Below are 144,179 nucleotides of genomic sequence, written 5' to 3'. Positions count from 1 at the left end.
ACTGGCTCACATGAGGACCGCCCCAGGAAAGGAAGACCAAGAGTCACCTCTGCTTCTGAGGATAAGTTTATCCGAGTCACCAGCCTCAGAAATCGCAGGTTAACAGCAGCTCAGATTAGAGACCAGGTCAATGCCACACAGCATTCTAGCAGCAGACACATCTCTACAACAACTGTTAAGAGGAGACTTTGTGCAGCAGGCCTTCATGGTAAAATAGCGGCTAGGAAACCACTGCTAAGGACAGGCAACAAGCAGAAGAGACTTGTTTGGGCTAAAGAACACAAGGAATGGACATTAGACCAGTGGAAATCTGTGCTTTGGTCTGATAAGTCCAAATTTGAGATGTTTGGTTCCAACCACCGTGTCTTTGTGCGACGCAGAAAAGGTGAACATATGGACTCTACATGCCTGGTTCCCACCGTGAAGCATGGAGGAGGAGGTGTGATGGTGTGGGGGTGCTTTGCTGGTGACACTGTTGGGGATTTATTCAAAATTGATGGCATACTGAACCAGCATGGCTACCACAGCATGCTATTCCATCCGGTTTGCGTTTAGTTGGACCATCATTTATTTTTCAACAGGACAATGACCCCAAACACACCTCCAGGCTGTGTAAGGGCTATTTGACCAAGAGAGAGAGTGATGGGGGGCTACGCCAGATGACCTGGCCTCCACAGTCACCAGACCTGAACCCAATCGAGATGGTTTGGGGTGAGCTGGACCGCAGAGTGAAGGCAAAAGGGCCAACAAGTGCTAAGCATCTCTGGGAACTCCTTCAAGATTGTTGGAAGACCATTTCCGGTGACTACCTCTTGAAGCTCATCAAGAGAATGCCAAGAGTGTGCAAAGCAGTCATCAAAGCAAAAGGTGGCTACTTTGAAGAACCTAGAATATAAGACATATTTTCAGTTGTTTCACACTTTTTTGTTAAGTATATAATTTCACATGTGTTAATTCATAGTTTTGATGCCTTCAGTGTGAATGTACAATTTTCATAGTCCTGAAAATACAGGAAAATCTTTAAATGAGAAGGTGTGTCCAAACTTTTGGTCTATACTGTATTTATTATAATACATAGAAATGGCCACAATTTTGATACAGTTAGAGAAACCTGTCCTATAAAGTAAATAGGACAGATGCCTGTGGGCATGTGCAGCAGGAAGATTTGCTGTTGTGACTTAGAGATAACCTATACCACTTAATGTCAATCTAGATAAGATAACAACTGCCACTCAGCATGCAGAAAAACAGGGTGTGAACGTCTTCTTTTCCGAAACACAGACTTTGGCTTAGTGCCCACGATGCAGAAATTTTCCTGAGAATTTCTGCATCTCCTTGGCAGAAAAACGCATGCGGCTTTTCCTTGTGTTTTTGACGCGTATTTGATGCGTTTTTGCATGCGTATTTGCCATGTGTTTTTCCAATGCATTGTATAGGCAAATACGCATGCAGAAACGCACAAGAATTGGTCATGTCCGTATTTTTTCTGCGAGTAAAATCAGCGCAGAAAAAATCCTGACCATGTGCACAGAACTTGCAGAATGTCATAGGAAGTCATGGGATAAGGTATGCAATGCGTTTCTGGAGCGTTTACGTGCTGCAAATACGCACCAAAAAACGCACCAAAAACGCATTGTGGGCACACAGCCTTTCCCCGGAAGTCCGTTGCAATTTTCGAAGTTCCGTGGAAAGGAGAGAGAGAGAGGGAGAGAGAGGTGGAATCGCTATGGAAAAGGGGGCAGCGTGGGGTGGGATCACTATGGGAAAGGAGGCAGCATGATGTGGAATCACTATGGAAAAGGAACAGTGTGAGGTGGGATCATCATGGGAAAAGAGGGCAGCATGGGGTGGGATCACTATGGGAAACTGGGTTAACGTGGGGTGGGCTCACTATGTACAATGGGGCAGCATGGGGTTTGATCACTATGGAAAAGGCGGCAGCGTGGATTGAGCTCTGTATGGAAAAGGGGGCAGCGTGAGGTGGGATCACTATGGAAAAGGATGTAGTGTGGGGTGAGCTCTGTATGGAAAAGGGGGCAGTGTGGAGTGGGGTCACTATGTAAAAGGGGACAGCGTGATGTGGGATCACTTTGAGAAACAGGTCAGTGTGGGGAGGAATCACTATGGAGAAGGGGGCAGCGTAAGGTGGGATCATTATGGGAAAAGAAGGCAGCGTGGGGTGAGATCACTATGAGAAACGGGTCAGCGTGAGGTGTGATTACAATGGAAGAGGAGTCAGTGTGAGGTGGGATCACTATGGAAAACGGAGCAGCATGGGATGGGATCACTAATGATGCTTCATTTCATGGGGGAGCAGGGCCTGCAGCAGTGACCAAAGCATCTGCCCCTCATGACTCTTCGTTTGAGTATCCCATCATGCACTGGGTTTCTCAAACGAAGTGTCATCAAAAAGGAAGTATAAAAAAAAAGAAAGAAAAGCAGTTAGTGTAGATAGGGAAGGATAGGACATTTTTAATGCAAGTACATTAGAAAATAGTATTGATTATGGCACTAAATAGATAGGGAGTTAGAATGATATTACTTTGCCTTTGGATGACCAGCCCTTTCCATTACTCTTTAAATGTTTATTAGTGCTACTGCCTGCAACTAATCAGTGTTGTCGTTCCTGTATGGTTTGCAGTTTGATGATGGCTGGTAACAACAATATTAAAATTTGAGAGCCCTCAGTGGTTTATACCTCTGATTGAGGTCTAGTCCAGGGTTGTGATGCCCCCAAATGGTCTGAGGAGCACATTCCTTAATTGATGTAAAAAGACATGTGTCAAAGATCATCATAAGATTATACTCCCAGACTCTTCTGTCTCTTTGGGATATGAAGTTACCTTTCAATACCAGAAATTTCATGTTTTATTGTCTGGGGACAATAAAACTTTCACACTCCTTATCTATGAACTCCTCCAATATTTACTGCCACAACTGTTTTCTCCCCTTCCCACATTGATAGTTCTGCTTCACATCACTCGTCTCATTACTACATTATTCCTGTGCCTTGTTGTTTATAAATATGTGACCCTTCAGATTTTGTCTTAGTTCTAGTGACATATTCATGTAATGATGGTGGTTCTGGTCATGTAGTCATGTACTGATGGTGGTTCTGCTGATGTAGTCATGTATTTATGTGCGGATAATGGTTTTGATAATGAAATTGTGTACTAACTGTGGTTCTGGTGATTTATCAATGTAGATGTTGTAATCCTTAATTTATTATATATGATACGTTATAATTATAGTTTCAGTGTGCTGGAGTGATAATACAGCTGTCTGAATTAGACCATATTTGTCAGCTGAACAAATGTTTGACTAATATATACATTATAGACAGCTGTCTGATCATTTGGTCGGCAGCTATTTTGCCCAACTCTCCCATATACAGGACCGCTCACTTTGCTGAGCGCTCCTGTGTTCTCTATAATAGAGAACTGCTGCCAGACATCTCTGGAGGCTTATCATTTAGCGGACAAAAGGATCTTCAGTTCTTAATCGTGCATATTGGATCCTTATCTCCCCCGACATCAGTCAGGGGATTCCATACACATTAGACTCTGGGTGGATTCGGACAACTTTAGTTTAATGTGTATGGGAGGACTTAACTACTATCTAAAGGGTATGGGCGCTTTCAGGGTATGTGCATACAATGTCTTTTAGACTTCTGTGAATTGCATGAGTTTTTCAGGCAGAAGCCGACTTTTGTGCTAAAGCTACTTTTGCTTCTTTTCACTCGTCTTTTTCAACATTTTTTAGGGATTGTTTTTTAATTAAGTTGTATTAAATAAACTAGTGAGCAGCTTCCAACAGAACTTACCTGAGGAATGGTCGGGGCACTTCATTTAACAGCTTTGCATCTTTGTAAACCTGAAGCGGTTAAAAGAAGCTCAAAAGACTGAAGATATGATCAGCAAGTCATTTTTACACTGCAGTGCATATATTCTGTCTTTTTAGAGTTTATTTAGCGCTTTTTCAGGAGGGTTAGGCTGTGTGTCCACTATGCGTTTTTTAAGCAATTCCGCTGCAGAAATGCTTAAAAAACGCTTGGTAGAAGGTCTGTCATGTTCCCCAATGATAATCCGCATGTGCTGTGCACATGCTGTGGAAATTTCCGCTGCAGATTATCATTGCGGAAAAATCCGCAGCACTACCAATTATTTTGCGGAAGCCTGCCGTTTTCACCACCATTGACTTGCATTGGAACGCATGGAATCCGCATCACTGCATCTGTACATGCAGAATCCATGCGTTTCAATGTGCGGATGGTACCCGGGTTTGGAGAAGAGGAGACTCTCCTCCGGACCCGGGTACCATAGTTCCTGTTAAATGAAGAATAAAATAAAAAATATACATTATACTTACCTTCTGATGGCCCCCGGTGTCCTCAGCGATGCGTGTTGGCTTGCCGGCAGCTCGCGATGGTCTGAAAAGGACCTGCCATGACGTTATTTAGTCATGTGACGGGTCACGTGACCGCTGACGTCGGCAGGTCCTTTAGTCTACCACGAGCTGCCGGCAAGCCAGGATGCATCGGATAAAGACACCGGGGGCCATCAGAAGGTAAGTATAATATTTATTTTTTACCATTCTTTCGGTCACACTATATAAATCCATGCCAGTTGCATGGTTGTCAAGCACTTTCCAAGTGATGCTAAAATCGCTTGGAAATCGCTTGACAACCCGTATGCGTAAAATGCATGTGAAGAACGCTTCACTTCCACTTGTCCCTGGCAGGAAAAACGCATGTACAATCCCATGTACAATCCGCATGCGCTTTTTCTGCCAGGGAGATGCAGAAACGTTCAGTAACAAATCTGGAGCATTTCTGCATCGTGGATACATAGCCTAACGTAGCAGATCTGCCTGAAAAAGATGTCACACATACCCTTAGTCTGACTTACCAGTAGGGGGCTTGACAACTAAAACTGCCTAGGGCAGCATGAACACCAAATACGGCCCTGCTTGCTGCCATCGAAAAGAGACCATGAGGATATTTGCACATGTCGTCTTCTTCAGACATATTCCACCACGGAAACCAACCGAAAAACCAATCAAGAAACGATCAAAAGAATGAAGATATGCATTTCTAGTCAAACACAATTTGCTGTGCGTGTTCAGGCTTTTGAACATCTTTTAACCAATTCAGTATATACACACAGTCTTTTCAATGAGTTTTTGGAGCAGAAACTCAAAGTTAAAATTCTAAAAACTTGGCCAGCCAATTGGCTCCAACAGTAGTAAGAGACAATAAAAGTAAAAGTGTCATATTAAACAAAGGTTTCTTTCCCTGCAAAAAATGTGCTATGTGTAGAGAAACAAAAACAGATAAACCATTATTTTCGTTTTGTAATAAAGAAGAGACATTCACTATCTAAACGCACATATCTTGTTGCATTAAAGGTATTATATATGGCATACAATGCCCCTGTCATAAACATTATGTAAGTAGAACTAAATGGGAATTAAAGTTGAGAATGAAAGAGCATATACTGTATATAATATAAAACGCCAATTCACTGGACATCCGCTGTCTCTACACTACAAAACAGCACATAATGGTAAACTAACAGGCAGCACATTTTGGGGCATAGAAAATGTGAAAAAACACTGGAGAGGAGGAAACTATATTTATATGGTGTCCAGAGTGGAAAGCAAATGGATTTTCACATTGAATTCATTGAGACCATTTGATCAGAATAGTGAGATAGAACTGTTTGCTTACAATTAGAGGTGTGGTTCCACAGACACTCACCTATATAAGAAATGCCACCCACAGTGAATGTAACGCCTGACGAAGGAGGTTGTAACCTCAAAAACGAGTTGGATACACTATCGGCACCCCTCTTGCACCAGAAGGAGAGCCTGTAGTTTGGGGACGTCACACAGACACAGGGTGGCAGATTTTTTTATTTTTATTTTTTCCAAGCTAGAAGTAGTGCAGGTGTGACCGGCCAGCACTGTCTATATGGCCTATGGAGTGTCAAGCACAACAAGCAGGAACAGCCTGTATATTTGTCCATGGACTGCTGAAGAAAGCTCCCACATGTGAACCGGACAGTTTCTCAAGCTACACCATCATAAGGTAGGCTTCAGCATTTCATCCAGTGACTCTTAGCGCGTACAACTGTTAACATTTTTGTAGAAACTCCAAGTTATTGAAGAGTTTTGAGATTTGGAGAGTTTTTACAAAACAGAGTTTTTCGTGGAGTTTTTAAAGCAGAAACGGAGCGGAAATTCTCCAAATCATCCTCAAAATCTCAAAACTCCCTCAAATTTTTGAGTTTCTGCTCAGTTAATGTTACTAAAGCTCAGCAAAAAATACTCTGTATGCACTATGCCAGTGGCTATATGCACATGGAGTCTTTTTGGAGCAGAAACTAAGAGGAAACTCTTCAAATCCCCCTCAGAAATGCACAACTCAAAAACTTGGAAGTTCTGCTCAGTTTCCTCTCATAATACTCAGCAAAAAGGCTCCATGTGCATGCACATAGCCAGTTTCTGCTCCAAAAATTCCTCAAAAAACTTGTGTGCACATAGCCTTTACATTTGTAAAACCGCCAAGAGGTTAAAGGAAGTCACATGTTCATTCTTCTGCCATTTTCTCCTTGGAAGACACTCTGTACTTCACAATACAAGTCAATGGGTATTGTATAAAAAATGCTAGCGAAAACAACAGTAGTAAAAAAAAGTCATCACAAAGACCATGGGACAACCCTCCACAAACTCCAGTGGCCAAAACCGTCGTAAGAACACTCAGGATATCACCAAAAACTTGACACAAAAGATGAATCAAGAAAAAAACTCCCAGAGTTTCCTGAAGTGTCTTCTACTTGAAAAACGTGGTGGGTTCAGCTGAGTTTAAAAGTTGAGTTTAATGTGTTGTGTGCACATACTCCACCAGTATGTTTACACTAACATACAGAAAGTAAAACAGTAAATTTTAACATAGCCATGAATTGCAATATATAGTTATATGTGTACAAGATCAGAACCACCGTCAGCACACGAGTGCGGAGTCAGAACCACCATCAGTACATGAATACATCCCCAGAGCCACCTCCAGTACATGAATGCAGCGCCAGAACCACCGTCAGTACATGAATGCAGCACCAGAAGCACCATCAGTACATGAATGTAGCGCCAGAGCCTCCATCAATACATGTATACAAGACCAAGCTTAGTACAGTGATCAATTGCATTGTCAAATCAGCCCCCTATACAATTGTATCGTATGAACCTATAATTTCTAGTGTGTCCTTAACATGGGAAAGTAGATACTGGAGGTTGTTGTTACCAGCCATCATCAGGCTGCAGATCATACAGGAACCACAGCATTCATGAGACATAGTATCACTGTAGAGCTATGGCCGTCTTGCCTGCATGGCGTCCCCTTCTCCCTCCATGCAGGGACACTGGCTTACTCACTGGCCCTCGGCATGGTCCCTGTGGCACTCACTGTCCCCTGCTGCTGTGCATGCCCAGTTCCTGGCTGCGCCTAGTGCGTGCACTCCTCTGCTCTTAAAGGGGCAGTGCACGCTTATAGTAAATGCCCTCAGCTTGTAGCTGAGAGGCATTTAGTATAATTCGAACACCTGCAAGATGGCTCCCAGCCAATAACTAGGTGAGTCATTAGGTAGTGTGGTGTTCTACCAGTGCAGTTGTGAGATCTCCTGGTCCCAATGCAGCCACGGTCCTGGACCCAGTATCCCCGGTCACAGTGTGGCCAGTGTCCTGATCCTGAATCCCTTGTCCCACTGTCGCCAGGTCCTGAATCCAAATCCTTGGTCCTTTTGCATCCAGTGCCTGAACATTGTCCCCTGGTCCTGGTGCAGCCAGTCCTGTCCCTGAAGTCCCCTGGTCCTGGTGCGGCCAGAATCTGAACCTTTCTCTGATCTAATATCCTAGAGAGGTGTGTCTGATCGTAGCCCTAATCAGTGTCAGCTAACCTGATGCCTGGGGTCAGCAGCTTCACTACCGGGTTCGTATGTTTGATGCTGCACTCCTGAATAAATAATTGTCCCTCACTGTGCTTCCTGCACAAAATATACCCCACCTTCACACTGCCCCTGTCCATAAATATCCCTCCACACTGACCCTCTCCAAAATATCACCCCAAACTGCTCCTTTCCAGGTCTCCCACACATTGCTTCTCTGAATAATGTTCCCACTGCCCCTTGCTATACTATGTCCCCACTCCCAATCCGCAAATTGCCCCATAATGTACTCCAGTTCCCCATAATGTACTCCAACCCTTCTCTCCCTCCCGGTACCCTCATCTACTATATAATCGGCTTATCTGTTCGTCCAGGAAATCCCGCGCCGCTGATTGGTCCGGCCGCGGCCAATCAGCGACGCGGGATTTCAGAATAAGTTGGAAGATAGCAGGGCTGACTCCGCCCATGTGATCATGTGACTCACCAACTGCCCATGACGTACTGAACATGTTTTGTCAGTCACAGTGTGTGATGTACTTCTGTCACGTTTAATGAATACGTTCTGTCAGTCACAGTGCGACATAGTTCAGTCACGTTTACTAAACACGGTCAGTCACAGTGTGATGTACTTCTGTCACGTTCAGTGAACACGTTCTGTCAGTCACAGTGTGACGTACTTCTGTCACATTTCATTCACCGTGGTACGCGGAACAGGAGACCCCTGGCTGCAGCCGCAAATAGTCGTGATGTAAGCGGAAGCAAGAGCCGGCTGCAGCCGGGGGAATTGCGTGCTGGCTGTGCGTGGTCAGCGATGTTGTCCCAAGCAGTATTGACAACATGACGTAATTACAAAATTCATTAGGGGCACCGGGGAGATACATCGGGGGGCTAATTTAAAGTAGTGCACAACCCATTTAAACACTGCTTCACTGCTTAGTAGTGTTGAGCCACCCCCGTAGTGTTCGAGTTCGGTTCGGTTCGTCGAACACCCGTGTGTTCGCCGAACTGTTCGTCGAACTGTTCGTCGAACACCTTCGAACACCGTTAAAACCAATGGCAGGCAAACAAAAACACATAGAAACACATAGAAAACACCTTCTAAGGTGTCCAAAAGCTGACAAACTGCTCAGAAGACATAACTAACACATGGAAAAGTGACAAGTACATATAGTCATGCGAAAATAAAAGAGGTGGAGAAGTAAAAGGAGGGGGAGACACCGATATAGGCATGTCATGCCCTTCTAAAATCCAAAAAGTGAGAAGCCGACACGGCCAGTCCGCACCTGCCCGTGCCACCTCCGTGTCGCCGGGTTTGTGCCAGAGCCGCGGTGAACCCTGACGGCCAGCCCCCCTCTCCCAATACTGGTGCCTGTCCGCTGGTGGGTCGAGCGAGCCCCCCTGTGGTGGAGGCAGCTCTAAGCTTTTTAATTTAAATTGTCTCTCTAATTTGAATGAATACACTTTAAATCCATTTACAAGGATCTATTGGAGGGCAAGTCTCATGCCAGCAGCCGCGGTAATTCCAGCTCCAGTAGCGTCCACTAAAGCTGCTGCAGTTAAAAAGCTTTTATAAGGATCGAGCTCGGCTGTCCACCGCAAGGCATCCTACTGCCAGTCCCAGCCCCTATGCCTTGGGGTGCCTCCTGATGCTCTTCACTAAGTATCCCATGGTCCCGAAGCATTTCCTTTGAAAAAATTAAGTGTCTAAACTACAGGTGGTGCAGCTTGCTTAACAGCCGGGATAATCCGATCACTAGCAGACACTGCTACTAGGCACAAAGTATTTCCTGGGCTAGATGCAGTTAAAAATTTGTAATTAGATACTCTCGTTGGATGCTGAGAAAGCATTCCATAGAGTCTCCTGGCACGCCATATATGATTCTCTTAAAAAGCTTGGGGTAGGGGTCTAGGGGACCCTTTTATAGCCAAAATCACGGCCCTGTATCGCAATACGTCACCTAGGCTGAAGATAAATGGAACTGTAGCACCCTGAGGGCTCGGTTGCTACAGACGTATTGCACCTCACCCAGAGGTGTGATATCTCACTCTCAGGTAAGGATGGAGTGTGGATCAGGACCCGACACCTGCATGCATTACACCACATTGCCGTGGGGCAGGGCGACCAATATGCCCCTGAGATGGGCACGACAGTCCCTGTCCCTGGCTGGAGTGGGGGGAGGGAACACTGAGGAAGGGGAACCCTGTAGTGCAGGAGCAGGGAGGAAGCAGTTCCTGGGTGCATTGAGAAGGGAGTATAAAAGGTGGGCACCATCTTAGTTCAGTGCAGAGAAGTCTGAGCAGAAGTGGCAGGGAGCAGGGGCTCTGCATGAGCTCTGCTCCGGAGGCGGGCCTAGTAACAGAGGCCCAGGCCTGGAAGAGGGAGAAGGAAGGAAGAGGAGCGGAGAAGGCTCCAGGAACGAGGAATGAAGGGATCCCAGGGGTGCGGACGGGCGAGTCGCCACCGCACGCCCGAATCCACCTGCGTGCAGGGATCAGGCCAAAGGGGGAGACCGGTCCCCGAACTAGTGGAGGCAGGAAACGACCCTCAGCTAGAAACCGGAGGCTCTGACATTTTATGTGGCGCATCCCCTCGCTACACCCGCTAGGAAGGCACCACATAGGGTCAGGGAAACTGGCGCCAAGTTTACCAAGAGGAGGCCCGAGGCAGCCGGACAGAAGTGTTGGTAAGAAAGGCCAGACAAAGGACACACAAAGGGGGTCCTGTGAAGTGCTCCAAAGTTATCTGGGAGTTGTCTGAGCCCCTCACCTGGTGAGCACAGTACGACGTGGGCAGCCGTTACCTGCAGACGTGGTCTGGATAATAAGAACTGTGAGTAAAGGCCCTGAACTGCATCACTGACTCCGTGTCGTTACTGCTGCTGCCCTGCACCATCACCCCCATCCTCCGCATACACTGCCCTGAGGCTATACTCCTCCCGTGGGGAGTTATGCTACGCTCTGCTGCACCCACAACACCAGCCTCAGTGGTCTGCCCTGTAGCGGCGGTTCACTCTGACCGCAATCCACGGGTGGCGTAGTCGGACATTTAAACATGAAAACCACATAAATAGTTCCGCCACTGGTTTGACCGCCCTGAGCCACGGAACTGGGTCGCCGCCACGAAGACTACAACCACCAGCATCCACCAAAAAGGGTCCGGCTCCGGGTGTCCCAAGGCCCAGGGGGTGCGTCAGAACATTTTCATCACCTTTCACAATCACCAATGGGACAAGGCAGGGATGTCCTCTGTCCCCTCTCTTATACATCCTAGTGACGGAGCACCTGCTCTCATCAATTCGCCATAACCCCAATATTAGGTGGATTGAGGTGGGAGGCACCGAGTACAAGTGTTCTCTATTTGCTGATGATGTCCTAGTATATATCACTCAATCACATATATCCATCCATGCTGTTATGGCTGAAATAGATCACTTTGTTACATGGTAAAATTTTAAAATCAATGCAGCGAAGTCTGAGGCCCTCGATGTCTCCCTCCCCAAATCCATATAGGATTCCATCCAGTCCAACTTTCCCTTTGCCTGGCCCTCACAGGGTATCAAATACTTAGGAATTCCTATTCATAGAGACCTCTCAAATTATTATACAAAAAGTGTTTAGGAGTGATAAGGGAAGAATTTGTTTGTTTGTCAGTTAAACTCATTGATGGTGATGTGTGTCAGGGCTCTTTATATCACTGTAAGCAATTGCAGACACCTGTGCTAATTAGTTTGGCAGGTGTGTCCAATGAAAGGCAAGACTACTTAAGAAGGCTCTCTCACATTATTAAGCAGCCTACATTTTCTGCCAAAATGGGAAAGAAAAAGGATGTGTCGGCTGCTGAGAAGCAACAAATTGTGGAGTGTTTAGGTCAAGGCATGACTACAATCAACATTGTGCGATGATCAGGATGAAGTGTCTTGGCAATCAAGAAGTATGTAGCTGATTCACAGTACACACGTGTGCGTGCTGATAAGGGCAAATTGAGGACTCTTTCCTACAGGCAATTACGTCAGGTTGAAAGAGCAGCGGCAAAAAAGCCTTGTCATAGCAGCAGACAAGTTTTTGAAGCTGCTTGTGCCTCCAACGTCCCCCGAACAACAAGATGCAGGGTCCTTCAGAGGTTTGCAGCTGTGCATGCGCCATCCTGTCGACCTCCTCTATCCACTTCACACAAGCAGAAACGGCTCCAGTGGGCCAAACATTACATGAAGACTGATTTCAAAACTGTTTTGTTCACGGATGAGTGCCGTGCAGCGCTCGATGGTCCAGATGGATGGAGTGGAGGATGGCTGGTTGATGGACACCCCACGCAAACACGGCTACAGCGCCAACAAGGAGGAGGTGGAGTAATGTTTTGGGCTGGAATCATGGGGAGAGAGATTGTCGGCTCCTTTAGGATCCCTGAAGGCGCTAAAGATGAACTCCATAATGTATGTGGATTTTCTCAAACAGCACTTCCTGCCATGGTTCAAGAAGAAGAACCGTGTATTTCACAGCAAGATCATTTTTCTGCATGATAATGCACCATCTCATGCTGCACATAAAACATCTGCATCTCTGGCTGATATGGGCATAAAAGGGGACAAACTTATGGTGTGACCCCCATGCTCCCCTGACCTCTACCCCATTCAGAACCTTTGGAGCATCATTAAAAGGAGTGTCTATGATGGCGAGAGGCAGTTCACATCTAAGCAACAGCTCTGGGAGGGTATTCTGTCCTCATGCAAAACAATTGAAGCAGAAACCATCCAAAACCTGACAAATTCAATGGACGAGAGAGTTCAGAAGCTCCTTTCGAACAAGGGGTCCTATGTGAAAATGTAACATCACCTAGAATAAAGTTTTGAGTTGAAAACTGTTTGATTTCAGTTTCTAACAACCTGCTAATGCTTATAATTTCAAAAATGACCATTTTTTGGGGCTTTATTAAAATGAAAAGGTTGATCGAAAAGTTTGGGGGATCTAAGAGTGTGGCAACCCAGTAGTCATGATTACTTCGAATTCTGACAATATGAGGGTCATGCTGCAGGTAGTGCAGCAAGAAGGCACTTATGTGCCTTGCGCATCTCGGAGCCCCAAAATTATTTTCCGGGCTAGATGCAGCTAAAAATTATTTTTAATTTTAAATCTGGTGAAGCTTTAGTATAGATGGCCTAATAGGATCAGTGCTGCACACTGCTACAAAGCCCAAATTATTTTCCAGTCAAGATACAGATAAACATGATTAGTAATTTGAAAGCTTAAAACGGTTGGTAGGGTGATTTTAACCAATCATCAAGCTTTTACTCTCCCCAGGATGACACAGGGGTAGAAAAGTCGTTTCGGATCCATGATTTGTTCATCTTTATGAACGTGAGTCTGTCTACATTATCAGTGGAGAGCCGCGTGCGCTTATCTGTCAGCACACCACCAGCAGCGCTGAACACACGTTCAGACAGAACGCTGGCTGCGGGGCATGACAAGATCTCCAAGGCGTAAGTGGCTAGCTCCGGCCATTTATCCAGATTGGAAGCCCAAAAAGAGCAAGGGTCCAGTGACACAGTCGTGGCTTCAATGTTTACTTGGAGATACTCCTGTACCATCGTCTCTAGGCGTTGACTATGTGTCAGACTTCTTGTCTCCTGTGGCCTTGCAAAGGATGGGCTAAAAAAGTGGTGAAATGATTCCGCAAAATTGATGTTACCAGCAGATACTGTGGTTCTGTTACGGTTTGAGTGCTGAACACTTGACGGTCCCACGGTTGGCAAGTTGGAACTGTGAGATTCACTACGTGCACCACTGGTATTTTGTGGAAAAGCACATGTAAGATTCTGCAACAGTCTCTGCTGATACTCCTGCATGCGTGCATCCCTTTCTATGGCAGGAATAATTTCTGCAAATTTACTTTTGTACCGGGGATCTAACAGTGTGGCAACCCAGTAGTCAGGATTATTTCTAATTCTCACAATTCGAGGGTCATGTTGCAGGTAGTGCAGCAAGAAGGCACTCATGTGTGTTGCGCATCCAGGAGCACCAAGTCCCTGTTGTGTTGGTGGCGAGGTAACAATCATGCTTCCTTCCTCTGTCCTCTCCCCCCAACCTCGCACAACAGAAATGTGATCAAGGTCTCCCTCATCTGATGAGTCTTCCATCAGTTCGTCCTCCACTTCTTCCTGGGCTCCTGCACCTTCCTCACTAGTTTGGCTGCTACCATGCGCCCTGGTAAAACCATCTCCCCCACCCTCACATGCCTGCCGCCTTGGTGCTGCCGACCGTCTGGACCTTGCAGATGTTAGCCCTTCCGCATACAACTCCTCCTCCTCTACTTCCTCCACCTCCTCTTGTGCCACCACCTGACTCCGAATTCTGTTTAACATGTACTCCAGCATGTAAATCACCGGAATAGTCATGCTGATAATGGCATCGTCAGCACTAAACATCTTCGTCGCCATTTCAAAACTGTGCAGAAGGGTGCATAGGTCCCTGATCTGAGACCACTCCTCCAGCGTGATTTGCCCCACCTCTGAATCTCGTTGGCCCAGGCTATACGTCAGAACGTATTGCACCAGGGCTTGTCGGTGCTGCCACAGTCGCTGCAACATGTGCAGAGTTGAATTCCACCGGGTAGGCACATCGCATTTTAGCCGGTGAAGTGGCAGGCCCAACGACTTCTGTAGAGATGTAAGTCGCTGAGCTGCGGGTTGCGAACGGCGGAAGTGAGCACACAGCGACCGTGCCCTCTGCAGAAGGCCATCTAGTCTGGGATAGTGGGCTAAAAATTGCTGGACAACCAGGTTCAACACGTGAGCCATACAAGGCACGTGTGTGACATTGCCCCGGCGAAGGGCCGCACCCAGGTTTGCAGCATTGTCGCACACGGCCTTCCCTGGTTTCAGGTCCAGTGGAGACAACCATTCATGAAATTGGTTCTCCAGAGCTGACCACAACTCCTCAGCTGTGTGACTCACATTTCCCAGACATTTCAATGTAAAAACCGCCTGATGACGTTGAGCCCTACTGCCAGCATAGTAAGGAGGTGTGCAGGATCCCTTCTGCGCAGTTAGAAAGCTTGTGGCATGACCAGACAGGCTTTGGGTGCAGGTGGAAGACCGAGAGGAGGTTGAGGAGGCAGAAGCAGTGGAGGAACTTTGACATAAAGAGGATTGACGCACAACTCGTGGGGACGGCAAGACTTGGACAGCAGCCCCTTGTCCTGCTGTCACCATAGTTACCCAGTGCCCAGTCAGCGACATGTAACGCCCCTGTCCATGCCTACTCGTCCAAGTGTCTGTGGTGAAATGCACCCTGTCACACACAGAGTTTCTCAAAGAAGCGGTGATGTTGTGTGCGACATGCTGGTGGAGCGCAGGCACACCTTTCTTTGAGAAGTAGTGCCGACTGGGCATCTGGCACTGGGGCACTGCGACGGACATAAGGTCTCGAAAATCCTCTGTGTCCACCAGGCGGAAAGGCAGCATTTCTGTAGCCAAGAGCTTGCAGATGGTGAAATTCAACCTCTTAGCTTTCTCATGGCTAGGAGGAAATGGTCTTTTACTTGTCCACATCTGAGGGACCGAGGGCTGGCTATTGTGCTTAGACGGGGTTGATAAGGGTGTCCCCGGCAAACTGCCGGTCTGTGAGGAAGATGCAGGCGGACATGTTAGGTTGCCTTGATCCAAAGGTGGTGCTATCGATGTCGGACAGCGCTCAACACCAGCTGGTGTTACCACCTCCAAAGAAAATGATGACCTGCCAATCACGCTGGCTGTTGCGGGTAAAGAGGTGGCAGGTCTGCGCCCCAAAACAGGTGTGACTGCTGTCCCCCCAGTCACAGAGGATGAAGAGGCCGCGGATGCACAAGATATGGCAGACGGTGATTGGCCCGGCCGGCTAGGCCGCATTGTAGCACACTGAGCTTCCCACTGCAACTTATGCTTCATGTCCATGTGCCGGTTCATGCATGAAGTACTCAAACTATGTATTTTTTGGCCTCTACTTAGCTTTTGCTGACAAATGTTACAGATAACACGAGTTGGGTCATCTTTATCGATCTGAAAAAATGTCCAGGCTATGCAAGGCTTAGCACCCATGCGACCTGAAGAGCCACCACGACTTGTGGTGAGAGGCAGAGTTGTGTTTGAGGATGCAGTTGTTGACGTGCTTCCAGTACTACGTCTCTGTCCAGGAAGGCGCAACCTGACCTCGTCGTCACTAGCATCTTCCTCCACCTCCTCTGCTGACCTCATCTCTTGGCTGACTGTGGGTTGACAGTAAGTGGGATCTCCGACCTCATCATCATCACCCTGTGCGTTATCACACCCGTCGTCCTCAGAGCCAACCTGTTCCTGCCCTGACAAAAAACTAAAGTTGTCGCTCCAATCAGGTATTTGAGTCTTATCATCGTCTTCCTCATTGTCTCCACCAACAGGAGTTACAGTTTGGGAATGAGGGTCTACATTATGGTCAGAACCTTCTGCGTCTGGTCCTGGATCCGACTCATAAAGATTCTGGGCATCAGTGCAGATCATTTCCTCGTCTGGATTCACAGAAGCGCTGGAGTCGACCTCTGATTCCCAGGCTATAGTATGAGTAAACAGCTCTGCAGACTCAACCATCTGTTCTACCTCATACTCAGATGGGCAGCTGGAGATTTGGGAGCTGTGAGGAAGCAAGTGCGATTTGGGTGACACCTTTGAGGACTGGAGTATTTGTGATGTTGAAGTTGATGTGGAGGAGAGCCCACTTAAAGGAGCACTTGATATCCGTTGAAGCACCTGCTGTTTTTGTGCCTCATCTGGAATTTGTAGCGATTGGCGTGGCCGTAAGAAAGGGATCTTATCACATTGTCCGCTAAAAGAAGTAGACATTTTAGTTTGGCTGGAAGATGGTCTTTCTTCTGCAGATGTTACTGTTGCTTTAACACCTACCCCACGGACACAACCTTTTTTCCCCTTCCCAACACGCCTATTCCCCTTTCCACCAGCAGCAGGCCTTTTTCCACTCATTTTGGTGGTTAACTAATTCACAACTCTGGAGTTGTTTGCACAAAAAAACAATGGATGGTAACCGAGCAGAGCTGAGTGGCCAAACTGTGGTATTAGGCCAAAACTATTGGCTGGGTTAGATGCAGAAAAAAATTATTTTGAATTTGCAACCTGATGGAGGTCAGTATAGATGGACTAATAGACCAAGTCCCACACACCGCTAGAAGCCCAAATATTTTTTCAGAGCTAGATGCAGAAAAAAAATATTTTTAATTTGCAACCTGATGGAGGTCAGTATAGATGGACTAATAGACCAAGTCCCACACACTGCTAGAAGCCCAAATATTTTTTCAGAGCTAGATGCAGAAAAAAATTATTTTTAATTTGCAACCTGATGGAGGTCAGTATAGATGGACTAATAGACCAAGTCCCACACACCGCTAGAAGCCCAAATATTTTTTCAGAGCTAGATGCAGAAAAAAATTATTTTTAATTTGCAACCTGATGGAGGTCAGTATAGATGGACTAATAGACCAAGTCCCACACACTGCTAGAAGCCCAAATATTTTTTCAGAGCTAGATGCAGAAAAAAATTATTTTTAATTTGCAACCTGATGGAGGTCAGTATAGATGGACTAATAGACCAAGTCCCACACACCGCTAGAAGCCCAACTATTTTTTCAGAGCTAGATGCAGAAAAAAATTATATTCAATTTGCAACCTGATGGAGGTCAGTATAGATGGACTAATAGAATGATGCTATGCCCAAAAGATTTTACTTCACTAGGTGCAGTAAAAAAATTGGTATTCTATACACAGGTGTTATATCTTGCAACACAGATAGGCTACTCCACTGACTAACACACTCTGCAATAGGCCAAAAAGGATTAGCTTTGCTAGATTCAGCCAAATGCTGTGAAAAAAACTTGCACAGCACTGGCACAGACCTGCCTGGCAAAAACTGATAGGAACTCATGTAACCTAGTCCTGAAAAGGACTCCAATTACAATTAGTCTTTACTCCCACAACCTATCTATTTAAGAGCACAGACCTCCCTGATAAAAGTCGTAGGAAATGCTGTAACCTAGTCCTTAAAAGGACTGCAATCACAACTATTCCCTACTCCCAAGTTATCTGTATATTTGTGCGAAAATTGGCTTGAAATTAACAAGGTATAGCGCACACAGCAACAGCGGTGCCGTCTAACACGCAGCTGCAGCAGTGAGAAAATGGTGGCGACGGGGAAAATGGCTTGGTCTTATAGGGCAAGGACATGTGACATACACTGCCAATGACACATGCCCTTGCTTGTGTGAAAAAAAGCACTTCGCTCCGTGTGTGCGCTGCTGATAGGCTGACAGACTGCAAATGCGGGAAAGAGAAAAAAAAATGGAGATCTTCATTGTTCCTGCAGAGATCCATCCCCTGCCCCTCCCCCCACCCCGCTGTACACTCAAACTGCGTATTAACATTAATTTTCATCATTACTGAGAAAAAATCCAGTTATGATTTTGGTGCACGAACAGTTATCGAACATAACCTCGAACAGCCGAATTTTTCTCAAATTGTTCGTGTTCGCCGAACGGCTCGAACACCGCCCAAAACAGCTCGAATTTGAGATTGGCGAACAGTTCGAGTAGAACAACGCTCATCTCTACTGCTTAGTCACACCCGGTCGGCTGCAAACATATTCTAGAATACTCGATGCGTTAGAATCGGGCCACCATCTAGTCTATAATAAAAGCGCATTTCATCTTCAATTCCTCCACTGAGCATTTACCAGTGCCCACCGCATCCTAACCAGCTCTGTGGCCCCGACACTAGCACCAGCAGTATCATGAGGTCACAGCATTCTGATGTCATCACACCGCTGCACGTCAGAGCCGGGGCTGACAAGCGCTTCTCTGCCCCAGTCCCTGAGTGTTCAAATGTATTTGCATCTAAAAGATGCAAGTATATTTGAATATAGGAAAAAGGGAGCGGTGTCTCCAGGACAGGTCCGCGGGCCACACAGCATCCTTCGACGGGCTGTATATTGTGCAGGCCTCATAGTGACAAGAAGGAACATGTGTGCAGCATTGTCTTTTTGACATTGCTGTGCATTAAGTTCACTTTTTGTGGTAATTGTGTGCTGAAACGTGTTTTGATTGGAAACTTGCTCTGAAAACTCCTGAAAAAATCTTATTATGCACACGTCTCTTCCAGGTGCATTCTGCCAGAAAAAGCAAAGCAAATGCGCAACAAAAAATCAACATTATCCACAGTAATGTCAAAACAACATGACTTTGCACATATTCTGTGTTATGTCACTTCTTTTAACCGCTTCAGGGTTCGCAAACTGTGAAGCGGTTAAAAGAAGTAACATGTTCATTCTTTGAGTGGTTTAGTTTGAATGCTGCCTGCTCTACACGGTGTTCGGAATTATTAGGCAAGTTGTATTTTAGAGGATTATTTTCATTATTGATCAACAACTATGTTCTGAATCAACCCAAAAGACTCAAATATCCAAGCTTAATATTTTTGGAAGTTGGAGTGTTTTTTTTTTTTTAGATTTGGCTATCTTAGGAGGATATCTGTTTGTGCAGGTAACTATTACTGTGCAAAATTATTAGGCAACTTAATAAAAACCAAATATAATCCCATCTCACTTGTTTATTTTCACCAGGTAAACCAATATCAGTGCACAACATTTAGAAATAAACATTTCTGACATGCAAATTCAAAAACCAAAAAAATTAGTGATCAATATAGCCACCTTTCTTTATGATGACACCCAACAGCCTTCCATCCATAGATTCTGTCAGTTTCTTGATCTGTTTTCGATCAACATTGCACGCAGCAGCCACCACAGCCTCCCAGACACTGTTCCGAGAGGTGTACTGTTTTCCCTCCCTATAGATGTCACATTTTATGATGGACCACAGGTTCTCTATGGGGTTCAGATAAGGTGAACAAGGGGGCCAGGTCATTATTTTTTCTTCTTTTAGACCTTTACTGGCCAGCCACGCTGTGGAGTAGTTGGATGCATGTGATGGAGCATTGTTCTGCATGAAAATCATGTTTTTCTTGAACGATACCGACTTCTTCCAGTACCACTGCTTGAAGAAGTTGTCTTCCAGAAACTGACATTAGGTCTGGGAGTTGAGCTTCACTCTATCCTCAACCCGAAAAGGTCCCACAAGTTCATCTTTGATGATACCATCCCATACCAGTACCCCACCTCCACCTTGCTGGCGTCTGAGTCAGAGTGGAGCTCTCTGCCCTTTACGGATCCAGCCTCTGGCCCATCCAAGAGTCACTCTCATTTCATCAGTCCATAAAACCTTTGAAAAATCAGTCTTAAGCTATTTCTTGGCCCATTCTTGACGTTTTATCTTATGTTTCTTGTTCAAAGGTGGTCGTTTTTCAGCCTTCCTTACCTTGGCCATGTCCCTGAGTATCGCACACCTTGTGCTTTTTGATACTCCAGTAACGTTGCAGCTCTGAAATATGGCAAAACTGGTGGCGAATGGCATCTTGGCATCTTCACGCTTGATTTTCCTCAATTCATGGTCAGTTATTTTGCGCCTTTTTTGGCCAACACGCTTCTTGCGACCCTGTTGGCTATTTGCCATGAAACGCTTGATTGTTCGGTGATCATGCTTCAAAAGTTTGGAAATTTCAAGACTGCTGCATCCCTCTGCAAGACATCTCACAATTTTGGACTTTTCAGAGCCCGTCAAATCTCTCTTCTGACCCATTTTGCCAAAGGAAAGCAAGTTGCCTAATAATTTAGGACATCTTATATAGGGTGTTGATGTCATTATTCAACAACCCTCCTCATTACAGAGATGCACATCACCAGATTTACTTAATTGGTAGTTGGCTCTCAAGCCTATACAGCTTGGAGTAGGACAACATGTATAAAAAGTATCATGTGATCAAAATACTCATTTTCCTAATAATTCGGCACACAGTGTATATACTTGAAAGTTCAGAGCAAAGGCTCCATTGGCAGAGCGGCCACAAAAATGACATGTGCACATACCTTCAGGGTGCATAGACATCTAGGCCCCATTTTTCATGATGGTCTTTATGGGGGTTGTGCTGGAGTCAGACCCTCATGATTCATTAAAAGGGGTATGCCTCTTAATGAATCTGGTGAGTCGAAAAAGTGGCGTATGCCTTGCAACAAATGTACTTCAGTCAGAAACTGCCACTGCTCATCTTGAATTGAACGATTGTGGGTTCCCAAAGCCCTCGTCCTGCCCTAGCTTCACCCACAAAGTTGGAGCTCGGTAAAAATGCCGTATGAACAGCAAAAGTTGAAAAACACCAAGGTTACTTACCGCTAGCCGGTTTTTCCTGAACCCATGACAGCACACCTTGAGAGAGGAATCCACCCCATCAAGGACAGGAAACCGTCTGAAATAAAAGGGCTGTACCTCTCCCTCACTTCAGTTGTTTACAGAGCATTGAGAGGACCTCCCAAAAAGGTTAGACATATAACCAACACCTACAATATATATAACACCCCAAACAGTGCACAACAGGGTGTGAGAAACAGAAAAATAGGGGGGGGGGGACTAAGGGTGCTGTCATGGGTTCAGGAAAAACTGGCTACCGGTAAGTAACCTTGGTGTTTTCACCTCACCCATGACAGCACACCTTGAGAGAATTTTGGAGAATTATGAGCACCCTAGGGAGGGACCACTGCCTGAAGTACCCTTCTCCCAAAGGTAAGGTCACAGGAGGACAGATCCAACCGATAGTGTTTATAGAAGGTGGATGGTGTAGACCAAGTAGCAGCTCTACATATCTGATCGATTGAGACATCTGCCCTCTCCGCCCAGGAGGTTGCGACGGCTCTGGTGGAATGAGCCTTGACATTGTCCGGGGCCGGAACTCCTGTGGATGTATATGCTAAACAAATGGCCTCCCTAAGCCACCTAGAAATGGTACCCTTGGACACCCCGTGACCTTTCCTATTCCCCTGAAAGGCCAGGAACAAGGAATGGTCCTTCCTCCATACACTAGTCATGTTAATGTACTGTAGTAGGGATCTTCTAACATCTAGGTTATGGAATCTAACTTCCCCTGGGTTTTTTGGATTGCTGCAAAACGAGGGTAGTACAATCTCCTGGTTACAGTGAAATCTAGATACCACTTTGGGAAGATATGCTGGATCTGGTCACAAGGTGACCCTATCATCATAAATTTGTGTGTACAGAGGATCAACCGAAAGGGCCTGCAGGTCACCCACCCTACGAGCTGACGTTAAGACCACTAAGAGGCTGGTCTTAAGGGTGAGGATCTTTGGAGAGACATCCTGTAGGGGCTCGAATGGGTCACTGGTAAGTGCGTTCAAGACCAAATTCAGGTCCCAGGAAGGAACTCTAAGGGACCGAACCGGTCTGACTCTGGCACAGGACTTGATAAATCTAGAGACCCACCTGTTCCCAGCCAAGTTACAATTATAGAGCTCCCCCAAGGCCGACACCTGAACTTTAAGAGTCCCAGTGGCTAGACCCAGGTCACACCCCTTTTGCAGAAACTCCAGGATTCCTTTGATTGTAGGCTTGATAACGGGGCATCTATAAAATCTAGGAATTTCCCCCAGACTTGGTTACAAATTTTAGTCGTTATTGGTTTCCTACTACCCAGCAAGGTAGAGACTAACCCTGGTGAAAACCCCTTGTTACTTAGTAGTGACCTCTCAAATTCCACGCCGCAAGATGGAATCCTCTGGCTTGGGCGTGGAATACTGGTCCCTGAATGAGAAGGTCCGGCCTCTCTGGTAGAACCCAGGGATCTGAAACAGACATTAGTCTAAGCAAGGAGAACCAAGGCCTCTTGGGCCAAAAAGGGGCTATAAGAATTATCCTTGCGCCATCCTCCCGAATCTTCCTCACCACTGCTGGAACCATTACTAACGGAGGAAAGGCATAGGCCTTCCTGAACTTCCAAGGAATCTGGAGGGCATCTACAGCATGGGGATTTTCTGCTGGGTTTAAGGAACAGAATCTGTCAACCTTACTGTATGCTCTTGTGGTGAACAGATCTATGTCTGGCTGTCCCCATAACTGGACAATCTGTTGGAAGACCCCCGGGTTTAAGCTCCACTCCCCATGTCTTAGGGTGTGGCGGCTGAGAAAATCTGCCCTTACGTTTTTCACCACCCTTATTTGAAGGGCACTGAGGGATGGGAGGTGGTGGTCTGCCAGGTATAGGATTCTCTCGGCCACAGCCATCAGGGAGCGTGACCTTGTTCCTCCCTGGTGATTTACATAGGTCACTGTTGTCCGGTTGTCGGACCTGACCTGGACGTGGTGACCCTGTATGTGAGGAAGGAAGCCTATCAGGGATTTCTCCACTGCCCAAAGTTCTTTTAAGTTTGAGGATGCCCCCATCTCGTGGTATGCCCAGTGACCCTGTACTGAGAGCTCTGCTAGATGACCCCCCCCCATCCCGAGCTGCTCGCATCGGTTGTAATCACCCGATCTACTGGTCTGGACCACTGCACGCCTGAGGTCAGATTTTTCCTGTCTGTACACAATGAAAGGGAATCTACAGCTTCTAGGGAGAGAGAAAACTTGCTTTCTTAACACCCGTTGAAGGACCTCTGCACTGACAGGACCACCCACTGAAGAAGTCTCATATGCCCTTGAGCCCATCTGACTGCTGGGAGACAGGCCATCATAGAGCCCAGGAGGGACAATGCTTCTCTTAGGGACATCACTGGAGACCGCATGGCTTTCAAGACTAAATTGATTATTTTGCGGACCTTGTCTTCTGGGAGGAAGCAGGCTTGGAGACGAGAATCGAGGATTAGACCTAGAAGACCTGAGTCCTTGAGGGGGTTAATTTTGACTTTTGGGTATTTACCAACCACCCTAGCTATTGCAACACCACCGTGACTTCTAGAAGTTGACTGGAGCAGTGGACTTCTGATTTTCTTATTACCAAAAAGTCCTCTAAATAGGGAATGATCACTACATTTTTGATTCATAGAAAGGCTGTTACTTCCGCTATTAACTTCGTGAATATTCTCAGGGCTATGGAGAGGCTGAAGGGTAGGGCAGTAAACTGAAAATGCCTCAGCTCTTTCTGAATGAACAGGGCAACTCTCTGATATTTCTGGTAGTCTGGATGAATTGGGACGTGATAATATGCGTCCTTCAAGTCTATTACTGCCATAAAGCAATTGTGGTGCAAGAGCTTCACTGCCGAGCTCACTGACTCCATCTTGAAAGTCTGGTTCTCTATTAACTGGTTTAGACTCCTGAGGTTGATGATGGTCCTTAAGGACCCATTGTTTTTTTTTTATCATGAACAAAGGGGACTAGAATCCCTTCCTCCTTTGTGGTATCGGAACTTCGAGAAGGACCCGTTTCTCTACTAGCCCTAATATTTCTGACTCCAGGGCTATCTGTTCTTCCTGGACCTTCCTCTTGGGGGTAATCATAAAGGTCCGGCGAGGAATCTAGCTGAACCATATCTTCAAGCCACCACTCACAATATTCAGAATCCAGGGGTTTGATGTAACGGCTTCCTAAGATGGAATAAAGTGGGAAAGCCTCCCCCCTACCTCCGGCCTGGCGTCATTGGGAAGACTTTTATTGGAGGACGGTCCTCCAAACATATAGCCTGACACCTTCTTGGATTTGAACTCCCATCTTCTCCTGTCTCCCGGAGGGCGACCCCGATAAAATTTTCTCCTCCGAAAACTAAACCTTTTTGAGTCCCCTGGAAATCCTGGGAACCCTTTGTTCCTATCGCCAGCCTCCTCTAAGAGGTCATCCAGCTTCTGGCCAAACAGGAGTCTGCCATCACACGGGAGGGAACATAATTTATGTTTGGATTGTAGATCGCCTGGACAACCCTTGAGCCACAAGGTCCGTCTGGCAGCATTAGATAGACTCTCGGCTAGATCAGCAAGTCTAACAGAGTCCGCTGAAGTCTGCCAGGAAGGCAGACGCTGCCTGCATTAGTGGCAGATTTGAAAGGATTCTATCCCTAGGGATCTTTTTATTCCTAAGTTGGTCTTCCAATTGTTGAAGCCACACCATGAGAGACCTTGCCACACAGCTGCCGGCTATCGCAGGCTTCAGGCCTCCTGCTACAGCTTCCCAAGTGTGACATAGAAAGGAGTCAGCCTTTTTATCAAGGGCATCCTTTAGGATGCCTGAATCCTCCAAGTGTAGGGAAGATTTTTTGGATGACCTGGCTACAGACCTGTCAACTTTGGGGATTTTATCCCAAGGCTCAGAGTCCTTCTCCTCAAAGGGGTAACTTCTTTAAGAGAAGGAGGGTAAGGCCCCTGATCTCTCTGGTTTCTTCCACTCTCGGTCAATGAGGCCCTGAATTTTAGTGTTTACTGGGAAGGAGCGTCTCTTTTTCTCCAAGGCCCGCAAACATAACGTCTTCCCGGGATTTGGATGCTTTCTCCTCCCCCAGACCCATGGTTGATCTGACTGCTCTGACTAGTTTGGCAAGAAAAAGATCTTCAGCTCACCTGGCCCAGCCTGCCCAGTCCTCCTTTCCATGATCTCGGTGCTCGGAATCAGTCCATCCCCATCTGGGAGAAAAATCCTCAGTGAATGTAAAAAATAGTTTTCCAGCACACGATGTAGAAAAATTTGAAAAAGCCTTTATTTAATCCATCATTAAAAAATACAATTCCAACAGAGATAAAAGCATGTGTAGGCTTACCAGTTCCGGATCATATTTGACCCTTAGTCATAGCATGCTCTGACTAGTTTGTCTGTACCCTCAATGGGGAAGCAGGGTCTACCTTTATCCGATGAGGAAGAGGGGATGATGAATCACTCAGCCATAAATCCTCGGACTGGAAGGAATCAGAGTTGGAGGAGACAGCTCTATGGGATCTTTTCCCTCTAAACAACTCCTTCAGGGACCCCTGAACCTCTGCGTGGACTGTGGATTTCAGATTGGATGCGAAATCCAGAGAATTTTCTGCTATAGTTTTATTAATGCAGTTCGGGCAAAGCGGCTTTTGCCAATCTATGGGAAGGGAAGTTTGGCATAGGGCACAAATCCTGTACTTTTGCTTGGCGATACTCTTCTTAGGCTCCTACAGAAGGAAGCACATAAGAGACTTCCCATTACTAAAAGGTGACATTCACGAAGATCACTCACCCCTGAAGTCACAAACGGGTACCGGATTCGGAGGCTGTAGCGTAACACGCGATGATTCCTTTCTGGATGGTCCAGAGGTGTTTGATACCTTGCTCCTGTGGCTGCCACTGCGATTGCTCGAGCAACTGTCCATGTGAGAAACGTCCGCCGTTGCTGAGGTGGGGGGGTTAGCTGCTGCTCTCGACTATCCTGGTCAGCCATCTTACAGAAGCGTGCCATGCTCCCGGGAACCCCCCCCCCATAATATAGGGCCATCCAGAACCTCCTCCGGTTCAAGGGCCCTCCCCCTCCTTCCCAGGCCGAGGCTCCAAACAGAAAAAAACGGCCCCGGAGCGCTTTACAGAGCGCCGCCATCTTCGATTGGGCGCCGCCCCCTGACGTCACCCAGCACGCCTCTCCCAGCGCTCCCCGCGTCGTGACGTCAGGCGCGTCATAACCGGAAGTTTCCGCTCCGGAACGCGGCCGACAGAAGCGGCAGGGGGAGGGGTCTACGGGAAGCCGGAGCCTGCCTCACTGCGTGCGCCCTCTCAGACGAAGGACCCAAGGAAGCTGCGGCCAGTGCCTCTGGAGGCTGGAACCCGGTGCACAGGCCAGTGCCCGCTCTTCCACACCGGAACAGACCCAGGTAAGTCGTCTTTTCTAGACAGGTTCCCATCAAGGACAGGAAACCAACTGAAGCGACGGAGAGGTACCGCCCTTTTATTTCAGACAGTTTCCTGTCCTTGATGGGGCGGATCCCTCTCTCAAGGTGTGCTGTCATGGGTGAGGGGAAAATATTAGCACAATATCGCGTTGCACCAAAATTTACAACTTTTCAAAGCTTTTACACCTGAATTCTAGCATAAAAGCTTTGGTGAATTGGGCCCTGAGTCTTTTTGCTGAGCTTTTCGAGTGACGTTTTTGAGGAGAATTTGGAGGGTTTCCACTCAGTTTTTGCTCCCAAAACTCCTCAAGATCTGATACCCTTGGGGAGTTTTTGGAGCAGAAACGGAGTGGAAATTCTCCAAATTCTCTTTAAAAAGTAAAACGCCTCAGAACTTGGAATTTCTGCTCAGCTTCCCCTACAAATAGATTCAGTGTGCACATACCCTTAAGGTGTGTTCACACTGCATCTTGTTCTGCCATTCAAAATTATCAGTTTCTCAAGATTCTTCAGGAAACTCTCCTTTCCACTGGAGTTTTATAAACATGAAGCATCTTTTTTTCAATTGTAAACTGCTGCTAAATGCATTCACGCTATATAGATAGAATTATTATTTGTTTTGCTGTTTGGGCATTTCTGCAGCATTTTTTTATTTTTTTTTAAAGTGTATGTGTGTGTGTGTGTGTGTGTGTGTGTGTGTGTGTGTGTGTGTGTGTGTGTGTGTGTGTGTGTGTGTGTGAGGGGGGTGGTTTGTATATTTTCAAGCATTTTTGTAATTTTTTTAAGCATTTTGGATCATTTATTGAACATCTTTAAGCAGTGAAGAAAACAAATTTTTTGTGCTTCAGAAACGCTAAAACAATTTGTAGAAAAGCTTTCCCACTAACTTGTAAGTATTGGCGTCTCTTTTTTAATATATTTTATATAAAATAACTCATTTTCTAATACTTTCAAAGGTGTAGGACATATTGCCACTCAATGGAGGCTGCACTCACATCTGTGTGAAATGTCGGTGTGCTGCCTCATTTTTTATCAAACACAAGGACCCATTATGTCCTTTTCTGATCCCCAATGTCGGATCAGAGTAGGACATGTTCTAAGATTCACAGATCTCTCCTCTCTAATCCGTGATTTTAACATGTCTGAATACATTCATTCTACTCATTGGGTCTGAATGCTATCTGATAAAAAAAAAAAAAAATCGGCCAGCTCATGGACATTTCACACAGATGTGTGAATGCACCTTAAATCCCATAAATCATAGCTTGCTATAGATAGATGACATGGACATATACTGTAACTTTTACACACACAAGCAGCCACCAATCAGTCTCTGCTAGTACATGACAACACTGCAGGGATACATCTCCGAGTAATGGCTGCGAGGAACATTCCCACACACATCACTAATCAACTGAGCGCTGCAAGCAAAAAGAAATGTAAATAAGTCTGACTGCCATCAGAGGGTTCGTGTAAAAATAAACCTTCTCTTGAAGCGCTGCCAACCCAACAAAGTGGTCCCATGAGTGACGTGGTAGGGGATTGGCATGTGAAAACTCAAGGCTCAATTACATGAACTAAGAAGATCAAAAATATTTTGGGAATTTGTGGAGTTTACTAGAAAAACGAACTGTTCAGTGCTCGCTTACGGTATAATTATCTGGTCCTTTTATTAATCTACTTCTTGTTATCAGGTAATTTGTCAATTCATTTACCCAACTGTATCCTATTCATCATAGTATCACTTGCAGAGGATGACCACAACCAGGCTGGTACAAGGACACCGCTAGGTTTCAATCACTGTTGCCACAGTCCTACACTTACAGAGAAGGAAATAAGTATTTGATCCCTTGCTGTTTATGTAAGTTTGCCCACTGACAAAGACATGAACAGTCTATAATTTTAAGGGTAGGTTAATTTTAGCATTGAGAGATAGAATATCCCCCCCAAAAAAAAAAATATCAAGAAAATCACATTGTATAAATTAGATATTTCTCACTGCAAAATGCAAAAAAAATTAAGTATTTGATCCCCTACAAACCATTATGAGTTCTGGCTCCTACAGACTAGTTAGACGTTCCTAATCAACTCGTTACCTGCATTAAGGACAGCTGTCTTACATAGTCACCTGTATAAAAGACTCCTGTCCACAGATTCAATTAATCAGTCAGACTCTAACCTCTACAACATGGGCAGGACCAAAGAGCTTACAGGAGCAGCAGCTGTAGGGAAAAAATGAAGTTTTATTCTCCCTGAAGCTGCTTACTTCCAGTTATTGGGGCAGTTAAAGGAGCAGTTACAGTTACCGCTCACTACAGAAGCTCTCTGAGTGATGGCTTAATTCATTTGTGATACCAGGCACTGGCCAGAAAATCAAGCACCTGCATAGATCACTTCTTTCCTCACTGCTGCACACTTAGAGCACGGACTAAAGTGTTTTACTGCGCATCTGTCGCCAGCCATAATGTACACCTGGAAGAAAAGAGCAATGAGTACGCTTGGATTGTCGGGGTTTACACAGGATGAGGTGTTGCCAGAAACAATTATTATTATTAAGCCTGCTTAAAAATTATTTATATGTATTTTACTCATTTGTAGGGTGATCAGCCTGTCTAAACAGGCAGGCAGCCCTGAAACAAGCTTGTTCTCAACAGGCTCAAATAAGAGTAAACTACATTTACAAGCTTATCTGTATTTTAAGTTTATCTTTATTTGTTTTTCCTGCTGAGACAATTCTTTCTGATTTACCAGCTCGCTTCCCAGCTGCCATTGCACAATCAGGACTGTGTACTTGATGGGCTTATAGCATTTGCATGTGACTGGAAAATTTGTGCACAGCATTGTATGTCTACCTACTCCCTCCAGCCATAGTTCTTCTGCATCGCTCCCACACCCACGTCTAAACGCTTACCATAATAACAGTGTCAGCAAGCTACCTTCTGTGTATCACTAGAATGGTGTTTCATGGCGGGTAATGATAAATCTTTTAATTACATGATCTTTTTTTGTAATAATACCTACAGCAGCAGTAACTGGGGAGGATCTGTGCCAAGAGGCCAATTTTTGGTAGACCGAAAAGGTCAAGCAATTATCAGAAGTCACATAGCAGATAAGTTTAAAGACACTGGAACTCTGTTTTATGTCTAACAATATAAAGCCTGTATAATGCTTAAAGGAGTTGTCTGGGATTTGAAGACTGTTGATTAAAGATACGTACAACTTTGCAGAGTTTTTTTTTTTTTTTTACTAAATGCATGTATTTCGGTCTAAAAGAAAAAAATCATTATTGCAGTTGGGTTTAATTAAAAATTTAGCGCTCTTTGGCTTTGTTTCCCTGCCTCAAAGTTGTCCCTTATCCTGCAATTCAGAAAGATAGTATAAAATTAAAAATAATCATTGATTATGCCTGAAGTCTCCTGCAGCTCCTAGAGTTATGTCATGTAAATTATTTACATGAATGCTGCAGCCAATCAATGGCCTTAGCGGTCACATGACATACATTCAAGAAAGTGTGGAAAGCCACTCGATTAAATCGAAGTTCGGTATTTAGCATGTAATGACTGTTCTCAACTACAAATAACTTCCATCAAATAAAGTACAAACTATGGCCAGGGCTCCCATACCTTTTCAACTGGAGTCTAATACAGACTTGTTGGTTTTTAGGTTCACAGCTGTTTGTCGACATTTTTGTTTAAGTTATATTGTCCACAGCTTTGACATTAATCTTACGGAATTCCCAATGAGCAATTATGGTCTTTTACATATACTGCAAAATCTAAGTTTTTCAAAGACGTAATATTTCAAATTGAAAACTTTGAGGTTTAACATATTTTCATACATCCCTAAAATGTCCTAAAAGGGGTTATCCAATCTGAGACATTTAACTCCCTGATCTCAAGACAGATGTGAATTGTCCAGAGTATGATCCTTGAATGATCAGGAAAATGGGACAAACTGTTGGATCGGTTTCCTGTAAGAGGCATTTTTATAATTTTATATAAAAGTTACTAGAATGTCGCTCAAAAGGAATATTAAACAAGAAAAATACTCAAAAACCTATCCCTGCAATAACTTAATTTAATTTTTGTCTCCTATTATAATTAAAACTGAGAAATACAGTATATCACGAAATGGTCATATTTAGCAGAGCCCCTTCTCTTCCTCCTCACTGCCCGGTGTCTGGTTGTAAGACAACTGGCTGCAGCATAAGGTCGCTCTACTTTGCCTGTCTGCAGTATGACAGAAGATTGCTAAACTCCATCTCCTTGACTAAGGGCCAGGAGTTCAGCTGGTCACTAGTCGAGGATTAAACAGATTGGCAGATTAATCGCTTCATTCTTTGAATGATTTCAGCAAAGTTGATTTCAGGATTGTACAAAAACTAATACAGATAAACAAAGCAAGAGCATTTTAATTGTTTAAATTAAACACTAATTTTCATGTCTAGTATTCTTTTAGAGGCATTGATCATGGGCCAAGGAGGACCATCGGCGAAATTAGGAACCTGTCACTTATGAAATGTAAACCAATGAATGACTAATATACTTTGCTTTTGAAAACTGTGTGGATTGTTATATTACAGAATTTCCCTGCTAGTACCAGAACATCCCTGTTGGTTTTAAGAGAGCTTCTTCCTCCACTCTTTGTCTCAACTCATAACTAGTGATGTAATGAAGGGGGACTGACTGTATCAGTTAAGATGAGGATAGGGGCTGGTTTAGCTGATAAACGTAGCCAAACAGACAGAAGGGGGCTAGCTTTTTGCACTGAAAATTCTACCCAAAATATTATTCTAGAATAAAATGACTGTTATGGGCACTAGGCCAGTGTTAGGCTTAGTGCGCACAATGAAGCAGAAATTTTCCTGAGCATTTCTGCATCTCCTTGGCAGAAAAACGCATGCGGTTTTTACATGCGTTTTTGCATGCGTATTTGCCATGCGTTTTTCCAATGCATTGTATAGGCAAATACGCATGCAGAAACGCACAAGAATTGGTCATGTCCGTATTTTTTCTGCGAGTAAAATCCACGCAGAAAAAATCCTGACCATGTGCACAGAACTTGCAGAATATCATAGGAAGTCATAGGATAAGGTATGCAATGCGCTTCTGGAGCGTTTCCGCGATGCAAATCTGCACCAAAAAACACACCAAAAACGCATCGTGGGCACACAGCCTAAGGCTGGGTGCCCACGTAGCGTTTTTCAAGCGTTTATGCTGCGGAATTTCCGCAGCGTAAATGCTTGTGAAACGCTAGGTAATCCGCACCCCATGGTCCCCAAGGGGATTCCGCATGTTCTATGCACATGCTGCGGATTTTTCCGCAGCGTTTATGCTGCATAGAAAAATCCGCAGCATGTCATTTAATTTTGTGGAAGCGCAGCGGAACTCCCGCCATTGACTTGCATTGAGACGCATAGAAACCGCGACTGTACATTTGTACAAGCGGCTTCTATGCGTCTTTATGTGCGGATGGTACCCAGTTCTGGAGGAGAGGAGACTCTCATCCATACCTGGGTACCATTGTACCTGTGAAAAAAAGAATAAAATAACAAATAAAGTTTATACTCACCTGTCCGGCGGCTTCTCTCTGAATGCTGGCATCGCTGAAGGACCTGCGGTGACGTCACAGTCATGTGACCGCAGGCCCTTCACCGCTCTGTCTCGCGATATGCCGGCAGCCGGGAACCAGACAGGAACGAGCGCGCTGCAGCACACACCGGGGCCTCGGGGGTGAGTATAGCTTTATTTGTTTTCATTTTTACGGTTCACACTGTATAAATCCATGCCGTTTGCATGGATTTATACAGTGTGACCTAGTTGTCAAGCACTTTCCAAGTGATGCTATCGCCTGGAAAGCGCTTGTCAATCTGCATGCAGAAACGCATGTGAATCCGCATGTATTCTGCAGGAAAAACGCATGCACAATCTGCATGCGTTTTTTCTGCCAGGGAGATGCAGAAATGCTGCAGAAATTTTCTGCTTCATTTCTGCATCGTGGGCACATAGCCTAACTGAGTGACCAAAATCACCTTGATGGTAACCTGGGAAACATTAAGGTTGATAAAAACTGTCTCTGTTCACACAGTTTTTGGAGCAGAAACTCTTCAAATCCTACTGAAAATTTGGCTCTGGTTATGTATTCATATACTTATGGTGGTTCTGGTGATGTATTCATGCAAGTACCCCATTAAATTTTTTTGCTGCCCTTGGGATTAGTTTAGCATAACAATATAGCCCTCTGACCAAAAAAATGTTGTGCACCCATGTGACAAATGTGATGGGTTTCCAGTCTTATGATATTGATGACTTATCTGTAGGAACTGCAGCTCCGCTCCTGTTCTATTGAATAAGACAACCCCTTTCAACTAATACAAACCATGCGATTACTACAAGACTAGGAATACAAAGGAGAACCAAAGAGTCAATTTTACAAAAGAAAATTTGCTAATGTATACAGGCCTCTATTGAAAGTTAAGGCCCCGTCACACATAACGAGATCGCTAGCGAGATCGTTAGTGCGTCACGGTTTTAGGATCGCTGGAGAGTCGTTTCGTGATCGCTGGGGAGGTGTCAAACATGCAGAACTTACCAACGATTTCGGCCGCCCCAGCGATCTAACTAACGATCTCGGCGGTCGTTGGGACACTTTCACACAGCATCTATTTCAACGATCCACACCTTGATAGGGACTGTACTATGTCACAAAGGTGTGCATAAAATTACTTTTCCGTGCCCCCTCATCTCCGATTGGTGGACGCTACTGCGTTCTGATTGGGCGGCCTTGGTTTAACATCACTACTGCGTCTCCGGTCAGACGGGAACACTGGTGTGTGCATTGTTCCTGTACAGATGTATGGATGTCAATATATTTATATGAATATATACAGTATATAGAGATGTAAATGGCCATTTATGTGTATGCATATTTGTATGTTTGAGAGTATGTATGTGTATATATAGTTATCTGTATACGTATGTGTATATGAGTGTGTGTATATATTTATGTACTTAAAAATATGTATGAGTACATGGATGAATCTGTTTACATACGAGTACACGAATGTATATGCATGTATGTATGTATCTGTATACGCATGTGTATATATATATATATGGACTGCTTACTGCGGGGACTACTGCTACTACTGAAAGAATGAGAAACAAAGCTTTTGCATAGTAGAACACACAGTTTATTAGACACATCAGTACAGAAATGTCAGTAGTGTAGAAACATGAATAATTGCCCACTATAGGCTCTGATGCTGCCAAGGAACAGCACCTGGACCGTTAAAATACTGGCAGTAGTTGTTGCGGCAGGTCTTCGCATCATGGGTGTTTCTGCCATGTCCCACTGGTTGAAGGCCTGCAATTGCAGGATGGTTTGCACGCCATTCACTGAGCTCCACTTCCCCATTGGCTAGGTCCACAGAGTCCACGCGGACAGTACGTAATTGCATCACGTCGAAGAAGAAAGTTGTGAAGCGTGCAACATGCTAAAACAACAGAGTCTATTGATTTAAGCTTCATGTTAATTGGCGTGTGAAAAACTCTGAAGCGGTTGGCCAACACAGCGTGTCAGAAAACGTGCTGTGTGGGTGTGTGTGCACAAGACCCCTAAAATATCTGCCCATGCAAAAGCATATATATACAGATAGAAACCAAGCCCTCCCTCCCTGAATAGCAATGATAGCAGATAATTGGTAGATGTCTTATAAATGAATTAAAAATGGAAACTCATTTGAGACCCCAAACAATACCTACCTCACTAAAGATGTCTGATTTCTTCAAAGTGGAGTCACAGCCGGAGAACGCTGGTGGGATCTGAAAACAAGGACGCAGTAGTGACCACCAATCAGGGACGAGGGGCGCGGAAAAGTCCAATTTATGCACGCCTACGTGTCTCAGTTCTGAATCGCTAACGAGGTTGTTGATAAGGTGTCAAATACAGCGATGCACACTGCCCAGCGGGAGCGCAACGACCCAGGAATGGTCCAGGAAGCTTTGTAACGATCAGCGATCTCACAGCAGGGGCCTGATCGTTGCTACCTGTCAGACATAACGAGATCACTAGCGAGATCGCTAATGCGTCATGAAAACCGTGACGCATCAACGATCTCGCTAGCGATCTCGTTACGTGTGACGGGGCCTTTATTCAGGTAGATCACATAACTTGTGCACATTTTCTATTTTCTTGCCTTTGTATGGAAAAATACAAAGTTGTTTCCACCTTTTTTTTTTTTTTTTTTTTTTAATATATAAATTTGTAGAGATTTCTGACCCCTATATTTTCCAGCCCAAATTAATATAACATTCCCTATTTTAGGGTTATTTTTTATATTCCCAGAAATCCCTTTCAGTGCAAAAGTTATTTAATAGTCACAACACTCGGATAGTACCTGTTTACTCCCCATGATTCATATCGGTTTCACATAGCTACAATGAACTGTGATTCAAAAGCATTTGGATAAAGAACTGAAAAAGTTGGCACAGTTTTTGTTAGAACAATTGCACAGCAGCTGTTCAGATCTGCACATGGCAGGAGCTGGCAAAGCTGAGGGTTTCCCCACAATGAGGATTTAATCTGCATTTGAAACGGTCAGACTCATCACCAAGACCTATGCGGTAGGAAGAGAATCCGGTCAGAAAGTGTATGGAAACACTTAGGCCATGTTTACTAGATCCAGTAAGCAAAAAAACAGATATGTTACAAATAAAAAAAAAACGGATAACTGATTAACGGATCTGTTTTGCATAGAATTCAATATTAAAAAAACCGATCCAGCAGAAATCCGTTATTTAAAAACGGACTAAAAAGTTGTGTCTCCACAACTTTTTCGCCAACGGATCCCTGCTGAATCCGCTGTAACTGATCACTACTGGACATGTGAACATAGCATTAGACCCAACACAATTAAACCTCTACACACAGAACATATTAATTGACATGCTTTTTCTTAATTACTTCCAGGAAATGAATCGCATAGCTTGGAGAAGTTTCTATAAAAATGAATGCTTTCATGTTGTAATTATGGGGAAATAAGCAAATTATTTTCTGATCATTATATTTTGCAATGTTTTTATACCCATACACCCCTATACAGTTATGTATATCAGATTACAATAAATCAATCCATTTGTGCAGATTGCAGCAAATATTTCCATTAGCGTTCATTGGCACAGGGGAAAGGTTTTGTGCCATAGGCCTTATAGGTACATAAAATCGCCCATTTAGCCCTACCATTACTTAACTTCCAGCTTAATTATTTATTGAAAGGTGAGTGCATTATGCTGTTATGCTCTGCATATTTATCCATCATTTATTTCTAAAGACCTTTTGCTTTGTCCATTTCTTTGCTTTGTCAAATAGTCCCACCACTGTAAACCTATAAGGTGTACATAGTGATGGTTTAAAGGGATTGTCCAGCTTTAGGTTACAAGTCTGCAGTTACTGTGACTGCAGACTTGTGAATCCTCACATTGCGTACACTGTGAGGCTTCTCCGATGCAAGGAGAGGGCTGTCATGTAACTGCATGTGATTTGCATACTTCCAGACACATTTCGACAAGACTGTGTCCAGCCTCGCCCAATTCACTTGCATTGAGCGAGGTCGCGCCAATCTAGTTGGGTAGTGACCGCATATATGCAAATCACATACTTGCTGTCACGCACCCGCTGTCGGCACTGGAGAATCCATACAGCATGCGTAATGTGAGGATTCACAAGTCGGCAGTCACAGAGTGATTGCAGACGTGTAGCCCAAGGTCACACAACCTTGTTAAATACACATAATATGAAGGTTCACAGGAAAATATCAAAAATGATTGTTTGTGCCCCCAGACTGGTGGAGGACACAGTGAGTAGCAGCGTCATTTTGGGGGAGAGGAAAGAGTATGGATATACATATATTTTTTTTATTATAACCCACCCTTGGAACATTGACAATAACTTAAGTAAGGAAAACCCTTTTAACCTAAGCATCTTGTAAAGGGGAGATTGATACAAACAAGCACCAAGTCATCCTGCTCCAGTACGCTAGGTTGTATTGGTGTGAAGTACAAGGAGAAGTTCCTTTAAATCCTTGTTATGGAGCCCCATACATCTGTGTATTGAGATGCTTTTGACATGGTGTCCCATTGATTTATGACAGTTGGGATGCCCCAAAAGAAACCCTCACTAATAAGCCCTAAAACGCCGCTTTTATTATTAGTTAAAATAGTGGGGTGAATAAATCATTATACATAAAACATAAAAAAAAAGACATTCTGTCCCTGTACTGCCTTAGTAATTATAATACAGTATAAAGGCAATTGCCTAAGTATTAATTAATGCCACCCCGGGTGTCCCATTGCCAGCATTCTACGGCTAAAATAATATCACCATTGGACAAAAGCCATACTGCCTTCCTCATTGCACAAAAATTATTTGCACAACTTGTAATGCCTTTATTTTATAATAAAGTAATTGTGAAGGATATAAAAGTGATACCTTTTTTTTAGTCTTTTTATTAAGGGCCTCTTGGTTGGTTTATACCCACCTAAACTAGCATCACTTTATTGTACTCTATGTAAAATTATGCTAAAACTTCTCGTATAAACTACATAAAATTATATTGTGTGTAAAAAAGGCGTTCTAATCATTTACGCTGTATGCAAATTACCTGCTACTAGTCATCTGGGCGGTGTCATTCTGGGTAATAGTCACGTAGTCTGAGTGGACGTCATGTCTCCGAAGTAGTGAAGCAAGGCGTACTTGAATCAGTTTCATTTCTAAATGCACAGAATCTCCTTCCCTCAGTCTTGCGGCCCCCAGTCAATTCTAAATGCACTGAATCTCCTTCCCTCAGTCTTGCGGCCCCCAGTCATTTCTAAATGCACAGAATCTCCTTCCCTCAGTCTTGCGGCCCCCAGTCATTTCTAAATGCACAGAATCTCTTTCCCTCAGTCTTACGGCCCCCAGTCAATTCTAAATGCACAGAATCTCCTTCCCTCAGTCTTACGGCCCCCAGTCAATTCTAAATGCACAGAATCTCCTTCCCTCAGTCTTGCGGCCCCCAGTCAATTCTAAATGCACAGAATCTCCTTCCCTCAGTCTTGCAGCCCCCAGTCATTTCTAAATGCACAGAATCTCCTTCCCTCAGTCTTGCGGCCCCCAGTCATTTCTAAATGCACAGAATCTCCTTCCCTCAGTCTTGCGGCCCCCAGTCAATTCTAAATGCACTGAATCTCCTTCCCTCAGTCTTGCGGCCCCCAGTCATTTCTAAATGCACAGAATCTCCTTCCCTCAGTCTTGCGGCCCCCAGTCATTTCTAAATGCACAGAATCTCCTTCCCTCAGTCTTGCGGCCCCCAGTCAATTCTAAATGCACTGAATCTCCTTCCCTCAGTCTTGCGGCCCCCAGTCAATTCTAAATGCACAGAATCTCCTTCCCTCAGTCTTGCGGCCCCCAGTCAATTCTAAATGCACAGAATCTCCTTCCCTCAGTCTTGCGGCCCCCAGTCAATTCTAAATGCACAGAATCTCCTTCCCTCAGTCTTGCGGCCCCCAGTCATTTCTAAATGCACAGAATCTCCTTCCCTCAGTCTTGCGGCCCCCAGTCAATTCTAAATGCACAGAATCTCCTTCCTTCAGTCTTGCGGCCCCCAGTCAATTCTAAATGCACAGAATCTCCTTCCCTCAGTCTTGCGGCCCCCAGTCATTTCTAAATGCACAGAATCTCCTTCCCTCAGTCTTGCGGCCCCCAGTCATTTCTAAATGCACAGAATCTCCTTCCCTCAGTCTTGCGGCCCCCAGTCAATTCTAAATGCACAGAATCTCCTTCCCTCAGTCTTGCGGCCCCCAGTCATTTCTAAATGCACAGAATCTCCTTCCCTCAGTCTTGCGGCCCCCAGTCATTTCTAAATGCACAGAATCTCCTTCCCTCAGTCTTGCGGCCCCCAGTCATTTCTAAATGCACAGAATCTCCTTCCCTCAGTCTTGCGGCCCCCAGTCAATTCTAAATGCACTGAATCTCCTTCCCTCAGTCTTGCGGCCCCCAGTCAATTCTAAATGCACAGAATCTCCTTCCCTCAGTCTTGCGGCCCCCAGTCAATTCTAAATGCACAGAATCTCCTTCCCTCAGTCTTGCGGCCCCCAGTCAATTCTAAATGCACAGAATCTCCTTCCCTCAGTCTTGCGGCCCCCAGTCAATTCTAAATGCACAGAATCTCCTTCCCTCAGTCTTGCGGCCCCCAGTCAATTCTAAATGCACAGAATCTCCTTCCCTCAGTCTTGCGGCCCCCAGTCATTTCTAAATGCACAGAATCTCCTTCCCTCAGTCTTGCGGCCCCCAGTCATTTCTAAATGCACTGAATCTCTTTCCCTCAGTCTTGCGGCCCCCAGTCATTTCTAAATGCACAGAATCTCCTTCCCTCAGTCTTGCGGCCCCCAGTCAATTCTAAATGCACAGAATCTCCTTCCCTCAGTCTTGCGGCCCCCAGTCAATTCTAAATGCACAGAATCTCCTTCCCTCAGTCTTGCGGCCCCCAGTCATTTCTAAATGCACTGAATCTCTTTCCCTCAGTCTTGCGGCCCCCAGTCATTTCTAAATGCACAGAATCTCCTTCCCTCAGTCTTGCGGCCCCCAGTCAATTCTAAATGCACAGAATCTCCTTCCTTCAGTCTTGCGGCCCCCAGTCAATTCTAAATGCACAGAATCTCCTTCCCTCAGTCTTGCGGCCCCCAGTCATTTCTAAATGCACAGAATCTCCTTCCCTCAGTCTTGCGGCCCCCAGTCATTTCTAAATGCACAGAATCTCCTTCCCTCAGTCTTGCGGCCCCCAGTCATTTCTAAATGCACAGAATCTCCTTCCCTCAGTCTTGCGGCCCCCAGCAGTGCACAAATGAAACAATACACTTTTTTGCTGAACATGCCTGGAGACATGGCTTCTGCCTGGACTACTTGGACATTCCCCGTTACAGCAGCACCCAGATGACTAGTAGCATTTTTTCTTTACATAATGCAATTTTATACAGGTTAATAAAAAACACAAGCGCCTTTAAAAGACCAAAATAACATGGTTGTGTTATTTAGAAAGTGTTAAAAGCTGCATTTCTGAACTCGGTCTAAAAAAACAAAAAACAATTAAAAAGATAGTCACGAGGTCTGCATAAATGCATTAAATTCTATATACTAAAGCAATTCAGACTTTTGTATTTTAGATTTTATTTTTTTATTTTTAGCTTAAAAGAAAGTGAGGCAGAAAAAAACAGTCACAATAACTTATATAAATAAAAGAAAAACAAGAGACTGGTATAAAAGAATAAAAAAGGGGGAATGGGAGTAAGAGGAGAAACCTGCCGAAAGGATATTTTCCTGGTTAGCACCATCTTAAGAGAAACAGCAAAAAAAAGACAATAAACACAACGCATTGAAAAATAATAATAATAAAAAAACAAAAAAACTAAACAATTTACAGAAATAAAAATATATATATTTTATATAAAACAGCACAAATATAAACAAAGAAAAAAAAAATAAAAAGGGGCCACGGATGAAAAAAGTCACATCAAGTCAAACTAGTCAATGCTCCCTAATAATCACAAAGACTTCCAGATATGCAGCTAAAATAAATGGACTGTGTCCAAACTTATTCCCTGATATAAAAGCTAAAGATAGTAGAGTTGGTATTCTGCTTCTGGATCAGTGCATTGCTGGGATATTGATCAGAGAGACACAGACGCGAGGTATTCTTTTAACCCGTTGTTCCCCTTCACCTTCCTGCAGTGAATGACATATCCGCTGGTGGTATAGATGCATAGTAAAGGGGTAGCCCACATAAGACAAAAAAAAAAAAGAATAAAAAAAAGAACACAAGAACAATGGTAATCTACAAAGAGGGAGAGGGTAGCAACTCAAGAGGAAGAGCAAGTTCAAAACCCTCCACAGTCTTGGAGAGAACGAGGCAGAAAATGAGGCAACAGTTCCGTGGTATTTCATGACCTTTACCTGTAAGGCCAGAGGCAACAAGACTCTAGGACATTTCTAATACTTGGGATTTTTGAGGCTCATGTGGGGAATACAAAGTCATTCTAGAGGAGCAACCAACAAGGTCATGGAAAGGACAGACTCCACATGGAATAGCACCCACATATCAGCCGACAATGTCAATCTACTTTTGGAGAGCTTGTAAAGATGTCAGGCAGCATGACAATTAAAGGGATTAAGGAATGTTCCATCAGCCTTGGCTACCACAGGAAGAAAGGCTGTCATATAATGAATCACTCAGGGATTCAGAGTTCTCCAGCCCAGTCTGACCCTGTTCGTTATCTCGGGATTTGGCTTCACTTGTACCCTCATCTCCAACTTCAGAAGTGCTAGGTGTACGACTGCTCACACTGCCCGGAAAGCAAAGGGAGGAATGTGGGTAACCAGACATATCGCAGTCTCTGTCACCCTCGGACGGGATCTGTAAAAGAAAAAGTGGAAAATTATTGAAAATACATTGAAGGTCTTAAGCTCAGTCATTTCTCTAATTATTTTCATAGATCCACCTATGAGATGTATAGTCCACTTCCCTACTATTAGCTTTAGAGTCCTCCTAATGCTAGACATACATGCGAGACAAAAGACTGGTTCCAGATTTTACAGAATGAGTCAACAATCTAATGTAAATAAGGTCAGCTTGTTTGCCCTCTAGAAGAGCATAAAAATTAGGCAGATTTGATTTAAAGAAGGCTGGTCATTGGGTCAAAAAGTGACCAGCATTTTCTAATTTTATTTTTGCTGCTCGTCTGAGCGATTTTTTTTTTTTTTTTTTTTTTAAAGTCGAAGTAGAAGCTGACTGCAAGCTATTCCTGGGCGATTCTGCAGCTTCCTGGTCACATGGAACGGATCCCATCCACAAGAAATAAAGAAACTAAAATGGGTGAAAAATGCAGCGACACTCTTGGGCGTCCGAAAAGGAGGGCACTCCTACGGCGGGCCGTCCGAAAAGGAGGGCACTCCTACGGCGGGCCGTCCGAAAAGGAGGGCACTCCTACGGCGGGCCGTCCGAAAAGGAGGGCACTCCTACGGCGGGCCGTCCGAAAAGGAGGGCACTCCTACGGCGGGCCGTCCGAAAAGGAGGGCACTCCTACGGCGGGCCGTCCGAAAAGGAGGGCACTCCTACGGCGGGCCGTCCGAAAAGGAGGGCACTCCTACGGCGGGCCGTCCGAAAAGGAGGGCACTCCTACGGCGGGCCGTCCGAAAAGGAGGGCACTCCTACGGCGGGCCGTCCGAAAAGGAGGGCACTCCTACGGCGGGCCGTCCGAAAAGGAGGGCACTCCTACGGCGGGCCGTCCGAAAAGGAGGGCACTATTCATGTGCGGGCTAAACAACTACAATAAGAGACCAAATCAAAATGTGAGTCACTTGATTTATCAGTACAGTACACCTACAGGCATATATGGTCTGCAGAGCATTTGTGTGAAACTTGTATCCATCACTATTTGATCACTGTATATTGGTAATATAAGTCTTAGTACAGTGTTTTTTTTATTAATGATCAGTATGGTATTAGCATTATTTGTTCACTATTTCACTACGTGGTGGCAATATGTGGTCATAGTTTGATAGTCCACTATATAGCAGTATTATTATTATTAACATTAGTGTCTGTATACTAGATTTTGTTCAGGAGCAGCAAGTTTTGTTACTTGTATAGTGGCATTATCTGGTGACCACGACATTATCTTGTAGCTACATGGTTTTTGATAAATACATATCTAGCTATAAGGATAGATGTCTTCATAGATCCATAGCAATGCTCAGGGTTCTGAAGCATTTATACAACATGCGGGTGCTGGGGCCTAGACCCAAATGTTGGCAGGGGGTCACTAAGACTCTGGTAACTCCCATGAAGTTCATTCTAAGCTGCTCAGCTTCTAAACTCACCCACTCAGTCCTGATCTTTACCCAGTGCTGTCTGCACTAGTTATGCCATGCCTCATTTTCTCCTTGTAGCAGGACACTCCTGTATGGCCTATTAATAAGGAGAAAAGAGGCCAGCTTTTTTGGAATTACATTTAATGTACAGTAAATTTTGATTTCCTTAAACATCAGGCAGGGTATTGTGTTTGAGACCCTCCCCCTCTTTCTTGGGAAACAAGTGTCGGGGGCAGCATGGGCCAATGTACTTTCTAATGTTATAGATTAGGTCAGTCTGTGTCCAGCCCTGGTTAGTGTTTTACCGCAGTACAGCTGTGGCACCACTTTTGCCAGAGATTCTTGCCCTACACATTCAAAAATACTTGTCAACTCAATTAAAACCTGACATCCCAAATTGACAGAATGTTGCAAGTGATCTGCCCACAGAATTTCAGTTTCCCAGAAAATGCTACATCAGCCATTTAAGGGTTGATCAGCAATCTGTGACTCATTTACGGTACTTCTAAAATTCCTTTTCAGTTTATATACCCTGTACAGCTCTGTAAAATGAACTCTACATAGTCTGGATAATGATTCCAGGTACAGTTATGTCCAGATATATTCAGACATTGTTAAAATGGAGGACTACCTAAAAATGTCTAATTCCTAAATAGTTAATACAATATTTTTTATAAAACCCCTTGAATTACAGAGGCAAATCTATATTCAATCACATCTTGATTGCTGTGTTTCATATCTATTGTGCAGGGGTACTGGGACTCAATTATGAAAATACAGTCACAATCTGATTACATTTGGACCTGACTGTGAGCATCAGATTTCCCCAATCTAAATGTTGGGCTGCACTGATCTACGCGGGAAAGCCCTTTTAGTCTCAGAAATATCCTGAGACAGCAATATAAAATAAGAACTAATTACTTTATAATTAAGTGGTTCTCCCCACACACAACCGACAAGGGGCCTGGGTTCTCCTCTCTGGTGACCGTTCACTCCCTTATTTCCTGGAGGTAAACTATAGATGTGATTATCTCAGTGTCTGCGCTCTGACATGATCTTGCTCATTTGCTGCTCCAGCCATGATTGACTTCTGTGTAGATGGCAATAAAGTGGTTCATTAAAAGACCTCTAATAAGTCACTAGAACACAGTGAAAATATCATTTCTACCACCAAGTGGTGCACAAATATAGCAAATTCAAACATAATACCACACTGAAAAAACAACAATGCCACGTAACGGCATGAGATATTCCTGCTTCCCTTTAACTACATATATTTGTATGGCTTTCTTCATATTTTAGACTCATAATTATATTACAAGTCCATACAAGGGTCCAACGGAAACCTAACACGGAACCAGTGTTAGGGAAAAGACATGCCCCTACTGTACCACCGATCTTATATGGCATTTGGAGAGTGATTATATATTATAGCGCCATTTATTCCATGGCAATTTACATGTGAAAAAAAGGGGTATACATACAAAAACAATTACAATAATCAGAGTTCATTCATTCGTTTAAAGGGCATGTCCAGGATTAGAAAAAAAGGCTGTGCTCCGCACCCTTCACCAGCATATTGCGGTACCCATTGCTCATGGTATTACAGCTCAGCTCCCGTCACCTGAATAGGATTCAGCTTAAATACTAAAGACCATGGACATCTGTGGCACAATTTTCACGAGTAGATCGACTCTTGATCAGCATTATGTTATTAGGTACAGACTTGGTCTGGTTTAAGTTACAGGATCTAAACAGCAATATTTAAAGGGGTTATCCAGGACTAGTTTATTTTTTTTTTTACTACGAGCACAAGCACTAACAGAAGGGAAGTTTCCAACTACCTGCTTGTTCTGCCCGGCACCATCTCAGAGCTATCACGGACTGCTCCATCTGGCTATTCTGCTGCTTCCTCTTCTGGGCCACTCCGTTGATGGGGCGTGATTGCCAACGTCATCCTGATTGACAGCCGGCTTCCCGCAATTTGGCTATGGGGAGCCAGTGTCAATCAGCATGACATCAGCAGTGACGCCCCATCAGAGCGCAGCAGACAAGAAGAAGCTGCTCTGTCGACGTGACATCAGCAGTATTGCCGGCAGGAGCGGTCTGTGAGAAAATATAGCACAGATGACCCTTTTTAAAGAAAGTCTGAATTAAAAAAAAAAACACAAAAACCTCTTCAGTTAGACAAACCAGATTTGGTAGTGTTCACTTACCTCCTCCAGCTCATGTACTCTAGTTCTAAAGTTCTCTGCAGAGCCTGCATTGACCTTTGCATTGGGGAAGGTCCAGTTCTTTCCTTGTTGTGGCAGACTACGATCTCTATTGGAATCTGTAAGATAAGGAAATGTAAATGCAGTTAAAGGCTATACACACTCAATAGCTGTCCCAATCCCAATACACATGCGTGTTCATTTTGGACAAGCATGCTGATATAGGCAAAATGAATACAATTTTAGCTCAATGATGCCTCAAACAATTGTCTGTCAGGGGAGGGTTGGGAGGATCCCATACACATAAGATAGGCCATTGTGGACATTTTACTAATGTGTTTTTGAAATGATCCTAACATTGGCATGAATGGCTGAGGTTTATGCTGTACATATTTAAATTATTAAGTGTATTACTACTAGAAGAATTGTAATTTTGCTTTATTCCAAAATATACCCAAATAGTGAACCATGTAATCCTCAATGGCATTAATTTCTAATGTAGACAACAGGAAAGTACACTGCTACCACCACCATTAACACATTGGTCCGGATAGTACAAAACACAAACCTTCTCCGTACATCCTATGACTTATGGCCGGTTCTGGTTCTGTCAAAAGTGCATGGAACGCTGGGACACTCTGGTGTTGTCCACTTGGAAACATCTCCTCCACACCTCGCATGTCCCTTTCCAAGGTCCTAGCTCTTCGGGGTACCTTGGGGAAGGCAGAAAGCCTTCCCACTGGAAGGACAGAAGGAGAGTCTAGCCTAGATTTTAACTTTGGGGTATTTTTGTTAGGAGTCCCTCCACAGTAATCCGGAGGAGGAAATGTCCCAATACCACTGTCCAGAGTCCGAGTGAGTGAATCACAAGCTATGGAGTGGGGGGAAATGAAAATTAGTTAAAACAATAATAATGTTAGGAGTCAAAAAATAGATTTGAAAAGAAATGTGGTATGAAATGGAAATAATGAAGCAAAAGGTAGGATTATGGAAGGAAAATTCATAAACATATGGAAGGAATGACAATTTTATACTTATAAGAGTTTTAACCATTAAAATATCCTGACAAGTTTAAATAAGTGCATACATCCTCAGAGGTATAAAATGTCGTGCATGACGCGATTCAAGTCAGCATGAATGGCTGGCCACGGAGACCATATACAAGGACCTGTACAACACATCATATCACTGTGGATGTAATGGAGACACTGTGATGGTCCTAACTATATGGATTTTTAACACTGTTCCTTTCTCATTATTTGTGTGGGTCACAAAGCTTGCATGAGACATGACAAGTATTTATGCATTAACAAGTTATTTTTATGCTCAAAACTAAAGGTTTAATTTAAATAAAAAGTAAATGGAAATACTGCCCAAGCAAGAACTGGCTGAAAGGTTAGAGAGCAATTGGCCAATTCTTCAATTAAAAAAGTAAAAACAATGCAAAGGAAACTAATAAGAAAATGATACCTGCAAAGTGCTGAGAAGTAATAGACTCTGAAATCCGCTCATCTGGAGGCAGAACCACCTCTCTGTTCTGTTGGGAAAAAAAAAAAGTAACATTTTCTGTGTTTAGGCTGTGTGCCCACGATGCGTTTTTTAAGCGTTCCCGCAGCGGCAAAAACGCTGCAGAAACGCTTAAAAATGCATAGTAGAAGGTCTGCCATGTTCCCCAATGATAATCCGCATGTGCTGTGCACATGCTGCGGAAATTTCCGCTGCGGATTATCATTGCGGAAAAAAACACAGCACTACCAATTATTTTGCAGAAGTGCTGCGTTTTCGCCGCCATTGACTTGCATTAGAACGCATGGATTACGCATCACTGCATATGTAGATGTGCAATCCACGCGTTCCAATGTGCGGATGGTACCCGAGACTCTCCTCCGGACCCGGGTACCATAGAAACTGTGAAAAAAAAGAATAAAATAAAAAATAAAGATTATATTTACCTTCTGGCGGCGCCCGCTCTCCTTGTCTTCACTTGCCGGAAGCTAGCGATGGACTGAAGGACCTGCGCTGATGTCATAGTCATGTGACGGGTCACGCGACACTGACGTCGGCAGGTCCTTCAGTGTACCGCTGCCGGCAGCCAGGACGGAGGGAATCAAGACACCGGGGGCCATCAGAAGGTAAGTATAGATTTAGTTTTTTATTTTTTACCATTCTTTCAGTCACAGTATATACAGTAAATCCATGCCGGTTGCATGGATTTATATAGTGTGACCAAGTTGACAAGCACTTTCCAAGTGATGCTAAAATCGCTTGGAAAAGCACTTGATAACCCGGATGCAGAAATGCATGTGAAGAACGCTTCACTTCCGCATGTCCCTGGCAGGAAAACGCATGTACAATCCGCATGCGTTTTTTTCTGCCAGGGAGATGCAGAAACGCTAAGGAAAAAATCCGGAGCATTTCTGCATTGTGGGCACAGAGCCTATTCAGTCTTCTCCCCCCAAAAATGAACTTTAATTGTAGGAGTTACCTGATCCATACTCTTCTGCTCACAACGCTGCACATGTGCCACCATCCCATTCCTTGGTGAACGGAATGGACGCACCTCCTTATTCTCTGGTGATAATCTAGGAAAGTCTCGAAGTGGTGTTTTCCCTTCCAGACGTCCATCTGCAGGAACCTCTTTTCCATCCACCCTAAATAGTAATTAATATTTTCTTGTTAAAGCTCATTTAATTCCTTCTTTCTAAGGACTGAAGCACATTATTTATGGTATCACGATTCTCAAAGTATGCTCTCAAGTGCAAGGGTTTTTCTACATGGTATATATATTTCTTAAGAATTTGTCGTCTTTAAGTTCCATGTCACTATATTAACCAATATCAACCAGCTCGTAGACTATAAACGTCCAGGAGGTCCACCATGCTCTGCAGCGACATTCTAAAATGTCACTGCACGGTATAACAGCAGATCAAGATCATGTATCTGCGGGAACTGGCTGTCAGACATAGCTGGATTCCCCATAAGGAAGGCAGAGATGGTTTGTTACTGTCTAGTTTCCTCGTTGCTATACAAAATGCACTGAACATGTGCTTCCTTCTCCAGACTCAGTAATCATGTCATTTTGACCATATGATCATGTGATTGCTGATTATAGGGAGAAAGTAGGAGCTGCTTGGTCCTAGGAGACCTAATAAGCTTCACTATGCAGCTAGGAGGCTGAATTTAAGAAGTGGCTAATATACCAGCCCCAGTTACAGGGAAAATTAGATAAATAAAGCCACATATAGAAAATGACCAGAAAATGTACCAGGTCAGGAACAGTTGTAAATGGCCTCGTCTTAAAAACCTAATGACAGATTCCCTTTAACAAGTTTAATACGTAATCTGAGAGTGGCATGATGTAGGGGCTGAGATTCAGACTCCAATAATGTGTTGCATACTGGGATTTGTGCTGTTTAAATAAAATCAGTGTTTTAATCAGCTCAGCAGGAGATTCTCACTACAGGACTAGCTGCCTCCTAGTCAACTGCTTTGTGCTACCCCACCCCCACCACTGATTGGCAGCTTTCTGTGTATACTGTATATTGACAGATAACTGCTAATCACTGGTGTGGGCGGGGTTATACAGGAACCAGGATTCTGAGCACTGCTACATTTACAGCAGAGAACACTGATTTTATCGCAACTGCTGCACCCAGGAAACTAAGTGATAGATCGTTGGAATGAAATAGCAAAAACCTGGTGACAGATTCCCTTTAAGAAAGGAATCTGTCAGTAGGATCAGAGCCCCTAAAGTAAATTCATTGACATATTTATCTTTTCAATCTTTTGCTGCATATCTGCATTTTAAATTTATATGCAAATTAGGTGTCAAGTGATCTGGGTGTGAGAGTGCCCTTAAGTGACCATTGCCTCCCAAGGTTATTTCCCCCGCCCAAAACCAGCCTCCTCAGCTGGAATGATAACTCAGTCTGTGTGACGCCAGGAGCCAGGCAAGAAAATTATTTTCATCAAATAGAGGTTCTTAAATAGTCTATTGCAGCAAAAATGGATGTCCAATTCACGGATCTAAGTTGCCCTCTCTACTGGTACAACAGTCACGTACACAACACAGCCAGCAGAGTGGCTCTTGCCATTCCAAACTTAAAGAAGCACTCTTATCAAAGTTTACATCCTCTTAATATATTGACATCATCATATTATATAGCACTGTGTACTTAGAATTGCTCATTTTGCATTTCAAGTAAGCTAATTCTTCTGTTTTCTCTGCTCTATGTAGAAATAAGCATCTTGTCCCTGCAAAAATCATTCCCATCTTCAACTCCTGACCCAGCTGCTCTGCCCCTCCCCCTGCCATTAACTTTTGCTGTGACTGATGAGTCATATGTAAGGATGGTGGACCCCATTGAGAGAAGCTAGTCCTACAGATGACTCAAGGCGTAGTGAAGAATTATGACCGCAGGCAAGGCTTTGTCATGGAGGAGGGGACCGGACACAGTCTACATAAATGCAGGCTCCCTTCGTAAAGGACCTAGCCTACAGGAAGGCGAACACGTAACACGTTCAGTTTCTCAAAGATGATGAACCGAGGAGCTGGTTTGCGGCCTCTCGGATCCAAACCGAGGGAAGAGGAGCCAGCGATTTTCTAGCCTTGCCAGGAGGAGGCAACACCCAAGAGTGCCAGATCCCCGAGAACCAGAGTCAGTAGTCCCAGTGAGGAAATGCATTCCAGTCCTTGTTCAGTCTTGGGACTACCAGAGTTCGAAGGTAACCCAGCAGTGATGTATGTAGCCCACAGAGATCACTCAGCTGAGCATGTGAGGAGGATGGAGGGATGGAGACAGTATGGAGGCCAAGGAGAAATGGGTCTGAGCACAGCCACCTGAGACAAAGGAGTCAAACTTCGAGAGGCCCAGATGTGCGGTAGCACGTGTGTACGTTGGCCCAGAGTAGAGCAAGCCAGAAACCCACAGGTTCCCCCATGTTGATGGCCACAGACGGCCAAGAAGATGTTTTCCCCCTTCCTAATTTTGTTGTGCTCATTGCACATCCCCCTGCTGGATTGCAGACACTCTGCAGCCGCTGGAGGGTCCCTACACCCTCAGCCCGGGACTGGATTTCAGCTAGTGGGGGGAGGACATTTCGAAAGGACTATGTCCCCGTCCTGCGAACTGAAAGGGGACAATGAACACTGCCCCAAAAGGACTGTGCCCTGTGGACTAGGACCAATATTTTGGGGAGGAAGGATGGACGACCCAATGTCCCAACTGGGTGAAAGGACTTGAGTTATGCCTCTGGACTGTCGAGGCTATGGATGTGTTTGCCTACTGGCCATTTAAAGAACTCAAACTCCTGGTTCTGGGGGCTCAACCTAGTGGGACCAGGGTCATGCCTACCCACCAAGGAGGAGGACCTCTTCCACCCCCAGAGAAGAGACAGTTATTTGTGTTATGTGTTTTATGTGAATTGGTTTTTCCTACGAGTCCGCATGGTCGATGACTACCATCGTTAAAGAGGGGAGGAATGTAAGGCTGGTGGACCTGTGCTGCAGCTTTCCTACCCCTGAAGACACCAATTGCATCATGTGTATAGTGTCCTGCGTCTTTACATATACTGTGTCATGTGGATCATTGTGTTGTTGTGCATCGTAATGCATAATGTATAGCATAGGATGTGATATTGTATGATAGGATACAGCTGATGTTTGGTACTAGGCCATAGTGCGAGGGGATTAGTGTTAGGGCAAGTGACTGCTTCCTGTAGTTAGTGAGATAGGGTTTGGAGAGTGAAGAGAGCATTGCTGCTGTGGGGTGATCTACAGTATGAGGAGACCTAAGGACAGGGGATAGCAAGATCCTGAGAAGAAGTGACTGACTAGTCATAGTGGCCTTCCAGAGAAGGGTCCGTGGAAAGGATGCAGAGTCACAAAACCCTAGAATTTGCAATGCCGAAGGTAATGGGCCTAAACAGGACTGCGTTTTATGGGACTAGTTGGGGTCCCGAATGGTATATCCAAAGCACCAGTAGTGGAAGAAATAGGACATAGAATTGCTGAGCAAGTAGAGAGACTTGCTGATCAGGACTGTGGTGTTGAAGCAGAGTTGTGGCGAAGTAGGGAGAAACAGTGTGCCTCACTAGCCCTGGAGTAGATTACAGAGGAAGGATACTGTGTGAAGGTGAATGCTGTATGCTTTAGAAGAAACAACCATAAGACTTTGTGCCTGCTATCCCTTGTACAAAACAGTTATCAAGTTATAGTTCAGTAAAGACTATGTTAGAACGATGGTACCTATGGTCCTGGCCAGCCCAAACCACCGGCTACATGCAGCCTGCACAGGTGTGATGCCCTCACAGCAAAAGTCCACACACCCAGCCAGGACCTACAATTTCATGTAGAGCGCCAGAACGAAAAGGGACACGAGTGCCTTGCCTGTGGCTACAGCCTCACACTACACATACAAAATTGACCTCCTATTTCTATATGGAGCTTAGAATGATTCAGCTAGTCAGTTTTTAATTATGTGATGTCATAGACCTAATGGAAGGGCAAAATGAGCAATTGTTAAGTACACAGTGCTATATAATATGATGATTGCAATATATGAAGAGGATAACAATTTTGATGGGAGGAGTGCTTCTTTAAATGACATAAGCAAATCGTTAAAGAGTTCTACAGCATTCTGGTAGCAGCACTAGCCCTGGCAGTCGCAATCTCACCAGCGCTTTTTGTAAAAGCTATTTCTCCCTCCCTACACTGGCAATCTGTCCGATGAACGCCCAGCTGTATCAACAAAAACATCTGTGGAATTGGATTAAATAAAAGGTCACGTTTATCATATTGGGAGTGCAGAGTTATTCTTCTGGCGACAGTGATGTTTTTATTTGTTAAGCTCTGGCATTTCAGAGAAGATATAGTTGGACGTTCCAATCGGTTACCATAGCCAGAGACCAGACTAGTCTGACACCGCTCCAGGTGACTGACAGGTCTCTCCCTATGTACACACGAGGTAGAGACCTGTCAATCGCCTGCACTGGCACTGGGAAGAGCCATTCGGGGGCAGTGAAGGACTAGTCTGGACTCCAGCTAATCTAACTATATTCTCTATAAATTGCCAAAGCGTTTCAGAGAAGAATTTACCTCGCTGCAATAATGCAGTCAGACAGTTCATGGTTAGGGCTGCTTGAATCCGATAACAGGTTTCCTTTATACATTTATTGCCAATAAGGTAAACATTTTGGATAACAGATTTGGAAACTACAATCCTAGAGGGGGTGAGTTTACAGGGGTTCTTTGGGGAGAGAGAGACAGAGAGATAGAGAGAGAGAGAGAGAGATAGAGATAGATCTATCTCTATATACATACACAGTGCATTGTGAAAGTATTTGGCCCCCTTGAACTTTTCTACCTTTTGCTACATTTCTGGCTTCAAACAAAGATATAAAATTCAAATTTTTTGGGGAAGAATCAACAAGTGGGACACAATCGTGAAGTGGAACGAAATTTATTGGATATTTTAAACTTTAACAAATTAAAAACTGAAAAGTGGGGTGTGCAATATTATTCGGCCCCCTTGAGTTAATACTTTATAGCACCACCTTTTGCTGCGATTACAGCTGCAAGTCGCTTGGGGTATGTCTTTATCAGTTTTTCACAAACAGGCTGAAATTCTTGCCCATTCTTCCTTGCAAAACAGCTGGAGCTCATTGAGGTTGGATGGAGGGCGTTTGTGAACAGCAGTTTTCAGCTCTTTCCACAGATTCTCAATTGGATTCAGGTCTGGACTTTGACTTGGCCATTCTAACACCTGGATACGTTTATTTTTTAACCATTCCATTGTAGATTTTGCTTTATGTTTGGGATCATTGTCTTGTTGGAAGATAAATCTCCGTCCCAGTCTCAGGTCTTTTGCAGACTCCAACAGGTTTTCTTCCAGAATGGTCCTGTATTTGGCTCCGTCCATCTTCCCATCAATTTTAACTATCTTCCCTGTCCCTGCTGAAGAAAAGCAGGCCCAAACCAGGATGCTGCCACCACCATGTTTGACAGTGGGGATGGTGTTTTGAGGGTGATGAGCTGTGCTGCTTTTATGCCAAACATCGTTTTGCATTGTGGCCAAAAAGTTCGATTTTGGTTTCATCTGACCAGAGCACCTTATTCCACATGTTTGGTGTGTCTCCCAGGTGGCTTGTGGCAAACTTCAAACGAGACTTTTCATGGATATCTTTGAGAAATGACTTTCTTCTTGCCACTCTTCCATAAAGGCCAGATTTGTGCAGTGTACGACTGATTGTTGTCCTATGGACAGACTCTCCCACCTCTGCAGTTCATCCAGAGTGATCATGGGCCTTTTGGCTGCATCTCTGATCAGTCTGCTCCTTGTTCGAGATGAAAGTTTAGAGGGACGGCCGGGTCTTGGTAGATTTGCAGTGGTCTGACACTCCTTCTATTTCAATATGATCGCTTGCACAGTGCTCCTTGAGATGTTTAAAACTTGGGAAATTTTTTTGTATCCAAATCCGGCTTTTAACTTCGCCACAACAGTATCTCGGACCTGCCTGGTGTGTTCCTTGGTCTTCATGATGCTCTCGGCACTTGAAACAGAACCCTGAGGCTATGTGCCCACGTTGCATTTATGAAGCAGAAAATTTCTGCTGCATAAATGCAAGTCCTCTCCCGGAAAAACGCATGCGGAATTCCGCACGCGTTTATCACGCGTTTTCCACATGCGGAATTGCCTTGTGTTTTTTATGCATTGGACTAAGGCAATTCCGCTTGCGGAAACGCAAAATTAAATGACATGCTGCGGATTTTTGAACGCGGCATAAACGCTGCGGAAAAATCCGCAACATGTGCATAGAACTTGCGGAATCCCATTGGGGACCATGGGGTGCGGATATACATGCGTTTTTCAAGCGTTTACGCTGCGGAAATGCCGCAGCATATACGCTTGAAAAATGCTACGTGGGCACACAGCCTGAGACTATCACAGAGCAGGTGCATTTATACGGAGACTTGATTACACACAGGGGGATTCTATTTATCATTACCAGTCATTTAGGACAACATTGGATCATTCAGAGATCCTCACTGAACTTCTGGAGTGAGTTTGCTACACTGAAAGTAAAAGGGCCAAATATTGCACGCCCCACTTTTCAGTTTTTAATTTGTTAAAAAAGTTTAAAATATCCAATAAATTTCATTCCACTTCAAGATTGTGTCTCACTTGTTGTTGATTCTTCCCCCAAAAATTAGAATTTTATATCTATGTTTGAAGCCAGAAATGTGGCAAAAGGTAGAAAAGTTCAAAGGGATCAAATACTTTCACAATGCACGGCATGCATGCATATCTATCTATCTATCTATCTATCTATCTATCTATCTAAAGAAATGTCAATACAAATATACTTCAGATACCTTAAATTAGCAAATCACAATGGTTAAGTCTAAGCAAGTAATCACTATGTAATTAAAATAGCTGTAGTCTTAATACACTAACACCATCCTATAATGTTAATAGGACAGGTGTCCGTGTGTATGTGCAGTAGGAGCTCCCCCTCCCATCATGTGTGGAAGCATCTGTTCCTAGTGAATATTATGATCTAATTGTGCATATACCAGAGGTGCTGAGATAAAAAGGGGCTGATAAAATTGCTGTTCCCCATATCTGATCTAATCCTGCAGATACCAGGAGTGCTGAGGTAAGAAGACGCTGCTCACATTGCTGTCCTCACTATCTGAGCAAATACTGGAGATAACTGGAGTGCTGAGATAAGAAAAGGCTGCTCACACTGCAGTTCACAAAGTCTTTCTGATCTGATACTGGAAATACCAGGAGTGGTGAGGTAAGAAGAGGCTGCTCACCCAGTCTGAATGATTATACATGGATTATGCATCTCCAGATCACTGCAGTGGAGCGTCTCACCGTGAGAACAATTAAGTGGCCACCACAACAATAATAAAGGATGTACACCGTATAGTGAAAAAGTGTCTACAATATTGGAAGAAAAAAGGCAAAACTATGCAAAGAGAGATACTTCCAGATTTAAAAAAGAATAATTTTTATTGAAAAATAAAGTGTACATAACTAACATAAAAAATTAAAAACAATAAAAACAGGCACACATAATAGAACAGGCCCAGCCTAAAAATAAAGGGCAGGACGGACTTGCAGGGTAATCTAATAATTGCTTACAAAATTCCAAGATCCCTGGAAAATACAAAGCTATATAACCTCTCAAAAAAAATATACTCAATTCCATAAACTATATAAGGTGCTGGCTCCCAAAGATCGAAATTATAATGTACAATGGGGGTTGTAAAAGGATCAAAGGAACTGTATACCAAGTATCAATGATTAGGTAAACCATACAGCATCACTAAGTAAATACCGAATCTGAGGTGTATGGTAAAGGAATCCTTGTGAGGAAAGAGATGGCCCCACACGTATCGCCAGAACCTGGCTTCCTCAGGGGGTAAGAAGAGGCTGCTCACTCAGTCATTCTGAATGATTATACATCACATTTGTGTCTCCAGGTTATGGCAGGGGAGCTTTCCACTGCACATGCTCACGTCCCAACATTCTTGGATAGGTTTCTTTCAGTGTAACAGGACGGCAGCCATTTTAAATCTATAGTGATTACCTCAGGTATGAATAAAGATTGAACTTCATACATGCAAGAGGAGGGGGAAGGGTTTATAATAAAAATTATTCTATCATCTAACACCTAAAGTGTTTTTCATATGGAATGCATTTGTACATACTCACATACTGAACAAAAACTAATCTGAAAACAAACTGAAAATCTGTACAAATCCCCTCTCCTTCATGCATGAAATGGAATATATTGCATAATGCGCTCTAGTTTTTTTATTTCAATTTCTGACGCTAAATAATTGTTTTATCTTGCTTGTTGATTAAGGATTTTTTTTAAGCATTCCCAAGCCTGTCTAAATGTGTATGCAATATAGTGAGTATAGTCAGTAATGTACTTACTGACCGACAACTTCTTCAATTTCCTGTGCTTCTCAGGTCCGCGAAATTCTAACTCACCAAATCACACTGTGATCTATATGTGAGCTAGAAGTCACTTTTATAATGCAAGTCTACGGAGTCTCGTTCTGAAATCCCAAAGACTTACATTGTAGGAGTGAGTTTCAGCTCACCCCCAAAGCCCAGTGTGATTCCGCAAATCAGAATTTCAGTCACTTGAGAAGAGGACTGGAGCAGTGCTGGAAACTGGAGAAGACGGCGATAGGAGAGTATATTAGAATACTTACACTACATTGCATAAACATTTAGACAGGAATAAAATAATTCTTGGGACTGCTTCTTTAAAAGGCATCTGTCGCAGGATTTTGACCCCCAAACTAATTATATGCACATGAAGCCCTTTCAGAGTCAAGACCTTTACATGGCTAGTCCATTCCTCAGTTACTGAGAAATCAGCGTTTGAATTGATATGCAAATGAGGCTGTTGATCTGAAGCCTCTGTCACTCCAGCTCTATTCCCCGCTCCATGCTACCTCCCTCCTTTGCCTGAAGTCATGAGGCATAGAGGCTGTCAGACAAGCAGGAGGAAGTGGTGATAGGTGGGGAATAGAGCTGGTAGATGTACAAAATTGCTCTTCAGCCTCATTTGTATATCAATATAAACGCTGATTTCTCAGTAAGAAAGGGACGGACTGGAAAATTAAAGGTATTGCTGGACCTCAACTGTCTTTCAAAGAGCTACATACTGACAGATTCACTTTAATGATAGCATGCACTACAAGTAAGGAGGTGAACATGAGCATAACACATAGGAGGTTATATTTCTCCATGTGAACTGTACCTAGGATTTTAAAGTGGTTGAAATAAAGATTAAAATTCTTTCATCATAATTGGCTCAAATCAGAACTTTTGGATCATAAAATATTGACTTTTACAAGCCAGATGCTATACTTTAGTGTGCAGCTTTTACCCACTAGGACAAATTTTAGCTCTGATGAGGATGTTGTTTGATATTAATATTTATTGTTCTTTTCAGTACTCCAAAATAACAGAGATCCAGTTGTTTTTTTTTTTTGTTTTTTTTTTAAATATACACACGCTTTGTAGATACCATGGTCTCAGTAAACGTTCATATCTTTGATATTATAAGAAAAAAAAAATAGAATGTCACTAGGGTCATTGGAACTATTTTTAGGATGCATTTTACATTTTTAAATTATATCATTTCTGAGGAGACCCCACTCACCGATTCAAGAGCTGTTGCATAAAGTTGTCAGCAGTCAGGGGTCTTGAAGTTTCCCGTGTCTGATCTACAGACACGGCTGTGCGATTCTTGTCAAGTGAGAGACCGTTTATGTAGGCTCTCTCTTCCTGAAGAGCTTTTCGGAGATCCTCAGCTTTCTCCATTAACATGGAAATATTCAGGCTCTCACCCTTTGTATCCCTAGTCCGAGGCGAGCCACTCGCAGATCTCTCCCTTTTCTCCTCTTTGACACGCGCTGTCTCAGGCCTACGACTTAGAGCAGGTAGTTTGCTTTTCTTTAAGCCAAACCAGCTTGCAATACCACTGGTATTCCGTTGCTTAGGATCAGGGGGAGGTGCACGGTGCTGTTCCTGCAATCTCAACATGTTTTCTTTAATGCCCTTCATCACCTTTTCTTCAATGGCAGAATGCAAAGCACTCAATGGAAGATTTTCTGTGCCCTGCGAACCTGGACTACGTGGACTTGCATAATCTGGGCAAGTGCTACTTTTTTTGCCTGCACCAGTGGAATGCATCCTCTGTTTCTCATCATTTGGTGGAGTGGGTTGCCTGGGACTTGGTCTTAGCTCTTCACTTAGCGGTCGAGATACAAGAGGCTTTGCTGTTGCCTTACTTGGGGACTTGGCAGGTAGCTTTGTTGGACTTCCATGGGGGCTACGAGGAGATTTACTTGGTACAGGTGGTGCACGGGATGGATTACGTGGACCATGAGGTGATCCTGGTGGGCAATTAGAAGCTGTCTGTCGAGTCCGAGCAGAATCAGATTTTTGCCCATGGTACCTTGGTGGGTAACTCTCAGTAGACCCAGGCTCAGGAGTCCTTAAACTGCTTACACCTACGGATCTTTTCATAGATGGACGAAGATCATGGCCATCCGGTATAACCCTGTTTTCATCTGTTAATGCTACAGTAAGCTCTGTCTGTTGGTTGTCAGAGCTTCTTAGCTTTCCAATTCTTTCTTTAAATGGGACAGGTGCGGCAGACTCAGTAGGTTTTCTGGAAGTTACATGCTTTTTCATAAACGGTGCGCTTATCTGACCATGTTCACTAGAAGAATTTACATGGGAATGTACAAAAGGACCAGGGGGAAAATTTGAGGAGCATACTTCAACTAGTTTGGGAGACAGTTCCAAATCCTCAGTTTGGCTTGCAGTGGGAAGCACTGAATTTTTAGCAGGAACATTTTCATAGTCATGGGACTTTTTGGTGTAGCACTGTAAACCAGGCCTATTTATTAAATTGTTTGACCTCTCTGTTTGTCCATGCCTACTAGCGTCAGGATTAATAAATTCAGATGGAGAAGGTGGATCAGTTTCTGTACCAGCTGATTCTTCTGTTGCTTTCCTACTAAGTCGTGGTGAGGGAAATGCCTCATAATTATTGCTCCTACAAGGGATTTTAGAGGTTTGAGTAAGTTGAGGGCTAAGCCTCAAAGAATTTGGACTTTGTAATTTATCCCCTGAGCCTGGCAGTTTTAAAAACTTGAGAAACTTAGCTGGAGAAGGTATATGAGGAGTCCGTGGCTCAGAGGAAGGTATAAGTGCATCTTGTGCATCAGGACAGGGAGGATTAGGAACTACCATCAATGACGGAGGACAATCATCCTGTTGTTCCTGGGCTTCATTTTTATGGAGAAAAATAGATGCGTCCCTTGGCAAACTGACAGATGCTGCAGGAGAAGGAGGACAAGAAGACGAAGGCCCATCAGAAGCATTCTCAGAACCAGATTGCTTTCCTGGTGAAGATGACAGTGAGTCCCCCCTCTCGGTAATCGCTGGTGGTGCCACTGGCACATGTTGACTTTCTACCATATCACGAAGGCCTCTGCTATAACATGTTAATGAATGAAGATGCCCAGTGTGGCCCCTAGCAAAACCAGTTCCATCTGAATGGCCCTCAATAGGGCCCCTTTTATCTACTGCTCCACGGGAGCACATACATGGCGCTAAACCTTTAGTCAAGTCTGTTAATGGCAACCGTTGCCTAATTTCACTTGGAGGAGGAGGATCTCCAATATCATCATCTGAAGAGGATGAGCTTCCCTCTGCTTGTCGTGATAACTGTTGTCCATCTTCTCCTGATGCCAAACCAAGGTGTTCCCCTCCTCCTTCTCCAGGGCTACCTGCTGGTGGCTCCCTTTGAATGGGCTTCCACTTAAACAGCTCCTCCCAACCACTCTGAGCCAGAAGCAGACAAGAGGTCCAAGGCTCATCTCCACCATGTTCTGAAGGAGGTAAGCCTTCACCATTCATGAATTCCAAGCCTTGGTCTGGTCTTACACGTAACCCATTGCCACTAGCTGATGATACTCCCCCAAGAAACATTGGAGGTGTAGTGCATGGTGATCCACTCTGAGATCCCGTGGCTTCTAGCCTTCGTAGGACTTCTAAAATCTGAGCCTTTTTCCTGAGGAATGGTGACATGGCATCTAGAGAGCGACATGATGACTGGGCCCGACCAGAACGCTGTTTTTCCTATTTGAGAAAAAAAAAATACTTCTAATTGTCGGAAAGAATTTTGTAGCGGTAATATAAAAAAGAATGTACAATAAGTACCCATGATATTCTCACAAATATAAAAAAAATACGGTACTCACTTTTCTCAAAAGTAAGAGAAAACCATTAACTTGAAAGAATAAGGATTATACAGTTTGCATAACTTTGCTAAAAAAAAATATTTTTTTTTAGTCACACCATATATACAAGTGTATTTTTAAATGGTGCAGACTGAAAAATTGATGGGTTCAACCAATTTTCATCGAATGCGTGTAGCCACATTTCTATGATCTTCAGAGCTCCCCTAATTGTATGCACCTTCAGAGAGGTAAAGAGTCAATTAAAAATTGTGCATGCAGGTTTACTTACCTCTCTCTGCATTCCACATTGTCCCAACGGAAGGGAGACGGATATCCTGTCAAGGTCCCCTCCTTGGGAGTCAGACAGGGCCTGCAATGGGTGCAACTATATTACAAAACAAATATATATCAGTAATGTCATCCATTAGAGGGCAAAGATAGAAAACATTGAAAATTATGTAACAAGAAGAAAAACAAGATTCATTTTAGAATTTTAAGAATCGACTTCACAGTTACTTCAAAATTCCATTTCAGGTGCGGTGTGAGAAGGGAAACTAAGGGTCTTTTTCACATGTGAAGATCATTTTGAATTGATGCACATTTTGACAGAGTGTGAGTTGACGTTTAATAGTAATTCATTTCTGTCTTTTTTTTGTAATTTTAGTACTAATGAGATGGTTTCTATTTCCTTCTATTTCCACAGCTCATTCCTGACTATACTAGGGAATTTGATACCTACAAATGATCTTTAGGCCATCGTAAAAGATTTTGACCAATGACAAAAGCAATAGCTCTCTTATTATGTCACTTTCATGTCTTTATGTTCATGTTTACAATGTACAGTGATTGGGAATGTTTGTTCAATCCATGGATTTGTTTTTGTTTTTTTCAAAAAAATAAATAAAATCGCCCCATGTAAAAAGCCATTATTTTTAAATATATTAATTGCAATAATGGACACATTAATTTTACCAAAACTGGCCCCATTATACATGTAAAATGACAAACAGCGGGTACTCGCCCACCCTGGAGCCAGGGTCGGATCTCTGCCTCTGCTACAGTGTTGTTGTTTTGGCTGCAGTGGTCACAGCTCTTATCAAGACTGCAGTCAATCACTGAGCTCAGTGGTATGTGCCATCTACATCAGCAGAGCCGATGAGCTCAATGATTGTATGAAGCGATGATGCGTGTTGTAGCTGTAACCTCACCGCTACAGCCAAAACACAGATCGGAAAAGGACCCCCCCCCCCCCCCCAAGTGGAAAACACCTTTAAAGAATGCATTATTAGACTCCTTTTCACTTAATATAGCTTGTAGAGTAAAAAATAATTAAACTAATGCATAATGTTCTAGTCTGGAAAAACATAAAAGCTCATGAACTCTTATGAATGTGGCTGTCTGGTCAACTAATCAGTGTATTTTCTGAAACAAAATCTATTCTGATGCTATATGATAATATTTCAGTGCAACAGAAATAGACACTATAAATAAATGAAGGTGCTGCCGCTGCAGACGCATATGTCGAATTAAATCAACTCAACCGTGTGCTTCGAACGCAACCTGTTATCCATGGTAACAGATCTTACCTCCGGGGATGATCCCGAGGAGCGCTGCAACTTCTGGTGAAAGAGGTCACTCAGCGCTCTGTTCTGGCGCTCAAGGTCAAACACCCTTTTTTTCAGTTTAATACATTCTTCCCGAAGATCCTGAAAGAGAAAAAAAAATCTTACAATGTAACAAAATAATGCAAAACTAGCATTACAGACGAAAACCAAGAAAAGAAACTAAAAGCTCTGGATGAAAAGTCTAGAAGACCAAGTTAAAATTGCATAAGCATTCAATAAAAGAAAAAATTTTGAAACATACACTATGTGTTATACAAGACGGAAATGCTTTTAGGGGACCGTTAAATCACAGTTGGTTTTGGTTACATTTTTAACAGCAAATGGCTTTACAAATATCTTCATGCTCCTTTTAAGCGGTATAAATATATATTATATCCATTATATTAATATTACATCGTAGAAAGGAAATGGTACGAGACTGTAAATCGTTAACGGGTGTAATAATAATAATATTAGCAAATGATTCCAATTAGAAATGTAGTATAGTTCTTCTGATTCGCTACTTCGCTAACCATGTGCAGGGCATTGCACTAGCTTAGGTATCCATAACTACGACCACTAGCAACTGTCACTATATGAGTGGTCGTAACCATTGATACTCAAGCTACTGCAATGCCCTGCACATGATAAGCGACATAGCAAATCAGAAGAATTACATTACATTTCTAATTGGAGGTATTTGTTAATATTAGTATTACACCTACTACATAATGAGATAGGTATTCCCATCTCCAAGATCCTATTTAAATCAAAAGGAGCTTACATATTGAAAAAGGTGAAAAAGCTTTGCCCGGGCAATGTTTTATAGATCTGCCTATGACTATTCCAAAATACCAATAGAACCAAACAATGTATAATACAATTTGCAAAATGGTGTTTAAAGGACTTCAGAGCCAAAAACAGCCAAAAATCATAAAACACAGAAAACTGAATTACATACCTTTTGATTTAAAAGTGCCTGAACAACATGGTTTGCAACCTATTAAGAAACATTAAAACAATTTAAATAAAAAAATATATATTTGCAAAGTTTAAATATAACAATATTCACAAAATAAAATGGGTTAAAGTAACAGTTCTATGTGTTCTTAGTCCACTGTCAAACTAATAAAATCCTGTCTCAGCAGTCTCATTCTAATCAGATGGGATTACCGGGACAGGTTACACCTCTATACAGAATATATAACACAGGATCCACCATTCAATATACGCGATGGCACAGCTCACCTCCTAACCCTCCCTACACAACGAGCTTTACCCAGATTAGATCACACTCCGATAATGCTTCTATACAAACAGTCTGACTTAGTTTATTGCTGTTAATGTCTATGTGGCTGCTGAAACGAAAAGTAGGCAGGAGTCCAATATTAAGCTAAAATCTTGAAATTTTCTCAATAGCCTATATTGGGCTATGTAGAGAATATGAAAATTCAAAAACTGAAAAACAAAATACATTTGACATAGAAACCTCATTAAAACAATAGGTCGTTTCTCCTGGCATATTTCCTTTAAAAGTGTCTTTTGGGCATTTTAGCCAAAATGATCTTCAAACATTAAAAAGTCTTCGTTATACATCAGAAAGTATGAGTGTGGACAGACACTAACTTATTGAATAAAGAGGTTGGAGTACTCTATAGGACTGGTCAAAGATTTCTGTTACTTAACATCTTTTGTCTCAGGGCCATTCATTTGAATGGTTATTGCCACCTGTCCTGGCTCCAGCGCCTTACTTCCTTCTACTTTGCTGGGTTACAGTAAACTGGTGTGGGTTAGCAAAAAAGGGAGCCCGCCAAACACTTCTAACATGCTCACCCAAAGCATCTTAAGGAAGGCTCAGGCAGCCATGTGCTGTCTGAGTATTCAGGAAGCATAATTTTCAGCTATCCCTGTATTACAGGTGTTTGCCTCATCATCTTAGCTATCAAATAATCTTTCCAGAAAGCTTCTGCCTGCTATCCAATGATCTGCAACTACTTTCAAGCTCAGTCCTGTGAACACTGGTGCTATTGAACTCTTAACTATATGGCTAGAGGTACTTGTGAATGGACTCATCGAATACTGGAGCTGTTCACAATATCTTTGTAAACCAAGTACCTAATCATTAATATCTACTATGTCTGGGTGTAATCTCATCACTGCAAAGAAGTAACCAGTATGGTTAACCATTTGCCTGCTGAAACTTCCTGATCGCATATGTCTCTGCCATTAATCATTTATCAGCTGCAAGTCCCGGACTTATAGGCATCTACTGTTCCTGTGCAGATCCACACATCTGGCTCTGCTTCATGTGGTGTATCCTCCTGTGCTTGCCTGTCTGCCCTCCTGCTGTCCCTCAAAACTCACTCCACTGCACCATCACCTTCAGTCTGTGCTGCTCAACCTGACCAACAGCCTACATCATCCACCTAACAAAGTGAGTCCATAACAGGTATCCTAGTCAAAAAAAATATCAATTATCTACTGGAAGTGTGAGAAATGCTTGGTTACTTCCTTCATTCTCACAATGTTTAAATGGAGCATGCCGTGTGGATGCTTGACCCGTGTTCTACAAAATGGTCATTAAGCTGCAAAGTACCAATTGGTAAGTGTTAGGTCAACAGCGTCCAGCTATATATGGACCTCCATCAAGATTACACTATCCAGTGGGGAAGCAGCAAGTCTGAGGCTGGGGTATCACTATAAAAAGTGTGTACAATTCAAGTGAAGCTCACACTTCTACAATAATGGCATGTCACTGTACATCAGCTCATGACATTACTTTGGGGCGACTCCTATTTAATTGGTTAATTTCCTTTTTTGTGCATTGAGTAATTAAAACACATTTAAAATATACAACTACATAATTGATTCAATTTTAACTATAGGCGGAGGGGTTGTGCATTGTCCAATGTTTACTATCCTAATAGAATGCTATGAGTCTTACAAAATTAGGATATTCTGAATTCATAAGAAATAAAATAGACACTTGTGTCTACAGATTCAATTGGCTTAGTCCTAATTCTTTGAAAGTTTCCTTTCTAACCGGACAGCTTTATGCCCATTGCACAATAGATTTACCCCATTGACATCAGTTTCGATGTTGTAAATGGTTTGGTTTAACCTGTTCTTTAGAATTCGGTCATGAGGCAACCAAGAGCAGGGATTGTAGAGTTGTGCTCGTGGCTATATATATTAACTCTTATCTAAAGGATTTGAATGCCAGACAAAATTTCTGACATTCCATATGGGTGACACAATAATTGAAGCCAGCCGTGGGCTGTGAAATATTTGCATTCCTGCAGCTGTTTAACAGCTATCCAAGTATCCAACCATGTCATCGAAAAGCAGCCCCTCACGTTTCATAAGCATTGACTTGTAAGCCTTGTCCTCTGGCTGCACTCACTGCTGGACTTCACTTTTATACAATGTCTTTACATTATGGATGGAAACATGACATAAACCAAATCGACATAACTCATCGGACATCTGTTCAGGTGTGCAAGATACGATTATAGCACACGGATGGCTGCCACATTACAGTGCTTTTTATTGAATTAAACATTGATTTCTGTTGACCCAGTAATAAGAAATTATTGTGCTATATTTGAATGAACAGAACTCACCTCATCGAGGCAGCGTTCATAAGTTTCCCGTTGGGTTTCATTGGCTTGAGCGAGAGCGGCATTTTCAGCCTGCAACAGACAATAAGAAAATTTACACGCCAGGTATAAAAAAACATAGGGGCCAGTTCATCACTAGCCCACATGGTCCTTATTTAATCAGTGCAAATTTCTGCAAGTACGACCAAAAGGCATAAATCTGAAGTCATACTAGAGCGGAGCAATAAAACCCTACCAGGACCTGTCAAGTGAGACCTGGAAAAGTTGAGAAGATTTGGCTTCTTTCCGCTTCTCATGCAAGGGTCCTACAGAAGCAGCTTTGGGGTGGTGGGCGTCAGGTGTGGACGGGGCAGTTTACAGAGGAGCAATCAGCACATGGATGTCACATGGATGGTATCTGTGTGTTGTCCATTACGTCACGGACCATTTGTCACATTCACTGACAGGTACACGATCAGCCCATGACTGGCAAACTCTGTTATAAGTTATTAAAAAAATAAGGGAAGTGGGTCATTTATTTTCTTGCTTATAAAGCACCATTAATTCCACAACGCTTCACAGACATCACTGTCCCCATCGGGGCTCACAATCTAAATTCCCTATCAGTATGTCTTTGGAGTGTGGGAGGAAACTGGAGAACCCGGGAGGAAACCCACACAAACACGGGGAGAACATACAAACTCAGTGAAGATGTGGTCTTTGGTAGGATTTGCACTTGTATAGTGCTGGGCAGCCCGCCTGATCTAATAGTATGGGCGTCATCAATCTGCTGCATCCTGCTAGTGCACTGGTAATCTGACCTGGTGTTGGGAAGGCTGTTTTTTTCTCTCTAATGTTTTTTGGTAGGATTTGAACCCAGGACCCCAGCGCTGCAAAGCAATAGTGCTAACCACTGAGCCACCGTGCAGCCAATAAGATATATTAGGTATGTATTCTATAAGCAGAAAAAAAAATTGAACATGTACACAAAACTAGGACGTTTGAATGGTGCATTAGTAGGAGAAATCATTATCATAGTCGTAGGGCCACATGGACCCCAATACTTTAAAGGGATTGGGAACAGTTAAAGCCCCAATACACAGTGATGACAGAATCGGTTGATCATCTTGAGCCTGTTCCTATAAGCTTACATTATGTAAAGTCTTTGCTATTTGTTCAGCACAGGTATAAATGTACTAAAAAATAAATTCATCAACGTTTTTGTAAAATTTTTATACATAGCTTCTCATGTCAACAACTCATTGATTAAAGCAATCTGCATACAGGGAATGTCACTGGTAAATGCAACCTAAAGCAGAAAATAAAATCCACAAACAAAAATTGAGCAGATACCCTATAGTAAGTAAATAATTACATAGTAATAGAACATGTAAAATTACATGGTACTTAGTTAACACTAATTTGATTAAAAAAAAACACACCATCTCACCGCGACAAGGTGTACCCAATCGGGTCGGTCCTATCCTGTCTCTAGTATTAAAAAAGTACTCCCAGGATACACCTCACCTCAAGCTCCCGCAATCGCTCCAGAAGCTCCTGAATGACCAGTGGTTCAGACACCCCTCCACCAAGGAGCCGGATCTCTTCCTCCACCTCAGACGTCATTCTCTGGAAACAGAGGATACACCCAAGTTTAAGTAGTGATTGATATTTGGTGTGTAGGCAAAACAATACCTAACAATAGACATTCAAAACAATGGGAACAGAAAATATGTCATTTGATATGGTCAGGAATAGAAAGCCTGGGTAACATATCCATTAAGAATGAGACTTGGATCTGAAAATACCAAATGTCACATGTAAACCCAAGATAGTACGTACTAAAGAATTTCCTGCCATCTGTAACCTTTAGCATAGCCAAAGAAAGGAAAATACATTGAGAGAAACTATACAACTGCTTTCTTTTCTTGCTAACGGCTAATAGTAAGTTGCAAGTCTAGTCACCCAGGTGGCCCGCTGTGGGCGAATTTACCCAGTTTGCAGTGTTGCACCACTTTCTTGTATTGCTGCATAATGAGACATTTAACATCCTGGGTGACACGCATCATGCGGACTAAGCCAATGGTCATACTGGCTTTTACTCATCCTTCTTAAACAGATTTAACTTAGAATGGCATTTTTTTTAACAACTTTGCTGAAGAAAACTCAAAGATTTCTATTTATTGATCATTTTTCAATTTTAGGTGGAAACAAAAAATTCTGCCTTTCATTCCCTATGCCTGAATATATAGCAGATAGTGCTGAAGCCTAAACAACATTCCTCTGGTTAGCGTTTTAGCGGCAGCAAGAATGACAAAGTAAAGCTTTAATGCAGTACACGCCATTACCACAAATTAAATTTGGAGGTGGAGGGGGGTGTCTCTAAGACTAAAAGGATAGGTGCACAATTTTGGCCAGATATCTGTAGATGTTAAATGACATCCTACCGATGCGGAGGTGAGCAGAGCCGGATTACTCCTTGGCTCGGCTCTCTTCACTAAGCAATTCACCATCTCTTCCCTGAGCCCAAGTGATCACCATAGCAAGCTCCTGGTCTTGGATCTGGGCACGGCAACCAGAAGCCCTCCACCAAAGCACTTACTTGCCAGGTAAGAAAGTTACTGTCTCATTTTTGCTGCTATAAAACCATACAGAAAGGCTAATAATAATAATTATCTTTTTATTTATATAGCGCCAACGTATTCCGTAGCGCTTTACAATTCAGACAATTTAAAGACATTATGGGCGCTGTCCCTATTGGGGCTCACAATCTACATTCCCTATCAGTATGTCTTTGGAGTGTGGGAGGAAACCGGAGAACCCGGAGGAAACCCACGCAAACATGGGGAGAGCATACAAACTCGTTGCAGATGCATATTTAGACACATTTCCCGGTCTCTTATCTAGAGTGGTTAGAAGTCAGGGTCAAAGCTGCTGAAAGACTCCCCTTAAAGGCAGAGAATTGATAGAAACAATGTACAACATAAGTACCATGTATAACATGATATAATGTATAACTGTCCTTTATAATTAACAGCTGCCAATGAATTCTACACAAATCTTCAAGCAAAAATATAAGTTGAGTGCAATTCCTGCTAGAGCTTCAGATTTATAATGTTCAAGTCATATGATCTCATCCAATATCCCTGTAAGAATTATCTATTTTCTGCCTCCAGTGCTTAGAAGGCCATGTGAATCTTGTTACAGAGAAGTCTCCGCGGCTCAGTGTGAAGCAGATGTATAGAACAGTCGGAATATAAATTCCGTACGGCAAGGATGACGTGGACGAGAAGGCCTGTATATATTCCCTTTCACATAATAAATTACTGCAGGGTCTTATTCTCTACCCCGGATAAATCAATGAGTTAACAGCCCTGCAAAATATGGTCCTGACATGAAGAGGTTACCTTTTCACGTTAGTGACAAATAAGTGACTAGACGTTCCCCATCTGGTTGGGAGGATTATAGGGATTAGGGCCTTCCCAGCCACCTGGATAGCATGGACATGTGGGGAGGCTTTATCTGGGGCCTCAGAGACAGATCATCCTGTAGGTTATCATTGTACAGACATCTGGGGACACACAGGCAAAACACAATGCGTTTCTCACCTCATATGTGAAGTCATACCCGGAAACTGGCCATGTGTGGGGTCCACTGCATGTCACTACACCTGCACAGAAAACAGAATAGCATTACTTTAAGCATCCATTATACACACTCGTGGTGCAAGGTAAATATCAATTACACTGAGTGCGATTATCGGGCAGAGCTCACATATTGGAAACCATACCATTACTGCAGGAGCCAGGGGTCTAACCCTACATCATTACTCCCTGGGGACCTTAATCACATCTGTTTGTGACCTCTTTAATGATGTGTGTCCTTTAAGCCATCTGCACGGTACAATGCACAGCATTACTGCTCCGGCCTTCTGGGCCATTCTGTAATTAAGTGCTTGACTCCGTATAATGTAGAAGAACCTGACCAGCACAGCCATACCAGTTACCTTACATTACCCTTGTGCTTAGAAAGGACACTGCAGCGATCGACTGGCGCAAGCGAAGAGGCACTGAGAAGATATAGAACTGGAGCGATACAGGCAACTGCCATGTGGAAGTCTCGCCTCAATATATATGCAACCATTTACCGTACAGGACTCCAGGATTGTTCTATTTTGGGTCCAAAAGAGTAAGGGTCTGTGCACACATTGCAGTTTTGTTGCCTTTTTTTTTCTGAAAAGTATTTCATGGTACCAGCAAAGTGAATGAGATTCATGAAGTCTCATGCACACATTACTTATATTTTCCTTGCAGATTTGCAGCAGATTTAAATTTGCAGCATGTCAATTCTTTTAGCGTTTTTGCTGCAGATTTCACCTATGCTAACGAATGGGAAAAAACGCATCAAAAGTGCATGTATTTTATGCTGCATTTTTCCTGCCAACATATCAGAATTTGCAGTAGACTTTTCTGTTGCAAATACTGAACATGTGCATATACCCTCAGCAAGTAAATTCAATGTAGATACAACTGTGCATGCACCATGCTATATGGTGTGGCACTCACTACACAGGCAATCCTGTACCTGTTCTCAGAAGGGATTTACTTAGTACCAGCTGATAGGTAGTCCGTGCCGGTACATGCATTCCCTTTGTAATAGATTTCACCGGATTTAAACTGCATCTCTTACTCAGGTGTAGTTTACACTGGTGATATACATCCCTAGAGCATCAGCCAATGATCGCTTCATTTTTTCCCTCGTATTAAATAGAACTACATACATGCCATTAATGGATTTATCTGTCAGCAAGAACCTAAGCAAATACCGTATTTATTATTCTAGATCACACTTTTATATTAGAATTTTCAACTATCACTCGATGGTTAAAACATAAAAAGAGGCCAGTAGCATGAACAGAACGATTGTATTAAAGGAGTTGTCCACTACTTTGACATTGATGCCCTCTCCGTAGGATAGGGCATCAATGTATGATCGGCCGAGGTCCTGCATGTGGCACCCCCGCCGATCAGCTGTTATCGGTGCCGGACAGAAGTCCTTACCTGTGGTGCTTAGCCGTCAAGTTGTAGTGGCTGGCGCTAGTTAGTGCACATCCGCCTCCTATTCCATTGAATGGGAGGAGGATGTGCAGTACCCCACACCGGCCACTACAGATGGACGGCCAAGCACCGCAGGTAAGGACTTATGGCCGGCTCCGATAACAGCTGATCGGCGGGGTGCTGAATGCAGGACCCTGGCCGATCATACATTGATCCTACAGTAAGGGCATCAATGTGAAAGTAGTGGACAACCCCTTTAACAAATGTGAGAAAAAATAAACTTAATTTTAAAATGGGTTGATCATTTCAAAAGGTAAATGGTAAAAAGTGCTTGTGTTGTATGGTCCAGCCATCAATATAATAGGGTATTCACATAACACTGCATGAACCGGTCACCAGCCAGTATGTGTACGAGTACAGACACAGAAGGCTATTCAGTGATTGGAGGGTGTGTGAACAGATGCTATAAAGGATTAGATTTGGAAGAAAATTTTGGAAGGGCAGAAATGGAATAGTTACATAAGTGAGGTGAGGCAATAGGCCAGTCTAAGAGAAATGCATTTTAGGGCACGCTTAAAACTGTGTGGATTCAGAAATAATTGAATTGTCCGGGGTAGTGTGTTCCAGAGAAGTGGCGCAGCACGCGAGAAGTCTTGAAGACAGTAGAGGGAGGTTCGGATTATTGAGGATGTTAGTCTCAGATCATTAGCAAAATGGAGGGCATGGGTAAGGTAATAAATAGACAGAAATGAGGGAGGAGATGTAGAGTGGTGCAGAACTGTGGAGATCTTTGTGGGTGACCGTGGTTAATTTATATTGGACTCTAGTGGAAGAGCAGCCAGTGCAATGGCTGGCACAGGGCAGAGGCATCAGTGCAGGAGAGAGAGAGTTTATTAAGAGGGAGACCGATTAGGAGAGAGTTGCAGTAGTCCAGACAAGAGTGAATAAGAGCGACAGTAAGTTTTTGCAGAGTCAAAGGTAAGAAAAGGTTGAATTCTAGAGACGGTTTTGAGGTGTAGGTGACAAGAGTGTACCTTTGTTTGATCAATCGGATGTGGGGAGTGAAGGAAAGATCTGAGTCAAATATAACCCTAAGACAGCAGGCTTGCTGCAGGGAAGTAATGGTAGGATAGTTAATATATGTACATTAGTAAGTTGAAAAGAAATTTCACATTGAGTTGTGCGTGACAGGTATTGTAAGATAAGGTGACTGGTTGACTTATTTCACATAGTTAAGCAGTTAAAGAGAATTAGTGAAGCAATTCAAGTTGCTCAAACCGTGGAAAGAACAATTGCAGCCAGGTACAGGTGCATCTCACTAAATTAGAATATCATCAAAAAGTTAATTTCAGTTCTTCAATACAAAAAGTGAAACCCATATATTCTAGAGAGTCATTACAAACAGTTATCTATTTCAAGTGTTTATTTCTGTTAATGTTGATGATTATGGCTTACAGCCAATGAAAACACAAAAGTTATTATCCTTTTGCCTACAGTTTGTTGCCTAGGAGATCAACCACCGCTGCAACCTAGCTTGTAAATGCTGCACAGAAGGTGACCGGGATTAGGAGGCAACATGCACTCCAGCAATCCCAGCTTTAAAGCAGTGGTTACAAGCTCAATAGAAAAAAGCTTGTAAGCACTGTGCATGATCGGCCACAGAAGCTACACAGACATGGTGGTCAGTCGTCAACAAGCTACAATAGAAAAGTGTTAATATCTCAAGAACAACTAATAATTGTAATAAACAATAAGTTGCAAACATGCTTGTTTTTACAAGCACAACCTAACAATACCCATCTATGGAGATAACTCTTTAATATGAGAATATTAGCAGTATACATAAATATTTTCAACATATCTTAAAGTGGACAATTGATTTAAAGAAACACACCTTTATAAACATATTGAAGCCAAATGTGCAATGAGGTGGTCTTGGGGATCCTCACAAGAATGTACACCAATAAATCATAACCTTGAAACCAATGACAGCTGAAGTGAGTAACAAGGATTACCCAGTTATAATGGCACCTGTCAAGGCGTGGGATAAGTTAAAGCTGCAAGTGGACAGTCCGTTCTTAAAGTTGATATTCCAGAAACAAACAAAAAAAAATGCTGCAGACTTCGATCAAAGAATCTAAGTGACTTTGATAAGGGCTATATAGTGATATACAGTGGTGGCCAAAATTATTGGCACCCCTGCAATTCTGTCAGATAATACTCAGTTTCTTCCTGAAAATGATTGCAATCACAAATTCTTTGGTATAATTATCTTCATTTAATTTGCTTGCAAGGAAAAAAACACAAAAGAGAATGCAGCAAAAATCAAATCATTGATCATTTCACACAAAACTCATAATAGCATGCACACGGTCAAGCAGTCCAGTGCCAGGGGCAGCAAAGCAACCCCAAAACATCAGGGAACCTCCGCCATGTTTGACTGTAGGGACCGTGTTCTTTTCTTTGAATACCTCTTTTCTTTTCCTGTACACTCTATGTTGATTCTTTTTCCCAAAAAGCTCTACTTTTGTCTCATCTGACCAGAGAACATTCTTCCAAAACATTTTAGGCTTTCTCAGGTAAGTTTTGGCAAACTCCAGCCTTGCTTTTTTTTGTCTCGGGGTAAGAAGTTGGGTCTTCCTGGGTATCCTACCTTCCAGTCCCTTTTCATTCAGACGCCGACGGATAGTATGGGTTGAAACTGTTGTACCGTCAGACTGCAGGGCAGCTTGAACTTGTTTGGATGTTAGTTGAGGTTCTTAATCCACCATCCGCACAATCTTGCGTTGAAATCTCTCATCAATTTTTCTTTTCCATCCACATCTAGGGAGGTTAGCCACAGTGCCATGGGCTTAAACTTCTTGATGACACTGTGCACGGAAGACACAGGAACATTCAGGTCTTTGGAGATGGACTTGTAGCCTTGAGATTGCTCATGCTTCCTCACAATTTGGTTTCTCAAGTCCTCAGACAGTTCTTTGGTCTTCTTTCTTTTCTCCATGCTCAATGTGGTACACACAAGAACACAGGACAGAGGTTGAGTCAACTTTAATCCATGTTAACTGGCTGCAAGTGTGATTTAGTTATTGCCAACACCTGTTAGGTGCCACAGGTAAGTTACAGGTGCTGCTAATTACACGAATTAGAGAAGCATCACATGATTTTTCAAACAGTGCCAATACTTTTGTCCACCCCCTGTTTTAGGTTTGGTGTGGAATTGTATCCAATTTGGCTTTAGGACATTTCTTTTTGTGTTTTTTCATTGAAGACAAATTAAATGAAGATAATACCAAAGAATTTGTGATTGCAATCATTTTAAGGGAGAAACTGAGTATTATCTGACAGAATTTCAGGGGTGCCAATACTTTTGGCCAACACTGTATAGAGGACCGGGTGAGAGCATCTCCAACATGGCAAGTTTTGTGGTGTCTGTCAAAAAACAGACAACGAGGAAACTTGGGAAGCTAAGGCTAGTCCATGGTTGCACAACAAAGAAAAGCTGATGTAGCACAAATTTCTGAAAAGTAAAATGCTGGCTATGACAAAGGTCAGGATACAACAGCTTGCCATTTATGGAGTAACACAGCAGGGACCACCAGGCAGGGTGTCCATTCTGACCCCTGTGCCTACAATAGGCACATGAGCATCAGAACTGTACCAAAGACCAATAGAAGAAACTTTCTTATCACATCATGTGGATGGCTGGATGAGAACGTGTCTCTTCCCTGGAAAAGAGCCGACACCAAGACTCACTAAGGGATTAAGTCAAACCAGCAAAGGCAATATCATGACCCAAGCAATGTTCTGTAGAAAAACCTTGGGTCCTGACATTATTATGGGTGTTAGGCTATGTTCACACATCATGGCTTTTTCAGTGCTTATTTTCTGCAGCAAAACCTGATCTCTTGCCAGGAGGTTGTTCAGGATTTTTGTTGCTATTTTCTAGCTTTTTTTTGGTGCATTTTTTTCACTGTCCCTTTGTCTCTGTTATGCATGTACATAAAGTTCAGTGAAAAAAAAAAAATCTCATTCTGGTTTAGGAACAAAAAACATGCTGAAAACTTGACACATGCATTTTTTGGTGCGTTTTTTTCACCACCCATTACTTTCAATGGGTGAGAAAAACGCTGAAAGTAGTAACATGCTCTATTTTGCAAAAAAAAAATGTAAAGCACAAAATCCTGAACAAAAAAAAAAAACACGGTGTGTGCATGAGATTTATGGAATCTCAGACTTTGCTGGTACTGTTAAACACAGCTGAAAATTTGCATAAAAAGACGCATCAAAAAAAGCTGAAAAAACCATGATGTGTGAACATAGCCTGTGTCACCAGCTACTTAAACATTGTTGCAGATAAACTACTACACCTATTCATTGCACCACTATCCCCTAATCGCAGCAGCCTGCTTCAGCAGATAAAGTATCCTGCTGCTATGCAAAAATTGTTCAGAAAACAAAAATGAAGCTGTGGACTTGGCCTCTAATTTCCCCAGATATCAATTCAATTGAGCATCTGTATGATATGATGGACACTTACAGGTCTTGGTGCATGGATGGAGTCTATGCCTCGACAGATCAAAGCTGTTTTAAGTTTATTGCAAAACAATGTATACTGTGCATTTTAATTATTCTTGACATTTATAGTTTAATATCTGGGATAGAACAATAAGAGGGCAATGTATGATGGCATATCAATACCGTATATAATCAAAACCCATAAAAAATAAAGTTTTTTTTTTCTGAAAGTTTGAAATAAAATATTGATCAGAAAATAAGGGAAGCAATGAGCCTTCTGGCAGCTCTGAGCAGGGCTGTCACTTGATGACCATGATCACATATTCCGCCCCTGTCCTTCCATCAGTTTGGTGCTGTTAGGAATGCCAGTGCTATCTGGGAACACTGCATTGCAGACACCCCTAGCTCATCCAGTACCACTCCTCCACCCCATGTAAGAGTACACATCAGAGGCCAGCTCCGGGGAGTTATTGCCCTGTATACTGGGGTAATGCAGCGTGCCGGTGACATGAGGACATTCTAAAAAGACTGAGAGCTTTCTATCTGACCTGAAAACTGCACGCAAGAAGGGACATGATCACAGCCCAATCAGAGCAGCGAAGATATGTGCCAAAGGATAGGAGAACAGCACAGAACTCTGTGCCAGCACCATTACATTACCTAGACATGTCATTAATGTGACTGACAAAGCACTTCAATAAACATCATAATATGCGCCCTCTACAGCAAATTGCTATTCAATGGACTCTTAAACTGCTGGTACACTGTTATCTACCAATGCACACTGTCACTGGAAGACTCTACAAATTACTATGTAACATATCAAAATGTACTGTACTACCTATGCATATAACTAAAAGACCACGTAATTCATCTGCAGCATTCTAGGTAAATTAGATACTCGACTGTGAAAAAACTAACAAAGTCAATCAATGGTGTGTTAAACAACTATGCAAAGAGCGGGTTAGTATTTTTTTCCCCATCTCTACTGAAAAGTTATCACCATGACTGCAACCAAAGCGTAAGCAGCAGCATCACTTATTTCTGCAAAGCAGATTACATACATGTTATACATCAAGTTCAACCGAGAGATGGAAGAGGATGTAAAGGAAAGGAAATGGGTAAACTTTACAAATGTGTTCCCCTTATTGTTGATGTAGATGAAGACAAAATATGTTAAAAAAAAATACATTTCCATATTGGGCAGATTTTTATTATGTTCAACTGTAGGTCATCTTTTGCTTGATGCCACACTAAACTATGGAGAACCTGAAGTCCACTAACCTGTGTGTCCTACGAAATCCAAAATGATGAAGAGGGTTAAGTCTGCACAGGAAATATATAGTCCAAAATAAAAAAAAATCCTTACAGGAAGATGGGAAGGTAGATGTTAATTAAATGTAAAAGAAAACATTCATTCAATGATGCTATACGGGTGACATCAATCAAGGGAATTACAAGACAGGGTCCATGGAAAACTATTTGGGAGATTGGGAGTTGGGGGTACTGTGAAAAGTGATGACTTTGCTTACTGCAGTGTCCTCAGGGGACCGACTAAACTTCTCAGACACCGCAAGACATCACACTCACATACCACAAGTTCCAACCTGTCACAGAGACACAAAACCAAGTGCACTTTAGTTATAAAATATAATGAGCCCATGCTGTGTGCAATGCACTAAGCCTTGTATATACCTAGCAAGCATCACCATTAAAAAGCCTCTGCTGCAATGTTAGCCATTATAAGCACCGTGCCTATTAAGCATTGCAGCGAGCCAAAGCTCCAGACCATTACAGTTCTGTTTAATGTGAAAAAATGTATCCTACGGATGTGACCCTATGTATCTGCAAGGCAGGAGACAGAATTAATGGCTGAAAGTCTACGGAATTAGAGCGACACCATTATTGCTTGTATAATCATAATCACTGTATTGCTTAGACACGTAAACATTAAATCACTGCCACATAATCGCAAAGCACTGCAACAGATGTGCCACTCATCCATAACATGTCTGACTTTAACCCACTGCAGCGATAACTAGTCAGGGCTAACTTTACACGTTCGGAGCAGCAGGGCTGAAATTGGCAAAGCAAGGGGTAGATGGAGAAACAATTTGGTTCTCAATTCTGCAGATACAAAGGGCACTGGCTTAAGGGTTAAAAAAATAATCCAATTTATATGGAAGGCTCTGCAGTGCAAAAGGCAGAGTGCCAATAAAGCAGGAATGTGTTCTTCACAGAGAAACTGGTGGCACCGGGTGTGGGGGGGCGACAAATGTAATGTAGAGGAATAAGTGACCTTGTGAGCCGCAGTCATTCTAAAGGCTAAAATAAAAATGTATCTTAGTAATACAAAAAAGCTGATATCGTGTATGTTGCCTGAATAATATAAACAGTGCTTATTACATACATATATATATACACACACACACACACACACGTCTGAAAAGAAGTAGAGATCATGCCAGGTATTTTATTTATTTTTTTAAATTCCATATTTGGAGGCTTATAAAAAACATTAGCGGGGCATTTGTACCACCGGGCCCACATTTATGAACCCCTAAAATTGTAACTGCAGATAATAAATTGTACATCAAAAAGGATAACCAACCCCAAACGTGGCATAGTCACTGCAGTGTAGGAACACATGGTTCCAACAATTAGAAACAGACAGGCAGTATATTTCCCCCTTTCCTTATCCTGTCAGCATAATTGGGCAAAGATCTAAAGATAAAAGGAAAAGGCCACAAACAAGTCACCATTTCCAGGCTAGAAAGGTACTGCTACAAGCCGCACACGTTGAGGGGTTCTTCAGACAGTGTACACAACATGCCTAGCCCACAGCCACCACCACCACATCAACATGCCTAGAACACCGCATGCCTAGTCTACCACCACCACCACAACCACATGCCTAGTCTACCACCACCACCACCACATGCCTAGCCCACCACCTGCCTGCTCACATCATATGGTAATTCAAGATGGCAATGACAATACCCTGCAGAAAGTTTATTAGGCATTACAGAGCCTCACTGGTGATATATTCCGATACCAGGCTGTAGGGCCATTGTTCACATCAAAGGAAGAATGCATAGAAGTTGACAGGGCCACCATTTGTATACAAGCAGACTTTGAGGGGGTCTATGCTGCTGGGGGAAGCCTGCAGGGATGAAACCGTGACGGTCATCTAAATCCAAAAACCTACGCAATTAGGGAAGGGAATGAGTGGAAATAGCACTGCCAACTCACCCCTGCTCGGATGCCTCCTTTGCTCTTACTTGATGGAAGCTCTTGGAGAGCCGGCTGCCTTGGTTATTGTGCTGCATTGTTAGCTAGCACAGGCGCAGCAGGGAGGATGGGAGGGGGATGAGGATGTGGTGACGGGAGGGGGGGCAAGGCTGAATCCCTGCCAGTATCAGTGTGTTCTCAGCCCGGCCTGTAGCGCCTGTCCCTCGCTCTCCTCATCTATGATGTAAAGAGGCCCATGTCACATACACACATGCACTGCGGCCTGAACTCCCCCTGAGGAAGAATCCTTATCCCACCCTCATAATAGCAAGTGCTTTCTCTTCAGTCACACAACAAAGGATTGGGGGGTCTTGACCACATTAGTAACTGTTTCTCTGGTCAAGGTCAAACGTTTAACATGGTTCTCCAACATAATCCTCCAAAATCTCTAATAATATCTGCTATATTACAATAGGAATGGTTGTGCATAATCACCGCTCATCAGGCAATGGGAGCAAATGCCCCCCAGTACCATTACTCTAGGCCTACAAGCAGAGATTAACCATTTCACTATTCTTCAGAGCACTGGATGGAGAATATGCGCTTATTTTCACGTATTATTCAGTAAACACACATAAGAGAATATTCAAACTCACATATGTGAATATCTATAAGGCCGGGGTCACATTAGCATATAGCACCCGAAGAGATATGCGAATGACACTCGGCTCAAACTCTGATGTGAGTGTGAACCAAGGGTCATGCTAACGTGATCCGATCCTCTGAGATTAATCTCTCCATCGCCTGTCTCAGCATATATCGGACTGCACTCTGATGACATCAGAGTGCAGTCCGATGTTTTGCCCACACCCATTGACTTGAATGGGTGCGCACCATTCAAAAGACGCTGCCAACTGCAGCTTGCTGCGATTTTTTTTTCTGAGAAAATATTTGCAGATCTATGCCATGCCTCGTTGAATAATACTGGTCAGAACGCAATGCGAGACTTTCTCGCATTGCATTCCTCCGTATTATACACCAGTGTGATCTCTAAGGGTTCTTGAACCCGGAGATGTGAAAGGTAAAGCAGCAATGATGATGGGTACAGACATTTTTACAGATTTCTTGTCAATTTTCTATCTAAAGATCATTAAGGTGCTGTTTTATGATGTATTTATGGAGTTTTTGAAGACAAAACTAGGAAGAATCTATTTTCCCTATACAATTTTTGTCCTTTTATTACCAACTCCTTCCTTTGGCTTTAGAAATTGAACCTAAACAACACACTGAACTTACTCTTAGGGCTCATACCCATGTGTGTGAAAAAAAACTTTCCGTTATCTGGACCGAAAAATCAAACGAGTGTCATGCAAGTGTCATGCGATTTTCATGAGGACAATGAAATTTTTCACACCTAGCATCCGTATGACATCCGTATGCAAAGCGTTTTTTTTTCTCTGCAACTATTATTCTAAAATTATTTATAGGACCATTTACAGTGTTCTATGCTACAGAATGGTAATTATCCATAAAAATCGGATGCCATACGGATGGTCCGTGTGCCATCTGTTTTTTTTCACACCCACTGATTGCATTGGCAAGTCTCGTCCAAGACACGCAGCAAATCGCAGCATGCTGCGATTTTTTTCTCAGTTGAATTTCAGCTGAGAAAAAAAAATCGCAGATGAGCTGTAACTCATAGATTAACATTGTTCAGAGTGCAATCCGATTTTTTTATTGGATTGCACTCGACCATTTTTATCGCAAATGAGCATGAGCCCTTAGGCTCTCACTAGCTTAAAATGGCTGATAACTGTCTTTATGCAGTAAATAAAAAAATAAAATGGGGTTAGCAAGCGGTTTAAGTATCAATGCTCTATAACACACATCCAAACCAATATGACCAAGAATACAGACAGAGGATATGCAAAAACTCACACATTTTATTTATGGAACTTTGTGTACCCAGTTTTAATTTAGCATCCCATACATACATATATACATACAGTCGTGCTCAAAAGTTTACATACCACGGCAGAATTTTTCCTTTCTTGGCCTTGGTTTCAGAGAATATGAATGATAACAAAAAACTTTTTCTCTACTCATGGTTATTGGTTGGTGAGCTATTCATTGTCAAACTACTGTGTTTGCTCTTTTTAAATCTTAATGACAACCAAAAACATCCAAATAACCCTGGATCAAAAGTTCACATACCCTGGTGATTTTGGCCTAATAGCATACACAGAATTGAACACAAATGGGTTTGAATGGCTACTAAAGGTAACATCCTCACCTGTGACCTGTTTGCTTGTAATCAGTGTGTGCGCATAAAAGCTGAGTGAGTTTCTGGGATCCAGACAGACTCTTGTATCTTTCATCCAGCCACTGACGTTTCTGAATTGTGAGTCATGGGGAAAGCAAAAGAATTGTCAACGGATCTCCTGGAAAAGGTAGTTGAACTGTATAACACAGGAAAGGGATACAAACAAATATCCAATGAATTGATAATGCCAGTCAGCAGCGTTCAAACTGTGATTAACAAATGGAAAATCAGGGGCTCTGTAAAAACCAAACCACGGTCAGGTAGGCCAACAAAAATTTTGGCCACAACTGCCAGGAAAATTGTTCGGGATGCAAAGAAAAACCCACAAACAACATCAGCTGAAATTCAGGACTCTGAAAACTAGCGGTGTGGCTGCTTCAAGATGCACAATAAGGAGGCACTTGAAGAAAAATGGGCTGCATGGTTGAGTCGCCAGAAGAAAGCCATTACTGCTCAAATGCCACAAAGTATCTTGCCTACAATACGCCAAACAGCACAGAGACAAGCCTCAAAACTTCTGGAACAAGGTAATTTGGAGTGATGAGACCAAAATTGAACTTTTTGGCCACAACCATAAATGTTCCATTTGGAGAGAGGTCAACAAGGCCTATGATGAAAAGAACACGATTCATACAGTAAAGCATGGAGGTGGATCGCTGATGTTTTGGGGATGTGTGAGCTACAAAGGCACAGGAAACTTGGTGAAAGTTGACGGAAAGATGAATGCAGCACGTTATCAGCAAATACTGGAGGCAAATTTGCAGTCATCAGCCCGGAAGCTGCGCATAGAATGTATTTGGACGTTCAAACATGACAACGATCCAAAACACAAGGCCAAGTCGACCTGTCATTGGCTAGAGCAGAACAAAGTGAAGGTTCTGGAGTGGCCATCTCAGTCTCCTGACCTCACATCATTGAGCCACTCTGGGGAGATCTCAAGCGCGCAGTTCATGCTAGACAGCCCAGGAATTTACAGGATCTGGAGGCTTTTTGCCAAGAAGAATGGGCAGCTTTACCATCTGAGAAATTAAAGAACCTCATCCACAACTACCACAAAAGACTTCAAGCTGTCATTGAGGTTAGAGGGGGCAATACACGGTATTAAGAACTAGGGTATGTGAACTTTTAATCAGGGTCATTTGGATGTTTTTGGTGGTCATTAAGATTTAAAAAGAGAAAACACAGTAGTTGGACAATAAATGGCTTCACCCAACCAATAACCATGAGTGGAGAAAAAGTTTTTTGTTATCATTCATATTCTCTGAAACAAGGCCAAGAAAGCAAAAATTCAGCCGGGGTATGTAAACTTTTGAGCACAACTGTATAATATATATTATATTATACATATTTAATTTTTTAAATTATATATAAATGTACAGTGGGATCATGCAAGTTCAACAGTCACAATTTTGAGTATCGGTTGAAACCAGAAAAGATAATATACAGATCGATTTTCTTTTCTTTGCTGACAGCAAGTAATTAATACGGACAGATGTAATGAAGTCCAGAAAGGGGTTTGTTCCAGCTCTCATTATACACTAGAAGATCTGAGATGTAGGACAGGTGCTCCAGTTACAGCCCAGGGACATCACCACCCCATGGCCATGGAGCACAATAATACAGTTACTCCCTTATTGTTATTACATACAAACCAGCGCTTGTCAGAAATAAGTTCAGAGATAAAAGATATGGTCAGGCACAATAACCTATTAAGCCATGTTGGGGTTAAGTGTAGAAAACAGCTGTCATGTTTAATAAGATGTCAGTAGAAGTCCAGGCACCATAGCAAAAATGCTGTACTCTTTAAAGGTAACATACCTTTAACTGTCAGAACTGAGTAGCTTTTGCCAACACAAGAGGTCAAAACAATGTCCATTTCACACTTAAAGTGAAGGGCAGAGCCTTCACCTCACGCATTTCCCCCCACGGCCAGGCTCATTCGGGTGACTGTACTCTTGGCAGCAGCTGTGCATGGGTTATGTACGGCAGTATACCCCTCCTCTTTCTTTACCTCCAACAGAGCCTAAAGGATTCATTATTACATATAGACATGTGGGGTCTCAGCTGTACATCTGGAGACTACCAATCCCATTGCACCTTGGCTTGGCATCCATGTGCTTCACGGTTAGATCTCATATTAGGCAGATACACGTGAACAGTCACACAGGCATTGTCATTTCTGCTCACATGGAGCTGAAGAATATTTGCACATAATATAAGTGGCAGGATCACCTTATGTCTAAAAGCAAGAAAAACAAGATATTGGCAATCCTGGTTGTATGACCGCAAACTTCATAATCCAGGTTTCTGTCCGTGCGCTGCATCTTATGCCACAGACCACCATGTTAGAACATTGCTTTGTCTATTCATTTCAACAGGGAATGCTTAATCCAAAAATGGCCTATGGTCTAAATGAAGTTATTACAAATAAAGGCACAGGAATTTTTTAAAAAAAATGTATCTGAAATAAAGGGGAACCTTTTATTAGAGTCCTGCTGCCCAAACCATGGGCAGCACAAATGAAGCCAGACGGCATCTCTTACTCTGAAATGCTGCAGTATTTAAGAGTAAACTAATTTTTTATGAAATGCCATCTGGGGATTATAGGTTAATACCTTCTCCCCGCCATGCTCCAGTTGATAGGGAGATACCAGTCAATCAATTGGAGGGGCAGGGAGAAGCTGGTTGGGGACCTCAGCAGACTAGTCAGGTCTCTCCCTACAGTCCCTGGCCTTCTTCTCAAACTATGATTTTTCTGACGCTCCATGGCATTTCAAAGCAAAATAAACCTGGATGAAATCATATAACCAGGCTCCTACTCTTGCTGCCTGTGGTTCATTCAGCATTAATCTAATGAGAGGTTTCCTTTAAAAAAAAATGAAATCTTGCAATTCTCTCACTGGCTATAATAAAAGGTAAAACCTATATGTACATAACACAGGCTGTACCATTTATATACATCTCTAAAGACTGGAAATGACTCATTTGTTGGGAGGAGGAGAAGGTGAGCTTTGACAATTACCTACTATAAATGGTACAGCCTGTGTTATGTACATATAGCTTTTACCTTTTATTATAGCTAGTGAGAGAATTGCAAGATTTCATTTTTTTTTTTTTTTTTTTTTAACGGAAACCTCTCAGATTAATGCTGACTGAGCCACATGTAGCATCTATCTCTATATCTCTATTTCTTTTTTTTTGTTGTTCTCATATTATACATCAACTTGGTATCTACTTTTAGTTAGCACAGAACATAATATAGGTGCTATATTCCTTTAGGAAAGCAATGATAATGACAATTTTTACCAATAAGATAGAAAGACTCCTATTAACAAGTATCATTATGTTTACATGAATAGAAAGAGAAAATTGATTTCACTCAGGGCCGGCGTCAGCACCCGGCGCACCCGGGCAAATGCCGGGGCCCTGAGCAGGCAGAGGGGCCCACTGGCGGTCGCGCACCCCGCTGTGCTATGGGCGGAGGAGAGCGGTGTCAGCGCCCTCCCTTCTCCGCCGCTTGCTCAGGGCCCCGGCAGCCCGATACTTACCTCTCCCCGTGCCTCCGCAGATCCACTGTCTTCCTGCTCTGCGCTCCCTGTGACGTCTCAGGTCAGAGGGCGCGGTGACGTCTTTTCACCGCGCCCTCCCTGAGCCGTCACAGGGAGCGCTGAGCTGGAAGACGCCGACAACGCTGGAGTTCGGAGCCGAGCAGCGAGCGGCGAGCGGCGGGCAGCAGGCAGCAGGTGAGGAGAAGGGAGGTGAGTATTTGATTTTTTTTTTTTTAATGTATGGAGGCATGGGGCATTATAAAGAGAAGGGGGGGGGGCATCCTGCATGGGGCATTATAAAGAGAAGGGGGGGGGACATCCTGCATGGGGCATTATATAGAGGGGGGGGCAGCCTGCATGGGGCATTATAAAGAGAAGGGGGGGGACATCCTGCATGGGGCATTATATAGAGGGGGGGGGCAGCCTGCATGGGGCATTATAAAGAAAAGGGGGGGGGGACATCCTGCATGGGGCATTATATAGAGGGGGGGGCAGCCTGCATGGGGCATTATAAAGAGAAGGGGGGGGACATCCTGCATGGGGCATTATATAGAGGGGGGGGCAGCCTGCATGGGGCATTATATAGAGGGGGGGGACATCCTGCATGGGGCATTATATAGAGGGGGGGGGACATCCTGCATGGGGCATTATAAGGTGGGGAACAGCCAGCATGGGGCATTATATAGAGGGGGGGCCAGCCTGCATGGGGCATTATATAGAGGGGGGGGGGGCAGCCTGCATGGGGCATTATATAGAGGGGGGGGGACATCCTGCATGGGGCATTATATAGAGGGGGGGGCATCCTGCATGGGGCATTATAAGGTGGGGAACAGCCTGCATGGGGCATTATATAGAGGGGGGGGCAGCCTGCATGGGGCATTATATAGAGGGGGGGGGCAGCCTGCATGGGGCATTATATAGAGGGGGGGGGACATCCTGCATGGGGCATTATATAGAGGGGGGGGGCATCCTGCATGGGGCATTATAAGGTGGGGAACAGCCTGCATGGGGCATTATATAGAGGGGGGGGGGGACATCCTGCATGGGGCATTATAAGGTGGGGAACAGCCAGCATGGGGCATTATATAGAGGGGGGGGCAGCCTGCATGGGGCATTATATAGAGGGGGGGGCAGCCTGCATGGGGCATTATATAGAGGGGGGGGGACATCCTGCATGGGGCATTATATAGAGGGGGGGGCATCCTGCATGGGGCATTATAAGGTGGGGAACAGCCTGCATGGGGCATTATATAGAGGGGGGGGCAGCCTGCATGGGGCATTATATAGAGGGGGGGGGCAGCCTGCATGGGGCATTATATAGAGGGGGGGGGCATCCTGCATGGGGCATTATATAGAGGGGGGGGCATTATAAGGTGGGGAACAGCCTGCATGGGGCATTATATAGAGGGGGGGGGACATCCTGCATGGGGCATTATATAGAGGGGGGGGCAGCCTGCATGGGGCATTATATAGAGGGGGGGGACATCCTGCATGGGGCATTATATAGAGGGGGGGGGACATCCTGCATGGGGCATTATAAGGTGGGGAACAGCCTGCATGGGGCATTATATAGAGGGGGGGGGACATCCTGCATGGGGCATTATATAGAGGGGGGGGGGACATCCTGCATGGGGCATTATATAGAGGGGGGGGGCAGCCTGCATGGGGCATTATATAGAGGGGGGGGGAACAGCCTGCATGGGGCATTATAAAGAGAAGGGGGAGGGCATCCTGCATGGGGCATTATAAAGGGGGGGACGACATCCTGCATGGGGCATTATAAAGGGGGGGAACAGCCTGCATGGAGCATTATAAGGGGGGGGCCTGTATGGGGCATTATGTGGGGGGTAACAGCCTGCATGGAGCATTAAAAGGGGGGGGGGGCTGTATGGGGCATTATGTGGGGGGTAACAGCCTGCATGGAGCATTAAAAGGGGGGGGGCTGTATGGGGCATTATGTGGGGGGTAACAGCCTGCATGGAGCATTAAAAGGGGGGGGGGCTGTATGGGGCATTATGTGGGGGGTAACAGCCTGCATGCAGCATTATATGGGGGCCAGTATCCTGTATGGAGAGTTATAAGGGGACCGGTATCCTGTATGGAGCGTTATAAGGGGACCGGTATCCTGTATGGAGCGTTATATGGGGGCCAGTATCCTGTATGGAGTTTTATAAGGGGACCAGTATCCTGTATGGAGCGTTATATGGGGGCCAGTATCCTGTATGGAGCTTTATAAGGGGACCAGTACCCTGTATGGAGCGTTATATGGGGGCTAGTATTCCGTATGGAGCCTTATATGGAGGCCAGTATTCCATATGGAGCCTTATGTGGAGGCCAGTATTCCGTATGGAGCCTTATATGGGGGCCAGTATTCCGTATGAAGCGTTATATGGGGGCCAGTATTCCGTATGGAGCGTTATATGGGGGCCAGTATTCTGTGTGGAGCGTTATATGGGGGCCAGTATCCTGTATGGAGCGTTATATGGGGGCCAGTATCCTGTATGGAGCTTTATAAGGGGACCAGTACCCTGTATGGAGCGTTATATGGGGGCTAGTATTCCGTATGGAGCCTTATATGGAGGCCAGTATTCCATATGGAGCCTTATGTGGAGGCCAGTATTCCGTATGGAGCCTTATATGGGGGCCAGTATTCCGTATGAAGCGTTATATGGGGGCCAGTATTCCGTATGGAGCGTTATATGGGGGCCAGTATTCTGTGTGGAGCGTTATATGGGGGCCAGTATCCTGTATGGAGCGTTATATGGGGGCCAGTATCCTGTATGAAGCGTTATATGGGGGCCAGTATTCCGTATGGAGCCTTATATGGGGGCCAGTATTCTGTGTGGAGCGATTCACCGGTTTCTGAGCTATTGTGGAATTTACAATAGATATCACTCATGTAATGTAAGAAGTGAAATCTTTGCATTGTACTATATATATATATATATATATATATATATATATATATATATATATATATATATATATATATATATATATATATATATATATATATATATATATATATTCCTCCGCTGTATCTCTGCATCATGAATTGTGGTATGTGTTAAAGGGGCCCACTGAGACTCTTTCGCCCAGGGCCCAGAAAAACCTGGAGCCGGCCCTGATTTCACTGGTCATAAAAAACAACATTGTGAAATATATTTGTCTTCATGCTGTACGTGGTGAAATTTAGGTAAGCAGAGCTTCAACTTGTATCTTTTCCTATTACATACATTGACAGTACTGTCAGTTTTACAGAGGTCATCAGTCAACATGTCCAATTCAATATAAATCAGATTTTTTTTTTTCCTTTGGAACACAAAGAATTGGTGGCATCACAGAATGCAATAAAAATCTCCTTTATACTAAAATTCTAAAAGCAGTACAACAGGCAAAAGAAGGCGAGACAGGTTGCAGGCAATGGCCGTTTCGTGTCTATTGATTTTTCTATGGGCCAGATTCAGGATTTGTGAAAGGTCTTCACAAACAGTTTATTTTGGCTCAGCGGGCTGCATCATCTCCATATTTCAAAACCTACTGAGCATCTATGGGATTTAGTAGTGCTAGCCATGTCCTGGGTGGCGGCATCTAGATAATGGTTGCAACAGTATACTACTATACCTTCTCCGCATTACAGGTCACGACTCAAGAATGTGTCCTAAAAATCTAAAAGTGTGCTAGGCTACATTCACATGTCAGCAATCTGTTGACAAATAAGTTGCGCAGACAACTTTTTCAATCAACTAAAAAAAAAACAACAAGATTTAAACTGGATCCGTTTTTTAACACTGAAGTCTATGGAAAACGGATCCGTAAAATAGTCATCAGTTTTTCTTTCATTTGAAAAGGATCAGTTTTTGCTTATTGAATCAGTTTCAAATTGAAGAAAACCGATGTCTAATTAATGGATCCGTTTTCCATAGATTTCAGTGTTAAAAAAAACAGATCCAGTTGAAATCAGTTTTCTTTCAGCTGGACAAAAAGGTTGTGTCTGCACAACATTTTTGTCAACGGATTGCTGCTTGATCAGTTCTAACGGATGGTTACTGGACATGTGAACATAGCCTTGTAAGCGTAGATTCAGGTCATAACAGCTAGAGTAAAAAACAAAACAAAAAACAAACAACCTGTCCAGATAAAAAATTAATAAAGGGTAGACAGTCTACCAATCCGATAAGGTAAATAGCAGCAGATAGAAGGTATGGAGTGCGAAATGGTTTTTAAAACATAACTTTTAATAAACATTCCCGTAAAAAATTGGGGGTGCTCACACATATATACAAAAACAAACAATTAGAATCACAGAAAAATAGGACCTAATCTTACAGGTACTCTTATGAACAATAAGAGGAAAAAGGAACGACCACGGTGATAATCAACAAATAGGTATTATACAAAGAAAAAGCATGTTAAAAGGAACAATCTCACCAATTAGTTGTCCTATTCAAGTATATTTGATGATTCCAGGTAGATTCCGGATAGGAAGATCCAGTAATGCCGGTTCTGGTGAAGAGGAGTGGGGGGAACTCAAAAAAAAAACACCCACACATTACCCCATCAATAACACCACACTTTGAATCAAGAAACATGCCCCAACAAACTCCCTCCCGACGCGTTTCGTTTATAGGCTCATCAGGGGAGATAGGGTAAGCCACAATACAGGGCTGGGGGTCAAATATCAGCCACTCACGGCAAAGGGGAAAAAGAAATACCTCAGAGACAAGATAACACAAATTCAACTTCTCCAAATGACGCAATTATTTTGTAACACAAAAGTAAAATGCTATAATAAGAATGGAAGCACGTGATGTCAATCATGAACAACCAGAATGTAAAGTGCAGGACGCAAGTATGTGATTTTTATTTTTCGTTCAAACGGAAGTTAAAAGCAAAATAGGGATCCCATTGTCTGCAGACATCCGCTCCATGAAGAAGACATCCTTTGTGTTACTATGTAGCAGCAGTGATGGCTGCAGAATAAAAAGTGACATTTTATTTTACAACTTCCATTCAAGCATTACCAGACTTTCTAACTGGATAATGTAACACTTCCTTCTTAGATGCTTCTATGATTATCACACATCGTGGATTGTCTCCCTAATATACTGAATTCCAAATTGCTTAAAGGAGAATTTCCATCAGTATCTGTAAGCCCAAAGTATGGGTGGGCAAAAACAGAGAAAAGCTCCAAATCTTTCCCTTATAGTTTTTCTACAGGTCAGGTACCTCTCCTATGTAGAGAGATGCAAAATATCGACCGATGTCCGCAAGTGTGAAACTGGCCTAATTACTTTTGCCAAAATTCTACTTTATACTTTGTGTTATAGGTGGCTTACCACCTGATGTGTATGGGGGTCTCTGACTCTCCCCCAACATGAGGGAGAAAAGACTGGCGGCTTAAATTCAGGTGGCCCATCGTTTCATTCTGGTGGCTCACAGCAGCTTAGGCTATAGAATAACACACAAATGGCACAAGTGCCCCCCCCCCCCTCCAAGAACCTACTGACTGTTAGGTTGGGTTTACACATGTAGTTTAAGATACGTTTTTTTGAGCCTTTGGGATGACGTCCTTGAGTGTCTAATAAGCCTTAAAAAAAAAAATGTCATCGGGAATCTCGGCAGATGTTATTAGCAATGCCTTTTTTCCTTTCCTATTTACATTAGAGTTGAGGAAAAAGATTTGCAGTACTTTGGTCCAGTAGAAATCTACAACCTAATAAAAATTATTATTAAAAAAATATATATATATTTTTATAGCGCCAACATACTCCGCAGCACTTTACAATACAGAGCCACGTCATTAAGTCATGGTGGACTACAAATTAGAAGAGGCACAAGGGTGTCACAGGTAGTAGGAGTTTGCAGGGCTTTAGTCCAGTGGCCATGGACTACCAACATGGCCAGTGGACGAGAGTCCTGCAAAACTTCTTGTTGAGTTGTACTTTTCATGAGTCCCATTCTCACAAAATAAAGTTTTCATCTGACTGCTAAAACTATAAAAAGGAGGGGGGGAAATAAAACAAATCCAAAAAAAAACCCTCACACTTCATGTAATTGTTCCTTACCTTTCCAGATATCATTGTCACACAAGCCTGGATTATTTTACATAAAGTAATTACCTTGCAATCATTAGCTAAACACTACAGGAAGAACAAGTACTTGATAAGATGTATCTAGAGCCCTGTGTAAAATTCATTTGCAGTAGAAATATGCCGACTTGCTGATCTTTCAAGAATACCAATTATGCAGATTACAATGTTTTCGGCTAATCACAGGGGACGAATTAAGTTTAAAATCACTGTCCCTGTGGAGCGAGCACCTCTGTAATAAGCAGCGATGTAAACATTTAGACAAGGTTATTCCTACTGATAGATCGGATTGCGATCTTCATCTTGGAGGAAGGTCACCAACAACCTCTCAAAATGAGGCCAAAAAAAGTACAGATTTTCATCAGTGTGTTGGATTCAATATTCATCTATTTTTGGTCCATTTTTTCTTTTAAGAGCTGAGGTTTCCCAAGCATCTCCTAACATTAGTCAGTGGAAAACAACTATATACCATATACTGCATCCACGTACCGTCCATTTGTTGGTGGACCTATTCATCTGCCCAGATGAGTTTGGTCAGCCATTATCATCTGATACAACAATCCTGTAAACACACCTTCTTTTCCTCACCATGGAATGTAAACTTGCGAGAAAAAAAAATTGGGGTATGAAGCATTGGATGCTGGATTTCAGAAGTATTCTCCCTAGGAGTCTTGAAAGGGGTTTTCTACTTAAAAAAAATAAATAAACTGAACTGGTGCCCAAATGAAAGTCCTCATGTAAATTAGCAAAATCAGATTGTACTCCCCCCTCCTTGGCTCCAGTGCCGCCGAGATCGTTAGTTAGATCGCTGGGGCGGCCGAAATCGTTGGGAAGTTCTGCATGTTTGACAGCTCCCCAGCGATCACGAAACGACTCTCCAGCGATCCCAAAACCGTGACGCACTAACGATCTCGCTAGCGATCTCGTTATGTGTGACGGGGCCTTTAGTCGCTGTTCTTTTCTGTGCAATTTAGCTGCAGCTTTGACGTCACTTCAACAGAGCACATCACCACTGCAGCCGATCCCTAAACTTAGCAGTTCATGCTGTCTGTATCAGTAGTCAGTCACTTAGCTCAATGATTGGCTGCAGGGGTGATGTGCATTACTGACACAGTCACTGATTCAGCAAAAACAGACAGAAGCAGCAGGTGAGAGCCAGCGCTCTACTCAGAGGGCAAACAACATCTGATTTTGTTAGTTACACGAGTAAGGTCATTTGGAAACCATGTTTTAAGGGTGGAAAACTCCTTTAAAAGTGAACATGTCAGCACATTTTTCTATATGAAAGCAGTGGTATGGCTGTATAGTAGCTTTTGCTCCTATAAAATGGATACCTTTTTTGTAGAACTACAATGTGCCAGTCATGGGAAATTAGTGTAGAAGATATATGCAAATCAGGCTAAAAGTGCATTGGGGTTGGAGGGGGGGTGTTACTGTACATACAGGAAGCAGACACGCAAGTACATTGACACGCCCCCAGTGCACTTCCAGACTGATTTGCATATGAGCTCTACACCTGATTTCACATGACTGGTATCACTTGTCAGGGGAGAAACACCTATACAGACATACCACTACTTCCATATGTAACAATGTGCTGATCAATTCCCTTTAACTGCGTCACCGAAAAATAAAATATTATTCTGAACTTCCAGATCACAGAAGGTGGATGGCAAAGCCATAATGACACTCATGGGAATGTCACCCAGCTTTCCAAGACCCCTGGATGTCAATTCTGCCTAGTAAGAGTGATCTAAGAAGACACAGATCAGTATATGACTAAACAGACATAAGCATGGATGATTTTTGGGAAAGGCCTGGGGAATTGCGGAACATAAAAGGTTGAGATTTCTATATGCCAATTTTTTACAATAAATCATTTATTGAATGTCGCTCCTGTGTTTATACATGCAATAAAAGAAGGATGTGATAAGTATCTGCAGTGAAATGTATAAATATTCGGCATATGCAACTGCACGTGAGTGATTTAGCAATGTACAGCTCCAAAACCTGCAATGGACTGCAGGGCAGCAGCGAGCTCAGCTGCATTGCGTGCCTTCATTCACTGTATTGTTCTCTTCACTCAGGCATTTACAATTAATAGGGACTTCCCATAGCCGGGGTGAGGCATAGACAGGGGTAGGAGACCAGAGCTCTGCCAACATCAGCTATTTTTAGCAGCATCGTACGCTTTTTTTTTTTTTTTTTTTAGAAACTCAGCTCGTAATCCATATAAATAAACAATCCGCACTAATTAAACTTTTCAGTGTGCATTTGTTCTTTGTTCACATGCTAGTTAACGTGCACTCCATTTCTTCATTATACTGCAATGTGGGGCTTTGATGTGAACATTAAAAGGATCCAGTATTTGTTTTGTATTTTACATTTTAATCCTTTATGTATTTTGTGCGAGTTACATTTTATAAAATGCCATTCACAACAATAATGTAACATCTGGCTGCGGCTGGAAAATGCTGCAAGGAATCATGGATGACCTTGAGTATTATATTATTTATTATTATAGCACCATTTATTCCATGGCGCTTTACATGTGAAAAAGGGGGTATACATACAAAAACAATTACAATAATCTTAACAAAATGAGTCAGCGACTGGTACAGGAGAGGAGAGGACTCTGCCCGCGAAGACTCACAGTCTACGAGATTGGCCCCAATATCCTAATATACATTAGATTAAAGTGAGCCGGACCCGCTGATTTCAGCAGGACATTGCAACCATCTACTGGTGTATTTATACTGTACCATGCGCTAGTTGGTCATTTAATAGCCCATTTATATAGGTAGACCCCAATCAGATGTAGACTGATTGATCTGTGATAGATGGCTCAGTGATATAGTCTGCCATTGTTCTCGACAGCACAGGAGCTCACATAGGACAACATGCAGCCGAGAAGGAGGATTTTACAGGCAAGTGTGCATTCTGCTCATTCGTCGGCTGATCGGCAGCCTATTTTAACTGCAAGATTATCGTGAAAGGTTTGTTCACCATAACTGCAGTATAAATGCACCTTAAGGTATATAGGGGCCCAATCCTTTGGTTGTCCCAGGAGATAAGCCACTACTTTAGGTGTCTGGCAGTGACTAGTGGCACATTTGGACTAGCCAATAATCTGGGAACAAGTGTTCGTATGCCCTGTCTAAAGAGGCTTGCAAACACGGAGCAAAATCGGCAAAAATGGCTTAAAAAAATATATTCTGGCAGCACATCTCCCATGTGAACAGGTGATGTGCTGATAGAACGATATTCTATGGGCAAAGAATAGTGGTAGTAGGCAGTCATTTAGCAACCTGGATTGGCCCATCACACCACTTTCCCCATTGAAAAAGCCCAGTCATATAATGGAAGAGGCAGCAAATAAGTGAGCAGTACATACAAAGTAGTACCTCGGAGCTTTTGGGCCTCATTGCAAAATCTACATCATGTACTGTTTGTAATAATGGTGTTTTTTTCTTTTTTTAAGCGAAAAAGGAACCCTTTGGGCCCTTAAAGGCATCAGAACACATAGGAGTCTGTCCCCTTTAACTATGCCCCTGATGACCCTCTATTAAAGGGGTTGCCCAGTCAAATAATACTGATGACCTATACCTCAGATAGGTCATCAATATCAGATCAGAGAGGGTATGACAAGCGGCAGCCCTACGATCAGCATCTACAGGCTCGGGTGGCCACTTGAACAGAGCTATACTACATTCAATGTATTATAATGGCCACTATGGGCTATTGCAGAAAAGCTCCTATTCAAGAGCAGCGTCATTTAATGTATACATCTGACCCCAACCAAAGCTAAAAACTGCTGATCGTGAGGGTGCCGGGTGTCAGCCACTCACCAATCCAATATTGATGATCTTTTTCTGAGGACAGGTCATCGATATTATTTGACTGGACGACCACTTTAAATAACATATGTACAAGTAAATTCAATACTTCTATTCAAAGTGTAAAGTCTGCTTAAAAAATTGAAGTGTCTCTGACTCACAAATCCAGTTAAGGGGTTTGTCTGTGACTTACATATTGAATAGGAGATAAAGAGCTATACCTGGCAACAACCATTAAAGCTACAGGGCTGCCGTGTTCCACCATGTACATTGCTTATGTCCGGCAACTATAGACGTGCAGAATAACCTTGGGTTTGTTGGATGTAGGACAAAGATGATCACATAATCATAACCTATATCGAATATGCAAGTCCTGGACAATCGATTTAAGCAACATGCACACAAATTAGGCAGTCAGGCAATGAAATAATTCCCATCGACACGACAGTCTAGATTACAGGTATGTACAATGAAAACAATATATAACGCCTCTGGGCTCATGTGCCACAAGAGACTTAGACTGTGTGCCCACTATGCGTTTTTCAAGTGTTTTTGCCACGGAATTTCGCGAAAACAGTTAAAAAACGCTTGGTAATACGTGCCCCTGGACCCCAATGATAATTCGCATGTGCTGTGCACATGCTGCGGAAATTTCCGCTGCGGATTATCATTGCGGAAAAATACGCAGCATGTCCCTTAATTTTGCGGACACGCAGCGTAATTGCCGCCATTGACTTGCATTGAATCGCTTGCTATCCGCATTACATGTGCACATGCGGATATGAAGCGATTCAATGTGCGGATGGTACCCAGGCCTGGAGAAGAGGAGACTCTCATCCAGACCTGGGTACCATAGAAACTGTAAAAAAAAAAGAATAAAATAAAAAATAAAGATTATACTTACCTTCCGATGGCCCCCGGTCTCCATAGCGATGCGTGCGTTGTGTTGGGCGGCTCGCGGTGGTGTGAGGACCTGACATGACGTCATTGAGTCATGAGACAGGTCACGCGACCGCTGACGTCGGCGGTCGCGTGACCTGTCACATGACTCAATGACGTTATCGCAGGTCCTTCACACCACCGCGAGACACCGGGGAGAGCGGAGAAGGAGACCGGGGGCCATCGGAAGGTAAGTATAATCTTTATTTTTTATTTTTCACTATTCTTATTCTTTTTTTTTTTTTAACTATTAACTGTCTCACACTATATAAATCCATGCCGGTTGCATGGATTTATATAGTGTGACCAAGTTGTCAAGCACTTTCCAAGTGATACTAAAATCGCTTGGAAAGCGCTTGATAACCCGCATGCAGAAAAACGCTTGACAAACGCTTCTACCTGGCGGGAAAAATGCATGTAAAATAGGCATGCGTTTTTCCTGCCAGGGAGAAGTGGAAAAAATCTGCAGCATTTCTGCATCGTGGGCACATAGCCTTAGTGTACAGAAAATTGATTTTTCTCAACACAAAAAAAAATCCCCATTATCGCTGGGTTAATAATTTACCTAAAAATCTACTAGAAGAAGCAGATGTCAGCTCCTGCAGAAGAGGTGTTACAAAAACATGGCAGGGCAATAAGCATATAAAAGAATGTCTGATGTCCACAGCCCCCCATTTAAAGAGACAGGAAATGGGCCAGGAAAGACCACCCCCCATCAGTAGCTGTAATCAGACAGGAAGTGAGGTGCAGTCTACTGAGGAAATGGGGGCCAGAAGCACCATCAAATTCTTCCTCGATTGGGAATGCCACAGCAAACAGGCACGGGCTCGTAATCCATTGCCTAGGGCTAGAATTGACAAGCCATGTAAAAGATCAAAGACTGACTCTGCCATGGTTTAGACAGCCTTCCCTACATTACACAGGATATTTTTAGATGAATATTAACAACAGAGACGAATGTTCCTTTCAGAACAGAGAGCCTGGCATCATAGATAATTTTACTTCTTTCATTGATTTCATTTCTACAATTAAGAAATATTGCTCCCAGCTAACTACATCAGATTAGAGCATCTCCTTCCTTTATGTTAGAAATTAGGCATGCACGTCTCATCCCCCTGCCCCCAATCAAAGACGTGTACACCAATTTTTAGCTGATTACAAGATTTAGGTTTTTCTCCCCCAAATCTGCTCCTATTGAGAATTTTACATTTATTTACAAAGATTATTGAACGGTAAATCACAATATTTTCAATTCATAATATCCAAATACAAGTACTACTGTTAGAGTGACGACATTTATCATAATCATGACAACTTCGGATTTTAAAATGCTAACAGAATGAATGCACAGAATATATATTATACACACACATATGTTGTAGGGATTCAATCTCTCAGGTAGGCATTAGGTAGCGTTCACACAGGCAATCCGGTTTGGCCCAAACAGGTGCAGTTTTATTGTTTTCATAAAACTCAAAGGGATTCAAAACTAAAAACAGCCTCTTCTGGGCACAAAGGTAACACCGCAAATAAACAGTTCATTCAGCAGACATACAAGTCAGTGCGGGCTCACCTGAACAGATTACAGTCCTTTCTCCCGGAGCAACACTTTATGCACAGAAGAGGTATGATTTTACCAGGAATTGGTTTCCCCTCAAGCCTAAGCTCCAGCAGCTTCCATCCCTAAACAGAAGAGTTCTACTCCGTGCACAGTTCACACTGTAGAGGCTGCAGCTTCCACACGCTTCTTTGCAGCTGCAACACACAAGACTGCTCAGCTTTCCTAGCTGACCCATGCAGTCTTCATTCAGAGAGAGACCCCAGTACATCTTTCTCAGCTACAGCTCACTTTTCGGCTGGTCACTCGCCAGATCCAGCACACTCGACACTGCTTCATCCAGCAGACTGACACCTGTAGTGAACACAGGCCATGGTTCTAGTAAAAAAAAGTTAGACAGGTGCATCTCCTGCAGAGTTAGACTTAACCCTGTCCTCCCTCGCTCTGTACAATATACATATATATTTTACATACATACATACATACATACATACAACCACTTGTAATAAGGGCGCAAAATGGATTGACAGAAGATGTGGTCCCTACGGTTAACAAGTTCTTGCCACTCAGTATACAATTGCTAAATAGTGCCATATTTTAGTGATGTCCACGCAGTCTAAAGGCTACATTAGACTAACATTAGCCGAACCAGCAGATATCAGCAGGATCGGCTTACAGTCTAATGTGTATGGGGCCTCACATCTCGCCCATAACAGATAATGTCGGGGGAGGGAAGGATATGGCATGTCTGATTTTGGACTGGCAGCGGCTTTCTCAGAGGACTCAGCAGTCAAGATGTGGGCTCCTGTGTGTGGGAGAGCGTGTCTGCTATTGTATATGGGGGGGGGGGGGGCTTAAGGCATATAATGCAGAGGGTATTTAAAACAAACGCACTCATTTGTTCCAATATATCACAATGCACAGCTCAGCTTAAATGAGCAGTGACCCTGACCGCAGCACTTTCATGCACCCATATGATTACAACAAAAAGTTTCAACAGGACTGAAAAACACAATTTCATGGAGAATTGTTACTTCAAAGGATGCGCCGTCTTTGATGTTTATAAGCCAGTTAATGGCAGGAGCCAAGTAGACAGTTTTTCACTGTCTGTGACGACTTTCTTCATGTTGGGTTTGATTAACTTCCTTGTTTTTCTGATATGTAATGGACACGAGCTATGTGAATATCTTCTAAGATCTTGTAGTGTCTAGAGTTACAGGACTTCTTGGTTCCTGACTACCCGAACCTCACATACTGTCTAGGGTAAATGTAGTCCGATGTCGACGAATTTAATATCAGGGTGCTGTCCTGAAGGAGGACAGATTCTTCAAGATCATTCACCATGTTGCATCGCTGCACATGTATGTTTTCTGGAGAAATTTACAATTTGTTCTATACAACTTCCCAGCAGAAAAGATTGAGTTGTAGGTTCATCTACATGCCTATTTCAATAAATAATTTTCATTGGTCTGTTACATTTTTGAAACCTATTTTAGCATAATTAATTGGAACATTTGGTGGGCTGCTTTTTTCGCACATTTCAGTATAGTATGATTTTTCTATAACCATTTTTGTCTTTTCTGTGGACAGCATGTTTTAGATCAATGGTTAAAGCAGAGAAAAAATACAGTTTGTGGTAAAAGATTCAGCATAGCATATAAGGTATGGATTTAAAAGGGGTCGTCTCATCTTATTAAAGAAGTGTAGCACCCTGAGGATTCGGCTGCTACAGGGGTATTGCACCTCAAGCCAGAGGTGTGATATTCCACTCCCGGGTAAGGATGGAGTGTGGAACTGAGCTCAGTAGGCTGCATGCACTACATACATCCCATTTCCGGGGGACAGATCAATGGTACTCCCACTAGGTATATGTGCAGGTACGACAGTGTCTGTCCCTGGCTGGAGTGGGAGGGGGGTGGAACATCCCAGTAGTGTAGGGGCAGATAGGGGGAGCAGTCTGGGTAATGCTAGGAGCTCATTGGGTGCTGGTCACCTGAGCTCACACATAGAGGGAGTATATAAGGTGGGAACCATCTTAGATCAGGGTCAGACAGGCAGACAGTTACCAGTCAGTCTTTTGTAGAGAGAGTTCAGTCAGGCAAGAGGAGCAGAGCAGAGAAGCTCAGCCAGAAGGGCTGACAGGGAGTTGTGGTTCCGGCTGGGCCCAGCTCCAAGGCCAAGTCTGAGAGAGAGAGAGGAGTCAGAAGGACCCAGAGAGAAGAAGAAGGAACCCCAAGACCCCAGAATACAAACGGCAGGGTGAAGGGTTGGCACCCAGGGTACCGGATCCCAAGCTGGCAGAGAGAAAAGCACACCTTAGCCAGAGACCGGAGGTTGTGGGCAGGATCTGCCACGACCCTCACTAAATCCACTAGGAAGGCATACCAAGGATAGGGTCAGGGAACCCAGAAGAGGTGTACCCACCAAGAGACCCGAGGGAGCCGGACATAAGTGGATCCCTAGTGAGAACGGCCAGAAGAGAGGGAAAGTCAGACAGGAGCTCAGGACCACGCTCCAGAATTGCTTGGGGGTTGGCCGAGTCCAGGACCTGGTGGACGCAGCACGGCTCGGGTGGTCGCTTCAGGCCAGAGTGACCATAAGAACACCCGTAAGTAAAAACCCCTGAACTGCACAGCCCGACTCTGAGTCTTCTTGCTTAGCTCTCCTGCACCTGCACAACCACCATCCTCTACATCTGACCCCCTGAGGCAATACCCCTCCCGTTGGGGGTTATACTATCACAGCTGCACACACACCACCAGCCTCAGCGGACCCTTCTGCAGCGGCGGCCTTTTGACCGCAAATCAACGGGTGGCGTAGTCGACACTAAGGACCTTTAACAACATCTGTAAAGACTGCCACACACTGAGTTTGACACCCTGGGCACGGACCGGGTCGCCGCCACTCGGAGACTACAACCCCCATCTGATCCGGCTCCGGGTAATCCCCAAACAGCACTGGCCCAGGGGGCGCGTCAGAAGCACTCCCATCAAAGTTTTTATCCACTTAATATATTACAGTCATCATATTCTATGGCACTGTGTACTTACAATTGCTCGTTTTTCCTTTCTACCCAATTCATTCTTCTCTGCTCTATGAAGAAACAGGAAGTAGATTGTCCCTGCAGAAATCATTCCCCTCTTCAACTGACAGAGCTGCTCCCTCCTCCCCCAGGGACTTTTGCAGTTGTGGCGCCCCTGAGGGTTCAGTCGCCACAGGGGTACTGCACCTTAGTAGAGGTGTGGTATCTCCTCTTCCAGGTAAGGATGGAGCATCTCTCGGGACACCACTTCACCATTCAACACTACACCACTCCTGTCCTGTAGGGGGCCTAAATGCACCAGGGTGCTGCCCCGGCCCGGGATATAGGAGATGGGGGGGGAACCAAAGATAGGGGGAACCATGTAGTGGGTGAGGGTGGAGGACACATTTTTAGGTTACACTTATTCATTCATATTTAATCTTCAGCCATCTTAAGTTCAAGGCCTTTGATTGTGATCTTCACCGCTGATTGTGGCCTTCTGCTAGAACCTGCAGCCTATTGAAGATACACGGTCCTCGTTCTCTGGCCTTGAGACGAGGAGCGGGTCAGAGTTAACCACTGCCTCTACCCGGTCAAGGTCCCTACCTAAGAAGGCCTGGAGAGGAGCAGAGGAGACAAGCTCCACAGGCAAAACGATTCCAGGGGGATACAGATGGAGCGGCATACGCCACATGTACTCTTTATTCTGGCCCAGTCAGAGGGACTCCTGCTGCAAGAGGGGTGACCGGCCCCCGATATCTGACTTTGTCACTTCACGTCTCAGTCAGAAAAGCCCGGAGGCTTAGTGGATCCCAGGATGAATACGGACGGAGCGGCATACGCCACCTGTACCTCTCTACCTGTGTTCATCTAGTGGGACCCGGCCTTACACCTAGTTCTAACCACACAAACAGTCAAGTGAAGACTCAGTGGGAGAACTCACCAAGGAGAGGAACACACACTCCAGAGGGGTCTCGACAGGTGCTCCTGATCTATCTGGAAGGTGCTGGACCCCCTTCCTGGTGGCCGCAGCACGCCGTGAGGAGCAGAGGGAAGCTTTGCGGCTGAAACTTCATCAAGTGAGTAAAATACCCTGGATGACTTCACACCCCGCTTCAGCCTGTTATTTCCTGCGCGGCACTGCACCCACCATTCCTTTCTCACACTGCCCTGAGGCCTGCTCCGCCTGCGGGGAGCCGTCCCATCTTAGCTGCCTGTAACACCGGCCTCAGTGGACTGAAGCAGCGCTGGTGTCCATCACCGGGAACCGTAGGTGGCGTAGTCGGAAAATTACCACTCAACCCTGAAAGCCCATTACATCTTTTATATGTGACCGCCCTGGGCACGGACTGGGTCCGGGCCACGACTGCAACCCCGAGACATCTACACTGACCCTGCTCCGAGTAACCCCATTTCCCAGGGAGGGCTGAGAGCGTCACTCACAGTGACTGATGACTTGTGCAGACAAAATAGACTCCTTGTTTCTACATAGAGCTTAGAAGAATTCAGCTAGTCAGTTTTTAATCATGTGATGCCATAGACCTAATGGAAAACAGAGGAATTAACTGAGTAGAAGGGCAAAATGAGCAATTGTAAGTATACAATGACGTATAAATATTGTCATGTCTCGTGATTTGGGAATCATACAGACAGTATTGTAGGATCATTGTGTTATATTGTGCTGTTTTGTTGCTATGCAAAAAAGGTTCGCCTTTTTGAAGTTTGTCCTTCCTCTCTCCCTGATGTCAGTAACCCCTCCCTTCTTCATCATTCTCGGTCTGTCTATCAGCCATCTTAGAAGCTCATGTGCTTGCAACCCCGTTTCTGAAAAGTCTTTTACCTGTTTGTGAGCATATCTACAGCTGGAAAATTAATCTTCTTCTGGAATCTTTATACATGCCTCCCACAGTCGAGTTCAAGCTATCAGATGACATCACTCTGTGTAACGGCTGAAAGATGCAGCCTGGAAACTGTTTCAGCGCCCTACACTTGCCGCTTAGTTATGGAGTCAGAACAAATATGATAACTAATACATTAAGAGGATACAAATTTTGATGGGAGTGCTTCTTTACACATCAAGATTAGCAAAGTGATTCTAAAAACAAGCAACTTTGATATTAACTTTTATTAAAAATCATCTCTGTTCAAGAATGGATAGATTTTTAATTCTTTAGTGTACAGCTCATTGTCAAGTTTACTGGCCACCTAAGAGATAAGGAGTGCGTACTTGAGCGCGCTGCCCTGCAGCTGGCCAGATCAAGCCCTGCCAGCCTTAGTATGCGCTTCTCCCATATGGCCTCTGCTAGAAGTCTGGGAGAGAGCACAGTTTTGGCACCGCTGGCCCGAACTGTCAATCTTCAGAAGCAAACCGGGAGGCAGGAGAGCGGTAGGCTCCTAAAGAAAGAACCATAAGTCAACCCTTTTAAGGAGACATTTATTGGCATAGCCAGAGGTGTGATCTACGTGCAACTTTATGTAGAATGGGGGTCTTCCAAACCACCTATATGACTCCTGAATATAGCAGAAGCCTTACCAGTCGGGTCAGGGAAACCACAGTCTGCACATTTGTGCGGATTCCACAGGTGAGGCATTTATGGCACATCCTGTGAATATCATAAAAACTTTAGGGTGCGAATATTCTTGTAAAGAATTTGTGTGCTTTAAACCGTTTCTTCTTGCAAAAAGCATCTGATAACTAGTGGGGAAGATATGGAAAGACTGGACTCATTTCCTCTGTGACACTACTAGGAGTCAAAAGATTTATAGTGGTACGGAAAGTATTCAGACCCCTTTACATTTTTCACTCTTTGTTTCATTGCAGCCGTTTGGTAAACTCTAAAAAGTTCATTTTTTTTCTCATTAAAGTACACTCTGCCCCCATCTTGACTGAAAAAAAAAAATGTAGAAATTTTTGCAAATTTATTAAAAAAGAAAAACTGGAATATCACATGGTCATAAGTATTCAGACCCTTTGCTCAGACACTCATATTTAAGTCACATGCTGTCCATTTCCTTGTGATCCTCCTTGAGAAGGTTCTACGCCTTCATTGGAGTCCAGTTGTGTTTAATTAAACTGATAGGTGTTTGCCTTTCCAAAGTCCTGTCTATGTAAGACCTCACAGCTCACAGTGCATGTCAGACCAAATGAGAATTATGAGCTCAAAGTAACTGTCCAAGGAGCTCGTAGACAGAATTGTGGCAAGGCACAGATCTGGCCAAGGTTACAAAAGAATTTCTGCATTACTCAAGGTTCCCAAGAGCACAGTGGCCTCCATAATCCTTAAATGGAAAAAGTTTGGGACCACCATAAGTCTTCCTAGACCTGGCCGTCCAGCCAAACTGAGCAATCGTGGGAGAAGAGCCTTGGTGAGAGAGGTAAAGAAGAACCCCAAGATCACTGTGGCTGAGCTCCAGAGATGCAGTAAGGAGATGGGAGAAAGTTCCACAAAGTCAACTATCACAGCAGTCCTCCACCAGTCGGGATTTTATGGCAGAGTGGCCCAACGGAAACCTCTCCTCAGTGCAAGACATATGAAAGCCCGCATAGAGTTTGCTCAAAAACACATGAAGGACTCCCAGACTATGAGAAATAAGATTCTCTGGTCTAATGAGACAAAGATAGAACTGTTTGGTGATAATTCTAAGTGGTATGTGTGGAGAAAACCAGGCACTGCGCATCACCTGCCCAATAAAATCCCAACAGTGAAACATGGTGGTGGCAACATCATGATATGGGGGTGTTTTTCAGCTAAAGGGACATGACAACTGGTTGCAATTAAAGGAAACATGAATGCGGCCAAGTACAGCGATATCCTTGATGAAAACCTCTTCCAGAGTGCTCTGGACCTCAGACTTGGCCAAAAGTTCACCTTCCAACAAGACAATGACCCTAAGCACACAGCTAAAATAACAAAGGAGTGGCTTCGGAACAACTCTGTGACCATTCTTGACTGGCCCAGCCAGAGCCCTGACCTAAACCCAATTGAGCATCTCTGGAGAGACCTGAAAATGGCTGTCCACCAACGTTCACCATCCAACCTGATGGAACTGGAGAGGATTTGCAAGGAAGAATGGCAGATGATCCTCAAATCCAGGTGTGAAAAACTTGTTGCATCATTCCCAAGAAGACTCATGGCTGTACTAGCTCAAAAGGGTGCTTCTACTCAATACTGAGCAAAGGGTCTGAATACTTATGACCATGTGATATTTCAGTCTTTCTTTTTTAATAAATTTGCAAAAAGGTCTACATTTCTGTTTTTTTTTTCAGTCAAGATGGGGTGCAGAGTGTACGTTAATGAGAAAAATAATAAACTTTTTAGAATTTACCAAATGGCTGCAATAAAACAAAGAGTGAAAAATTTAAAGGGGTCTGAATACTTTCCGTACCCACTGTATATTGTTCCAGTGAAATCAATGAGCTCTCCGTGTAATTGACAGACGTGCTGGGTCCTCCAGAAGAAGCTGCTCTCCAATCGGGACATTAAATGGGGTATTCTCCTATGTTACCTGATAAGTAATTTTTTTCGTTCTAAAACCAAATAATTCTTTATATATTTTTTTTACTACTTTTGATTGAGGAGCGTAGATTGCGGTCTTCATCAGGCTTTTGATGTATTAGAGGGCAAGTATTTCATGCCACCTTACTGATTTCAATGGAGAATATAAACTATAAGAATTATTGAGGGGATGGGTGTGGGGGACAGAAGCCTGTGGTTTTAAAGAACTGTTACTTGATGAGAAAAACTCCAAAAGTGCTATTGTTAAACATACAGTTTATTTGCAGATTGGTTATTTAGAAAATTTAGATTATTTTCTCAGGATTCCCAGCTATGGTGGAGACTGGCATCTGTTATTTATGAATAGAAAAACAGGCTTAAAAAGTAAGTAAGAATTAAACAGTAACATTTACTGGCTTGAAATGAGTTGTCCAGCGATGTTATGATACTGATGCTATAGAGGGTTTATATAACATTGGCTTTTGAGTATACTTACATATTGTAACATACCTGGCGGCGTCCTTGCATAGTGGTCCATCTCCCACTGTGCAAGAGGGCGCACTTGATCTCCAATCCAGAATGTCTTTCTGGCTTCCCTCCATGCTGTCTGTTTGCCTCTGTGTCTGCTACTTAAGGGCAGCACCCGATCACTTCCTGCTGTTTGTACCTGCTGCAGGCACACCCCTTGTGCGTCCTCAGCCTATTGCTGTCTGTCACCTGGTATTTAAACCAGCTGCTCCAATTAACCCATGCCTGAGCATTGTGTTTCATTTAGTGTGCTCTTGCACTCTGAATGTGCCAGGTCCCTTCTGTGTTCTCTTGTCTGCCTATCCTGGAGGCTGTATTTCCAGGCCTGTCTGAACACGCTCCTAGCCTGTTCCTCCCGCCTTCTAGGGGCTGCTACCTAGACCCGCTCCTGTATCTTGCTACTGTGTCTGTTCTTGTCTGTATACTCTCCTAGCCTGTTTTGTTTTTCTCTATGTCCGTACTTTCCCTTTTTCTGCAGAGTCTGAACTCGTACCTAACTCCTGCTCGTTGTCACTGTACTTCCGTTTGTGAGAGTTTGTGGTCCACTCGCTACTTTTCTGCAAGTACCCTGTGGGTATCTGGTTCTGCCTTTCCCTTCTAGTCTGTTCCGTGTGAACAGAGCCCTGTCCACCGCGTCTGCGGTTTTCGCTTTGCTCAGCTCTGTCCACCGCGTCTGCGGTTTTCGCTTTGCTCAGCTCTGTCCACCGCGTCTGCGGTTTTTCGCTTTGCTCAGCTCTGTCCACCGCGTCTGCGGTTTTCGCTTTGCTCAGCTCTGGAGTAGACCCTGGTTCCTCTGCTCGGTTCCTCCCTGGTGCACTGGCGTCGTATGCCGTCGTGCGACCTTGGTCGGATCGGGCAGATACTTCGTTACGCCCCTCCAGGCACTCTCCGGTTCATGGCACAGTGCACACGCCAGTCAGTCCGGGCGTGTGCATTACACATATTCACTACTATGAGATCACAACACAAGTAATTAGATCATGGCAGAAAATGTATGTTAAGGCTATATTCACACGTTGCGTTTTTATGCAAATTTATGCATATTAAAAGCTGTGTTTTAAAGTACTAGCAAAAGCTATGAGATTCCAGAATTCTCATGCACACACTGTTTTTGTTCCTGACTGAATTGGAAAACTGCTGCGTTTTTGCAAACTGCAGCATATTACTTCTTTCAGCCTTTTTTTTCACCCATAGAAAGCAATGAGTAATTGAAAAAATGCAGCAAAAAACGCAGGTATCCGGTTTTGCTGCGTTTTTAGTGAAAAAAAAAAGCAGGTACAGCAGTTTGTGAAACACATTTATTATTGTGATTTTCCCAAGTTTAAACCATAATTGTCTTGGTGTTCTCACCTGAGAATGTCAGTTAGGATTAGTACAGTTTAATTAAATTAGTGATGCATACAAAGTAAATATTGGCCGACCAAAGTGTGAAAGTAAACAGTGTCCTACAAACTCAATCCTCTGCCAATATCTTGGGTAAACTATTCCTGACCAATTCACTTTCCCCTGCTGTTACATTTGTAATTGTGTATTTTTTCATGAATGCATTAACTTTTTTGTTCAGATTAATCACTATTTTTTCAGACCTAAAAATCTTTTTCTACAAAACAATTTGATCAAATTGCCCTTTTTTCCACAAATGGTTTTATGGTTTCACATATGTCTTGCATTGTTGTCCTGTGTTCATGCTTCTGTGGTGGAACCAAAGAAGAACTTTAGGATCCTGAAAAACACAGCAAAACCAGCTTTTTTGTAAGCAGCTTCATTACGGCCAAGAGAGCAGGTTTTGTCTGCAGACAAAAACGCAGCAAAAATGCAACGTGTGAACATAGCCTTAAGGTGCAGACTCTGCTTTGTGCACAATTAGCAGTTAATATTTCCTAGGACAAATTTTCATTCACCGGGTCTTCAGTAGTCATGGACGAATCCAACTTTAGCAGTTATCTATGAATCCAATACATTTGACTGGTTTCTCAACTGTAGAACAAACATGCAATTATTTAACAGCATAGGAACCTGTAATTATAACAACCACATACATTAAGGGCAGCAGAAAATAGGTCACTTAGTGGCGAAAACCCTACACAGTGCACAGTGGAACAGATTGCTTTTGCACATTTGGGTAGTCTGGCCATATAAATTCAGTGTAAGAACAGTATGCACAAGTCCAGGCAACCAAAATGCAATATCTGGCCAGTGTCATTGCGCATGTTTGATGGCAAATTGCTTCCTGTAATTACTTTGGAAAAGCAATATAGCCATCATGTATGCAAGGATTTATTCTTAAAGCCTTCAACCCGAGTCTTAAAACTCTTTCTAGTTATTTATTTATTTATTTTTATTTTTTTTACAGGGTTCAGTAAGGCACCCAAATTCTTTAGAATTTTTCACATACTGACTCTTTGGAATTAAAGGATTTCTTGGACACCAAGTAGTATCCTATTGAAAGAATTGAAACACAGTTTCACCAATAGTGTATATTCATACGTGGGAGATTTTTTAAATTTCTTCAACCAATCTTTCCCTTATATCAATTCAACCATAATGGTGTGGGCTAACTAGATAAGCACACCAAGCCCTGTGTCTCCCTAGAATTGCACACACTAACAGTATATTTCCATAGTATTGGTTCTGTGTAACTTATGGCTTTCATCTAAATTTTAAGAAAGGGAGTTGTCCCACAATTACAACTTATAACCCATCTACAGGATAAGTGCCTAATCATTAGAGGTCCCACCAATGGGACGTATGGTCACCTTCAGAATGCGTCGTATTTTTGAAGCATCAAAAACGATACTACGCGACGATGGACAGTTGTCAACCATCCATAAAAATAGGGCACTAATTTGCCCGGTCTGTAAAAAAATATTTAAGGCGTCCATGACTTTTTTTAAGCCAAAAAAAAAACCTATACAGATTATTTTGACCGTAATTCTCATTTTAAGAGTTTTCAGTGAATGCAGCTGTTGTCTACATATCAGAAATATGGGCTGTAGACATGTATCACTTATAATCATAAGGATTTATTATGGTTTTCCAATGTGTCCGTAAAATATATTGTCTGTCCATCATTTTTTGATTAGCTGTCCAGAAAAAAAAAGTAGAGTTGGCAACTTGGTCTATGGACTTTTCAGACAGTATTTGTTAATAGAGAATAAGGTCATCTTCTCATATGCATCTCCCATATATCATTTTGCTAGATTTTCCTCTTTAAGCAGTGTGCATGCTAACATTAAAAAAAAACAAATAAACCTAATAAAAATAAAATGAATTGCATCATTCTAACATCTGCCGTTCCCTTGGCTCCTTTATAAATGAGATCATCCCCCTAAGTTTTCTTAAAGCAAAAACTTTCCAGCCATTCCTAAACTGACCAAATATCAACACATCGTGCACGATTCCTCCAACACAAGCTGGGGCTTATTTCCGCTATAAATACTTTACCTCCGCACCCTGCACGGAACAAAAATGCTACATGAGCCGCAGCAGAGAACAGAGAGAACACTTATGTCCCAGGATTCTAACGCCTAGGTTTCATTCTCTTCCTAAAGCGCTCTTCAGATGACCGTGCAAAGCCAAACTCCGCAGAACCACAGTGAATGACAAAAATGAGGCTAATGAGTTTTCTTTTCATGGTTCCGGTAACTGGCTACTTTTTGGGGAAGTTACACAGAAAAATCACATGTGTGGCATTTCTGCTACTGCTCAAACCACAGAATACTTCCACATCCAACATACATAGATACTGAGTCAACTACTAATCCCAGACTGCTAGATTATGGGCAACAGTAATGGACATTGCTCAGTCATTTATTATTTTTCGATTGCGCAAGTCAACATTGTGACAAGGGGCTTGAAGAAGTATACATTTATAACTGCTTATTGCCCAGACTGCAAAGGAATTCTCCCCATTTCATGGATTACATATGTGCAATCAGCTGTTCATACACCAGGATTGCACCAAAGTTCACAGATTTTAAGTAGGTCAAACTGCCTGATAAATCTGTATAACTATGTCCATCCTGCAGATATAGAGGAAAGACCACTACCAAGACCCCAATGGAGTCACAATGCAGTCCTAATTGGAACAAAAGTCCAGCCTTATGTTACTTTGCTCAAATCCAGCCAGGAAGGGCTGAAGAGTGCCAAATACCACATTAGCAGACCTGTCAACTACCATTGATGATCCTAAAATCATCCACATCCGTACTTTCCGCAAATAAAGGATAGTGGACATGGACTGACTGATTATGAAAGTTTCTCACTCCGTGCCCTGTTTTATGATCATGCCACAAAGCATTATCTATCTTTGTGCCCCTGCCAGTCTCCTACACATGAATGCCTTCATGCCCAATGAGCGGTACACTTGTCTGTAGCATGGATAGATGAGCTAGATGAAAGTCCAGCACAGGTTTTTACAAATAGAGACAAGTCCGCACTCATATTGCTCATTATTGTATAGAACCCAAGGAGATATTCACATAGTTTACTCTAAGTGGATTTTGAAGCAGGTCCACTTTAAAGTCCACGTCCAAAATTATTCAGAGTATTATCTTCTTCAAAATCCACGTCAAAAAGCCAAGTATGAACATATCCAAAAAGCTGACCAAACGACCACTTGGATGTCAGCGATCAGCTTTCTCTCCCAACTTTTTTTCATATACACAAACTTTTGGCTCAGCTGAGAATTCATGTGTTGTCAGGGACAGCAAAGAAAGCTTGATAACACATACCAGACAACTTCAAGGATGTCTTTAGACCTCTTATCACAGTCACAATATTATTTTGTTTTCTTCCACACATTCACAAAGTCGCCACATTTCCCACAGAGTGTTCTTAATCACAGACAATTCACTTCTGAATTCCTAAACGTCCTTGCCACAGATCACCACTCAATCAGCTCCTTAGGTTTTATTTGGAATTTATCTTCCGGCTCACACATAGACCCCAGTGTGAGGACCGAGCGGAACTGGAAACCAGGGAGAAAGCAATAGTTGAGTGTATTAATGCAAATACGCTAAATTATATAACATTTAGACAGGTTTAAGGCATAAAAAAGTTTAGTGTGTGCTTCTTTAGAACAAACATCCATGCAAACCATTGCAATCATGAATTAGCCACGGGCCGATATGGAACATAACCTGGTTAACTGACTAAATTCTCCCTTTTCTTTGTACTTGTACGTCTGGCACTTAAAAAGGTTTCATCAAAAGTAAAATGTTGTCTTCTGATTCATTGATCTCCCACATGAGGTTATAGAGTATTAGAAGCACATGGAGAGGATGTGACATCAACCTCCCAGAGGAAGAGGTTATTTAAAGGGGGCAAGGTAGGGCAAATCCTCATGGTCTTTAATTAGAAGTAATGTGTGAACATTTTGGGGGGTCATGATGATGTCACCTATGCTTTTCCACCACAGGAATGAGTTAGTAAACGTGATGGTTCGACATATGGGATAGGATGGTCACCGCACTATAAGGCACTGTTTTCCAAGCAAGAAGCAGTTTATCTTTAGCCTTAACATGTCAGACTTTCCATGTAAGCATTAAATTCTATATATGAATTTGCCAACTTTCAAATAAAAAATATCTTTGCAGTTTACTATACCAAGACAGACTGTCCATGTACGAATGTGCACATTAAATCTCCAATCCATAAATCTGCTTTTCCTCAAGTTTAATCACTATGGTAACTAATTAACTCCATGCACAGCTACGTACTCCAGCTACCCTGCCGAGATGAAAGGCCTGTAACTGACTGAGCACCCTGTGCCAAACTATGACTCTTCACTGCGCGCGGGAGATTACACAGGACTAAGTCTCCAGTGCCCCGAGAGATCACTGATCCCTACTAGTCCTCAGTCCTTGTACAATGGGAATAGATCAGCTGCAGCCCGGACCAAGCACACACTGCTGTGCTCTACTAAAGTGCTCCCCGCAATAACTGTCCCAACTATGGTGTCATCATAATGGCTTCAGTGTGAACAGTACCATTGGTCCAGCAGCATACAGTATACATAGTATAGTGATTGTCTGAACAGATGGTTTATGTGCTATATAGGGCGATTTTTCCACTAGAGGCTCCATTGTTTTTTTCTTCCTATTTTCATTGGCTAATCTCTATAATCAAGCAAACATCTATTTTACCATTAAAGAATAAGTCTGAAAGAGTTTCCATTGTAAGAATATCCATTCACAAAAGATACCCCACGGAGTATACAAAGACGGCGCAGGAAGATCAAATGATCGCATGCCGACAAACTATTCCATTGTTTTTCTAAACCTCGCCGTAGTATTTAATCCTCGTAGGAAGACGTTTATTTTGCCATTGTTTATTTTAAGACAATCCATTTGTTACTTTAAGCCGGATACGCGAAAAAAATCTCATACACTTCGAAATGTCTGTGTGAAAGTTGTAGTGTACAAAGTTTACACCACTATGTCATACCGGGATGGTGAGGACAGGATGGGTATTTTTTTCTCCCCACCCCTCCAAAGAAAACTGCGCCCAAGGACCAGGATTTTCTGGAAGGGAACAATTTCTCTAAATTCAATATATGATCAGGAATTGCATCATAAATCCTAGGTGGAATAACAGTTATCAAGGTTACCATGAAAAAAGAAAAGACACATTGATCAGGTCACCATAATCTCCTACAATGTTGAGCCAAATAAAGGTAAAAATCTCCAAGAGGCAAGTCATTTTATGGGAAAAGGAGAATCATTCCTGCTATATTCCAAATATGGCAATTTGAATAAATTGATTCTTTATCTCCAAAAAGCTAGTAACCTTAACCATATTATTACAATCAAGCACATTCTAATCAATCTAGTTGATAGTCCTACTCCGGTCTTGACGAGGTTGCGTGTTGGGAGTCAGATGCTCCAGATTCATTAAGAGGTGCATGCCTCTTAACCCCTTAATGGCCAAAGGCATATTAGTATGCCTCAGGCCATCACCCCCAGTTCAGTGAGGGCTCCGGCGGTGAGCCCGCACTGAACCGGGCACGTGTCAGCTGATTCTTACAGCTGACATGTGCCCGCAACAGCCGCAGGTGGAATCGCGATCCACCCGAGGCTGTTAACATGTTAAATGCCGCTGTCAATCTCTGACAGCGGCATTTAACATCGCCGCGCCGGAAGAGCGTCACTTACCCTCACCCATCGGTGACCCCGTCACGTGATCACGGGTCACCGATGGGTGGGCATGACAACCCTGGGTCTGCAGCAGACCCCAGTGGTTGTCATGTAAAGATCGCTATGAGCGCCACCTAGTGGTTCGGCGCTCATAGCACAGAAGCATTTCTGCTACATAGAGGTGATCTGTTCATCACCTCTATGTAGCAGAGGCGATCAGACAGTTGCTGCTTATGGAGACTATAGAAGCAAAAAGTTTTAAAAAAATGTTTTTAAAAATATTAAAAAAAATATAAAAGTTTAAATCACCCCCCTTTTGCTCCATTCAAAATAAAATATAAACCCCACATACACATATTTGGTATCACCGCATTCAGAATCACCCGATCTATCAGTATAAAAAAATAATTAATCCGATCGGTAAACGGCATAACGAGAAAAAAATTCCAAACGCCAGAATTACGCTTTTTGGTCGCCGCAACATTGCAATAAAATGCAATAACGGGCGATAAAAACATTGTATCTACCCCAAAATGGTATCAATAAAAACGTCAGCCCGGCATGCAAAAAATAAGCCCTCACTCGGCCTCAGATCCCAAAAAATGGAGAAGCTACGGGTCTCGGAAAATGGCACCATTTATTTATTTTTATTTTTTTTTTAGCAAACTTTGGATTTTTTTTTCACCACTTAAATAAAAAAGAACCTATACATGTTTGGTATCTACGAACTTGTAATGACCTGGAGAATAATAATGACAGGTCAGTTTTAGCATCCAGTGAACGAGGAAAGAAAAAAAAAACAACTGTGGAATTGCGCTTTTTTGCAATTTCACCACACTTGGAATTTTTTTCCCGTTTTCCAGTACACGATATGGTAAAACTAGTCATGGCGTTTAAAAGTACAACTTGTCCCACAAAAAATAAGCCCTCACATGGCCATATTGCCCAGACAATAAAAACGCTATGGCTCTGGGAACAAGGGGAGCAAAAAACAAAAATGCAAAAACGGAAAATCCCAAGGTCGCGAAGGGGTTAATGAAATCCGGAGCATTTGACAAGTGGCATTTACCTTGCCACAAATCTTAATCCAGTCATAGACCCTTCTACGTTTCTGTGTACCAGAGTTAGGAAAAATAAACTTGAGTCCCACTGGAGACTGGAGTTTATGTGAAGGATGACAAACTCTGGCAAGTGTCTTTTGGGTAGTTTCGTCATTCATTTCCTGAGGGTTTTTTCCAGCGCTTGCGGTCGCCAAGTTTTTTGAAGGATTTTCCATAGCTTTTGTGATGTCTTTTTTACTGACTTTTTTCACTGCATTTAATAATAAAAGCCGCCACTAGAGTAGCAAAAACAGTGGCAAAAGGCTCCAAAAGAGATTCGGGTGTCTTCCAGGCATCTTTTAAGTTGTTCCCATTGACTTGTAAAGTACCGAGCATCTTCTGAGCAGAAAATGCCTAAAGAATTGTCAGCTCACGTCTTTTAAACAACTGCCACTTTTAGAAACCTGAAGCAGTAAAAAAGATGCACAAAAGCCTGAACACACAAAGCAAGTGTTTTTTACTGAGATATACATATGTTCTTTCTTTTCAGGATTTTCCAATAGGTTTTTCATGTGTTTTATGTACCGGAATCTGCCTGGAAAAAAGTTGTGTGCACATAAACTCACGAATCGCATTTTAGAAAGGAATCTAAACATTAGGCACCAACTTTCTAATAAGTTTCGGTAGAACATCTCTGTTAAGATCAGTTATGTCTACTTTATGTCTGTCTGGCCTTGTTTTACTGGGAAAATAAAACCTCCATCATTATACAACTCCTAAAGTTATTAAGGCATAAAATAGATGCAGATTATATTTCACATTATTTACATTTTGGCGAAAAATTAATTTGTCTCCATTGTGTAGGATCTTCTCCACTGACCACAGACGGGATGAAGGTGCCACCATACATCTGCAGCTAATAAAGGCTTATACAGCCGGGTGACAACGGGGCTGCTTACTTCTGTGTAAAGTATGGAAGGGTTATTCTTTTCTTACCTTCAGTAAAGATGCAAGAAAATTTAAATGGTTTTCTTGTCAAGAGCGGAGGTTATGGTTTACCTTACTGAGTGGTGGGATCCTTGTCTAGTTTAATCAACATAAAAATAAAACTAATTGGCGATTCGGACATCCATCTCTACCAGGAGGCCTGAGCCACATCTATTACCTGTTTGTAAATGAAGAGGAATGCTTGGATTCTAATATGTAGTTTAGTAAGAAGCAGCAAACCATTAAAGCCCAAGAAGGAATGGGTGCAGACTGCAGAACAAGGGATGGACTCGCATTCCAAATTTCTTGCATCATAAACCAGCGGCACCAGGTCAGTGAAACAGGAAGGGAAAGTTAGATTCATTGCATACGTTCCGGCAATAGGACTCTTTACAAGGTTCTAGATGCCTCTAAGCTGACTTACTCTTTATATTAGTAGTATTATGCTGAATTTGCAGTGATAGCGCCTGTGTTACACCAAAATGTCCAGACCTAAAGGGGTCTACTGAACCAAACTTCAGAGAACCCATGGTAATCTAATGATGGATGCACCAGTGACATTCTTCTATAGGCCGTGTATGCCCAAAAAACACTCTTGGCATATACTGGGTTCAGCAAGAACAGTTTGTAGTGTTCACGTATCATTTTATGAACACATTCGGCACATGCGCTATATGCATCGATAAGGCCCCCTGCACCCAGTACAGTATATACCAAGAGTGTTCTTTGGGCATACATGGCTTACAGAAGAGTGTCACCATCACCCCCCTTTACTGACGGACAGTAAGGTGCATTTATGTTACATTGGGGGTCCATGGGCGACATAGGCTGCTTCATAATTACAAACTTATGTGGGTGGTATACGATGGGGAACAAGATACCTGAACAAAATGTTCCAATACTAACAGTGGGTCTTTATTAAAGCATTATGGAACTATCAATATAGGATATACGGCATAGTATATGAAAATCTCAGAGCATAATGGCAGTAGAATTTTTTTTTTTTATTCGTCACTCATTTACAATAGTTCCTGACAAAGCATTACAAGCAAATTGGCTCTTGTCACCATAACAATGCAGAAATAAAGGGACGCTCATATAACAGCATGATTTAATGTCTAAATTGCAACCCAATGTTATCCCACAAGTAAATGTAACTAAAAAGGTTGTCCAGGAGTTTAGTACATAGGAATAAGATGAAAAGGACACCTTTGCATTGGAAGATAGACGAACATATTGACCCTATACCAACTACTGCTCTGTAGACCCCACTGTTTATGCTTCTTAAGGCCTCCAAACAAATTCAACTAATGTTGGCCAAACCTGCTGATACCAACAGATGTGGTAACCAGTCAAATAAATGTGTATGTGGGGCCTGCCTGACTCTTCTCTAACAGAACGATAAGGACTCGGAATATCCAATTTCAGATCCTTTTGTTCTCCAAGAAATAAGCCTCCACCAGAAATGTCTGGCAGAAGCTCTCTGAGGGAACATTGGAATGACTATAGAGCTGAGCGCGGCTGTGTAGGTTTGAGTTAGGAAAGATACCTGCCAGCCAAACAACCATTCATCCCACAGCTATCTAAAGAATATGGGGGTCTTTACACAGACTGTAGTTAGGGATAATATCTCGCAGCTGAAGCTTCTCGTTCTATTAAGAGTCCTGCTATTGAAGATTACTGAGAAAAGCCATAGTTACATAAAGGCCCCATACGCATTAGATTAAAATGCCGCTACATATGGGCGCTTCTGGATTCTCTCCCGACTGTTGCATTCAGGGGAGAGAAGGATCAGGCAGTTGAAATTTCAACAGCTTATTTTGTTTTCAGGGGAGATAAGCCACCGGCAAAGGTATCTGGCAGCAGCTTTCTCTTGCATTGAAAACAAATGAACGCTCAGTAGAGTTGAGCATTCACATATATGGAGCAGTTGTGAGAGAAAGCAGTCTGATGAACAAAAGGTCAGCCAACATCCATCTCGTGTATCGCCAGCTTTAGATGCCATTTACGCAGACAATAGTGCAGATCGCCATCTATAATGTATTGAAAGCTGATAAGCTGCGCACAGACATGTGTTAGGGTGCTTTCACGTTGCGTTCCGGCACCTGTTCGGTGGCGGGCTTATGTCAGAGCCCCCCATAAAATGGGACTTGCGACATATGCACCAACGGAGCCATAGACTATAATGGTGCCGGCAGAGCGAACATGCGCTGTGCCATGCATCATTTTCGAGCGTGTACACCTTCTGAAGGCAGACGTAGTAGACTGCATCTGAGTGTCCGCCTCCAGTAGGCGTACACGCCCGAAAATGATGTACGTGCGCTCTGCCGGCACCATTATAGTCTATGGCCCCGTTGGTGCATACGTCCAAGTCCCGTTTTGTGGGGGGCTCAGACCAAGGGCCGGAACACAATGTGAAAGCACCCTAACACATGTCTGTGTGCAGCTTATCAGCTTTCAATACATTATTAAAGCACATCTGTAATGTGATGCTCATAGTTTGCATCCATACTGTATTCTGTATAAAAATGGAGGTACATGAGGGTTCTCTTCTTACAAATGTTTTAGGAACCAGCCAGATAAATAGTGGTAATGACCAACATACGCTGCAGTACAGAAATTCTCATGGAGCATGCGAAGTGCATAATGGACACAATACAGACCTAATGAACAGCTATTCAGGGTCCATCCATGCACTCACTAATAATGCTTTGTGCACAAGCCATTGAAGGTCAATAAAGAATTAGCTCCCATAGTTGAAAAGAAAGGTAGTAAAAAAATAAATGGCCAATATTCACCATTGTTGTTTCTCCATTTCTCAGGAGTAATTTGTTCTTTATTAGTAGCTGTAGCTCCTTATTTTCTAAATTTTGTGAAAATGTAAGTAGTCTCCCACAACCCCTCAACAACTTTGCTTATCCAAATGTTTTAAACAGACTCATGAAATGTGATTTATTTTTATTTTTTTTTTTAAACTAACTTTTTGGGCAAATTTCATTCCAATCCAGTCCCTGGCTAGAGTAAAGATTCTGATTGATTTTTATTTTGGCACAGTTGAAGATGAACGTGCAACAATTTAAAAGATGTGACTTTTACCTTTTTTTTTGCACCATTAGCGAAAAGACAGAAAAAAACGTAAAACTTTTTTATTTTGGGCAAAGTCCTTCATCACCATGCTCGACTTTGAAGAATTTGGCGGTAAAAATGATAATGAATGCCACAAGACAAAACAAACAAAAAAAAGAGATCACTTATCCAAAAGCATTTTGCAGAAGGAGCTGCTGGTAAATGATGAATTCTAATGGAATTAAAAAATTGTACACATTTCCTCGTGTTCTGCACCTGGAACTGAAAGCGTCTCATCTACTTATTAGTCGGGGGGTGTGTCCATACAGTCTGACACTATCCAATCAGAGCTGGCAGAGTCAGAGTGTAGGAATACACCCCTTTGACAGGGCAGATAGTAACACCCAGTTGTTAATTTACTCGGTTTTCTAGGAAGAGTAAGAAAAGAACAGAGTTGTAAGAAAAGATGCTGTAGAATCAGTGGCGTACGCCAATGGCAGCAGGCCACGCGACTGCTATGGGGCCCGTGAGCCGGGGGGGCCCTATGCCAGCGACCGCATCGGGACTCCCCCCCCGCACTGCCAGCACCACCCCCCTGACCCGAATTCAACTTATGCCGATACAGTTGAAGGCTATGATGGAGAAGGGAGCGTCATGTGACACTCCCTCTCCCATCATTCCCGTCTGCATCTGACGCAGCAGCGCGATGATGTCACTTCATCGCACCATGCTGGGTCAGGCAGTGGAGCTGACGAGACGTGCTGCAGAAAGCCTTAGTTACTTACTGGTAACGGGATTTTTCGGAGCCCATGACAGCACCACGTGAGAGAGAGGATCAGCCAATCAAGGACAGGAAACATACAGGTTAAAAAGGGCGCCCCTCTCTTCCCGCCTCAGTTTAGATAACAGAGCATGAGAGTACCGCCAAGGTTAATTATAACAAAACATAATCACATTAAGTATATTACTTTTCAGCAATTTCCCGCAAGGGTGCACAAAAAGAAATCAACTCTACGGGAGTGCACAACACCAGTGAAGGGAGGGAATATAAAGGTGCTGCCATGGGCTCCGAAAAATCCCGTTACCGGTAAGTAACTAAGGCTTTATTCGGTCTCCCATGACAGCACCACGTGAGAGAATTACAGAGAAGAATTAGGGAGGGACCACAGCTTGAAGCACCCTTCTCCCGAAAGTAAGATCTGCAGAGCCACCCAGATCCAATCTATAGTGCCTATAGAAAGTAGAGGGAGAAGACCAAGTGGCAGCCTTACAAATTTCCTCAATGGAAAGCCCTGTCTTCTCCGCCCAGGAGGTTGATACCGCTCTGGTAGAATGCGCCCTCAATCCCTCCGGTATCTCTTTATCCCCTGAGGAGTATGCGAGGGAAATGGCCTCCTTGATCCATCTAGCGATTGTAGCCTTTGAGGCCTTACAACCCTTTCTAGCCCCCTGATAGCAAATAAATAGGGACTTATCCTTTCTAAAGCCATGTGATACTTCTAAGTACCTTAGTACGCACCTCCTAACGCCTAAAGTGTGAAGCCTCTCCTACTTTTGATTTTTTGGCGGAAAGCAAAAAGTCAGGAGAACTATCTCCTGGGTTCTATGGAATCGAGTGGCCACTTTGGGAAGAAAGGCCAGATCAGGTTTTAATATAACCCTATCGTCCAGAAATGGAGGGCATATTGAAAGGGCCTGTAGGTCACTAACTCTCCTGGCTGAAGTTAGGGCTACTAACAGGACCGTCTTTAGGAAAATAATTTTGGGGGAGACTAAATCTAGTGGCTCAAAAGGAGAACTGGTCAAGGCATCTAAGACAAAATTCAAATCCCAGGGAGACATCTTTACTTTGGTAATGGGTCTACACCTAAAGGAAGCTTTTATAAAACGGGCTATCCAATAGTTATCTGCAATATTGGAAGAAAATAAAGCTCCCAACGCCGACAGCTGTACTTTCAAGGTACAGGTAGTGAGACCCAATTCTAAGCCCCACTGCAGAAATTCCAGAATTTTCCCAATAGGGGGCCCCTCCTCCACCTTAACTTCTGCAAAGGACAGAAACTTCCTCCAGGTCCTGGCATAAATACGGATGGCAACAGGTTTTCTGCTAGCCAGGAGAGTATTTACTACATTTGCGGGGAATCCTTTGTTGGTCAATAACACCCTCTCAAATTCCACGCCGTCAAATGTAGACTCGGGGTTGGAGGATGGGAAAGTGGCCCCTGAGTGAGGAGGTCCGGAATCTCCGGAAGAACCCAGGGATCTGATATGGACATCTTCCGGAGACAAGGGAACCACGGTCTTTTGGGCCAAAAGGGGCATATGAGTATCACTCTGGCTCGGTCCGCCCTGATCTTTCTTATCACTGCTGGGAGCAGGAATATGGGAGGGAAGGCATATGCCAGAGGAAATCTCCAGGGAACCATGAAGGCGTCCACTGCCAGGGGTCCTTCTCTGGGGTCTAAGGAACAAAAATTTTCCACTTTCCGATTGGCCCTTGTTGCGAATAAGTCCACAGTCAGAAGGCCCCACGCTTCTACGATTCTGGAGAATATTTGCGTATTTAGGGACCACTCTCCCTCTTTTACAGAAGTACGGCTGAGGAAATCCGCTATGATGTTTTCCTTCCCTTTTAGATGAGTAGCCAAAAGAGAGGGACAATGATCTTCGGCTTTCAGCAGAAGTGTGTTCGCTACCCTCATCAAGTTTCTTGAGCGAGTTCCCCCTTGGTGGTTTATGTAAGCTACCATGACTTGATTGTCCGAGAGTATAAGGACATGCTGGCCCTGTAAATATATAAGGAACTCGTTGAACGCATGCTGCACCGCCAGAAGCTCCTTAACATTTGATGACAACTGTCGCTCACTGCTTGACCAGGTTCCCTGCACTAATTTCCCTTCAAAGTGAGCTCCCCAACCTGTAGCACTTGCATCAGTGGACAAGACTGCAGTTGGACTACATTCCCAGGGAACCCCTTTAGCAAGATTGTCTTGTCGTAACCACCAACGAAGGGACCGTATGGCATGAGGACCTAGCGTAAACTCACGGTCTAGATGCCCCTCTAAAGCTGCGTTATTGTACAACACATCCCACTGAAAAGCTCTTGAATGTAATTGTGACCAACGAACCGCAGGAAAAGTGGAGGTGAAGGTTCCCAATAGTGACATGGCCTTACGGAGTGACATAGAAGGTTTACGTATACACTGTGCTACCAACCCCCGGATTCTATCAATCTTTTCTTCTGGAAGACGACATAGCTGTTTCCAAGAATCTAATATGACCCCCAGATATTGTTGTACCTTGAGTGGAGATAGTCTAGACTTTTCTAAATTTAGAAACCACCCCAAACTCTTTAAGACCGACATGGTCTCCCGCAGGTGGGTCTCGCACTGAACAAACGCGTTCCCCACTATCAGGAGATCATCCAGGTAAGGGATAATTAGAATGTCCCTTTCTCTTACATGGGCCATAACTTCCGCCATTACTTTAGTAAAAACTCGCGGGGCTATAGCTAAACCAAAGGGGAGTGCAGTGTATTGAAAGTGTTTAACCACCCCGTCAATTTCAATGGCCAGCCTCAAGAATTTCTGATAGTCACTATGAATTGGGATATGGTAATACGCATCTTTGAGATCGAGCACTACCATATAGCAGTGGGGAAAAAGTAACTTTATTACGGATTTTAAAGACTCCATTTTAAAGGTATGTATTTTAAGGAAATTATTCAGGGATTTCAGATTTATGATTGTCCTGAAACTTCCATCCGGTTTCGGAACCAAGAAGAGAGGGGAGTAGAAACCGAGACCCTTTTCCGCCTCCGGAACCTCAATCAGGACGTGCTTTCTTATTAGGGCTTGTATTTCCGAAACGAGGGCAGCCTGGCGTTCTGGGGAAGAACTGGAGGGAACAACCATGAATCTTTTGTGAGGCAATGCTTTAAATTGAAATTTAAGACCATACTTAAATCAGGCTTAAAAACCAATTACTATGAGAAATCTGTTCCCAAGCTGGGACAAAAAATGACAATCTCCCTCCCACCTGGACTGATTGTGTATCCCCTGGCTTCTGCTCAATTTTTGGAGACGGACCAAAGAGTAGACCTCTACCTTTTTGACCCCTTTCGTCAGACTTGTCTTGCTCCCTGAAATATCTTTTCCGGAAAAATTTCCTCTTCCGGAACGCTCTCTTAAAGGAGGGTAGAGGTACTGATTGAAACCCCTTCTTATGGTCCCCAGCTTTCTCCAATAAGTCATCCATGGTCTGACCAAAGAGGTATTCTCCTTCGCACGGGATTGTGCACAGTCTGGATTTAGTCTGTAAATCCCCTGGCCAGCATTTAATCCACAAGGCTCGCCAAGCCGCATTTGACAGTGCTGCAGATTTTGCTGCCAACCTTACTGAGTCCACAGATGCATCAGCAAGAAAAGCTGCCGCCCCCTGAACCAGTGGAAGGGAAGAAATAATGTCTTTCCTAGAAGTCCCATTCTTCAACTGACTGTCTAGCTGTTCAAGCCAAACCATCAGGGCTCTGGACGTGCAGGTGGCTGCTACTGTTGGCCTCAGTGCTCCCGCAGCTGTCTCCCAAGCCCCTTTCAAGAAAGTATCAGCCCGTCTGTCTAGGGGGTCTCTCAATGCACCCATATCATCGAACGGGAGGGAAGTTCTTCTCGCTGCTTTGGTAACAGCAACATCCAGCTTGGGTGCTTTTAACGAGGAGGAACACATAGCATCCTCAAATGGATATTTCCTTTTAAAGGATGGAGGAACACTACCCTTCTTGTCAGGCTTTCTCCACTCCTTATCAATGAGGTCTTTCACCTTTGAATTTACCGGAAAGACCTTTCTTTTCTTTAGCCCCAGACCACCGAACATAACATCCTCAGCTGACTTCTCTGCCCTCGTGTCCACTATCCCCATTGTAGATCGGACGGCTTTTACTAGGGCATCGACCTCCTTCAGGCGAAAGCACTGACTATCTGGCTCACCGTCAGAGGAAGAGAAGGCGGAGGAGGAAGCGACTGATAGCTCAGAGTCTGAACCCGGCTGGGTTTCTTGAGGAATATGCCCAGACTCTGAACCCTGCAATGCTTTGCCTATTTCTTCCCTTATTAAAGTTCTTAGGCCTAGGGAAAAATCTGGGGTTTCCTCCGACATCATCTTGCTAATACAAAGCTGGCATAACTTGCTATATGAATCAGGGAGTGGACAGCTGCATAAGGCACATTCTCTGTGCTTGGATTTCGAGGAACATTTCTTGCTCTAAAAGAAAGTTATAGACAGAAAGAAGGAGGAAACATTAGTAGAACTTTCACGAAGATTCCACTCACCCCACAGAACCTTCGGTACCGTAGAAGCAAAAGAATCCAACATGCATGGCGAGGAATCATGCCGCACCGGACCGTCCTTCCTGTTCTTAGTGGTAGCTCTTCTAGCTGAACGACCAGACCCTAGCCGGGAATGACGCTGTGCCACTAATTGTGAGGGCTCCCCAGAGGGCTGCTCCTGCAGCAGCCTAGGTGACAACTCTTGTGAATCTTCCATAACTTACAGTGTAAGAATGGGCTGAGAAGCACCTCTGTATGTTACCAGACACTTTATATACTGGCCATACCGGTACCATGTGTGGGTGTGTGTTTCCTCTTTTTTTTTTTACCCAGGAGGGCGTTACCTGCTCCTTGGTCTTCCTCCCCAGGTGGCCAGGTGGGTTCCAGGTGGGCTCCTCGCCGCCAGGTCCTTAATCTCCCGGCATTCAGCTGCTCGCGCGCAAAATTCAAACGAGCTCCGGTCCCTTCCGGTGACGTCACAGGGACTTCCTGCCCAGCGCACCGGAAGTCACGTCACTAGGTCGCGCCTGTCACGTGCCCCGCCGGCGCGACCTGGATCTCCTGCAATTTGTAGTGGGGGGAGGAAGCCCGCTAGCGGCCCCACACCTGGCGGACATCTACCTCCCCGTGAGGCGATGTCGCGCCCGCCGCAACGCTCATGGAGGCGCCCCACTGAGCCCTACCGTGGCGTCTCCAGAGGACCGGGACGGACCGGCTCCAACCACCTGCTGTGGCCCTCTCTGGGCCAGGAGTCCATCTTTTGCAGGTAAGCCTGCGAGGTCTCCCATCATGGACAGGAAACCTAAACTGAGGCGGGAAGAGAGGGCCGCCCTTTTTAACCTGTAGGTTTCCTGTCCTTGATGGGCGGATCCTCTCTCTCACGTGGTGCTGTCATGGGAGACCGAATAAACCGAAGCAGCAGGGGAAAGAGGAGCGGTAAGTGTGTATTTATTTAAATGTGGTGCCCATATTACTGGAGGACTGTGGCTGCTCTATGCCCTGTGGGGGCCGCACTATGCCCTATGGGGGACCATGGAGGCCACATTATACTGTGTGGAAGACCATGGGGGTGCATTATACTGTGTGGAAGACCATGGGGGTGCATTATACTGTGTGGAAGACCATGGGGGTGCATTATACTGTGTGGAAGACCATGGGGGTGCATTATACTGTGTGGAAGTCCATCTTACTGTTGGAGGGCTAGTGCGGGCCATTATACTGTATGTAGGCCCATTATACTGCATGGAGAGCTGTGTGGGGGTCACAGTTGGGGATCATACTGTGCTGTGGTCACCATACTTTGCCTTGGGAGTTGAGGTGAGGTACAGTAGGGTCATTATACTGTGCATGTGGTGGAATGCACCATGGGGGTATCATACGGTGTTTGGTGGGCACTTTTGTTGGCATCATACTTTTTATGGGGGCAATGAAAGAAGAATCTAGGACTTCAGCAGGAGGAAAATTACTATGTAAAGGATGGAAAGTTGGGAGATGTGCTCTTCTGTGACCCTAACAACTATTTCATTTTTTTTTTTTGTGGGGGGGGGGGGCAATTAGAACTTCTGCTATGGGGCCCCAAGATTCCTATGTACGCCCCTGTCCAGAATAGTGATTTCATAGAGAATTATAATATTTTTATAAAACAGATATTTCAGTAATGGTGTCCGGTCCTCTTTAAGAATTTACTTTTAGTAGAAAACGTGCATAAAAACCTGCAATCCCCCAATGCACAGCATGCATTACTTATTCAGTACACTGCATTTTAATATAATGCTCTGTACACTAAACAAGACATCAATGTTTTATAGAGCACATATTACTCAGGGCTCTTTGATCCCCCAGGTCCTAGTATTCAGTTTTAATAAATGACACTGAGCAAATTCCTCCAGTACCTCTGCATGGGTCAGTGTTGTGCCACAAAACATGCAGTGATTGTACAATTCCATTTGCGGCAGCCATCGATAGTGCCCAATGAGATTCTCCCGATAGTAAGGGAGCCTTACATTATTTCCCACATCCAGCCTGCAGATCGCAGCCAACAATACGGAACTGTTAACAATGACAACATTGAGTAACCTAAACCATTTTATTGTGTAACTTCCCTACATCTGTCACAAGAGCTTGGCTGCCAGAGGGCTGACCTGCGGCATTGGAGGAGATGGGGATTGCATAAATACCTCTGGAATTCTTACATCATATGAGAAGAACATCAACAGATTTTATTTTTGTAATAGAAGCAACAAGAACATTTCTAATACGGGGAATAATTAAAAATGGCTTACAGGTCGACTAAAGAGCACTTCTCTCTAAAATCAGTCACCAGTACACACAAGTCTCTGTGCTCAAGGCGCTTATACACTGTAGACAGCTGTCCGCAAAACACGTTTCCCACCGCTCACACACCTGCAGGTTTGGATCTTTCTAAATAAGATAGGAGGGAGATTTGACCTACTTACAGGAGTCAATCAGCGAACAGGAACACTCGTCCCCAACTACTGACCAGTCTACACATGCCGGCAATCACCTCACCAACAAGCAAAACACATGCAGAAAAATTATCACTCTAGGCAGCACATTGACCATGTACTCCTCTGATGTGCTGTCGATAACATGATTTTTTAAGTATAGAGAAGGATTGTATTAACGATTACAGGCCAGTTAGTGATCGGCATTCATATCGGCCTGGCTCAGCTTATGTAAAAAGGCCATTAGCCTTTACCAGACATCACCAGCAGAAGCTTATCTGCCCTGAAAATTTAAGGATTAGCATGTGGCCCCATCCCTTCATCTCTGACATCTACCATCTGGAAACCCCAGGCACATTAGATAAGCGAATGCTCCAGCCGGAATCTGTGGCCTAAGTCATCTAATGTATATGGTCACCTTTAGGTTGGTGCCACCTTCTAGTTATACTCCTACCTCTTATGATAGCCATGCAGGGCTAAAATAATATCACAGCTTTCTATAGGCACAATAATGAAGGATAGAGCTACATGTGCTCAGCCGCTTAGGGCCAGTCTCACCTGCTTCAGCAGTGACAAATGATGCGCCCCCTATGGCTACATGGGTCACGCACCGCTAAGTCCAGCCCAGATCACCTATTCAGTTTTTTTTCTGTTAGATCTATAAAGATGGGGGTGAACCAATTTGGATGCTGATCAGTAACCCCTTAACATCCTGAAAAGTTGCCTTATGTAAAACTATGGGAATTGAATATTGCATTGGCACCGGAGGTCCTAAACAGATCGTTTGGCCCCATTCACATCAGTGAATTATATCGGACAAAACATGGATTTACATCATGGACCAATTCATACACGTGTGAGCTTAGTGTGTGAATTGGACTAAACTAGACAGCTCCCTGTTCTTAAATGGACCATCTGAATGCACCCATAGAGTATAATATCTCTGAGACACAGACATGTGAATGGGGCCTTACACTGATGGCAGCAATGCCTTTCAGGAGTTTGTGCCAGTGTTCTAGTAGGTGCAGAAGATAACAGTATATAGGCACTAGATTTGGCATCCTCTATAATCTGTAGCGACACACTCTGAGCTATGGTATTATCCCAGGTCATGGGACTGACAATCCGCAGCTATTAATGCGGCTGTGCACACCAGATGGCCAGAGATGCCGGAGCTCAGCTGTGCTGGTGACCGGGTGCAGGACCGGAGCTCTGCAGCTCGCTGGGCCCAGTGCTGATCCAGGATCACAGGCTGGGGATGTGACCAGGTGATGGCCTAGTGACAGGAGACCGGGGCCATCCAGCTGTACACACAATGGGCACAGTGTGAAGGGTCCATCTCCCACTAACCACTCCCCCTCACGTCCTCTGCCCGTGTCTGGCATTGTGTCTGTGCCCTCTAATCCCCCCCGTACAAGTAATCCGCTGCGTGGCCTCTCCCGAACGGTGTGCTCGCGCCCAGCATCACTTCCCCCCGCAAATCTCTCACCTCCTTCCGATCACCGCCGTCCCCGCCGCCCGGCGCTCACTGCAATTTGGAATCCCCTCCAGGTCCCCGGAGCAGCCGCGGCCTGTGACGTCACGGGTTTAAAGCTCCGGCCCCGGCCCCCTGCGCGCAGCCAATCAGAGGCGGCCCCGGCCAGCGCTCCCCAGATGTTTCCCATCCCGGAGGTGTGGAGCCGGGGGGAGGGGCGGGGGTCTGCACAAATAAAGTTCTGGCGCTGGGACAAGTACAGAACACACATGTATTATGTCACCCACACAGGTAACGGCCTCTGTGCAGACCCCGCTATACAGCAGTAATGGGGGAGGGGCTCATCGGAAGGATGTGGCAGGCTCCGCATGCATGTGCATGGCCATCAGAGGTCGGAGGGGCCAAGCCATGGTTCACTGCAGAGACAGATGCACAGCAATGCCCTGCCTCCTGGGCTCTCAGGTGGCCCATACCCAGGGGTACAGTCAAGGGTGGATTAAGAGTAGCAAGGGGCCTGGACACACACACACACACACACACACACACTCCTGATGTATCACATGTCACATAATCCCCTGTGATAGATCATGTGATAATTCACGTGAAATTAATTTGGCACAATATTAATTATAATAAATTTTTTTAGGCTGTGTGCCCACTATGTGTTTTTTAAGCAATTCCGCTGCAGAAACACTTAAAAAACGCTTGGTAGAAGGTCTGCCATGTTCCCCAATGATAATCCGCATGTGCTCACATGCTGCGGAAATTTCCGCTGCGGATTATCATTGTGGAAAAATCCGCAGCACTACCAATTATTTTGCGGAAGCTCGGCGTTTTCGCCGCCATTGACTTGCATTGGAACGCATGACATCCGCATCACTGCATCTGTACATGCGGATTCCATGTGTTTCAATGTGCGGTTGGTACCCGGGTTTGGAGAAGAGGAGACTCTCCTCCAGACCCAGGTACCATATAGTACCTGTAAAAAAAAAAAAGAATAAAATAAAAAATAAATATCATACTTACCTTCGGATGGCCCCCGGTGTCTTTATCCGATGCGTCCTGGCTTGCCGGCAGCTCGAGATGGTCTGAAAAGGATCTGCAGCGACGTCATTTAGTCATGTGACGGGTCACGCGACCGCTGACGCTGGCAGGCCATCAGAAGGTAATTATATATATATATATATATATATATATGTATATATATATATATATATATATTTAACATTCTTTTACGGTCACACTATATAAATCCATGCTGGTTGCATGTATTTATATAGTGTGACCAAGTTGTCAAGCACTTTCCAAGTGATGCTAAAATCGCTTGTAAAAGCGCTTGATAACCCGCATGCTGAAATGCATGTGAAGAACGCTTCACATCCGCATGTCCCTGGCAGGAAAAACGCATGTAAAATCTGCATGTGTTTTTTCTGCCAGGAAGATGCAGAAACGCTCAAAAAAAATCCAGAGCATTTCTGCATCGTGGGCACATAGCCTTACATTAATTGTATGACTCAATATTGAGCACACGTAGCCATCTATACACTGCGGGAGGCCGCACGGTGCCATCTATACACAGCGGGAGGCCGCACGTAGCCATCTATACACAGCAGGAGGCCACACGTAGCCATCTATACACAGCAGGAGGCCGCATGTAGCCATCTGTATACAGCGGGAGGCCGCACATAGCCATCTATACACAGCAGGAGGCCGCACGTAGCCATCTATACACAGCAGGAGGCCGCACGGCGCCATCTATACACAGCGGGAGGCCACACGTCGCCATCTATACACAGCGGGAGGCCGCACGTAGCATCTATACACAGCAGGAGGCCACACGTAGCCATCTATACACAGCAGGAGGCCGCACATAGCCATGTATACAGAGCAGGAGGCCGCACAGCGCTATCTATACACAGCAGGAGGCCGCACAGCACCACCTATACACAGCGGGAGGCCGCACGTAGCCATCTATACACAGCAGGAGGCCGCACAGCGCCATCTATACACAGCAGGAGGCCGAACGTAGCCATCTATACATTGCAGGAGGCCGCACGGTGCCATCTATACACAGCGGGAGGCCGCACATAGCCATGTATACACAGCAGGAGGCCGCACAGCGCCATCTATACACAGCAGGAGGCCGCACATAGCCATCTATACATTTCAGGAGGCCGCACGGTGCCATCTATACACAGCGGGAGGCCGCACATAGCCATGTATACAGAGCAGGAGGCCGCACAGCGCCATCTATACACAGCAGGAGGCCGCACAGCACCACCTATACATAGCAGGAGGCCGCACGTAGCCATCTATACATTGCAGGGGGCCACACGTAACCATCTATACACAGCGGGAGGCTGCACAGCGCCATCTATACACAGCAGGAGGCCGCACAGCGCCATCTATACACAGCAGGAGGGAGCATGTAGCCATCTATACACAGGGGAGGCCGCATGGCGCCCCCCCCCAGAGACAGCGGGAGGCCGCACGCAGTCAAGCACACACAAACATATACAGACATATACATACACGCATAAACACATTTGAAACACAAAAATACATATAAACAGACATCACACAATGATATCTGCCTGCACACACACACACTCACTCAGTCACACATACACACACTCACTCTCACACATACACACTCTCTCACACACACACTCTCTCATACACACACTCTCTCACACACACTCACACAGACTCACCATCCCCCGGCTCCGCTCCAGTCATCCTGCTGCTCCTCTCCGGTGCAGCACTGCAGGCCGGGCATGCACTGCGTGACGTCACAGCTAGGAGACAATGCCCCATCTCATGCTGCACATAACACATCTGCATCTCTGGCTGCTGTGGGCATAAAAGGGGACAAACTTATGGTGTGGCCCCCAAGCTCCCCTGACCTCAACCCCATTGAGAACCTCTGGAGCATCATCAAAAGGAGTGTCTATGATGGCGGGAGGCAGTTCACATCTAAGCAACAGCTCTGGGAGGGTATTCTGTCCTCATGCAAAACAATTGAAGCAGAAACCATCCAAAACCTGACAAATTCAATGAATGAGAGAGTTCAGAAGCTCCTTTCGAACAAGGGGTCCTATGTGCAAATGTAACATCACCTAGAATAAAGTTTTGAGTTGAAAACTGTTTGATTTTAGTTTGTAATTACCTGCTAATGCTTATAATTTCAAAAATGACCATTTTTTTGTTCTTTATTAAAATGAAAAGGTTGAAAACTCTGCTGTGCATAATAATTTGGAACATGCATTTTGAGTGCAGTTTGAGTGTTTTATTTTTTAAAAAATATACTGTTATCATAGGCAGTTTGTACAAAAACCTTTCAATTGTCCTCTAATAGTTATTTGACTGGAAAATTACAATGACTGCAATTCATATAGGTAATTTGGGAAAATCTGAGAAAATATTATTTGCATAATAATTTGGAACACAGTGTAGAGTAAATAGAAATTCCATTGGTGGACAGTGGGGGGGTGGGTTGTGGCTGTGGCGGAGGAGCGGGGCACACGCTGTAGCCAGGTGCTGCAGCTACTACGTGTGCTCGCTGCTAAAGGGAAATGAATATTCCCTTTTCTCCACTCCCATGGGCGTGGAGAAGAGGAAATATTCATTCTCTTTAGTAGCTGGGACAGAGGAGCGCTGAGCCGCGGCTCCTGCTGACAGTGCCCACTGCTAAAGAGAATGCATATTTGAATATGCCGATAGCTCACATCAGCATCTGAGAGAACATGGCAGTGACGCCAATGCGCTGCTCAGATGCTGACATGAGCTGCTGCTGCAGCAGAACAGGACACAGCGCTGGAGCAGAAGTGAGGAAGGAAGAAGGTGAGTATAAGTGTTTATTTTTTTATGTGTGCAGTGATGGGGCCATCCATACCAGGATTGGGGGATGAGGAGGCCATGCATACCAGGATTGGGGATGAGGAGGCCATGCATTCCAGGATTGGGGATGAGGAGGCCATGCATACCAGGATTGGGAATGAGGAGGTCATGCATTCCAGGATTGGGGATGAGGAGGCCATGCATACCAGGATTAGGGGATGAGGAGGTCATGCACACCAGGATTGGGGGATGAGGAGGCCATGCATACCAGGATTGGGGGATGAGGGGGCCATGCATACCAGGATTGGGGATGAGGGAGTCATGCATCCCAAGATTGGGGATAAGGGGGCCATACATACCAGGATTGGGGATGAAGGGGCCATACATACCAGGATTGGAGATGAGGGAGTAATGTGTACCACGATGGGGAAATTTACCAGTAGCTACTGCATTTCCTACCCTAGGCTTTTACTTGAGTCAATAAGTTTTCCCAGTTTTTTGTGGTAAAATTAGGTACCTCGACTTATACTCGGTTCGGCTTATTTAAAATATACGGTATTTTAAAATCAGTGAGTACATGGTGCCTATAATATTGCAGGACTGTGTGGTGCATTATGGGGAGTGCATTATATTCTATATTCTATGTAAAGGCTGGAAAGTTGTGAGATCTGCTCTTCTGTGAAACAGACAAATATTTATTTATTTATTTTTTGTGGGGGGGTGCCCAATTAGAGCTTCTGCTATGGGGCCCATGATTTCTATGTACGCCCCTGATAACGGGACTTATATCGGGATAGAAACCAGCCTGATAGCATGTTTGTTGGACCGAACAACGGACGTGAGAGTTCGTGGATAGAGATAGAGCAGCCCAAGGTTAAAGTATTTAGTCGTCGTAAGGGCACACTAGACATTACACTATATACATAAGGGTTTTACATACATAATGGTCAGAGATGCAAACATACTAGTAGTGGTACAAAAGATATAAGCAGAACTTAAGAGTCAAGTACCAGTCAGATGAAAGGCCTGGCTTGTGAGGCAGGGGCTGCCACATGGGAGGCTTGTGGGGCCCTCTTTCTTTCTTGTAGGACTTCGCCCACATGATGTATCCTCGCGACCTCCCTGGGACAAAGGCACTGAGCTAGCTGCTGCTGGAGCTCTTAACCTCTCTGGGTCACTCCCCCTCCGGCCTCCTGGCTGAACCTAAATCTCCACCCTTGGCCTCTGTCAGCTAAAAACTCCAAAAACTAGAATGGGCTATACTTCCTGAATGGTCGGTCCTAGGGAGCCGGTTCTGGTGTCATTGGATCCAGTCAGGCCCCTGCTACACATGGAGACCAAGGACAGTGGCCCTAGGGGCTCCCGAAAGTCTGTGCCGCGTATCTCCCCATCCGTACGCGCTAGACAGGACTGGAAGCCAGGGTAACATTCCCCCTGTTCAGGTATTTCCAAAAATCAATTTGGTGCATCACTGGGATGTATCAAATTCCCATAACTCGGTGTTGAGTTATAATATCTGACACAAAGGACCCCATGGCTTGGGGTCCACAGGGGGTCATTCTGTGCAGCTCACAGCTGCTGTGAGGTATATCACTCCCTGCCTCTCGGCCCCCTCCCTTGCAGGAGTGTCGAATTACACTGTACATTGAAGATGTCTATAATCCCCGCCAAACAGGGCACAATGATTGACATGGGATTATCTTGAATATTCTTCACACCAACCCATCGGCAACCTCCGATCATGTGACTGGGTCGCCGATGAGCAGATCCAGTGATGCGCTTTTGGCGCGGCGATGTTAAATGCCGCTTTCAGGGATTAACAGCAGCATTTAACTAGTTAACAGCTGTGGGTGGATTGCGATTCCACCCGCTGTTGTTAGGGGCACATGACAGCTGTACAAATCAGCTGTCATATGCCAAGAAAGGTGCGGGCTCGACGAGGGAGCCCGTACCCAAGGGATGGGCCTGACATGTGTCGTAATAGTACAGCACATGTCAGAAAGGGGTTAAGAGGCATGGAAGCAAATTGGAAGCACGAAAAATCTCAACATTTTTGCTCAAGTTGCACAAAAATTTTGCAACCTTTCATTTTTTTTTTGTGACAAAAAGGGTCAAAAACTGCTTGATGAATCAGGGTCTACGTGTTTACGTCTGTCTAGTGTCAAAGAAGTCTAAAATTTTTTGTGCAAAACAAAGTTGCGCAAAAATTTGCAACTTGAAGGCTACGTTCCCACAATGAGCTTTTGGTGAGTTTTTGATGTTGCAGATTTTCTGCATCTTTTCTGCAGCCATTAAGTAAAATTCGTTACTTGCATTTTTTGAAAATATGCAGCGTAAAAAACAGGAGCAGGAGCATGGTTATGACCGCCCATCAAATTCTACAAAAGTGGTCGAGTTTCTTACACCAGAAATGTTACTCCTGTACCATAAAGAGGCGCACGACCCAGATTATATGTGCCGATTTCATTAAGTGGCATGCCACTTAATGAATTTAGTGCATCTTATTCATGCACGCTCTTTCACTACGACTGGCGTACAAGACACCAATCTTCATAATTCAGAGTCTGTGTGTTTTCTTGCAGTGATGTCTCTTTGTGCATTATTTCTGTATGATTTAATCTTGTGCATTATTGTTCTACCCCAACATCACTGTTCCCATGATCTGAGTGCTGTAACATCACTATTCTTGTACTGTCACATCCTTGTGTGAACTATTTTTATGCTGTGACATCAATTATATACTTTCCCACTTGCATGTTATAGTCATTGTTTTCTCTCAGCATCTGTAAGCCAAACCTAAAAGTGGACATACTCCTTAAGGCCACCTTCACAAGTCAGTGTCGCCAGTATGTTTTGTGACAGTTTTCACACATGCTGGAGACACTTACATAGACCCATTTAAATCTATGAGGCTGCGCACATGTCCATGTGACCCACATGTGGACATGTCCGTTTTTTATTTTCAAAAGAAATAAACACACATGCAAAAAGTCCTTTATTTGTAAAAAAAAACAACCTCCCCTACACATTCCCTCTTTTACCCATTCATTAGCCCCCAAAAAATACACAGTGGTCCGCCGAAGTCCATATGGAGATCCCACGACGATCCCCATCTTCTTCATCCAGTCTATGGAGCCCCGTACAGAGAACAAAGCTCCATAGACTGGAGTTGCAGCCACTGCCGGTTCTCACGCTACACAGTAAGTTCTCACACTGCGAGCGGTGACGTCAGTAAGGTTACCACAGTTCAGCGGCTGTGAACTATGGTAACCTTACTGACATCACCACTTGTCACAGCAGCTGGGTTCTCGAGCTACGCAGCGTGAGAACCAGCAGTGGCTGCAGATCCAGTCTATGGAGCTTTGTTCTCTGAACGGGGCTTCACAGACTGAACGAAGAAGACGGGGATCATCCTGGGACCTCAATATTGTCTTCAGCGGACCATTGTGGATTATTTTAGGGGTAATAAATGGGTAAAAGAGGGAATTTCCCCCCATTGTCATTTTTCGTGTTTTGCTACCTCACAACCTGGAATTTCACAGTTTTTTTTTGAGGGTTTGAATCAGTTCATGTAAAGAACATGCCTACAACTGTGAACATTTGGTTTCCTTTTTATGTGAAGCAAACAAATAGGACAAAATAACTGAAAACTTCAGTGTGCATAACTATTCACCCCCCTAAAGTCAGTACTTTGTAGAGCCTCCTTTTGCGGCAACTATAGCTTGCACATCGCTCTGGCTAAGTCTCTATGAGCTTTCCACATTTTGCCACTGGGATTGTTGCTCATTCCTCTAGGCAAAACTGCTCCAGCTCCCGCAAGTTAGATGTTTTCCTCTGGTAAACAGCAATCTTCAAGTCTGACCACAGATTCTAAATTGGATTTAGGTTTGGGCTTTGACTAGGCCACTCTAAAACATTTTCACATTTCGCCTTAACCCCTTCACCCCCAGGCCATTTTCCGTTTTTGCGCTTTCGTTTTTTGCTCCCTTTCTTCCCAGAACCATAACTTTTTTATCTTTACGTCAATATGGCCATGTGAAGGATTGTTTTTTGTGGGACGAGTTATATTTTTGAAAGACACCATTGATTTTACCATATAATGTACTAGAAAATTGGAAAAAAATTCCAAGTGTGATGAAATTGCAAAAAAAGTGCAATTCCACAATTGTTTTTAGGTGTTTTTTTACTATGTTCACTAAATGCTAAAACTAATCTGCCATTATGATTCTCCAGGTCATTATGAGTTCGCAGATACCAAACATGTATAGGTTCTTTTTTATTGAAGCAGTGAAAAAAAAATCCAAAGCTTATAAAAGAAAAAAAAAATGCACCATTTTCCAAGACCCGTAGAGTCTAGATTTTTCAGGATCTGGCACTGCGTGAGGGCTTATTTTTTGCGTAATGAGCTGACATCTTTATTGATACGATTTTGGGGTAGATACAATGTTTTGATCGTTTGTTATTGCATTTTGTTGCAAGGACCAAAAAAATGTAATTCTGTCATTTTGATTTTTTAGGGTTGTGTTAGGGTTAGGGTTGTCTTAGGGTCAGGGTTGTGTCAGGGTTAGGGTTGTGTTAGGGTTAGGATTACGGTTGTGTTAGGGTTACAGTTGTGTTATGGTTGGGATTAGGGCTAGGGTTGTGTTGGGGTTAGGGTTGTGTTGTTGTGTTGCGGTTAGGGTTGTGTTAGGGTTGGGGTTGGGATTTTTTCAAAAGTAAAGAAAAAAAGAATGATGACAATATGGCGACTAGTGTTGAGCGCAAGTGTTCGCTGCTTGAGTTTGCATCGGGTGCTTGGGTATGCACCAAGTATCACGGATACTCAAGTTACATGCTTGAGTCCCTGCCCCGCATGTTTCGCGGCTGTTATACAGCCAAAAAAAACACACGGGGATTGCCTCTCCATACACAAGCAATCTCCACATGTTTTTTTCGGGTGTCTAACAACCGTGAAACATGTGGGACGGGGACTCGAGCATGTCACTCGAGCACCTGGTGCATACCTGAGTACCCGATGCAAACTCAAGTAGCGAGCACTCGCCCTCAAGACTAATGACAACATATTCAATATGATGACCTAATGTTATCAAATTCTGTGTCGTACATTTGGGTTCAAAATGTTCACCATACCCTTTGATAAAATCTTTGAGGGATGTAGTTTACAAAATGGGGTCACTTGTAGGGGATTTCCATTGTTTAGGCACATCAGGGGCTCTCCAAATGCGACATGGCGTCCGCTCTTGATTCCAGCCAATTTTGCGTTCAAAAAGTCACACAGTGCTCCTTCCCTTCTGAACCCTGCCGTGCACCCAAACAGTGTTTTTTCCCCACATATGAGGTACTCAGGATTAATTGTACAACAATTTTTGGCGTCCATCTTCTCCTTTTACCCTTGTGAAAATAAATATCATTTTTGTGGAAAAAGTTAGATTTTTTTATTTTAATGGCTCTACGTTATAAACTACTGTGAAGCACCTGGGGGTTCAAGGTGGTCACCATACATCTAGATAAGTTCTTTGAGTTGTGTTTCAGCACATCAGGGGTTCCCCAACACGACATGGTGTCCACTAATTATTCAAGCAAATTTTACATTCAAAAAGTCAAATGGCGCTCCTTCCCTTCCGAGCCCTACCGTGCGCTCAAACAATGGTTTTCCCCACATCTGGGTTATCGACATGCTCAGGAAAAATTGTAAAACAAAATCTAAAGTAACATTTGTGTGAAAAAAAGTTAAATGTTCATTGTTTTCTTCCACACTCCAAAAATTCCTGTGAAGCGCCTGAAGGGTTAATAAACTTCTTGAATGTGGTTTTGAGGACCTTCAGGGGTGCAGTGTTTAGAATGGTGTCACTTTTGGGTATTTTCTGTCATAATGGCCCCTCAAAGTCACTTCAAATGTGATGTGGTCCCTAAAAAAAATGTTTTTTTACATTTTTTGGGAAAAATGAGAAATTGCTGATCAACTTTCAACCCTTATAACTTACTAACAAAAAAAAATTTGGGCTCCAAAATTGTGCTGATGTAAAATAGACATGTGGGAAATGTTATGTATTAACTATTTTGTGTGACATATCTCTCTGATTTAAGGGCATGAAAATGCAAAGTTTGAAAATTGCGAAATTTTCAAAATTTTCGGCAAACGTCCGATTTTTTCACAAATAAACGCAAGTCATATCAAATAAATTTTACCACTATCATGAAGTACAATATGTCACGAAAAAACATTCTCAGAATCAGTGGGATCCGTTGAAGTGTTCCAGAGTTATTACCTCATAAAGTGACACTGGTCAGAATTGTAAAAATTGGCCTGGTCATTAACGTGCCAAAAACCTTTGGGGGTAAAGGGGTTAAAGGCACAAAGCCTTAGTGCTCTTTCAGCCCTAATACGTCAGTATCTCCGGTACTAGTGGTAACAGTTTCCACACGTACCGGAGACAGTGACACATGCAGACCCATTCATTGTGCACACCTCAGTGTGTTTCCACGGACTGTGTGTCCGTGTGCGCCACACGGAGACAAGTCCGTTTTTTGTGAATACATGGTCCACAAAATGTACCACACGGATAACATCCGTGTGTCATCCGTGTGACACGTATGGGCGCCTGGAAATCAGCGCTACAGTTAGCACTGTTCCCAAGCGCCGGGAGCTGAACACTGCCCTCATCTTGGTTCCCTGCCGGCGCTGCGATCAGCACCAGCAGGGACCATGATGAGGATAGTGGTAGTCTGCTCTCGCAGTGTCTCCACCTGTAAAAATAATAATAAAATAATAAAATCCATGTACTCACCTCTCTTAGGTGTCTCCCGTTGTAATCCATGCGACCACTGCTTCCGAGGAGCCGGGAAGAATGAGCCAGAGCTCCGCTCAGTGAGTGACAGGACACAGCTCCTGAGCTGCTGCTCCGGCTCATTCTCCCCGGCTCCTCGGCAGCAGCGGTCGCATGGATACTGCGGGGGACACCTAGGAGAGGTGAGTACATGGATTTTATTATTTTACATGGATGTAAATGTTTTTTGTGATGCTGACATTTTTATTTATGTTAGGAGCATTAAAGGGGTTGTCCAGGTTTTTGATGAGTCTGCAGTCATTCTATGTGACTGCACACTTCTGAATTCTCACAGTGCGCACTGTACGCTGTCAGGATTCTCTTGTGCCGGCGATTTGCATACATGCATTCTCTTGTGCTGACTACACATGTGTGGCCTCACTCAATGAAAATGAATTGAGCAAGGCCAGACACGTCTAGTCAGAATGTGGCCAGAAGTATGCAAATCTCATACTTGTGCTGACATGACTTTCCACTATTGCCACGGCAAGGGAGAATCCTAAAAGTGTGCAGTGCATGCAGTGAGAATTCAGAAGTCTGCAGTCACATAGAATGACTGCAAACTTTCATCTCAAACCTAGACAAGCCCTTTAATTATAAAATGAAGCCCAGTAGCCAATCCTAACAGCGTGTAAAATACTCACTGTCAGGATTCAGCTCTGTTTGCAGGTTCCATCAGTCATCACATGGCCACTTCACTCATATGCGATTTTCATACTTACGGTCACATGATAACTAGTTTTTCTTTCTGCTTCTCTCAGAGAGAATTAGGAAGAGCAGCTCGTCGGCATGTGACTAAGGCCACGGCCCCACTATCAGTATTTGGTCAGTATTCGGTCAGTATTTTTTCTCCGGAGTTGGAGCCAAAACCAGGTGAGGAACAAGCAGAGAAAAGGTATAATAGAAACAAGTGCACCAATTCTGCATTTATCACCCACTCCTGGTTTTGGCTCCCACTCCTGAGAAAAAATACTGACCGAATACTGATAGTGGGGCCGTGGCCTTAGTGTGCAAATCGCATATGAGCTGGGGAAAGAGGGGGGGGGGGCACCAAACTGAATTCTTGCCCCGGGAGCTAGAAGACCTAGATACACCTCTGGGCCTAAGAACTTACAGGCAAGAGCTCACAGATCGTTCATGCCTTCGATTCTGCAGCTTTTGCCGACATTACTTTGACAGAGCAGCAGTTACTTTTCTGCTCTGTTAACGGGGAGTGACCTGCCAATGTCATGGTGATTGACAGCCGGCTCCCCACTGCCTAACTGCGGGAAGCCAACTGTCAATCAGCATGACATCGGCAGTCACGCCCCATCGACAGAGCAGCCTGGAAGAGGAAGAGCTGCTCTGCTAATGTGTAGCAGCTGAATTGTCAGCAGGAGCAGTCAGTGACCGCTCTGAGGCGGCACCAGATAGAACAGGCAAGTAGTTAGCAATTTTATGCAAATTTCTATATTCCTCTAACTCTGTATTCCATTGTCCAGAGGAGTTAAATTCAAAGATAGATCAAATGTGAATTCAGAGATTGAAGGACCACATTATAAGTGCCACATAAAGGTTTAATTAAAGGCAAAAAGGTCTATGTCAACTAGAAATGAGCATGATGCACAGATGACATCACACCAGCCCTGGCTAATCAATAGCTGTGCGGGGGACGCTGGAAGGTTAGAGATTCGCGGCCTCCAGTCCAGCCACCAGGTGCCACTGATCTGGACCATAGTCCTGTGAATTGATCAGCTCATCTCTAGTCCCAACTGTCCCGAATACAGCGAACAGTCCCGGATTTGAGTCTCTGGCGTCTGCTGAATGTCCCTCATTAAGAGCTCCCCTCTCACATCTTCTCCTGCCAGGGGAGAAAGAAATGATAAATTCGCATGCATTGGGGTGTGGTCAAAATTAGCCACTGCATCACATAATTTGTTCCTCTTTCTACTCTTCAAAAGTTGGGAGGTATGCGTCCCAGTTTCAAATCACTGACAGACTGAAACAGGTTTTGCTCAAGAATATCTCTGTATTTCACACCATCCAAATTCCCCTCGATTCAGACCATTTTTTCTGTCCCTGCTGCCAAAAAACATCCCCACAGCAGATGGTGTCCTTGAGGTGATGAGTTGTGTTGGTTTGGCACTACACATAGCATTTACCTTGGTGGCTAAAAAGTTCAATTTTGGTAAACCCTACATTATTGTTCAGTAAGAGACAGTTCATTTTTGAGTGGTGATCTCTCTCATTAAACTCTACAACATATAGTCCTGGCCAGCCGAAGTCACCGGCATCATGCGGCCTGCAAGGGTGTAGCACCCCTGTAGACAAAGTCCACACACCCAGCCAGGACCCACATTTTCATGTAACGTGCCAGGTTGTAGAAGACGAGTATCTTGCCCCATGTCACGTTACACTCACACATAAGCTCTCTCCCTTGTGGACTGAAGTACTGACGAGTCTCAAAGAATATTTCTCCTTAGTGGAGGTGACTGCAGTCATTTGAGAGCTGAAATCTAGAAAAATCTCAGGCCCAGATGGTTATACAGCTGGATTTTATAAATTATTTTCAGACTCACTGAGTCCACTACTATTCTCAATATGTAACCATATTTCTTCAGGGGCTCATTAACACCCCAAGCTCTTATGGCACATATTACAGTTCTCCCCAAACCTGGGAAGGAGCCCTCACTCTGTAGCAGCTATGGCCCAATATCTCTAATCAACACAGATATCAAGTTATATGCAAAGCTAATTTCTAATAGGCTGCAGTCTCTCATTTGCCCTTGGTGATAAATCAAGTCCAGGTAGGGTTTGTACCTGGCCACAAAGCCAGAGATAAAATGATTCGGACTATAGCTCTCATAAATGGAACCAGGAGATTTGGCCTTCCCATGTGCATCCTGTCAATTGATGCTGAGAAAGCCTTTGATAGGGTGCACTGGGAATTTATATTTCAGGCTCTTCGGAGTCTTGGTTTGGAAGGGGTCATGCTACACAGAATATCCACCCTTTATACTTCCCCCTCACGCCAAGGTAGAGTCAATAGCTCACTTTCACATCCTTTCCAAATACACTCCCTGACAGAAGTTATGTCGCTTATCTACGTTATGTAAATAAAAGCTTATAACCTGACGTTAAATTCATCCATTGGTTTTAAAAATTACTCTTTTGAAAGCTGAAACCCTCTCAAATTTGGTATAGGTTAAGAAAATAAATTGGCATCAATGCTGAAATATTGATCATTTAATGAACATAGAATGGTCAGATTTTGGCAAGACAAAAGTTTTGTCGCCTGGTCATATAATGCACCCAATCCTAGTTTACATTCTCACCAGTGCTCAGTAAATGATCGGTTAATTAGTGGGTGTGTATAAAAAGAAACTCAGCACCCCAGACCTTCACTTGAACGGCAACTTGAGCTCTGACAACATGCCAAAAATTCACCCTGCAACCAAAGCCTTGATTATCAAGAGGCTGAAGACCAGATCCACTGCAGAGGTGGCTGGCACCTTTAATGTGTCTCAGCGTCAAGTACAAAGAATTAAAAAAAGATTTGAAGAGATGTGGTTGACAAGCCCAGGTCCGGCAGACCCCGCAAGACAACTGCTCAGGAGGAACGTTTGTTGGTTAGAAAATCCAAAGCAAGCCCCTCTTCCACTGCATAAGAGCTCCAACAGGTCTGGTCACCTCAAGTCCCTGTGTCAACTAGAATAGTTTGTAGGATTCTGTCTCGAAATGGCCTCCATGGTCGAATCAGTACCCAGAAGCCAGCACTAAACAAAAGGCAAATACAAAACATTTTGCAAAGTCCCACAGCATGCTAAACAGATGGACGCTGGAAAAGTGGCAGAAGGTGGATTTCTCTGATGAATCTTCAGTAGAATTACCCCACAGCCACCGCAAATACTGCAGGAGACCTACTGGAGCCCGTATGGATCCAAAATACACCCAGAAAACTTAAATTTGGTGGTGGCAAGATCATGGTCTGGGGTTACATTCAGTATGGGGGTGTGCGAAACATTTGCAAGGTGGAAGGCAATATCAATAGCCTAAAATATCAAGAAGTATTAGTTACCCCTTACATTCCAAATCATAAAAGGGGTCAAATTCTACTTTCTGTGGGCGACAAAACTTTTGTCTTGCCAAAATCTGACCATTCTGTGTTTATTAAATGATCAATATTTCAGCATTGATGCCAATTTATTTTCTTAACCTATACCAAATTTGGGAGGGTTTCAGCTTTCAAAAGAGTAATTTATAAAACCAATGGATGAATTTAACATCAGGTTATAAGCTTTTATTTACATAACATGGATAAGCGACATAACTTTTGTCAGGGAGTGTACATAATGGCACTCGCCAAGGCTGCCCTCTATGCCCTTTATTGTACATACTGATTATGGAACATCTAGCAGTGGCCCTTCGCAATAACACTTCAATCAAAGGCATCCCAATCCAAGCAAAAGAATATAGACTTGCCTTATTTGCGGATGACCTTCTTTACATATTGCAGCATCGGCGTCTCTGCCTCCTGCCCGGCAGAGACGCTGTCCCCCTTACCGCCGCGGTCCTGCTCCGGCGTCTTCTGGCCTCCCTGCAGCTGTTGCTGGTGCACGCAGCTTCCCCGGCTCTGTGCTTAGGGCACGCGCGCTCCCTCCCTCTTAAAGGGGCCGCGCGCGTCGTCCTAAAAAGTCCCCGGCCAATGACCGGAGGACTTCCCCTATAAAAGGCACCTCCTCCAATATGGAGGTGCCCGTGCAAGGTTGTAGCTTTGTGTTTGATACTCTGCTTCAGCCCTCAGGTCCCGCTGCTAGCCAGACTACCAGTCCAGTCCGCCAGCCAGACTACCAGTCCAGCCCGCCAGCCTGACTACCAGTCCAGCCCGCCAGCCAGACTACAAGTCCAGCCCGCAGCCAGACTACAAGTCCAGCCCGCCAGCCTGTCTACAAGTCCAGTCCGCCAACCTGACTACTAGTCCAGTCCGCCTGCTTGTCTACTCTCCAGCCTGACAGTCTGTCTACAGTCCAGTCCGCCAGTCTGTCTATGGGCCCGGTGTCAGGATGCCAGGTTTAATTTTACTTTGCCAGTAGTTTTTCCCTTAGCCAAGATGGCTTCTGCTGCCTCACTGGGGTCATGTGTTTCCTGCCTGTGGACCTACTTAAACTGCATGTGTTGCAATCATGCCTTGCCTGAGTATTGTGTGCCTGTAGCTTTCTACTCACCTGTGCTAGCCCTCTGAATAGAGTCTTGCTGACCTTGTGTTTACTCCTAGTCTTTCGCTGAAAGGATTGCTGCCTGAATCCTCTGCTAAAGGGACTTCTGCTGAAAGGAACCGCTGGCTGTTGTTCACTCACTCTGGGATCTCTGAACTTTTGTCTTCCTGAAGAAAACTTCTCCTGGATCTCTACACTTCTGGTAAAGTCACCATCTTTGCTCAGTGTTTAATACCCGGCTCCAGCTCTGCTTAAGACATCGCTGTTTCCTCCACTGCACCTCCTGCATTTCTCAACATCCAGATTCATATTCCAGTTTGTCTTCTCTACTGTACTACGTGAGTCCACAATCAATTGAGGAATACCTACGCCTGCTTACTATCCTTATTTCTGTTTGCATATTACTGTACCTAAGTAAACTTGGACTATTGTTAGCGTTTACATTCCCCAAAAGTAATGAAGGCCGTGCCTTACAGATTATGTTCTAAGAAGTATTGTTTGGAATGAACTTACCTTCATAAACTGTTCGCTGTGATCTTTTGCACTTGTGTTTAAAATAGACCTTCACACTACGCTTGTCTCAGTCTCTGCTTTGGCCCACGCCATTGGACTTCAGGGTATCTACTAACATCGTAACAGGATACTCAGGCCTTAAAGATGGAGTCCGCGGGGTCTGAAACCCTGGAGACACGTGTTAAGAGACTATGTACAGTTACTAATGCTTTACATGCTGACGTGCAGAACCTGAAGACAAAGATGGAGGCTTTGGAGGCTCAGACGAATCATAACACGCAAGTGTGGGGGCAGACTCTTCAGGAACTGCGGGCACGGCTATCAAATCTAGAGACTCAAAACCTAGTTCAGCTCCCGTCTGCCGTCAGTTCAAAACTGCCACCGTTTAAATTCAATGATGACCGTGACAAGTTTCGTGGGTTTATCAATCAATGTACCTTACATTTTGATGTTCATGCTGCTCAGTCCCCGACTGATAGATCGAAGGTGTTGTGCATTATTATGCTGCTTACTCATCGAGCTCTGGCCTGGGCAAATCCAATGATTGAAACTCGTGATCCGTGTTTGAATAATTTCAACGATTTCGTGGCAATGATGGCGCAAATGTTTGATGATCCCAATCGTCGCGCCACAGCTGAGGCTGCCTTGTTATCACTACGCCGGGGTAAGCCCTCTGTGATTGAGTATGCAACAGACTTTAGAAGACTGGCAGTGGATACGACTTGGGACGGTAATGCTCAACTGCCCATTTTTAGAAGAGGATTATATAGTACCATCAAGGACGAGCTCACCCGAACAGAGTCTCCCCAAGGGCTAGAAGCTTTTATTAATCACTGTGTACGCATAGATATTCGCCTCACAGAGCGTAAGCAGGAAAGGTGGACCGCATTGAATCGTTCAAGTGTCTTCCTCTCTTCCTCCTCTAAAGAACCTGTCAGCTGGACTGTTCGAGATGCAGAACCGATCCCTATGCAAGTCGACGCATTACAGAGACGCGGGAGTGATGAGCGCCGTGAATACCGACTCCGAGAGAGCCTGTGCTTTTACTGCGGTAAATCAGATCACTTCTTCATCAACTGCCCAAGTCGGCCCCGCAAGTCCATAGCTGCCATCGCTGAGTGTGATATTTCCGACTCAGTATCAGAATCCAGTCTGCCTCTTAATGCGGTGATCCGCTCTTTATCGGCGGCTGCTCCTTCTAGGGGGCGAAAAGAGAAGAACTCACACCTTTCTCTCCCCATCAAGATTTTGGTTGCAGGACAATGGATCACCAGTTCAGCAATGATTGATTCAGGTGCCGGTGGTAACTTTATGGACATTGCATTCACCACAGAACATGACATTAATATACAAAAGAGGGTCACTCCAGTAACAATGGAGACAGTAGATGGCTCCCTTCTAGTCTCAGGGCCTGTGGATCAGGAGACGGTACCCCTTGAGATATTCATGGAACCCAACCATCAGGAGTCGCTCACCTTCATGTTAATTTCTTCTACTCATTTCCCCCTAATTCTAGGAATACCCTGGCTGCAGTCACAGAATCCCATTATAGACTGGGAGACCAAGGGGATATCTTTTCCACTCAAGGGGAGCCCAACCGCAACACTACCAACTCAGGAGCCTCAGGAGCCTAGACATCCGATAAAGGTATTATCTTTACCATCTATTTACAAGGAGTTCACTGATGTTTGTGATAAGCGGAACGCAGATCAGCTTCCTCCACATAGACCTTACGATTGCCCTATAGAACTTCTCCCAGGTGCAGAGATACCTTTTGGTCACATCTATCCCCTGGCAGGACCGGAGCTGCAAGCCTTAAAAGAATACATTGATGAAAACCTTGCCAAGGGCTTCATTCTACATTCTTCTTCGACAGCAGGAGCACCCATCTTCTTTGTGAAGAAAAAGGATAGGTCTCTCAGACCCTGTATAGACTATCGGGAACTCAATAAAATAACCATTCGAAACCGGTATCTGTTACCCCTGATACCCGAACTGCTTGAAAGAGTACGACACGCTAAGATCTTCTCTAAACTAGACCTCCGCGGGGCCTACAATTTACTTCGTATTCGACCAGGCGACGAATAGAAGACGGCGTTTAGGTGTCGCTATGGACATTTTGAATACCTGGTGATGCCTTTCGGGCTCTGCAACGCGCCTGCTTCGTTCCAGCATTTAGCTAACGACATTTTCAGGGATTTGTTGGATCATTTTGTTGTGATCTACTTGGATGATATTTTAATTTTTTCTGATTCTTTACAAGAGCATCAAGAACATGTCAAGACTGTGCTAAGTCGACTTAGGGAGAATCTCCTCTATATCAAACTTGAGAAATGTGAGTTCCACAAGACAGAGATTCAGTTTTTGGGCTACGTA

At 43.8% G+C, this 144,179-nt stretch overlaps 1 protein-coding gene across 5 annotated transcripts; it reads right to left on the bottom strand.

The window, feature by feature from the left end:
- Nucleotides 1–39,870: 39,870 nt before the first annotated feature.
- NCKAP5L (NCK associated protein 5 like) lies at nucleotides 39,871–125,594 on the bottom strand. Of its 5 annotated transcripts, none has more exons than XM_073663807.1 (13): nucleotides 125,444–125,594; nucleotides 68,400–68,461; nucleotides 66,319–66,420; nucleotides 64,816–64,884; nucleotides 62,154–62,192; nucleotides 61,175–61,294; nucleotides 59,878–59,973; nucleotides 56,996–59,487; nucleotides 47,286–47,451; nucleotides 46,271–46,337; nucleotides 45,369–45,671; nucleotides 44,804–44,919; nucleotides 39,871–41,130 (listed from the first exon to the last, which is right to left on the bottom strand). In XM_073663807.1, the coding sequence occupies exons 3-13, from the start codon at nucleotides 66,415–66,417 to the stop codon at nucleotides 40,900–40,902; spliced, it is 3,798 nt and encodes a 1,265-aa protein (XP_073519908.1). In that variant the 5' UTR covers nucleotides 66,418–66,420; nucleotides 68,400–68,461; nucleotides 125,444–125,594; the 3' UTR covers nucleotides 39,871–40,899. The 5 variants fall into 5 exon arrangements, with proteins under 5 accessions (XP_073519908.1, XP_073519911.1, XP_073519910.1 ...); XM_073663810.1 differs by having other exon boundaries at nucleotides 45,369–45,539; XM_073663809.1 differs by having other exon boundaries at nucleotides 59,878–59,958.
- Nucleotides 125,595–144,179: the final 18,585 nt, after the last annotated feature.

Source organism: Phyllobates terribilis, unplaced genomic scaffold (assembly GCF_046119375.1).
Source record: "Phyllobates terribilis strain yellow unplaced genomic scaffold, ASM4611937v1 Scaffold_2__4_contigs__length_985480577, whole genome shotgun sequence".
Classification (NCBI taxonomy): Eukaryota; Metazoa; Chordata; class Amphibia; order Anura; family Dendrobatidae; genus Phyllobates; species Phyllobates terribilis.
The sequence above is the reverse complement of the archived record's forward strand: the minus strand, read 5'-3'. Positions and strand labels throughout refer to the sequence as shown.

Bases quoted from the DNA above. Each gene is read 5' to 3' on its own strand.
- NCKAP5L (XM_073663807.1), bottom strand. From the start codon at position 66,417: ATGACGTCTGAGGTGGAGGAAGAGATCCGGCTCCTTGGTGGAGGGGTG. The intron at 59,974-61,174 runs GTAAGATCTGTT...TTTGTAATATAG, and splicing joins CCTCGGGATCATCCCCGGAG to TTGCACCCATTGCAGGCCCT. The intron at 44,920-45,368 runs GTTTGTGTTTTG...CTTATCTTACAG, and splicing joins TCATAGGATGTACGGAGAAG to ATTCCAATAGAGATCGTAGT.